This window comes from Dermacentor silvarum, chromosome 2 (assembly GCF_013339745.2).
Source record: "Dermacentor silvarum isolate Dsil-2018 chromosome 2, BIME_Dsil_1.4, whole genome shotgun sequence".
In the NCBI taxonomy this organism is placed as follows: Eukaryota; Metazoa; Arthropoda; class Arachnida; order Ixodida; family Ixodidae; genus Dermacentor; species Dermacentor silvarum.
The window spans coordinates 140679096-140794560 of NC_051155.1; the positions used below are offsets into that span (position 1 = coordinate 140679096).

At 47.6% G+C, this 115465-nt stretch overlaps 6 protein-coding genes and 1 pseudogene across 12 annotated transcripts; 4 read left to right on the plus strand and 3 right to left on the minus strand.

Moving 5' to 3' along the window:
* Positions 1–14724: 14724 nt before the first annotated feature.
* On the plus strand, positions 14725–26552 carry LOC119441859 (ragulator complex protein LAMTOR5 homolog). The gene is made up of 4 exons (XM_037706496.2): positions 14725–14944; positions 15143–15201; positions 15367–15484; positions 26403–26552. The coding sequence occupies exons 1-4, from the start codon at positions 14910–14912 to the stop codon at positions 26464–26466; spliced, it is 276 nt and encodes a 91-aa protein (XP_037562424.1). The 5' UTR covers positions 14725–14909; the 3' UTR covers positions 26467–26552.
* Positions 26553–26662: 110 nt separating this feature from the next.
* LOC119441858 (cyclin-dependent kinase inhibitor 3) lies at positions 26663–27899 on the minus strand. Its single transcript, XM_037706495.2, has one exon. It carries the CDS (start codon positions 27631–27633, stop codon positions 27028–27030), a length of 606 nt encoding a protein of 201 aa, XP_037562423.1. The 5' UTR covers positions 27634–27899; the 3' UTR covers positions 26663–27027.
* A 111-nt stretch (positions 27900–28010) lies between these two features.
* On the plus strand, positions 28011–68457 carry LOC119441862 (SAP domain-containing ribonucleoprotein). 2 transcript variants are annotated; one of them, XM_037706497.2, is made up of 9 exons: positions 28011–28130; positions 28365–28467; positions 28549–28575; positions 38282–38670; positions 40678–40751; positions 47932–48031; positions 54317–54388; positions 59545–59607; positions 68245–68457. In XM_037706497.2, the coding sequence occupies exons 1-9, from the start codon at positions 28080–28082 to the stop codon at positions 68275–68277; spliced, it is 912 nt and encodes a 303-aa protein (XP_037562425.1). In that variant the 5' UTR covers positions 28011–28079; the 3' UTR covers positions 68278–68457. The 2 variants fall into 2 exon arrangements, with proteins under 2 accessions (XP_037562425.1, XP_037562426.1); XM_037706498.2 differs by having other exon boundaries at positions 28552–28575.
* LOC119441861 (uncharacterized) lies at positions 63693–67326 on the plus strand (annotated as a pseudogene).
* Positions 68458–72419: 3962 nt separating the features above from the next.
* On the minus strand, positions 72420–81698 carry LOC125943168 (uncharacterized). The gene is made up of 3 exons (XM_049661668.1): positions 79283–81698; positions 77401–77699; positions 72420–73929 (listed from the first exon to the last, which is right to left on the minus strand). The coding sequence occupies exons 1-3, from the start codon at positions 81561–81563 to the stop codon at positions 73387–73389; spliced, it is 3123 nt and encodes a 1040-aa protein (XP_049517625.1). The 5' UTR covers positions 81564–81698; the 3' UTR covers positions 72420–73386.
* A 19595-nt stretch (positions 81699–101293) lies between these two features.
* LOC125943169 (neurofilament heavy polypeptide-like) lies at positions 101294–103922 on the minus strand. 4 transcript variants are annotated; one of them, XM_049661671.1, is made up of 3 exons: positions 103454–103922; positions 102939–103237; positions 101294–102082 (listed from the first exon to the last, which is right to left on the minus strand). In XM_049661671.1, the coding sequence occupies exons 1-3, from the start codon at positions 103920–103922 to the stop codon at positions 101294–101296; spliced, it is 1557 nt and encodes a 518-aa protein (XP_049517628.1). The 4 variants fall into 4 exon arrangements, with proteins under 4 accessions (XP_049517628.1, XP_049517627.1, XP_049517629.1 ...); XM_049661670.1 differs by having other exon boundaries at positions 102939–103291; positions 103400–103922; XM_049661672.1 differs by having other exon boundaries at positions 102939–103142; positions 103359–103922.
* Positions 103923–104256: 334 nt separating this feature from the next.
* LOC119440429 (uncharacterized) lies at positions 104257–105641 on the plus strand. Of its 3 annotated transcripts, XM_049661674.1 has the most exons (4): positions 104257–104366; positions 104472–104747; positions 104853–105167; positions 105375–105641. In XM_049661674.1, exons 2-4 carry the CDS (start codon positions 104472–104474, stop codon positions 105639–105641), a joined length of 858 nt encoding a protein of 285 aa, XP_049517631.1. In that variant the 5' UTR covers positions 104257–104366. The 3 variants fall into 3 exon arrangements, with proteins under 3 accessions (XP_049517631.1, XP_049517630.1, XP_049517632.1); XM_049661673.1 differs by lacking the exon at positions 104257–104366 and having other exon boundaries at positions 104373–104747; XM_049661675.1 differs by lacking the exon at positions 104257–104366 and having other exon boundaries at positions 104373–104747; positions 104853–104957.
* Positions 105642–115465: the final 9824 nt, after the last annotated feature.

The following is a 115465-nucleotide window of genomic DNA, read 5'->3' on the forward strand; positions in this document are numbered from 1 at the left end:
ACAAGTTTGCTATCGCAATTGATGCTTCGCCTTTCAGGTGAAACTGCGACAACTTTTTCTGCGCATTGAGTAGTATGTTGGCCTGCCTAGGCACAGCTAGTGTGGCTGCACACAGCTTCGAACGCAGTAGAAATGGCTAAAAAGAGAGGAATTAAAGTAGTCAGGCACGGCAGGGGCAGCACTTGCTGATGACTCTCCTTATTCGGCGCACTCAAAAACATTCTGCGTGAGGCTACGTTCTACCACGGCCGCTGGATAAAAAAAAAGTGCCGCTGGATTAAAAAAATGTGCAGCCTGCCGCGGCCTGCCGCGTGCATCGAAAATGGTGTGATCCGCCGCGGCGCCACACGTCGGGGGCTGTTGTCTGGCATCGGCATAGCAACTGCGTCAGGAACGCGCTTGGAACGCCGTCGCGCGTGCAAGCCAACGCGTTCCATCGCCGATGACTAGCGCTGTTCGGCCCAGCCAAGCGGCCGCCAATGCAACTACGGCCGTCACGTTCGCTCCCATTGCAGCGCACCTGGCGCGGCAGGCCGCACCTTTTATTGCGATAGCAATTATATGGACACTCAAAAGCAGATTTCTGCCATCGGCGTCGCCGTCGCCGTGAGGTTCCGTATGACGTCATTTGGAGATGAAATCGTCGCCGCGCGCCAAACGCTGTATGTGAGAGTGAAAGGGCGCGAGGGGCGCGTCTTTCACGGGGAGTGAACGCACGGCGGAGAACAAACGCGCGTTCTGCGCCGTGCTCGCTTAAGGGCTGCAGAAGTAGGCGTCTCTTTTCTCCTTTACAATCGCCATATATATAGAGCAAACGCGCCTTCTTCAGACGCGCGAGAGGCCATGGGGGAGGGGGAGGGAAGGGAGGCGACGTTTAGCTGCGGCACCAAGTGCCTATTTATATCAGAGGCTCCAGCAACAGTCACCAACGCCGCACGCATTTTGAGCTAACGCGGGCAAAACGCCGATGGCGTCGACAACAGTTCTGCGTGTTGTTGCTACCAAAGCCGCTCACCTTACTTCGTATGACATTGCTGTGTTGCTATCGCATTCATTGCTTTGCCCTGAGGGCGAAACTGTGACATTTTTTTTATTTATTTTTTATCCAGCGGCCGTGGTTCTACTATAATCACGAGAGGTGTCTGACTTCACCAGCATGCCTGATAGCTGTTCCAAATTCCCTCTATTTCATAGTCAACAGAGAGTTCTACATCCTTTCAAAATGGTTCTAGAAGTTCGGCAAGAGAGTGAGGAAGCAGGGAAAGAAGAAAAAGACAATTAAGGAAGGTAAATAGAAATTGTCTAGTTTGCTACCCTACACGTGGGGAGAGGACAGGGGAGTGAAAGAGAGGGAGAAGTGAGCAAATCTGTACGCCCTTTCGTGGCCTTGACGAGCCGGGCCAATACTTCCCATGCTAGAGAGAATTTTAAAGTTGCATAAAGGAAAGAGGCTTTCCTGCAGGAAGCACGAATCGGCGCTTCTAAAGGAGAGGGCAAGGGCGAAATTAGAAGGAACGGCAGTTCGCGGCACCGTCCATGAGCATGCAGTATAGTAGCATGGCGGGAACCTAGAGCTAGCTAGACAGCCCAGTTGCCTCCGGAAACTCTAGGAGTGCCCTGAAGAATAGACTTTGATGACTCTACTCTGTATTTGCACTTTCCAGCACCCATAGGTGGCATTTAGGTGGCATGGCAGAAGTTCAACATGGCGGGGATAGAGCTTATCTGATGGAGGAATCAAGGAAGCATGTGCGCCTTAAGGAGCAGGTGGCTTAGGGGTCATTAGTGTTGCTCAGCACAATCCTTGGCCTTTCGAAACAAACGCAAAGGTGCATTGTGGAATGGGAGACTGCGTTTAATGCCAGTTACGTTATATGTTGTGAAGGTAAGGAGACCATGCACGAGCACCATTGTTTGTGCTGAGCATAGGCGCCGACTACAGGGGGGCTCCGGAGCTCGAGCGCCCTCCGGAGTTTTCCCAGGGGGGGGGGGGGGGGGCACAGTCCCCCGGCGATCCGTAGCCTCTACCTTTTCACTTTTCACTTGCGTAGCCCTGCCCCTAAGGTGTCATTACCGGAGTTCTGTCACCCACATAATTTGAGGATTCTTTTGCGTACGTTGCCTCTACCTTTTCACTTTTGTTGTGGCTAATAGTTTACGGCATCATTGTTGGCGCGGACGTGCACGGCTTTTAATTAATATTTTTGCTTTATTTCGGCGAATTGTGACCATAGGAGGACAAGCGCATTAGAAGCACCAGCGGCGGCTACCTCATCCGTGTTTCCTCACTTCATTTTTTTTTAAATTTCAGCTGCGAACTCCATGCACAGACACACTATATTTAAATATATACACAGGACAAAGTTTATTGTATTTTTTTAAAGAGAAGGAGGTAGCCAACTAAATGAATAGCCTATGCCTAGAGAATGAATATGTTGATGTATGTTCACCTCACTTTGCATGCTTTTTTGACCCTGAAAAAACCTGCAGACTTCAGTGACCCCTTCGGCAGAGTATTCTATCAACGGCATGCGAAAACCAGGTGATATGCTAACGACTCACGCGATTTTGTGCGCGACGGCGACGAGCGACGGCTTCGAGCGACGAAACGGGCCGTCGCGCGAACAGATCGCTCGGTCTTTTCGCTCAATCGCTCGGTTCTAGAAATCTAGAACTCGTCGCTCGTCGCCCGGAAGTGCTATGAGCGACTAGCCAATAGCGCGAAGCCGGAACTGGATATACATCAGTCAAGCACTACCGATTGTCGCACGGAACGAGTAAACCACTATAACAATTTGTAAATTGCAATATGGGCCATCAGGTAATTAGTTAAAAACTTAATTGGTGAACTTTTGTTAATTATTCGATTATGTATTTCAATTTCTTATGCAAGTAATGTCCGCCTCTTCGAGTAGACCAGCTCATGAACTAGAATTGTGCTATCTGCCCCAGGCAGCCTCTAAGAATTTCTTAAAAGTGTTCACTGAAACACCCTGTATGGGTATTAATATTGGTATTGCCCATTGGTGCAATTGGTCATTCCAACCAATTAGTTTCAATCCAATTGGCACCCATTCGGTACAATTGGTCACTTCAACAAAAGGTTGTCGCAGTTTCACCTGAAAGGCGAAGCATCAATTGCGATAGCAAATTTGTAGAGAGCTATGCAGAGTAATGATATTAGCTTTATCAGCTGTATAAACTTGGACATGCAGCAGCACCGGCAACGCACAGAACTGTTGTCGACGCCGTCGGCGTTTTGCCCGCGTTCGCTCAAAATGCGTGCGGCGTTGGTGACTGTTGCCGGAGCCTCTGATATAAATAGGCACTTGGTGCCGCAGCTAAACGTCGCCTCCCTTCCCTCCCCCTCCCCCCCCTCCCCCACGGCCTCTCGCGCGCCGGAAGAAGGCGCGTTTGCTCTACATATATGGTGATTGTAAAGGAGGAAAGAGACGCCTACGGCGCAGAACGCGCGTTTGTTCTCCGCCGTGCGTTCACTCCCCGTGAAAGCGCGCGCCCCTCGCACCCTTTCACTCGCACATACAGCGTTCGACGGCGCGCGGCGACTCCGCACGCCTCTAAGGACATTTCTACAAGCGGGAAGGCCTCACGGCCTCCCACTCCACCCCGGGCCTGACCGGCCTGGCACAACACCCCTGCAGACTCTGCAGCACACCAAGGCCTTCCATCTCGGCCTGATACGTGCCGCCTATGCCTGCCGGTTTTGCTTCGCCCAGCCATGGCGTCTCCACTCTATCCCTTCTTTCGCTCCCACTTACCCTTCCCCGTTGGCGCTGAGCCGTGCTCCCTCAAGGGCTGCAGAAGATAGCGCCAACCTTTCCCTTTCCCTCAAGAACCACTTACCACCGCGCGGCGACGATTTCATCTCCATTCACGTCATACGGAACCTCACGGCGACGGCGACGACGGCGGCGACGTCGACGGCAGAAATCTGCTTTTGAGTGTCCATATAATTGCTATCGCAATAAAACCAATTGGTCACGTTCCAGTTGGTTGAATTGGTCCAGTTATGTACTAATTTACGATTGGAAATTTCCCAATTGGAGTCAATTGCTTTTTTGACAGGGTAAATCAGCATTCTCTCTTAAATGCAACAAATTTCGCCGTCATTATCAGACGCTAACTGATGTCGTTTCGTCAGTGACCACGGTGCCGGTGTTTTATTGGTTAGATATCAAGGCACATTCGGCAAAATAGTCGGCACTGCGTCAGATCGAAGAGAGAATGGACTTTAATGAAAACAATGGCTCAATGGCCTAAGCAGGGGTAAGGGTCAATGGCGGGGTGGGGTTCACAATGAAAAAACACACACACACACAAAAAAACAAGAAAACACTACACATTCATAACCTGCCGGTCAAGCCGGCCTCGCGCACAAACTCCCATAAGGAGTTGATAGTTCGTCGGGCATCGGCCTGAGGGGGCGGCGTAGTCCATGCCTCCAGTGAGGTAATGCCGCGTCCCTTGTGCTTGTCTCTTACTGCCGCGAGACCAGGACAGTCCCACAATAGAAGCCTGATTGTTGGTCGAGCACCGATGTCGCACGTACTACACGTCACTGATGAAGACATCACTTTCGCCTCCGTCTCTTCCTCCTCCTCATTGTCCAAACGTTGCCTCTGATGGCCTCGCATCGAAGAATTGGTTTCATTCTTGGCACTCGAACCTCTGTTTCGTTATGTGCCCATAGTCTCTCACGATGAAATGAGGCTCAAAGTGAAGCTTGCAAACAGTGCAATCAGTGCCGACGAGCTATTAAGTCTGCATCCATTTCTCTCCCACACACGTCGTCGCTCTTTATCTCTGGGAGCTTTAAAAGCGGCACCTTGCGCCCTTCGTCCGTGCGAGCGTACCGACTTGAACCCAGGTGCATAACGAAACGGCACGATGCTAACCCCCCCCCCCTTTTATTTACACTCTCCCCTTTTTATTGCGATAGCAATTATATGGACACTCAAAAGCAGATTTCTGCAGTCGTCGTCGCCGTCGTCGTCGCCGTTGCCGTGAGGTTCCGTATGACGTCAATGGAGATGAAATCGTCGCCGCGCGCCGCCGAACGCTGTATGTGCGAGTGAAAGGGTGCGAGGGGCGCGCGCTTTCACGGGGAGTGAACGCACGGCGGAGAACAAACGCGCGTTCTGCGCCGTAGGCGTCTCTTTCCTCCTTTACAATCACCATATATGTAGAGCAAACGCGCCTTCTTCCGACGCGCGAGAGGCCGTGGGGGAGGGGGAGGGAAGGAAGGCGACGTTTAGCTGCGGCACCAAGTGCCTATTTATATCAGAGGCTCCGGTACAGTGTACTAGAAGGGGGCAGTGGGCTTACTCTCTGGCGGAGGCTATGCGATGCAGCGGCTCCACGAATGTCACAAATATGAGCTTCTCCGATAGCCCGAGTGGCGGCGCTGGCGTCGGTTTCAATGGAACGTGGGTGCGACGGCGCAGCTACCAAGTGCCCCCCCAACGTGCCCGATCATATTAGTTGGAGTTGCTGAGCTGCGTTATTTTTTCTGTGGACGTCGTCGCGCGGGTTTTTTTTTTTTTTCCTTCAGTGTTTTTTTCGCACACAGCCTGCAAGAGATTAGTATGCCTTGCAGTAACTGAGCCATGCCGCGGCATCGACAAAACCACTGTTACGCGCCTGGGTGCCAAACAGGCTATGTTTATGTGAAGGATGGGCCGAAGTTGTCCTTGTTTGGAGTCCCGAAGGATAAAAATAGGCGGAAAGAGTGGGAAAAGAACCTCCATAGAACCTCCCCTGGACGACACGAGCGCAGTATGTGAGCTCCATTTCGAGCCACTTTTTATGCTCAACTCCAACGCAGTTCCTGATCACTGTGAATTGTTTTTCTTTTTATGGTCTAGTTAGGTCAGTTAGCGAAGGAAACTGCGAGGAAGGTACACTGGCCTCCTTACTGGAAGTTGACTCTCTCGAAGCATCAGGTGACAGAAATGAGTGCAGTCAAACTGCTGCTAGCGCTACTGCCACAGAGGTGCCACACGAACGTGGTACCCCAGCATTGCACGGGCCTGCGGGTTTCAAACGACCATAACCAGCACGTGGCCAGAAGCGACTTGAGGCTCACTTACCACATTGCGGGCTATGTTGCGCGGAAGTGTATTGTCAATTCCAGCACAAAATGCCAAGAATGCATAAAGCTGCTCACTATGACGCCACCAGGCGAAAGTTTTCAACTTGCCCGGCTAACAAACTTCTGTGACCGAGGAGGCCTCCTTTATCCTTCCAGTCAGCTGTACAGCTTTGTGAAAATTCTAGAGGATCTTTTCACAGAATGCTTCTCTCAGAGTGAGCTACACTCTAACAGCGTTATGGATATGCTGGAAGTTGTTAAGAGTAAGCTTTCCCTCGAAGTTGGCTGCAATGTGCACGCTCTTAGCCTCACAGCTAAAATAATTAGTTTTTACATTGTCACACGTCTGCATTCTTATGTGAAAGGAATTAACTCTGACAAGGCAGGAAAGCGGCAGAGGGCCAAGCAGCTGAAGTTGAGCCATTGCACATGAGTTCAAGTGCATGAAACAATGGCTTGCTGTACTTCTTGCAAATAAAAGCTTTGTGTCAGCAACAGCCCTGTTAACTTCATTTTGCTTACCCTTATATAACTGTACATAAGCATAGACCGGAGCCTTTGTCAAGTGAACTAGTTTTCACTTTTTGTTCAGGTCTCCCTCCATTTATTTATGGAAAAAATAAACCTGATTTGATTTAACAAATGTGTGCCGCCGTAATGATGGTTAATAATAAACGCAGAAGGCTACTGTGAAGCATGGAACAACTAAAGTCGAACAATGAAATATTTAAGCCATATATGCATATTCATTTTGGCTAAGCAAAGGCACAAACCTGGTTAGCATGGCTGATTTTTTTATTTTTTGAGCCCAGCTGGGAAGTATTCACGCACTGTTTTCTGTCTGACAAAATTTTACATTAGGTCAACACGGCATGAAACCGTTTTCAAATTTTTTTTACGATTGCCCGATAATTCGGAAAATTCGAAGGCCCCTTCCGCATAAGCAACATCCGTCAGCGACGAGCTCTTTGCACAAAAGGTCTAAGAGTTAGGATAGGCAGCAAATTGCCCAAGAGTTGCCGTCTTCCTTTTCCACAAGGTACTATTATGGCAAATATCATGTGGCCTAAACAAATATAGTGCTAGCTAAAGATATGTAAAGACTGTCAAGTATGCCAAAATTAAAAACAAATTAGAGTGTGAACTGCTTCGAACTGAACCGACAGAAACGCAAGGAAAATCAAAGCTTCTGCAAGCAAAGCTTCCATTGAAGTTGCCAGTGGCGCCACCTCTTGGATGCGACGCTGACTGCGTCAGAGGAGCGGCTGAGTAAGCCCACTGCCCCCTTCTAGTACACTGTAGCTCCGGCAACAGTCACCAACGCCGCACGCATTTTGAGCGAACGCGGGCAAAACGCCGACGGCGTCGACAACAGTGTGCGTGTTAATTGCCGGTGCTGCTGCATGTCCAAGTTTATACAGCTGATAAAGCTAATATCATTACTCCGTATAGCTCTCTACAAATTTGCTATCGCAATTGATGCTTCGCCTTTCAGGTGAAACTGCGACAACTTTTTTTTTTTTTCTGAGTCAGAAATGTGCGGCAGAGCTCGCACGCGCGCACGCACACACCCATCACAGGCCGGAGCGCGCCAACTTTCTTCAAGAGTGGGCGACGCCAGCGCCACCGCTACTTTCTCCAAAATAGAGGGGACGCAAGTAACGCAAGGTTGCGCCACTCAATCCACAGTGTACGGGTCGCTCATTTATATGGCTTTTGGATTTAAAACGGAACACCACGGCGACGACAACAGCGAAAATTTGCCTGGAGAGTCGATATAATCGCTTTCGCCATAAAGTGAGAAATAAAAAATTGTTAGCAAAGGGTATATATTATATATATATATATATATATATATATATATATATATATTGTGGTGAAGAAGGAGAACAGGGAGCAAGCAGTAGTGGGGCGCTCTCATAGATGTAGGGCGTGAGCGCAGATCACGAGCTCTTGGCGCCGAGACCGTTGCTCTCTTGCGACTGTACTGGTTTTTCGCCTGCCGCTTGCCGTCAGTAAATCTCCTTTTCAATATATATATATATATATATATATATATATATATATATATATATCCCCTCGGAAAAATGAAAACTTTCCGCCTATGTTGCTGAGCCTGCTTGTCTGCCGATAACAAGCACTGTATAAAGCTCACGTCATACGATTAAGGTTGAAGTTTCTGAATGAACCAATGCTGGAAATGTTCGTACATTTTTGTCATGTTTTCTGATAGTTCTGTAATTTGCAAGAGTTGGCACCCAGCAGTCAAATGCCGAGCACGGTGCCGGCAGCTCGTATGGTGGCTAGATACCGCTCGGGAATGAAAGAAGCCAGCGCAGGCAGTTATGCTGCTACCTAAAATAAATGCTGTATTCATTCACAATGAGAGGCGCATGTCTCACGCATCACTTTAGTTGTGCAATGATTTTTTAGAAACTGAAAATTACAAGGAAACAGGCTGAATTCACAACAGTAGCGCACCCAGGATCTCTGCCGGGGGGGGGGGGGGGGGGTTGACAGTTTGCCAATACCATCTAAACAGCACTAATTTCGATTTCTTCGCAGAAAATTGTCAAAAAATGCGCTTTTTGCGAGTGTGCAGACGATTTCGCGTCTTACATCTTAGTTGCAGTACTCAAATGCGCAAGGAACGAAAAGGGGTTGAACAAAAGGAGGGGTTAAGTAGTTCTCAGGGGGGGGGGGGGGGTTACAACCCCCGACACCCCCCCGTCGGTGCGCCACTGATTCACAAAGCTTTTCGTTTGTAAGTGCTGTTTACTGTTGGGCGGCAGCCTTTGCTAATAATATGTTCGACATCATGACTGTTTGGAATCTGCATGCTGGTGTGGACCCTTCTACTGTATGTACTTTTTTGTGAATACAGGTTGTGGGTTCTTAGTGTCTCACAGGAGACCAACCACCGCGGGTTCGAGCTTAGCAAGCCACAGGGCCGCGTCAGCCGTCGCCTCCAGCACCGCTTGCGCGCGAGCTCAGAGGCCGCAAGGGGCTACCGAGCGACGCACGCAAAAATCCAGTAAAGCCTTGAGTTGACGGAAACCGTTTATTGAATCCGTCGGCACCAGCACTGCACAAACGCCCGCTCGGCGGGGAACCAAAGGGGTCCCGCACCAGGGCGAAAATACAGAAAACAGGTGCTTATATAAAGCACATCGCTGCGAGAGCACAGGCTCAAGCTGGGACACGCCGCTAGGAAAAGTCCTGGCGGCTATGCTACTTGCTCTGGCGATAACCATGCAATGGGTCAACTAGCGAGAGCTCAGGCAATATCCTTCGGCCTTGGCTTTCGGCAAGTGCGGTTCGGCGTGGTACGACCTCGCGCGAGCACTAGGTACCGCTCGTCGGCTTAAGCATCAGGAAAGGATCAGCCCAAAGTACGCGTTCCCCGCACGGGCGAAGGCACCGTACGTGCGCGAGCTCAAGTCCTAGTCACAAAGGTATCGGCGGACGAGAGGAAAGCATGTAGTACGTAAACGTACCTTGCGCCGGTCTCGGAGAAGAGAGCCACGCTCAGTAACTAGCAGCCGACGCGGCCGCGTAGTGACGTCAGCGCCCCGCCATAGCTAGGCCCCGCTATCACCGCAAACCACCGAGGGGCTTAAAGGGACACTAAAGAGAAACAGGAAGTTGAGCTTAAGTGGTAGATTATCCTTTCACGATCACAGCCATACCATTCTTACTGCAAACAGATGTTTAATAGGCGAGAAAATAGCGAAAAACTGAAGGATAGGTGCTGACGCCCCTTCGAATTCCCCGCACTACACGTTCTGACGTCGGAGATTACAAATGCAGGCCGGTCGCGATTGGTCGAGAGCGATTAATCGCTGTTAATAAAACGCAAAATGAAATACACCTTAAACGTACATAAACAGAATTTGCCAACTTTTTAAACCGTTTCAAGCGAGGAAGTACAAGTTTAGCACAAAATTAAATAAATACGAAAAAATGGCATGGCGATACATCCGGTCGTGATAGTTTCGTAGTTTCGTTTTTGGTCAATGCATCGTCGCGCGCGCCTGTTGTGCTCTACGGTGTTTGGCTGCGTGTTGCGTGGCTCAAAAAACGTTGACTTCGCGGGAAACAGCCAGAAAATGCCTCGTGTGTGTAGTGTTGAGGGCTGTATAAATGGCCCAAGGTGCTTGCTCAGGGGCAGCGGCAGTGTTGACTCGATTGTGTCCTTTCATGTGGTGTCGCGCGGTGAGCCCCGGCTCCCCGGCGTTCGCAATGGCTCAGTGCTCTGCCGATGATAAAACGGCAAAAGAGCCAGAGAAACCGATGGTGTGCTCTCTGCATTTCTCGCCCTCGAAAAGTATCTTGGCGTGCCCCAGAGGCCAGTCCTTTCTCGAGCAGCTGTTAAAAATTAAAAATTGTGGGGTTTTACGTGCCAAAACCAGTTCTGATTATGAGGCACGCCGTAGTGGGGGACTCCGGAAATTTGGACCACCTGGGGTTCTTTAACGTGCACCTAAATCTAAGTACACGGGTGTTTTCGCATTTCGCCCCCATCGAAATGCGGCCGCCGTGGCCGGGATTCGATCCCGCGACCTCGTGCTCAGCAGCCCAACACCATAGCCACTGAGCAACCGCGGCGGGCAGCTGTTCCCTCAATGCGGCCTTCATCAAACCCCCTTCGGGTGCCCCTGCAGCAGCAAACTGGCGGCTCCGTGAGTGCTGAATGTCATTAAATAAAGCCACGAAACAACCATACCGAGTACGTGCGCAACTTTCTACGCTTGTTCTGTCGGGAACATCGTCGCCTGGCGGACCGGACGCTTCGCCTTCCGTCGACGAAAACGAAGCTCTCCGCCGGCGCGGCCGGCGGCTCACCGCCATCGCACGCGGACACAGCTACCGCTCGAGCACGGAGGATCATTTCGCGCTCCGTTTCACTGAATATCGCTGAAATGCAGTCCTGCTTCCCTGGCGAGCTCTTCGTTGCAAGGTTCAGCTGCAGCAACGGTATCCATCGCGGCGAACGCAAACGCAGCGAGCATGCATGCAGCCATGTTGCATCCAATGCCTCGGCCGTTTACGCAAGCGGTGACGTATCATGGCGCATTCTGATTCGCCGAGAGCAATGAAATCTGTGACGACACTGCTTCAGCGCCAAATCTGGGGTGAGAGAAATGGAGGAAGAGATATTTGGTCTTTGTTTACGAATTTCTCCGCTAATAACTCATATTTTTGCACCCAACAAAAACTGCATGCATTCCTGAAGGTCCCTCTTTTATTCCAGCTGAATTTTCTGTTTCTCTTTAGTGTCCCTAAACTCTCGGGGGCGACGTTCAGGTCTTTAAAACCACCTAAAACCACCGCGTGTGGAGCGCCACCGCTGGAACCGGTTGGGAGCGGGCGGGTATGGCGAGAGACGGCAGAACAGGTGAAGCCCGCTCAATGGCGCTGGCGCCTCCATAAATCCCCACAAGGTCGCTTCAATAAGCAACGCCAGACTCTACAGTGTGCCTTGAATAGACTGGATGATCAGCCATTTGCAGCAGCAAAGGTCTTAATTGGGAGCATGTCCTTGCATCTCATCAGCCCAGAAAGCCACTCAAGCTCTTCTACAGTACCTGAAGGCGACAGATTGACTTGCATGTACAACTTTAGAAGGAAGGAAGGAGTGGAGAAAGAAAGGCAGGGAGGTTAACCAGTTTAGCACAACTGGTTTGCTTGGCCTACACATGGGAGCGGGATGGAGGAGAATGAAATATGGGGAGGAGAGAGAGAAAGCACATAGCACAGCACACACATCGTCAGTCACAGTCCGTCACTCTTGCGTGGTACATGACATCACTGTCACAGCCGCTTCTTTGTCGCCTTCAGCTGTGATGTCTCTGTCGACGACATGTGAGAATCGTTTCAACTGACATTGGTCTATTATTGTCAAGGTGCGCTAGAACGGACGCCAGGGACTGTCTCTGAACAGTATATTCGGGACAGTCGCATAGAATGTGTTCTAGCGTCTCCTCGCAAAGCGAGACATTGCAAAGAGTGTTGTCGGCCATTCCAATGAGAAATGAATAAGATTTCATGAATGCCACCCCTAGCCTAAGCGATAAGGCAGAGTGGCCTCTTTTCGGCGGAGACCAGTTGGCATACAGAGATGCACCAAAGAGGTGTTGAAGCCGCGCACGTATCTGAGGACGTATGACTGCCGAAGTCCAGACACAGATGTAGCCTGCGTATATTGAAATCTTGATGGTAGTTAATGGTAGATGGTAGCTATCTCGGAGAATCTGCACGGAAAAAATTATTGAGTTTTATTTACAACTCCTGATGGCAGGAGGGAAATGTTCCTGACGAATGGAAAGTAAGCCGCCTGGTGCCACTCATGAAGCAGGGCAAATCCCCACTCGAGCTCACCTCTTACCGCCCAATAGCGCTGGCCAGCTGTGTAGGAAAAATAATGGAACGAATGATCCTTGGCCTCCTGGAATGGTACCTTGAACACTACAAGATTTATCTGAATTCCATGGCTGGTTTCCAACGTGACCGCTCTTCCATAGAGAATGTAGTTGATCTCGTTTCGTATGTTCAGCACGAAATGTCCCGTAAGCGTTTATCTCCAGCTTTATTCAGATGTGAAAGGCGCATACGATAACATGTTACATGAGGCTATTCTCGATGCTCTTGCGATGTACGGTTGGCCTAGGTGGTCGAGTCTTTTTGTGGATTGAAAGTTACCTGGCTGCAAGTGCAAGATCATTCTTTGTGTTAACAGATGGTGGGCGTTCCTCAAGGCGGTGCTCTCAGCCCGACGCTATTCAACCTCGCTCTTGTTGGACTTGCTGAATACAACTTTAGATATGCTGCACATGGCTTTGTGCATGTGGCAGTGCGATCAAGACTTGTTTAATTCTCTCTCTTTCTAGCACTCCCGCCATCTCCCTCCCCACGTATGTGGTAGCAAACTGGACAAAGTCCAGCTCACCTCCTTACCTTTCCTTCTTCCCTTCTCTCTGTCTTGGCTAAATTGCATATTTCTGAAAGAATAGCACTCATATCCAGCCACATTCACCGGGATTTTAAGTCTTTTTCAACAGTGTATTAGAATAAATTTAGAAGAAAAAAAGGTTCACATTTTCTTTTCCTTTTTCGCCACAGCTTTATCACCCACAACTTATTTTATTTATTTACCTTCAGAAAATGGTGCAGGTTTATATCACATTCTTCACTCATATTCCATGACTTCTTCATTGTGGCTGCAGAAGCCACATTAACGGGGAACCGATCACCGCTCTACGGCTTCGAAAGAAATCCGCGTGGTGGTGCCAACGTATCTGGAAAGTCAGGGGGTACAGGGTGACATGGGATGGACGTCATTCGAGGGCAGGGAAGCCAGCAGCAAGATAGAATTTGAGGAGCGATTGAGAGAAATGGCAGAAAAGCGGTGGGCAAGGAGAGTTTTCAGTTATTTGTACATGAGGAATGTTGATACAAAATGGAGGAAGCTGACCAGAAAACTGTCAATCAAATATTTGGACTGCAGGAGGGGTGCAAACCAGGAAACAGCGGTTAAGAAAAAGGTTAAGGAAACAGAGAGGGGTCTGTGGAAAACGGGGATGCAGACGAAATCAGCACTGGGAACATACCGAACTTTCAAGCAAGAAATTGCCAAAGAAAATATCTACGATAATTCTAGGGGAAGCTCTTTGTTGTTTGAAGCCAGGACGGGAGTATTGCGGACTAAGATGTACCGAGTCAAGTACCAAGGTATAGACACGTTGTGCTGTGCGTGTGGAGAAGAAGAGGAAACGGCTGAACACCTCATACTTTTCTGTAAAGGGCTTAACCCTACAGTGCAAGGCAACGGGGCTGATTTTTTCAAAGCATTGGGGTTTAGGGACAGTGAAGGCAAAATAGACTTTAAGCGGGTAGAAATAACCAAACAGAGGTTATTTGATTGGTGGATAAAATCAAGGCAGGGGTGAAATTTCACCCACCACAAAGTACAAAATAGATTAATAGTCATGGCTAGGTGGCGTATGCCACCGCCCGGTTTAAAGGGTTCAGCCTCATCCATCCATCCATCCATCCATCCATCCATCCAGTGCACAAGTTTTCTTGCACAAGGCCAAAAAACCGTAGAAAGACTTAAAAAAAAGAGAGAGAGAGAAATTAAATGAAACTATTTTGCCCTGGCGGCATCCGTAAACAGTTTCAAAGGAGATTATCGGCGGCTGTAACGACCGCCGAGAGGCCGAGAAGATCGTTTCTTTACAGCTGGTACATGGCCGTTATACGTGGCTGTTATAATCCCAGTTATAAACTAAATCCACAAAGCTCACTTTATGAGTAGCTTTACGACTAATAACGCAAGCCGCCCTCCTCAGCGAGGCACCCGAGGACCAGGAGTGGGCCGTCCAGCGGGCCAGGGCCATTGCCGAGTATCTCGAAAGATTTTTCTCCGGCGATGGACCCCTGGCAGCCTAGCCCCGGGCACCAACAGCCTTAACCGCTGGACAAATAAAGTTTATTCCTATCCTATCCTAAGATAACGCTTTCCAACTTCCCGCTCGCGAAAATGCGCCCGATTCATCTAGTCTTGGCTAGGCTTGGCCAGGAGGCTATGGCTTGACTCACGCTCTCTTTGTGTCATGTGACACAACAAGTCAACAACGCCAAAACTCTAGCCAAAACATCTGTTTATCTCGCGGTGTGAGGTGGGTGTGTTGATAGACCAGCTGGACTTTTCAGAGTTTTGGTAGAATTCACACGTTGATACTACGCCCGGTCGGAATATTGGCATTACCCGCTTTTTCGCCCCTGTATTGATAGCATGGAAGCTCCGCTGGCTAAGTGCTTGGAAGAGGTGTAAGTAGCATGTTGTTCTTACTATTCATTATCACGTACGACAACGAGGTCTAAAATTAAGATATATTGTTGTGAATGATACTTGAGCCTCCATTGACTGCCGCGAGTCTTGCAGTCTCTGCATTTAACGCAGTGTGTTTACTTTACTGGTACTCGCAGATAAGATTGCAGGATTGGTTTCGTTATAATTTTTTTCAGCGTGGACACTGGAGCAGTTGGAGTTATTTGTGCCGACAGACATGGCTTGGCTCTGCACAGTAAGTGCGAACTCTGCAATTGTTCCGTTTCAGTCGGTGTACGTGTGGAGATCAGTGTATTAATTTTCACTTCTCACCTGATATTATAGTATGATATGACGCATTGCCACCCACGAGTGCACCTTTTATCATTGTTTAAAATTTTGAATTCTTTGTCACTTTCAGGTTCGGGTCCAGTGCAACTTAAGTCTGCCGGGGTGATCGCAACGTTGGCTAGTTTGGCCAAGGAAATCGACCCATCTTGTGATACGACTCCCACCATTCACCTCGAATCTGATTCACTGTAAGTGCCATCCGAGTGCATCTTGCCAAGCTTATTTGCAGTCGTATTTTGCACAAGTGCAACTTCTGTGCCGACAGGTAGATGTCACTAACATGAAATACTTAGAAGGATCTAAATGTTGGCACTTTCATATTGCAGGGAGCACATCACACTCGTTACTCGAGCAGTGATATTCTCGAGCACAGGGCAGACCACATAGACACAGAAAGCAGACAGACGAGAGCACTGTACTTTGAGTGCACAACATTCTATCAGAATTTGCGCTCTGCACTACAGTGATCCACATTGTACAGCTTGTAAGTGCCACCAGTGAGACACTGCAGCTGTACTGAATGCAACACAACTCTTATATGGCGTCCTCACTTGGGTAACACATTTTCAAAAGAAACGAAGGGCCTTGCTATCTGCTCTGCAATTTGCATGGTTTACATTTCCTTCATACTTTTGTGTTGACTTTTGCTCAGCACTTCAGCCAGCAGGGTAAGCCACTGTCCCACATAATGTTACCTCTTCACATGAGGCAGCACTGACAGTATGGATAGGAAGTTTCACTTGGTTAGCCTTTCAAGTCTTGCTTTGCTTTTAAGGGTTATAGAATATTTCTGTGTGTGTGGAAGAGTGCTTTCTCTTGTCCAGACGTGACTCCTCACTCCAGAAAGCAATATATGCCTTAATTTTTTAAGCATGAAGGGCTTTTTGTACTGTTGTGCAGTCTTAGCAGGGAAATTCACAATCCAGTAAAAGCCGAAAATTAGAAGTGAAAGGAAAGTCAGTGAAATCCACTGAAGTAATAGGTCCACCATAAAGTGAAGCAATACACATCCCTACTCACTGACGTCGCTGAGATTAAAATCCAGCTCATTGGTTAAATAAATCACTGTCATCATGCGCATGATGTAGGCCAGCAGATCACATCACCTGCTTTTCAGAGCCAAATGGTAATCACACAGATACAGCTGACACTGTTAAAAACTTGTGAATCCAATTTGTCTGGTGTTTGCATAATTATAAATGAGGGGAAAAAAATGTTTGCTTCATTTTTGATAATGACAAGAACAGTCACTTGCTTTATTCAGCATTTATTAGCTAGCAGACCTAAACCTGACATAAAACTCCAGAATTCATTCATTCATAAATTTTAAGCTTTTTCTGCAAGCAGAAAACCGAAAGAAAATTAGCTTCAAAGGTGTCCTTACCCTCGCATGTCGTAATGACTCTAGTGAATGCAGGCATCTCATAGGGAATGCCAAGCCATGCTTTAACATGCGGGAAGCCTACAGATGCAGTTGTGGCTGTTTTCTCCAGAACCACAATGTTGCACAGACACCTTGATGCTTGCAGGAGTCAATACATAGCTTGACACAGGAGCCAATACTTGACACAGGAACCAATACATGGCTGGGGAGATGGAATAAAATGTGCGCTGTTAATGTACAGCAGCTATTGTGTCTGCCACGGCACTTGACATGCCAGAATATTCTATGTGTGAGTTGGGGTTCTGCCTCTTGGCACATCTTCACAGGTCTGCAGTATGGAGAAAAAGAGGGAGGAGTACAAACGGGAAGAACATAAGCACTGAATTTAAAGAATGGTTTTATTCAAAAGAGTCGCAAAGATTCCTGCTGCTGTGGCACAATGGCCATGACATTCTACTGCTGAGCATGAGGTTGTGGGCTCGATTCTAAGCTGTGGTAGCCATATTTCAATGGGTGTGAAATGCAAAGGCACTCATGTACTCAGATTTAGGTGCAAGTTAAAGAACCTCTGGTGGTCAAAATTAATCCAAAGCTCTTCACTACAACGTCCTTCATAACTCACTGGGCAGTTTTAGGACCTTGAATTCCACAATTTAATTAACTTGACTAATATGTTGTGTGCATACTGAATCACGTTCAGTAATGATGCCTTTTCCAGAAATTGATAGGGATGGCATGCTTGCACCCTTTCCAACCCCACCTTTTTTTCCCCCTCTGAGGACACATTTATGTCCTTCAAGTGCAGTAAATTCATCAATAAGTGTTTGAAGTCCTCATTTGGATCAACCCCCATGTATAAACTGTGTTCTTATAAGGAGTAATGCAGTAAAAACTTAATAGTTATTGACAAAAAAAAATGGTGTTAAGGTCTGTGAGGAATAGAAGTGCTGGGAAGCCTGTGCGCACGTGAACAGTTCACCTGCGAAAAGCAAATATTGCATGCTGTCAAGAATTTCTTGTTGCTGCCCAGTAGCCATCACATTTCACTATGGGGTGGAGCATGGCCACTACATCTTAAAAAGACAGCCGCGTAGCACAGTTAAGTTCCTGAGTCTTGTGCTGTGTTTGGAAGGTGAGGGCCTTAAAACGAGTATTGAAGCATATTTTCAAAGTTGGAGAGAATCTACCTTAAGCTTGTTAAATGCTAGCAAGTATGAGAGGCATTGATAAAGTTCATATTATCGGCACCATAAATTCAGAACAGGCGTACACGTTAGGCATCAAATCGAGCATATGTCCCTCTAGTTTTAGCAGAATACACAAATTGTGTTCTGTATAAGTACCACAGAACACCACTGGGTCATCAAAACAAAAATGGCAGCGTCCACTGAGAAAGTTGGTTGAAGCAGAAGCAGTGATTCGCTGTCTGCATTAGAAGATACCCAATGCGAAGGAGATTCATCCCGAGCTGACAGTGGTGTACGGTGACAATGCCCCAGCTTATGACACTGTTGCGAAAGTGCACAGGCAATGCCAGTGTGGTCGAACAAGCCTAAACAATGAAGAAAGGAGTGGCAGACCATTGCTTAATCAGTGCTCAGGCTAACCCTTTTAATGTCACTGGCGTACTGGTACATTTCCCTGTTTCTGTCCTGCCATGTCACTGACGTACCCATTCGTTCTCCACTTGGATGTTCGCTGTAACACGAAGTTAGTGAGCTCTTGCTCTGCCATCTGTTGTATGTTTATAAAAGAATATTTTTCCTCTCTTTCGCTTTGCTCAGTCTGGGTTTTTGTTAGCGGCTGCAGAACGCACCCTTACATGGGTGTAGTTGCCCCACACAAAACGCATGCGTCCTCGAATGGGAGAGGTGGCTGCAGCTACAACTGCTACATAAAAAAATATTACAAGTCGAAAATGTTATACTGGTACTGTTCTAACTGACTTGGAGCGCAAAGACTAATTAGACCAACAGATAAACCAACAAAACGATGTCGATATTATGCATGTCGAATGCAAAGCACAGAAACTAGGGAAAAGATGTCCTTGGCACCTTTCCCTGTGCGCTCACGTGACTCTTTGCTTACACGAACACTAACATATCCTAGAGGCATTCGTTACTGGAGAAAGTAAAGACCCATATGTGTGCTGTCCTAGTCACTTTGCAGCCACTTTCATTGCTCTTGCACCTTCATAGCGCTCTGTTAGACGTTGGCATAGCCTCCTTGTTTTCAGTGTTACTAGTTCAGGAGAGATTTGACATAGACTGCTGATACTTGGTCTGCAAGTCATAAAGTAACAAAAATGCCTCAACACTATAGCCATGGAGAAAGGTAAAAAAGAACTAGGAGGGAGCGTCGCATGATAAAACTGAAGCCAGAAAAGTAGCCCCAGCACATGATCATGTCATGGTAGGTTTTTGCGTCTTCCAGCACTGGCTCAGTGAACACTCTTCTGAAAAGACAATGCGTGCGACGGCAGTGTCTGGCTGTCGTACTCTCACGTTGCAATGAAAACAATAAATGTGTACGTGTCAATAAATCGTCAAAGTTATCAACAAGCTTATCGGGAGACAGTGTGCGGAAGACAACAGAGCAGTTGACAAAGCACCCGAACAAGTGCGCATCCGTTAAATCCTACTGGGAGCCAAACACACTAGTCTGCTGAGTCATGTGTTGGGCCGGCTTTTGGAGGCACGGAAGAAAGAAAGAATTCTGTAGATCCAGTGTACATACTGGAATCTATGTGCAGTGCAGCTTTTATGGATCTGTTAATTGAATGCTATACAATTGTTCATCTTCTGCACACAATTTTGCAGCATAGTGATTACTTGCCTGCCTGGCAAGATTCGGAGGCCCCCACCACACGACTATGAATTACAGAGTCTTTGGGATTGGCCCACTGTGTTATGACACTGCCTCCAGCATAAGCCCACTTTGCTAGTGCCGTATCTCTAGGATCAGCCCACTGTACTCACTCGGCGAGAAAGCAACCTAGCAGACTCGCCAAACCCTGAGAAAGAATGCATAGAATAAAGGAATTATGCAGTTCTGAAGGCATACATCTATTTCTGTAAGGATATTTAGGTACCGTTCATTTTTTTCACTGCATAATTCAGTTGAAAACAGAGCTGGCCACCAGCATATGTGTAGGGGGCTGCATATAAGACAATTGGTTGTATGAGTAATGTCGTGTGAGCTATTTGGCAAGACAGCTGCAGCAGCCACGGTTAGCAAAGTCCAGGAGGGTTTGCAAAGAAAGCTTCACTTAAAAAAAGCAAGGGGGATGGCTTCACAGAAAGTTGGCTTGCAAAGGGTGACTGCGTGATGTCTGCTCCCTCCTAGCTTCTTTCCTTCCTCTGTGACTTGCAACACAGGCATAGAGGAGCATTTTTGTGCTGCTTATTTCAGTCACTGTTACTGCTGCAATGCAGTATTTCTAGGCCTGCCACTGACAAGGTTTACGTGTTGCTGACGCCATGGACAATTACAGGGAGTCATAACCTGCAAACAAATTGTAATTTTTGACATTCAGCAACACAGTGACAGCAAAATCTTGTGCAGAACTATTGCGTGCAGTTTGGCTTGCAGTAAATACTTACAGTGTGCACAAGTTGGGCTTTGTAGCTGGTCTATTTGTTAAAGAGACTAAAGGCAAATATTAAGTCAAGCTGATGTGGTAGATTAATGCATGAGAACATTTAAGGTGTCAATATTGTTACAACGCTGGGAACAAGGTGGAAGAAGGGCACGAGCTGGTGTCGGAAGACAACAGCGTTAGGGACTTGCCTGCACTGCCTATCTATTGTATATCAGCTGTAAATAGATTTCACTGTTACTTCAATCCTTGTGTCACATTTTGGTGAAGGTGTGGGGTACTGGTTCCACGGAGCAGGGACAGTAGTAGTAAGGGCATCGGATCGGTTGATGGGGCAAACGGAGGGAACACCAAGGTTCGCCAGCTCTTCGCGAACGACAGACTGGATGAGGGAAACCGTCAGTCGAAAATCGTTCGGGGCATACGTCTGGGAGTTAACCGGCGATGCGGCTTCTATCTCTCGGCGAACGATGCGCACAATGCTCTCGGACGTAGTCGGCTGTGGTGCGGAATGGTCTTCGCATGATGATGTAGCTGCTTTATTTGGATGACGGGTATACTGATGGACAATTCGACGGCCTTTAGCTTCTTTAAAACGTCTGCATTCACTTATGGTGTCGTCGATGCTGCTGCAGTTCTTGTAAACGAGCTGTTTAAAGGTATCGTCAGCTATGCCCTTCAGCACATGGTTTACCTTTTCATCTTCCGGCATTCGCTTGACCACGTTGCGGCAAAAGGCAAGAACGTCTTGAATATACGTCACGTATGACTCGATTGGACCTGGAAAAGCCCTAATGGAGAAACAAGGAATGAAATAGATTTCATACTCTCTGCCGATCCAAGCATAGTGCAGGATGTAGAAGTGTTGGGCAAGGTAAAGTGCAGTGACCATAGGTTAGTGAGGTCTAGGATTTCTCTCAATTTGAAGTGAGAAAGAGTGAAATTAGTCAAGAGGAAACAGGCCAACCTAGAGGCAGTAAGGGTAAAAGCAGCCCAATTCAGGCTGGTGCTCGCAAACAAATATGCAGCTTTAGAAAAGGAAGATAAAGACAACATAGAGGTTATGAATGAAACCGTAACTAGGTTGATCTCAGAAGCAGCAAATGAAGTGGGAGGTAAGGCACCAAGGCAACCAGTAGGTAAGCTCTCCCAAGAAACAAAGGACCTAATAAAGAAAGGACAAAACATGAAAATGTCCTACTCAAGAGATCAGATAGAATTCGCTGAACTGTCAAAACTGATCAACGAGAAGAAAGCAAGGGATATTCGAAATTATAACGTGGGAAAGATTGAAGAAGCCGTAAAATATGGACGCAGCATTAAATCAGTAAGAAGAAAGCTTGGCATAGGACAAGGCAAGATGTATGCACTGAAAGATAAGCATGGTAATATTATCAGCAATTTCGATGACATAGTAAAAGCAACGGAAGAATTCTATACTGACCTGTACAGTGCCCAAAACAGCCAAGCTACTTTCATTCGAAATAGGGATGAACCGGATACAGAGGCTCCTTCTGTAACTAGCGATGAAGTTAGAAGGGCCTTGAAAGACATGACCAGGGGAAAAGCTGCTGGTTAAGATGGAATAACAGTAGAACAGTAGATAGATAACAGTAGATACGCAATGCCTCACAACTTCAAGTGTACCAGAGAGCTGGAAGAACGCCAACATTATACTAATCCATAAGAAGGGAGACGTTAAAGAATTGAAGAATTATAGACCTAATGGCTTGCTTTCAGTATTGTATAAAATATTCACCAAGATAACTTCCAATAGAATCAGGGCAACACTTGACTTTAGCCAACCAAGAGAACAGGCTGGCTTCAGGAAGGGATATTCTATGATGGATCATATCCTTGTCATCAGTCAGGTAATCAAGAAATCTGCGGAGTACAATCAACCTTCTATATGGCTTTCATAGATTATGAAAAGGCATTTGATTCGGTAAAGATACCAGCAGTCATAGAGGCATTGCGTAATCAAGCAGTACAGGAGGCATACGTGAATATCTTAGCAAACATCTACAAGGATTCCACAGCTACCTTGGTTCTCCACAAGAAAAGTAGAAAGTTACCTATCAATAAAGGGGTCAGGCAAGGAGACACAATCTCTCCAATGCTATTCACTGCATGCTTAGAAGAAGTATTCAAGCTCTTAGACTGGGAAGGCTTAGGAGTGAGGATCAACGGCGAATATCTCAGCAACCTTCGGTTTGCAGATGACATTGTCCTATTCAGCAACAATGGAGACGAATTACAGCAAATGATTGAGGACCTTAATCGAGAAAGTGTAAGAATTGGGTTGAAGATGAATATGCAGAAGACAAAGATAATGTTCAATAGCCTGGCAAGGGAACAAGAATTCAGGATCGCCAGTGAGCCTCCAGAGTCTTTAAAGGAGTACGTTTATCTAGGTCAATTACTCACAGGGGACCCTGATCATGAGAAAGAAATTTATAGAAGAATAAAATTGGGTTGGAGTGCATACGGCAGGCATTGCCAAATCCTGACTAGGAGCTTACCACTGTCATTGAAAAGAAAAGTGTACAATCATTGCATTCTACCGGTGCTAACATATGGGGCAGAAACTTGGAGGTTAACAAAGAAGCTCGAGAACAAGTTAAGGACCGCACAAAGAGCGATGGAACGAAAAATCTTAGGACTAACGTTAAGAGACAGGAAGAGAGCGGTGTGGACCAGAGAACAAACGGGGACAGCCGATATTCTAGTTGACATTAAGCGGAAGAAATGGAGCTGGGCAGGCCATGTAATGCATAGGATGGATAACCAATGGACCATTAGAGTTACAGAATGAATACCAAGAGAAGGGAAGCGCAGTTAAGGTCGGCAGAAAACCAGATGGGATGATGAAGTTAGGAAATTTGCAGGCGCAAGTTGGAATATGATAGCGCAAGACGGGGGTAATTGGAGATCGCAGGGAGAGGCCTTCGTCCTGCAGTGGACATAAAATATAGGCTGATGATGATGATGACTCGATTGACGTCTGGGCGCGAGTTCCAAGTTCCTTCTTCACGGCTAGTTGTCGCCCAACTATCCTCCCGAAAAGGTCGCAGAGCTTTTTCGTGCATTGCTCCCAACTCGTTAGCTCCTCTTCGCGTGTCTGAAACCAGACCCTTGCCGTGCCTTTCAAGTAGAAGATCAGATTGGCTTACATAGCGGTCTGATCCCACCTGTTACTTTCGCTGACACGCTCGTACAGCCGGAGCCAATCTTCGATGTCCAGGTTTTCGGTACCCGTAAACGTGCCAGGGTCACGGGGCTGGGCCAAGATGACAGTTGGCATGGTGGGCACCGTTGTGGTTGCCGTTGTTGCAGGTGGAAGAAGGGCACGAGCTGGTGTCGGAAGACAACAATGTTAGGGACTTGCCTGCGCTGCCTATCTTTTGTATATCAGCTGTAAATAGATTTCACTGTTACTTTAATCCTTGTATGGTATGATAAAACTTTATTACGGTTCCTTGGAACGCGCGTCACAATCCTTGTGACACAATATTATTGCGAACAAAGTTTTAGTGATCGAGAAATTTAGGTAAATGCCGGAAACGATTTGCGACTCACCCGGGACATACAAGTACTAGCGTGATGATGTAGGTTGTCCTCATTGTAGTTCTGTCACTAGTACTCGACCTCGTGTAGTAAAAAGATCATTGCATTATAAAATGGAAGAAAATGCAACTTGTCCAGTTCTATTCAATATTTAGAAAAAGACTCATTGACATTACCCTTGACAACGACGCTGTTGGTTGGAAAAGTTTCGTTTTCACACGACTTTGTGCTGCCCGCGTATTCGTGTTTCAATATAGTTACTGCATAGTGCTACACTTATTTTGCTGGCTCGTGAAACTCGCACAAACTGCAAGTGGCAGAGAACGGTCCACGTGACTTCACCAAAAGCAGCTGCAGCGGCGAATCCAACGCTCTATCATGGCTTGGTTTCTCCATGAAGACCAGCCATGGTGGTTTAGCAGCTATGGTGTTATGTTGCTAAGCATGACGTCGCGGGATCAAATCCTGGCCGTGGGGGCCACTTTTTGATGGGGGCGATATGCAAAACACCTGTGTCCCGTACATTGGGGTCACGTTAAAGAATCCCTAGTGGTGAAAATTCATCCGGTGTCCCCCACTACAGCGTGCCTCATAATCGGATCGTGGTTTTGGCATGTAAAACCTCAAAATGTAATTTAAACTTTTCTCCATGGCTGCGCGTTTGAGTTTTGCGCAAAAAAAACATAGTGCCATCTGTTGGGCGCCGTTTTACTCACCGATGGCATTAAAGGGCAGTGATGGTGTATGCAACGTCACCACTCCCTGCTCGGGGTGGGCGATTTGAATTGCGCTAAAGGTATGCAGATGCTTCAGATGCAATTTTCTCTTAAACTAAGTGTTTTCTTGGCATGAAACAAGCACTGCTAGGTTTCTCGAATGGTATTGTAACGTTCCACGTTGACTTCATATTTGCCTTTTAAGTTTAGTGCCTCTTGAAGACGGTACTGTAGTCTTGGTGATGAAACAGAAAAATCGAAATATTCTGTGGGCTTTTTTTTTTAGTGGTTTGAAGTTGCTGCTTGAGGGAGTTATTCCTGCAGAGTTTAGACATTTGATCTTGGGTGTCATGTGAAACTAATTTATTTTAGCAAGGCTCGGAAGCAGGCAAGTTGGTAATCCATGAGTAGAGTTGAAGCACAAAACTGACACATGGTACAGGGAACCAGATACAGACAAGCACTAACGGCCGTTGATCACTGCCATTGTTGAGGTGCTGTACAGGAAATTAGAGGAAATCAATGATGCAATTCAAGGGCAGGAGATTGCGGAAATTGAAAGAAAATATGTTGCAGTTATACTCTACATACGGATTATTTCACAACCTAAAAAACATGGCAAAAAAGTGAGTGTGAATGTAGTGCATTCTGCTCCCAGAAAACTCTCGAGGATCTGTGCATCAACAAATCCGGTCAAAAAGGAGACAAAACAGTGCGCAATCAAGCATCTACAGCAGTACGTGCCATGTGTAGGCACTGTTGTTTTCTGCATGCCACTCTTGTGCGGCAAGTCGTACTTAGGCCAGACAGGTCAGTGCCTAAATGTGCGCCTGCATGAACATGCTAACACTATTAGTAAAAAAAAAAAAAAATGGCGTCTAATGATTATTTGGGCAGCCCACCGCCACACATGTGGGTGCAAACCCGACTTTCGAAAAAGCTCGGTAATGTACGCTCCAAGTGAGCGCACACGAGAAATCATTGAACCAGGAAAAATTCAAAGTGAAGGGTTCACATGTAAGTGTCACGTCATTGCTTCTTTTCCCAAAAGAATTAACTTTCCTGAGTACATGTGCTGTGCAGCAATGCTGAGTTATGCACACTTCTTGTTGTTTCTTCTTGCTTTTCATGTTTTCTTAGTTTATATATACATGTGTACTATATATATACAGTGTATATATACATTATTTCTGTTTAAAATACAAAGTTAAGCGCTTGTCTGTATCTGGTTCTATGTGTCAATTTCGTGCTTCAACTCATCTCACTAATCTATTTTTTCTCATCTGGCAGACTGAAGTACACCTGTTGGAATGTAGTTTGACTTTTGCCAAACTTTGACTACATTTGTTAGTGTTCGGATTTTGCTGAATTTTATATTGTATCTGCTCATTTAACCGTGCTCTCAGATGTCTCGGGCTACGAAAACATATTCCATTATTTTCTGCTGTTCACCATAGGCCTGAACATCATTGTTAACATTACGATTATTGTCCTTAAGGTACAAGCACACACACACAAAAAAAAAAAGTGAAGCCATTTTATTATCTGGTCTCACTAACACATGTGCTTACCATTGGTGCCTCCTCTGAATCTGAATTTAGTCACTTGCCACTGTCAAATGTGCTGAATTTCAGTAGTAATGTTGCATTTGTGAACAAGAAGCTGTAAGCATTCAGTATGCAAGAAAAAGCAAGTAATGTTTGTAACTTTGCATTTGCAAATGTTATAAATATGTCCAATTATTTACATGTATAACATCATGGTAGCATCAAACATGGCCTATTTTGTAGAGCTTAAGAGGAAAGGATTGTTCATTTGTTTGTGCTTTTTTTCTTGTGCAGGGACATCATGATACAACAGAAGGAGCTGGTCACAGTGGGTGTCTACTCTGCAGCGAAGAAATAGTGTGTGCTTTGTGAAATGTCAGTGAAGCTTTTTTTGCTTAGCCTGTGTGCCCTATCATATTTAATGTGTGGAAATAAAGACTGTTTGCTGCTCTAGCTGTTACACCATTCATAGTTTTGACAGGTGTGCAATGCTCATATTACCATCAATAGCACCTTCTCGCAATCTGATCCAAGGATGCCTTGGATCAGGCTTCAATTCACACTGGGAAAGGTCAGTTTGTTCTACCAGTGTTACATGGACACTTTTGATCACGATCGCAGGTGTGACACCTGTATTAAGCAGGTTACAGTGGCGCCAGGCTTGCTGGTGAAACAGAGGAGAAATTTCATTAAATAGTTGCGTTGCAACTTGCCGCTTTAAAACACTTGTTTCAAGCACTACTAACACCAGGAACAAGGTTTTATAAAACTCCACTGTTCGCGTGGCTGGAATGTCTCGTACAGTTCTTGCACTTTCTGAACGGCCCACTCGGGCCCCCATCCTTGTACTCCCAAAGTTGAGTACGACGTAGGCAGTGACAAGGCCAGTTCTGCTAAGGCAGCGGCATTCGGCGCGAATCTATGTGCTTGTGTTGCCTCTAGTCGTTTTCAGGTACTCGTCCCGAGCCTGCCTGAAGTCGTGTATAAAGTTGTACTGCTTCACTGTCTGTATGGCACGTGTTCCCCGCAGTTCTTGCACTTTGCGAACAGCGCGCTCGGGCGCCATGCTATCGTCCAAGTTGAGCAGGAGGCAGGCGGCGACGACGCCCGTGCGGCCAAGGCCTCCGAAGCAGTGAACGAGCGCTCGTTTTCCTTGCTGAATGGCTTCGCCGATTTCGCGCAGGATGTCCAGCATTTGGCCGATGGCGGGCGCCGTGCCATCCGGCACGGGGAAGTGGTGCACGGTCATTCCGTGGCTCTCGTACTCGGCGAGCAGAGTCGGGACCCTGTAAAGCGACAGTTCCCCGCGCGTGCATAGCACGAACACGTCGCTGACGTCCTCCAGCTTAATGTACTCGACGTCGCGCACGACATCCCTCCAAGTCTCCTTGAATTTGCAGCCGGGAAGGGCGCTAAGGCCGAGGGAGTCGGGGTAGCCGAACGACGAAAGGTCTAGCCAGTCAATCTTTATGGGACTGACTACCGGCTGCAGGCAGTCGCCGGACACGTCCTCGTCAGAATCCATTTAATGAGAAAGCGCAGTGACTCGATCGAAGCGTCGTCTTTTTATGCGCGCGTCTAAAAAGCGTTGAGATCAATGAAGACAGCCCGCACAAGTGCCATCAAAACGAAGTTCGCCGCAGGAACGCCAGATGATGCGCTTCTTCGAATCGAATGCGCGCGCGTTGCGCGTGTTTGCGCCAGATTGTGAGGTTGCACACCTTGAAAGCCAAATGCAGCCAAAAGCAGCAATATGTATTAAAAATACATTAGATAATTTTAGCGTTAATGTTATTATATTAGGTATTTTTAAATAATTATTCTTGATGATTAACTTTCATGCGTGGTTTGCACTATAAGTGCAAGTTCCTGGTTTCCAGCAGTGGTCTCATTTGTACAACGTGCGAGCAACAAAGGTGAAGAAGGGGGAGGGAGGAGGAGAGAGAGAGAATAAAAAAGAAATTGTTTACCATGGCGGACAGCGTGGACATAGTAGGTGCGGACTCAATTCGTAACATGAAGGTAAGTTTGTCCAAATTTCGCTCTTCTTTCTAGGCTTTAAATATTAGCGGAAGGTACGATTAGCGCATCTTCTATGCGAATGGCGTAACATGTAACTCCCATCCACAGCGCGCCACGCGAACACTGATGTATTATCTCTGGCGTTATTTTCGCAGGGTTAACCGTTGCTTTTTTAAATACAACAAGGGCACGTTAGCAGGGAAAGCTGTGTGTTCTCCTCTGTTATTATTGCAGGTTGCTGACCTAAAGAGAGAACTCAAGGCTAGGGGCCTTTCCACGGCGGGAAACAAAAGCGAACTGGCAGAGCGCCTTGAAGCCGCTCTTGGATTGCCCAAAGGTAACTACTGCATAGCGCTGCATAGAAGTTGCTCTAGATTCTGGCCGGTTGCTAACTGCCGTATTTCTTCCTGGTTTCCAGCAGACATGAGCGACGTGCAGCTTGATGGTAAGTTTGCGATGCGATTTACCATCTTCATATTCGTAACTTACTGAGTTGCGTGGTTTTCTGCGGCTCGGAAGGCGACGATTTTTCATTATGTGGTCCTTTATTATGTCACACCTCAAGGCGAACGGCACCTTTTTACGCATTTTGTTAACATATGTCCCTACTAGCTTTGAACTCGCGTCACGATTGTGGGGTTTATATTTGCGTCTATGGGGCGCAGTGACGCGGAATGAGGATTTGCGACCGACTTAGCTATATGTGCACAATTCTACGAACTAAAGCAAAATATATTCATGGTAAACATACTCAACTTACCGAACCTAAGTTCTGTGATGTGCTGGATTACAAAGTTCATTACGAATGAGACATTCGTGCTTTCAATTGTCCAGTCGCCGCCTCAGGTGAAGTCTTCAAAGACGGCGGTACATGGTCAACTTTGTGTCAAGTTGAGTGGTGGTGAAATTCGTATTGCATTTTTTAGTTAGTTATACCTGTGTCACAGCGGCAAACTTAGTGTCACTTCGAGCAAGTGTACTTCAGCGCAGTGAGTGACACTTAAGCGGCGCGCTGCTACACAGAGAGAAAAGTGTCCTTTGCAATTGATGACACTGGTAATGGGTGAATCGGTAGGCACAGCATATATTTATTTTAAGCATGGTTTTCAAAATAGCAGTGTGTTATAGGTAAAAATGGCATTTAGAATAAAGTTTAGGGTAAATGAAGGAGTTCATTGGCAACCACAATAATATTATCGATCATCACGAGCCAGGCCAAGAGAGCGTCGCATCCAAGGCGAGCAGAGGGAGAATGCTGGATTCCATTGCAGATATCACACAGATGGATCGCAAGCATTTGGAGCGGATTATTGCAGCACTTATTTGTAGCTTATGGACCACTCCGAGACTCCACTCGCCTTTCACGCGCTGGGACAGTACAGAGAATTGAGTCAATATTGCATATTCACGAGCATGTCTGCTAAAGACACAAGCGAGGCGCAGTCAGCTTGGCTGTAAAATGACCAAGAAGTTAAATGGCCGCACCGTCATGCTCTGCATGATTTCATCAGCTGAGCAAGGGCAGCGTTCCACCTTTACTCATGCTCGACGAAGGATGTCGTCATTGATGCTACCATGTCGTCATTGATGCTACCATGTCGTCATTGATGCTCTACTTCCGTCCAATAAACTTGGGAAAAACGGCGGCGGCTGCACAGTTAGGGTGGCTAGCACAGGCATAAACAATTGTGCCGCCATTACACATAAACAGCCTGAGATCGAGAACAGTGTACCGTAGCATTTTTTTTTTTTTTTTTGAGTATAGCAAATTTTTTAGCTTATAACATTTCCAGTCATGAAAAAAGGTGGTTTAAAATTGCTACCGAATCGGCTTTCAATATAAGTTTATGTATCCTTTCTAGTATTGCTACCGACGCTACACACTTCGACGCAGCGAAGTGAACAGCCGGTGCAGAGTGCGTTCGCTGAGCACACTCGCTGCTCAGTGCATTCTGCAGTGAGTGGCACGAAGTGTTCCCATGTGACCGCCTGCAAATGACGCTAGCGGCGAAGTGCACTCGCTCAAAATAACACTAAATTTGTCCTTGTGACAGGAGTACCTTGGAGTAGAATTATGGTCTGTGTAAGAGAGCTGTATAACTGCCTTAACAATGTGATTTTACCTCGAACCCACTAATCTTGTTATATGCTTTGTTTGAGAATCACCTGCTTCATTTATTTTTCACACGTGTTGCAGCAGGTGAAGGCTAATAATAGTTGTATATTTATATGATAGTGGCTTCAACTGCAATAGTTACCTTTGACATCCACAAGTTCAAGCTACAATTTTAACATAATTTGGGAGTAAGCATGCAAATTCAAGAAGCATATGGATGCTAGTAGAGCTTGATTTTATGCTTATTTGAATAATCGAATACTTTATCTCCTTAAATTGCTGAGGTCTTATAGAAATTGTGTTTGCATGCTATACACTTTCAGCGTCTTCATGTATTGCAAAAGACAGCCTATTTTATTATTCTGCACATTTTTCATTATCTAGCCATGTTTTTCTACTGTAGAAGCACTGTGGATGGCCTAGGCTAATGCACTTATTCCATGTGGGTGAATTATGTAGAGGGTGAAAGGCTACAAGTGCATCTAAACGACTTGTCTCGAATAGCATGGCCGAAACAATTAAATTCTTTGCCATTATGGCTCTAATTTTGCAATGCCCAAGCTATCTAGGTCACAGTACTTCTTGGTTGGTACAGAGTTAGGGCGACAAGGCTCAGCACAATTGAGCCAGTATCATCTCCCTTGCACAGAGCACAACTAAATTAAAGGTTGAATCTACGTCATAAAAGGGCTTCGCAATAAGGAATGCATTACTCAAGTCGCGCAACTACTAAAGCAGTAAAGTCCTGTCCAACATTCTCACTTCAGTTAGGGTGTGTAAGTAGTAAAATGTTAGCCAATTCTGCATATTACGAACCATTTACCAACATTGGTGTTTTTAAAAACATAGGCAGGCAGGATGAAAATAAAAGGGTGCTTGCTTGCTTTTTTTCCATAAGTCTTATTTATAGACTGTTTTGTTCCTTTTTTTTTTTCTTAAGGAAACTGTGATTAGTGGTATAATGCATTTCAGGTATCTAGTTAGTGTGCTGCAAGGCAAGCTCGTCCTGTTGTAGGTGGGTGTATAATTTGAATGTGCATTAGAATGAAGCAGGCAACTTGGGAAATGCATGCTATTGTTTCAGGACTTCTTAGGTCAAAGCACTCACAGAAAATTAAGATGCTGTGCCTTGTGGAAGTGCTGGTGGTGATTGTCTGATTTCTGGATGCACAGCATTTGAAAACCCTAATAATTTTTATACCTTGAAATTAGCCATGCACTAGCAGCACTGCCGCACAGCATATCTGGGATGGCAAGAAGCTATTTGACATTGATTTTTTTTATGGGTGCTTCGTGACGGTTGTTTTCATGCAAGTATGCATGTGCTGTGGAATGTGCACTGTGCAGTGCTGAAACTCACCTAATTTTTTCCAATAAAATCTGCCTAGCACTATTGTTTCACTCCAAGCAGTAGCTGTTGCATTGCATCGAATTGGCAGACATCTGTATCAAAAGCTTTTTTTTTTTTTTTGCATGACTCGGAGTAACTTTTGGGTGCATTTTGGTATCTACTATCAGTTAGTGCTAGCATTTTCAACTGAAAGGTGCTGTATGCATACCATCCAGCTTTCCAAGTTTTTCGTAAAATTTACAGATTTGGGCTCGATTCTATGATTTTGTGAATGTTGTGTTAAGTTTTTAGAAAAATAAACTGTCTGGAAAGTTTTTAAGCCCTTGAAAGATGAAGCAGTGCAAGCTTGCTAATATATACTCGAAAAAGAAACATGATGATGATTTATTGGCACCCCCTTTGAATAGAGGCAGTGACAAATAGTCATGTAGCCTGGTTGAGTTAACCACCTGTGGTATACATGCTTTCCATTCTAGCATTTTTGTACACCATCTCAACCTTTTTTTTTTTTTTCCCTTCCTCAAAAACTTCTCTATCTACTTTGTACCGCCACCTATGCCTGTAATGGATCTCGTCGTATCAATCTCTTTCCTGTTTTTTTTTTCCACAAGTACTCTAAACGTCTCTTACTTATCTCGACTGCTGACTGGTTGATGCTTCCGTCCACTTTAAATCCAAGTGCTTCTGGAAGATGTATGTTACCTACAGGTCTCACTCGGGATGAATACCTTCGTATTCCATTAGGAGGTGCTTAGTGGTCTCTGGATTTTTGCTGCAGCATACACATGCTTCATCTTGTTGCGAGTAATTGCTCCGATATGTTTTTGTCCTTGGGCAACCAGCTCGAGCCTCAAATAGTAAGGCACTACCCTTCGTGTTATTGGACAGATTTTCTCTTCCGATGTCTTTCGTCCCATTCTTGTAAATCTCCATGGTCTTTTTTGTTTCCATTCTTTGCATCCAATTTACTGTCTCCATTTCTCAATCTTTTTGATAACTCCTGGTTGCCTATTTACACTTTCAGTTACCCTGTACTTGGTTGCCAAGTTTATTGACCTCTTCCTCCATTCTGTGTCCACGCTTTTCAGGTACAGATACTTGTGTACTTTAGCCACCCATTTATTTTGATACATGTTCCTGAGTATTTCTTCAAAACTTATTTTGCTCTGGCGCTTCTCCGACTTCAGACGAGGCTGAACCCATGTCACCCTGCATGGCCTCATTTGGGGTTTTGCCGTGGGCTCCCAAAGCCAACTGGCCTACCAATGTTTGGTTAACTTGCAACACCGACAAGATAGTATCTCATTTTAAGCACCGAATGGCATTTGCAAACGTTAGCGCTGGCATCATTACTCCTTTCAAGATTCCACGCACCACTTCATATTTATTGTGGCCCCACAGTTCTCTATGTTTCATTATTGCCGCATTCCGCTTCCCCTTTATTCTCAAATTATCTTGGTGGGTGCTTAAGTAAGTCTTTCGTTTATGTATATGCTGAGGTACTTACATTGCTTGAATATGGGTATGACTTGCTGTTGAATTGACACCACATAATTACTTGTCTCTTCATTAAAAATCATAATTCCCGATTTCTCGGTGCTAAAAGCTTAAGGCCTAGATTAGTCGCTGCGTTGCCACACGCATTCGCAAGTGTCTGTAAATCTCTTGCGTTGTCCACTAGTAGCACTATGTCATCCGCATACATTAGTTCAGGGACCTTCTGTTGCACCATTTGCCCATTACGCATGTAGGATAAATCAAACCCTAATTCACCGTTTTCCAGTAGTCTTTCTATGGATTGTGATGGTACCTGTGGCACCCTTTCATGGCAGTGCAAGGCACCAACTAAATGATTGTACGGCCTCTGAGATTGCATGGCACGCCTTTACTCTGGCCGGCGGGCAGGGGGGGGGCTTCAATAGACTGGAAAGAGCGTAGCCAGGGAAGGGGGTGTGAACGCCTTACTCTCCATATCGTGGTGCTCGAAGACAAGGGTTGTCGCATGGCCGGTGGAGGTGTGGAGAGGCTGAGGAAAGCTGCGCTTGCTGAGAAAATGTCTTGCATCACGTGTAAAGCGTTTAAAAACAATTGCATTATCACATTTAGCAGCATTTGATGCCTCGATTGTGCATCAGCCTTTGAGAAGAATTGTATTACAAGCGCCTGTGTTCAATTTATGTAATTTCTTTCCTTTACTGAGCCTTCACATACAATTTTCAAGCTGGAAAGAGTAATGAGAACTCGGCACTAAAATGATCTGTTCCTTCCGGGTGAACGCATAATTACTAAATGTGTGCGCACACACTTGCGCGTAAGAAATGCAGAAAGAAGAAACACAGCAGATTAAAATTTTTGGTGGGGATTTTTTTTTTGACATTTTATGGCTTTCTGAATTCAAAATGTTGGAAAGAAATTAAGAAAACCTGTCGGCTTGATGCATGTCACCATAAATGAAGCGTCTAGCTGTCAATCACTAGGTAAAACTGTTGTTCCGGTGCTTGCCATTTCTCGCAAAGGAACACGTAAAGAATTGGGTGATATGATTAAAAATAAATTAACAATCCTTTCTTCAAATTAAAAAATTTAAATTCACCTGGAGGGCAGTAGTATAAAGGGAGGCGCTTTACAAAGAAATTTGTTAAAGGATTACCACAAGTATACATCGTATAACAGAACAGCTGCTAAAAATAATAAATATACTTTCATCGTAATTAATCTAGGTAATTTTGTAACGGAAGAACTACATCTATTGCGTTAACGATAGATGTAGTTCCTCGATGTATCCTCACATTAGCGAGGATTTCTCGCCTAGTACCTGGCTAGCCTGAAAGCACCTAATAGAATTAAAGAAATTAAAAGTTGCAGCAGCCATCAAACAATCAGGTAGAAAACTCATTACCATTTCAGTTTACTGACATCAGGAGCGTGTTACCTAAACGTGAAAAATTTTGCAGTGTCATCAAGTCATCTGGCTCCCAACTTGTACTAACTGCGACATGGCTAAACCCATTCATCAACAATGTTGAAGTTTTGCTCTCTCCCCCTCATTTTGATATATTTAGGCGTGACTAAATGAACAGACGAGGAAGAGGCATTCTTAACACCGCTCACCATTTTGTTGCACCCCTATTGCTATCACTCTAAACCTCGAAATGGCTTTTGTCCTTTGCAGGGCTGTTTATCCACTTGTTGTCATTGGTGTGTGCTGCCACACGACTGACTCAGATACGTCTTTTATGAAATAATTCCATCATGCCCTGCAGCTTATAACGTCAACTTATAGTTATTTGGCGACATTAACTTTTGTTCAATTACTTGGTGCAAACCTTCATTGACAACTTTAAAACACAACATTGAGAGTAATGTTTTAACGCTTGCCTCACATTTAACTCATCTCAAGTTGTAACTTCCGTTACTTGACCTGATATTTGCATCCCATTCTGTTAACATACCCCGGCTCACTTATCTTGATGAAATAAGTGATCACGTAACCATTCACGAATCCTTTGTATGCAAACATAAACATTCTCCTAAAGCTAAAAAAAAAAACACTTTGTGAAAAGGGTGATTACGAGAGTATTAACAGGGAACTGAGTTTTGGCATTCCTTATCAGTAGACTTCTTTTTTTGCTTCGTTGAATTAAACTGGTCGCTTTTTAAATTGGAGATGCTTAGGCTCATCAATAAATACATCCCTACAGCTTCCATAAAGAAACGAGCTACGTATCATGGTTTTATTGTAAGTTAAAAAGGCCCAAAAATAAAAAAAAATAGTCATTTTAGGCAAACTAAGTTTTCCGGTGACTCATGCACGTGGGATAGGTATTGCACTGCCGCTAAGGTGTTTGACTCTGCTTTGGCTCAAGCCAAATGCTCATTCTTCAAATTCGCATCGTGCAGCTTTTTGCAAACCAACCCTGAACAATTTTGGAAAATTATCAATCCAAAACAAGCTAAAACATCTATTTATCTTCAAGACTTCACTGGTAAACCCATTCCTAGTATTGCAATGGTGGAAATGCTCAATTCTGTGTTTTGTTCGGTTTTCACTAAAGAACTCAATAATGACATCCCACATTTCCCACCCTTTGATTACCACATTATGTCAGACATCACATTTTCCCCTGAGGGTATTGCCAAGATAATTGACTCATTAAAGCAGTCTTTAAAGCAGCCATTAAAGCAGTCGGAGGGGACGCTCGTAGACTGGAGGGTTCACGCTTGACCCAATTGGTGTGTCTTAGCTCCTGGGATGGCTCAGCAATTAGCTGGTTCATCTGTTGAACGGCCATGGCGGCTAGCAGCTGCCATAGCGAAACGGCATAGAACACACTTTCCCAACAGTTTCTCGGTTCCAGTGTCAAGGTCGGCGACGAAGTGGCATCCAGCAATCGCGTATTCATTGAAACGTGTCTTGCCATGGTGTCGCCGCTTATTTATGTATTTTCAACTTCACGAAGTTCATCACAGGAATGCAGGGGAAGGTTGAAGGTCGCTGCTCCCACTGTCCGATCGTAACAGAGTCCACTCCTTTATCTAATTTACATTAACAACCTACCTGCAGATATTTATTCAAGGGTATGCTTGTTCACAGATGGCTGTGTCATTTATCGCCCAATCATTGACTTTGATAACCTGGCTCTCCAAGACGATTTACTAAAATTAGGTAAATGGTATCGTGACTGGTTAATGCTTGTGAATACTAGTAAAACATCTTTAGTTTCTTTCCATAGATGCTATTAATACCCAATGTATAAATACTCTCTTAATGGCAATGACATCACTTCACACTCTTGTGCCATGTACTTAGGCATTAATATCTCCCACAACCTAACTTGGGCAATGCACATAACCAGGATTACTAACAACACTAACCGAACTTTAGGTTACCTCAGGCAGAATATAGCACAGTGCTCCCCTTCTGTAAAGCTACTAGCTTACAAAACTCTAGACCGACCCAAATTAGAATGTGCTAGCTCTGTTAAGGATCCTACCGAACATAATTCTAACTGATCTTATTGAAGAGATAGAAAACCGTGCCACTATATTCTTATGTTCTGATTACTCTTACACTACTCGCGTAACTGATCTAAAAGAAAAAGCATGTCTACCAAGTCTTCAAATACTCCGCAGAACGGCAAGGTTTTCACTGTTTCATACATTTTCAGAGTGCAGCTCTAAAGCGCCTTTTCCTGCGCTGAGCGTCAGCGTGCCTCGGTGTCTCTTGTAATCGAGCGAATGAGCACAGTGAAAGATCAAAGCGAATGCGGAGGGCAGCGGGAGGTGAAAGAAAACATGAGGCAGAAAGGTGGAGAGGAGGCAGCCTCCGCATGTTTAGTTGCCGCCGCGTGGGCGATCTCATCTGCGCTTTGGGGGGGGGGGGGGCAGTGTGGCGTGAGGTGGGGAGGGCTACGCGTGTCCGCGGCGTCAATTGCCGAGGTCATTCCATGGTACCAGCGTGTGTGATGGGGAAAGCTGCTCCTGCAAGGGGTGATCGTGAGTGACTACGCGTAAGGCTCGAAAGCGCGTGAAGAAAAGCGTAGTGCCCCACAAGACGGGCTGTGCAGCGACGATGCGACTATGATATGGTACCAGAGTAGCGCACGTCGTCTGTATGGAAACAAAGCGCTGCATTAGCGGAGGTCTGTCTGCAGCAGCTGTTGTGAATCGTGCTTACATGTCACCCACGCGCTGCCTCTCGCGATCTCCCAATTAGTGAGGCAGTTGTGCCACACATCGCTTCGTTTGCTATGTGCCACACGGAACAGATTGTCCGCGCCAGCTACGCTACTCGCAGCGTTCTCTTCCTAATATAAACCGTGTACCTATATAATCATAATAAAGATTTCGCATTAGGGAGTATCATAATCCTCAGTGAATTCTAAAAATTTTTCATGCCTTTCCTGGCTGTTCTCCCATCAATCCAGCTCATCGCATCTCTCAGCACATCAGCCATGCTAAAGCTGTATACCCTCCCTGTGCCCATACTGCCACACACCTTCAATCGTTTTTATCAAGCAGCCATCGACTAAAAATCTCCCCTCAAACACTGTCCTTCATGTCAACCTGGCTCACTTCAAAGCCAGTATTTGTCAACTTAACTAACCCACCCCTCATGTAAGACCGGTTGTACAGGGTCCTTGAGGTATTGTCAATAAATATATTAAAAAGTAACTTGTCTAATTTCATTACACATTCAGGTAACAAATTACTCTTAATTAGTTGCCCTCTTTTTGGCACCCAATCTAGAGGGGCACATTATATTGTATTTATTGCTCACCTTACAATTAGCAAAAAATCTGGTAGTACGCTTTCTGACTCTGAGTCATATTTTTCACTGACAAAGCTTTATTTTCGCGGCACCAGCCTGGGAGTAAAGGCGTGCATGGTAGTTTGCCATGGCACCTGCACAGGGCGCAAGTGAAGTGGTCCGAAAATCTCGGGACTTTTGTATACTTGTCTATATAAACCGGTATTATCCGCGGAGCACGTAGCTGGCAAATCAAGGTCACTAGCTTTTTCGAAAATAATTTGTAACAATAATATGCTGCGCTTTGAGGTTTAGTAATCACACTCAATTCGTTTTCTCCAACAAGTGCTCGGCTGCTGTTAATTAGCTAAAGAACGTCATATAGCATGTTGCCACGCTCTAAGTGTGTATTAAATTTCTCCACTTATTTGCAGAGGGTCTGGATCAAGGTGTGGATGTGAATGAAGATGAAGCCCTCCTTGAAGAGAGCCTACTGCTTCCCACAGAGGGCAAGGCCAACAATGGAGATGTTTTTGCTCGTGAAGAAGAGCTGCTGGCAACGCCTGTCACGAAGGAGCCGCCAGCAGCGGCACAGTTGAACTTGGATGCTAGCAACCTCACGGCACCATCCATAGCTGCTGCTGCTGCTCCTGTTGCTACACAACAAAAGATTGCTGTCACACCTACGGCCATGGAGCCAGCCTCGAATGAAAGCGAGGCGAAGAAGGTTCGGTTGAAAGTGACATCCCTATCCGAAGGCGACGCGACTGCAGCGACGACTGGTGCTCCCAAGGTGCCCACGAAGGAACTTTCTGTGGAAGAGGTGCGTAACAACTGAGACATTCAATACGATACTCCATTTCATGCATAGCAGGAAACGCTACGAAATCTAGATAAACTTCTCTGACTGCCTGCATATGCAACCAAAAAATAGTGTGTCACATGTGAAAGAAAGGTATGCGTCATGTAATTGGATGCAACATTAAGTCTAGTACTTTTATGTAGCAGAAAAAATGTGGGCAGCTTGCACTAGTGGTGCAAGGCTGGAGTAAACAGTGGAGCTACTGATCGACCTAGCATCTTCCAGGTTTTACTAGGCTTGGCTAAGTTTTTCTAGGAAATGCTAAGTGTTGCTAGGCACTGTATTCCGAATTGGCTCGCCGCCAACGCGCAGATTCTCGCTTGGCTGCGTGACGTGCTTCAAGATGAGTGGCTTATTCTTTGGTTGTCCGGATCTTCTTTGGTCGTCCCATGTCAAGGCTACATGTACGCGTCACAAAGTCAAAGAGAGTTAATTCTTTGAGAACGAGAGAGAACACAGTCAACGAGTTAGTGTCTTTGTTTCGAGAACACAGTCAACGAGTGTTCTGCTGCTCTCACGGCGGCTCCGAGCTTTATCTCTCTGGTGACGTCACGGCCTAGCTGTGCCTCCACACTTGCCGGGGCTTGGGTGGTCGAAACATGCTGAGCCGCCATCAGAGGTGCCTGCTGCAGTCACAGACACCGCGCGTGTTCGGTGCCAACGCTGGGAAACACGGACGGCGTCGGCAGCAGCTCTGCACGTTGCCTCATTGGTGTTGCTACAACTTCTTTCTCTTTCTCCCGAGCATAGCGCACGCCATGCGCATGCTCTCTTCCTTAACGTCCCATGTCAAGGCAACATGTGCACGGCACAGAGGAGGCGAAGCACACGCCGCTCTGCGAGGTGGTTGCTAGGCAACGTGCGGTGACGTCATCGGTCAGCGAGGTATTTTGTACGCGCTCCAACGGGCTGGCAGTCGGCTTAAACAGCTCCGCTGTGTTAGATGGAATGCATCGCACATCTGAAGCTATTTACCACCAAAATAAGTGGAGTGACACGCATATTCTGTGGCTAGTGGCCACAATGCATAGCTTGCACTCGTGACCGAAATGTACGTCACATACTAGAAGCACAAAGGGGCACAGATAAGTAATTTGATGTAACCTTACGTTCTCGAGCGATTTTTGCAGTACAGTCAACGACTGATTTTCTGGATGCCCGATAATTCGGTTGCCTTCGGGGCACCGCTATGTAACCCATAGGGTCAATGTATAAGAAGGTTTGAAATTCGAAAACATTTGTCGTCTGATTTTCCGAACTTTTTGCCATGACCGCAGGTTCGAAACGGCGTTAATCGAAGCCACCACCGCTGCCATATAATTATCTCATTTCCTCGAACCGGCGCTCTCGCAAGCAGATCCGCTGGCAGCCGTAGCCACCACCGCGGCAACGCAAGGCCTAGCTACTTCAACGTTCGCTACCAAACTTCTTGCTGTTTGGTGCCGTGTTTGGTGCCGTGTTTTTATGTGCTGTGGTTAGCAATGATGTCGACTCCGTCTTTGTAATTCTCACCAATGGCTTTGAAGCTCAGAAATTACGACACGTTTGCATAATGCCGGTTCCCGGAAGTCAGCTTCGCCTCAATACAGCAGTGTTACGTGGTGAAGCATACCAAGAGTGGGAAGGGGCAATTGTCTCGGGTCACGGTATGTTTTCCTTAATTAAAACGCATGCACCTGCCGTGTACTATCACAGTACAAGCACTGATACACCTAATAATTGTACTGGCAGGCCTTTAGAGCTATTTGGGTCATACCTGTGGCGATTTGAGCCCTTGGGGGCAGTAAAATGTGTGCATTCATTTTTTTTTCGAACTGCCTGATTTTTCTGATGTTTTTGCCGCCCCTAGGGAGTCTGAAAATCGGACGTCGACTGTATATGTAGTTACTCTCGCTTGCTTTGCTGCATTCCATGTTGAGCAAGGTTAATTCCTTTGTTCCTTTGTTGTTTGTTGCTTTTCTTCTTCAGAGGATAAGTCTGCGTTCCAAGAAGTTCAACATGCCACTTTCAGACACTGCACGGCTCAAAGTACGGATGGAAAGGTGAGCGCAGAAATATTTGTCTTTTGCTGGGAGCACAGTTGAGCAATTAGGATTGATTCTCTAAGGCAGGATGTTCTCCAGGAAATCTTCACTCATGTATTGACAGTGAATGGCGGTAAGGGGCGGTGGTGAAAATTTGATTACTGCTGTTTCATAGTTGAGGCAAATTATATTGCACCCAAATACATTGAAGTTTTGTCTACATTGTCTATATTTTAGTCTACAGGCGCTTGCTATTCATTTTCGGTATCTGAATCTGCTATCGCTTGATGAACGATTTCATTGTTTGTTGATTTCACGCAACTGACAATTCCACATTGTCTACAGGCGCTTTCTTTTCATTTTAAGTGTCCGAATCTGCCTTTGCTTGACGAACGATTTCATTGTCAGTTGATTCCACATAGAGATTGTCTGCATCTGTGAATCATTCAGATGTTTTTTTTTTGTTGGGAATGAAAACACCTGTGGTCATCTATTGGTCAATCGTTGATAGTGCTTTTTTCACTTTGAAGCTGTCAGTGAAGATGATGAAGGACGCAGTCAATGCTGCTGACGATGGTGAATTCATTCATTGAAAATCACTGCACCGAACAGTTGGAGGCTTGGTAGTAAGCTTCGAAGTGGCTAAACCAGGCATTGAGGAGTGCATGGCGACAGAACGAAACGACCACAAACTAAACGTGCCAAACTGCCAAACACAAATAGCTATGGCTGCCAGCACATCGGTGTGCAAGAACAGTGGTTCGAGGATGCAGGATAGTCAAAATGGCAGCAGTCGTGGCTTCGGTTCATAGTTAGTGCAACAAACTTGGATCAATCCCATTTCGCACCTGTGGTCAATGTAATAAGTTTTAAAAATCGGAACATAATAAGTGCCATGAAATTTCTAACATCATTGTAGATCGGCTCTGTGGGGTAGGATGTAGCAGTGCTGCAAAGACGTACGATTTATCAGCATGTCCAAAAAATAGGTTGTTGACGGTATATCAAACCTCTGGCCAATGTGTATGAGTATTTAGTACTAAAATTGTGGCAAGCAATCAACAGTTCCTCTCAACTGGTGTCAAATATAAGGGCAAGTTAGGACGAGTATAAATAATGAGGAAACTGACATTTCTTCGCGTTGGTCACATCACCTGTGAACAGTCAACTGTATGCATGTGATATCCAAGCAACGGTTAAAAATTATGTGATGGAGTTGCACAGATCCATTTGCGTTGTTGCAGTGTAGGGCTCTATAAAGCACAATGCATAGCAAAAAGTAGGGACAAATTTTTGTTGTTTTCCTGTTAAAGCCTACTGTACGCCCATAAAAATTCAAATATTGCATTCACTGCAGTATCACTCCTTTTTGATTTAGATTCTATTATCTAGCTTGCAAACAACATTCCAGATTTTGTTTCTTATACTTTTATACTTAGCTGCAATAGTTGTAGCTACAAGACGGTGGTTGATACTGTGCGGACTTGGATAGCAAGCAAGCATTTCTGGATGGCCGAAAAAACTTGACATGACAAGTGATGGCAGCAGATTGGCCTCTGTGTTGGCCAAATTTGTTGGTTGTCACCATTGCTTAAATATTGGATGCAAGTGATTGTTAAGGACTGTGAGCACGGACTGTAACTAGATTTGCCACATGTATCGGCCATTTATTGGTGCATGCTGTACATCTGCACATAGGTGCACTTCTCCAGCCCGCACAGTGTACAGTAAAACCTCGTTACTACGAACTAACTCCGAATTTTTCAGATTAACAAACTTTTCAGAAATCCCCAGTTGACTTCATATGGTTTCAATGATTTCAGTGCTACGAACTTCAGAATACCGAACTTATGAGAATAACTATCGTTATTCAGTTTCCGTGTCATGTTAAGCACACCTCAGTACTATGAACTAATATTACGAAATGTGTGGATTCTTAGATTTCTGTTTATCCTACAGCAACCGGAACAGTAGGCTAGCAGACGACAATGTGTAGAAAGTGGATGCTGTGGCAGATTGGTTAAAAAAACCTGAGACGGCAGCGGAGGAAGAAAAAAAATGCCGGCAGAGGAGTTTTTCTTTTCCTTTTTTTCCCCCTTTTTCTTTCCCCTCCTATTGCGGAGGTGACGACACATCAGGTTTTGCAAGCGCAAGCTCTGCCTACACATGTGTCACCTAGCAACAGATGCGCATCTCTTCCTTCTTTCACGCTTGTTTCAATGGTCATACCAGCTGTGCGCACAGAGAAATATAACCTCCGCGCTCGTGGGGATGCTACACGGTTGCACTTTCTGGGCGGTGTCGTTTACATGTGCTTGCACTTTGAAATAGTTGAGGTGTCTGCCTCAAGCGAAACAGTCGCGGTGTCCACGGCAAGGAATGTGAAAAATAAACAAACAGAAAGAAACAATACGCTTTGTAGGCGACATGGAGTGTCTTCCTAGTATATACCGGGTGCGCGAGGTATTTGAGAACTCAATGTGGGCTTCAGGCAAAAAAGAATATCTTCAGCAAAAATAGACATATTTTCACCAAACTTTGGGAAATACTTCTCTAACGGTTTATTTCCACAATTACTCAATGAATCCACCATCCGCAGCAATAACCGATTCAATTCGGCTTTGGAAACGGCTGCATGCACGGATCAGGTAGTCCTCAGAGATGTTGGCCATAGTCAGCAATCGTGGCCTTCAGCAAGTATTTTGTATTATGTGGCTGTTTTTTGGCCTCTCTCTCTCAATGACATCTCAGACATAGTAGTAGAGCGGATTTAAATCTGGAGAACTAGGAGGCCACAAGTTGGGAGTGACATGGTCGTAGAAGTTGTCAGTCAGCCACTCCTGGGTGACGCAGGCAGTGTGGGTAGGAGCTGAATCTTGCTGAAAGACATAAGGTCTTCTTTTTGAAACAGTCTCTGTCCAGGACTTTACAATGGTGACAAGCACCTCCAGGTGGCATGATTAACGCGGAGTCCTGCAAAAAAGTCTGGCGGCATGACGTCACCCTTGTTGCTGACGACAGCTAGCACCGTCACAGACGGCGGAAATTTTGTGTGCATCACTGAAGGCACCTGATCAGCGCTTGCGCAAAGCCATCTGTCGTTACGGCGCTCAAATTTTTGGTCTTGTTAAAGTTCTTTTCATCTGAAAAAAACCAGAGCATTCCAGACTCCTTAGGTCTCTTCAGCTTGCGCTTGGACCGGAGCAGACAATTCTCCCGAGTGTTATTGGACATGAATTGCTCCCTCCTCATGACATAGGAATGGTACCTCAAGTCACACAGCAAGCCTGACAGTCGACTCTGCGACTTGGAGCTCGTTTGCAATGGCCCTATTGACTTCCCTGGGTCGTCACTCACAATGACTTTCCACCGCTGGAGAAAATCGGGGGTTCTGACGACATCTGACCGCTGACTGTGCTTTTTCCTTTTTGCCACAGATGCCACGTCACCGCCAGAACACATCAGTTCTGTCCGCACCTTGTAAACGAGAGGTTTTGCTACATTCAGAAAGGTGGCAATTTCCAAGTCGCTGTGGTGTGTGGCCAGGGCAATGAGGACTGCATGGCGTTTCATTTCCTGCGTCAACCTGTACGCCTCCATCTTTGAACAAACCGCGCAGTATGAATGATAAGGGGTCAACCAACGAGAAGCCGCACGCCTAGATAAATAAGATGAACCTGCTGGTGTCTATAGCGATAAGGAATAGTGTTCTCAAATACCTCATGCACCCGGTACAGTACTGCGGTGGTGCGTGGCGGCAGAATCTATGGAAAATAGCAACAGCGGGGGCCTAGAGCCAACAGCAGGAATGGAACTACCGCGCTATTTGATACAAACGCAAATTCCTGTACCAAACTGCACCAACCACAGAAAATTGACCGAAATTGCACCACGCTGTGCCAGAATGGCGTCGGCAGTGGCCGCGAACAGCGAGCGAATTCATTCTACGAAAGAGAGTGCAGCCGTTCACATTCCACACACCGTGCGACGGCGCCTCCCGCACATTTTCTCATAATTTTAGCACTTAGAACACTGCGCTTTTTGGCCCATACGGCAAGTGGCCGGTGGGCTTGTGGCCACTCCTGGCTGTTGTCGCTGCTGTAGCAATAGCCATTGAGGCTGTATTTAGAGTGTACTGGAATAGGGCTAAGTGGACCGAGCGGCGCAGAGCTCCTTAGCTGAGGCACAAAACACCAAAAAGTAGGCTGAGTGCGCTGCGAGCGAACTAAATATTAGGGAGGCGCGCGCTGCAGTGGGTTCAGCGGGCTGGGCGTCTCTGTCCCCAAGGCCACTATAATGTTAAAAAATTCCAATATGTTTTTATGTCCACATGGGCAGGGCCTGAGCAGTTTTGACCTATCATGAAGGGCTATAATGATAGGTCAATAAAAAGTCGCATTTTCGCCCGAAAAGCAAAGCATCAATTGTGATAGCAAATTAGTAGGCAGCTATACCAAGTAAAGATAGCAGTTTTGTCGGCCGTAAAAGCTCGTAAACATTCACTTATGAACTAAATTAACTAGCATGGTGTCGCGCGCACAGGCAAACAGAAACATGTCTCACTTCGTGACCGTGGAAACTCGCTTTCAAAATGCTGAAGTGAGGAAGTGCGGCTGCAGCAGCGAGCAAATTGACTTTCGTGCTGCCTCTTGCTTCAGCGCGAACTAAGCGGCGAAAACAGCGCACACAAAGCTATTGGCACCGGTGCACTCAAATCTCTTTCAAGATAGGGCCCGCGTGGCTGTGCCTTACGCAGCAGCTGCCCGAGTAGAAAGACCCCTCCCCACCCTTCGGTGCATTGCACGCGACGGAAGACGGTGTGCTTCCTCCCGGCTTTCTTCTTTTGCGCACGCGAGATTGAGCCGCCATTGTCGGCTCACCCTCGGACGCTTTCACTACCACATACGGTGCGCGCGACAATGTTATCACTCTTGGACTTTATATGAAACATCATGGCGACGGCAAAAATGCACCTGGAGTGTCCATGTAATTACTATTGCAATAATAACAACAGATTGGAATAGTTTTACGTTATACCAGCCCAGGGTTGATTGCGGCTCTCTGGGTCTGCGGTGACATATGGTCACCCAGAAATTATGTTACCGTGTCGACTGGACCGCCTAATTTGAGAACATTTGCCGTATTACTTGTCGTATGACTGGTGCCAGATGTTGTGCCTGTACTGGCTCGGGTGTGCTCGATAAAATGGAGAGCTGTCGGGCGACCTCCTCACGTACGAACTGCTTGATCTGAAGTCAACAGTGCATTCTGGTCGCCCAGAGTCAAGGCCGCGATCGAGTCGTTCTCTTCCAGAGGGCGTCGAGTCTGGGCGCGTTGCTTGCGCAGTTCGTCGAAACTCTGGCACAAGCTGACATCAGTGACAGTTTATGGGTCTTTGGCCAATAACATTTGAAATGCATCATTGGCTATTCCTTTGAAGATTTGTTTGATCTTATCCGACTCGTGCATTGACGGGTTTATACGCCTACACAAGTCGACGACGTCTTCAATATAACTGGTGAAGTTCTCACCAGGTTGTTGAGCGCGTTCACGAAGTCGCTGTTCTGCGTGGAGTTTGCGTACCGCAGGGCGGCCGAAGATTCGGAAAATGTTGTCTTGAATGACGCCCAGTTATTAATCTCCACTTCGTCATTTCGGAACCACAGACCAGGGATGCCGGTCAAGTAAAAGATTACATTGGTCAGCCTAGTCGCATTGTTCCATTTGTTGACTGCGCTCACCCTCTGGTAAGTTGCCAACCAGTCCTTGATGTCTTGGTCGCCAGTCCAGCTGAATATCGGGGGGTGACGCTGAGGCAGCACGCTGGGACAGACGGGCTTGAGTCTGGAAGGGGCCTTGCGTGGCTGTTTCTTCCGGCATCGCTGAGAGCTGGAGGTAAGGTACGGCTTCATAGTTCCAAGTTAGGAGACTGGGAGAATACCCAGCATCGCCACCAAACTATAAGGGGGTTTATTTGCAAACAGCTCCGGCTATGCAACAGCCTTGGCCCAAGAGCATTGGTCGTTGTCTCGTGCTCTCCAGGCTGCCGGACTTCGTCTTCTCTCAGTAGTTCGTGAATCTATTCCCCACTACAGCCGCTGTGATCGTGAGCCTCGTCGCGGGAATATAAAGTTCGATTATAGTGCCACCACTGATTTGCGGCTTTACAGGAAAGTAGGTGCTGTGCCGCCACTCGACCCACGCTTCCATATTCTAGTAAGCTATAGCTACAAATTGTGCTTCTGCTACACACTTCATGTTGGTTTATTCTATGTCATGGTTTTAATGTGTGTTGTCATATTCTATCAAAATTCAGATTGGCCTGCTCCAAACTGCTTGAAAATGAAATTTTATATGCTCCATGCTCCAAAATGCAATTTTGTCTGCACCAAATTGCTCCAAAACGCAATTTTACCTGCTCCAAAAATTGCTCCAAAATGACTTGGGGCAGTCCCACCCCTGCAACAACGTTTTTGAGGATAGCCTGTACGGTAACAACTGATGGGTTGATGGGCGAAATGGTTAATTTTGGGGCTTTCACTATAACAGCCTTTCAGAATAACGAACAACTTGCAGCGGTCCTCTGAAGTTCGTTATGTTGAGATTTCACTGTACTGTCATGTTAGAATGAGTCAGAAATGGGAGAAGCCACTTCCGCTTAATTACTTTAAATTGTGATGCACCTGCTGTGCACCGAATGGTCATGCATAGGTATTCTGTGCACCACTGCAACATCTTGCAAGAGACTCATGAGTGGAAAATGTTGTACAACTAAAGCATACATGTTTCCATTTAGTGGCACTGCATTTCTCAAGCCTTGGTTTGGGTGTTTGGGAATGTGATAAAAGCTGAAACAGGGTTAAAGTTAAAAGCAGGGAACTCCTAGTACTCCTTGTATATTTAAATTACAAATTAGTAGTTTTTATTTTGCATGTTGTGGTGCGTTTTGTTATGTTATGTGCCTGTGACGTGCAATATGTATAATTTCGTTTCTCATCATTCCCGTCATGCCAGGCAAACCTGGCCTAGATTCAATTAAGAGCTTTCCTCTCACGAGTATGTATAAAGTACTCTTTTATTTTGTACATAATTTTCTGAAGTAGGTGTGGTCTTCTTAGGTACAACATGCTGTGCTTAATAATTCATCTAAGGTCAGACCAGAAAGATTAGACTGCTTGGTGCACTTTTTCTTCTGCAGATTTGGTGCTGCTGCCCAGAACAGCCCGGCTGCATCTAAGGACACCACCAAGACGAGCGCGGTGAAACTGTCCCGGACTTCCATTTCTGCGAACCCACCCGTGAGTGCTAGCTCTACGCTTACTGCACCGTGTAGATCTGTGTCACCAGATGACTAAGCAGAGAAATGTCTCGCATGTTACACAGCACATTGGGGGAGACGACTTCATGTGTTCCAGAAATTCACAAGAGCTTACTCATTAGCAACGTGTTTTCACTGATGTCTTCAATTGAAACATTCGTACGTGGTTTTCAATAGACCACAAATGAAATCTGCATTTGATGGATCCCAAATAGCATTCATTATAAACGATCATTCTTAGTGAAAGACTGGGATCTCTTTGCTTGAGCACTGGCTACGGGCACTTCATTCAGCTAGTAAAAGCTCCAGCTCCTGACAATGTGCAGTGTAAAAAAATGTGGTTGATCCCTCTTATATAGGAATCGGTATAGAACACGAAAGTGAAACGTGTCTTCACAGAAGTAGTGTAATGTTTATTGCACATTGATATATAATGTCTATTGGTGTTTTGTGGCTAAAGCGCCCTTAGGCGTTGATGCACCCACGCTGACGCCTGGTGGCACGTCTCCTCCATCACGACTAATAACGTCGATGACCAAGAGCAACCGTCGTGCATATGGAAGCTGAACTACGCTGCACACGCTAGCACAACGCGAAAGACGAAGCACGTAACTGACACACTAATACAACGCGCAAGACAAATCACGTAACTGAATCGTCACCGAGTCAAATCAGCGCGTACAGCGCGTCGTAATTGCAGCCTCCGCGATCAACTTCAGAAACATTTTCAGAGCTAATTGCGGAGGCCACGCTCCGCTGTGCTGAGTACGGTGAACGCCACCTAGGTGGCGTTGGTAGTGCTTCTTGATGCCAGCGTCCCTTCGAATGCTGGCATCCAGGCGTCGTAGTGCTGAGACCACCGAAGCGTTCACTGTCGGTGCGCGTTAGTAGACAGTTTTAGCAGAGCGTTGCTTACGCTCCGCTCCGCTAACGTTTCACGCACACCACTGGCTGCGTGAACTGCGTTGATTTGGCTTGTTTGACAAGCGCGTCTGCCAGAGACGCCGGCCACGGGCGCTCAGCGCGACTGTAAAACGGCAAAGCCACCAGTAGACGCACCCAAACGCTCCGCTCATATGGCTTCGTAGCGGACCGTGGGCCGCGTTCTTCGTTCCGCTGCCGATATGGGCGTTGTGCGCACGCGCATTAGCGTTCCCGCTAGCGTTCCGCTGAGCGGCTCTGCGCGAATCGTTCGGACACGATGGTCTGAGCGGAGCGGACCGTGAACGCTCTGCTAAAACTGTCTATTGTCATAATGCAGTACTTCTCTTTTCTGCTCGTAGGCGGCGGCACCGCCCCGAGCAAGAGCGCGGGTACACGGAGGAGTGTTAGATATATAAGGCGCGTCTGTGTAGCTCTCTGCAAATGCGTTTGTGGCGCAATGGGTTAAACGCTCGGCGATCTATCGTCGCGGACCGAGAGGTCGTGGGTTCGATTTCCAAATTTTGCATGTTTGTGGAACTTTTTCTTCTGGTTTCTTTCTTTGTATTATGTTCGTGTATGTTCGTGTGACGTATTTCCGTGACGGAAATACGTCAGTGAAGTCTTGGTGGACCCCGGCATAAAACACTTTCGTGTTAAAAGATGCAAACACACCTCCTTCAGCACTACACCCCACACATGCCATAGGCTACAGTGTCCTGCTGCTGCTGCTTGTGAAGTTGCAGGACTGCAGTTCATTTTTATGCCATTAGGGCTACATTCTGATGAAGGCAGAACTCCAGTGTTCTTAGACTTCGGAGCACATTAACTTTCCTTACCATGGGGAAATTGGCTGTTTTAGGGGCGAAGCTCCTTAGGATGTGGGTCTGTCCCTCCTCTGTAGTATGTAGTAGTAGTAGTCGTCGTAGTAGGTAGCCACGTCTACTTTTATGAAAAAAAAAAATTCCGAAAGTTGTGTCCGTAGCGCGGAATCGAACCAGGGACCCCTCGCTTCCGAACGCGGGGCGCTAACCACTACGCCACGAAGCGCACATGGACACACGCGCCATGATGACAATAAATACCCAACATTAACGAAAAACTGCGCGTTTCTAACGCGTTTGTGCTAGCGCGTTACGGCCCGTGTAAGAAGCTGGTATAAGACGCTGTGGCCTCTCCGCCTTACCCCCGTATTCATAAACGCTCCTCGACTTGAACTTGACTTGCCACCGCCTTGGGCAGCGCGTTCGAAACGCGTTGAAGGCGGTGGCAAGTCAAGTTCAAGTCGAGGAGCGTTTATGAATACGGGGGTTATACTCTCTCAGCAGTCATGTGATGGCGTCGGCAAACGCGGTGCACGTTCCGGCATGTGTAAACGGCTGCGTAAGACGCTGTGGCCTCTCCCCCTTACTAGAGAGTACTGCACGTTTCTAACGCGTTTGTGCTAGCGTCCCCTTAAGTGGGAGATGGTGCAATTATAATGAAGGGCGCTGTTATAAAATAGGAATGACGTCACATATGGCGCATGTCATTGGTTGAAGTCAATCGTTCGATTTAGTGCGGCGAGACTGGGCGAATTACACGGAAGATTCACGGTTTACCGATGATTCCCTCCGGAGCTTCGCCCACTCATCATCATTCACCCCGTGGATATGCGGTGTTTTTTTGTATGTTTGAGTTAGGAATTTTTTCTGCAACAGCTACTTCGTTTGCACGATGATGCAGTACATAAAAGTGAAGGTAAATGAACGTGCTTTCAAATAATATTTTAAAAAAATATAAAAAAATTTTATTGTCGTACAGAATTCTTAAACAAATAAAAACCCAAACATTTTCAAAAACTGTTTGAGTAAGAAGTAACATCTCTGGCAAAAAAAGTTCTACAAAGCTTATGACTGATACAAAATAGTTAAGACTTCATAGCAGAATATGACAGTAAAGTTGAGTCTTAGCTTAGTAACCTTTGGAGCCATAAATGTTCCATTCAGCCAGATTGGTGTGCCAGTCGCCGAAACAGTTTCTTGTTGTGAAGCACAAATGCACATTGCATGTGCGACAGAACACATTCGTCTTGTGTGCTCAACTTTCTTTTCCTCGTAGCACTTCCTACAGTTCCGGCGAATGTCCTTTCTTTCAGGCTTGTGCTGTACAGCTGTGAGTGGTGAAGCTGGTGAGGGAGGGACAGGAACTGGTGCTGTGTCCTTTAGTTTTAGGAGCTGTCCAATGAGCTCTGTCCTGAGGGCCAGGTGGTCAAATCAAGAAGGCCTAGAAAGCTCACGTGCTTGTGGATGCTGCGTGCAGTATGCTTGAAAAACAATATAGCTTTTCACAGCTGCGATGTCGATGCAGTGGAAGATTAACATTTTCCACCAGCGGACACATTTCCTCAAAACATTGTACATGCCAATCAGCTGGTCCGATTTACCGACTCCAAGCATTCCGGCTTTATATACGTCAATGAGCTTTGTTTTTCTTTCGGCGATTTGTTGCCACTTCCTGTCCTTCTCTTCTCGTCGTTTGGCAAGCACGTGCGAGTTAGCTGTATGTGCAGTGCTAACCATATGCACAACATGTCGATCCTTCCATGGAAGATACAAGACTCTTTTGCCAGCGGATGTCTCCCATTTTAGCTCTCCTCTCCCAGGTGATGCCTCTCAGTTCTGTGGGGAATCCCTGGCAATCTTTTCGTGTTGTGTCGCACGCTAGCATCTTGCGTTCCAAAAGGTGCACAAGAAGAGAGGTCAAAGTGTAGAAATTGTCCATATAGATACAGTAGAACCCACCTTATACGCTTTTCATGGGACCGTAAAAAAAACCCGTAAGAGCCGGGAAACGCAAGAGCCGAGAAATAGGAAAAATTGAGAAATGAGTGTAGGGTGCTGAACTGCACACAACGCGTGAAAAAAAGTCTTAGTTTTGCCTGAAAGCCGAAGCATCGATTGCAATAGCAAATTAGTAGACAGCTATACAATGTAAGGATAGAAGTTTTATCATCCGTATAAACTTGTAAACATTTGTTTATGAACTATATTAACAAGCATGGTGTCAGCGCCCACAGGCAAACAACACATCACACTCGATGAGCGCGGACACGCGCTGTCAAATGCTGGTGTGAGGAAGCGCCGCTGCAGCAACGAGCGAAGTGACCTTCATGCTGTTGTCTATCACTTCGACGCAAACTGTGCGCCGCAAACACACAGCACGCACAAAGCTATGAGCCGCCGACGCACCTACACTGCCTAGACTCTGCCCCCAACACAGATCGCTTTCAAGATACGGCCCGCGCGCCGCCGCGCAGTACACAGTTGATGCTAGAGTACAACACCGCTCGCTATCCCTCCCTCCCCATCCCCCCTCATTGGTGCCTCGAGCTCAACAGAAGGCGCGCTCCCTCCCAGCCTTTCTTTCTTGCGTACGCGAGATTTAGACGCGGTCGTCGGCTCCCCTCGCATGCTCTCACTCACACATACAGCATACAGCGAGTGGTGTTATCGCCCTTGGACTTCATACGGAACATCTATGCGCTAAAACTAATTTTAGGGCCACAGCGCGTCATAGACACGAACTTTAGATAGCAAATACGGATCTCAAAGGGCATACTTTTGCTGGCAGAAACCGAAAATACGTCATAGGTGTCACCCCCGGCACTTTGGGCCATCGTCAAGCCACGGCTTAGCAACACGAAAAGTCAAAATGGCCGCTTGGGCCGATGTGGGGTGGCAGTTCGTAACGTATGATGCAGGAACGGTCCCACAGTTGTGACGCAACTTCGGGGTTACCAATGCATTTGGTTCTATGGGAGCTGTGTCGGGAGCGGCCGAAAAGGATGTAACAGCCGGGAAAACGCAGCACCTGGGAACATAACAGCGGGGTTCTACTGTAATGTACCCACGATCAAGGTACTTGTCGCAAAGCTTAGTCACCAGATCAAAGGCCAGCCCATTGGCACCAGGTTGTTCGCGCTTCCCTGTATACACTATATGAACTAGATGGTGTAGCGAGTCTTTGGGTCTGCAAGAACCCATAATTTATAGCCCCATTTTACAACTTTGTCTCTAATGTACTGCCGAATTCCAGATCGTGCGTTGGATTTTACCATTCTTTCGTCCACTGTAATTTCACGATATGACTGTAAAAATGTCGCGGAGCAGTTGTTGATGTACTGAAGAAGCCAGGACACCTTGTCTAGTTTCTGTGCGGCAGCTCTGTTGTCGGTTTTTGTGTCAGAAACATGCAGCATAGCCAGGAATGCGGTGAAACGTCGCCTTGACATAATGCTTGGAAGGAGAAGCCTCGAAAACAATTTTGATGTTCTCCAATACAAATGCAGCCGCGGCAGTTCCAGTATTCCCATGTACAACAGCAGGGCGATGGACTTCATCATTTCCGCTGGGGTTACTTTCTTCCATGAGCCATCCTTCTCGCTGTATGTCGGTTTGTCAAGGATATGCGTCCGTGCATATTGTTGGTGTTTACAGATATAGCATGAACGACCTCCACCATAAAGAACAGGCGAAACAAATCTAGAGCTCTTGCCAGCCGCTTTGGACCCCTACGGAGCGTCATCCTGTGGTCAATGCCCAGATCTCTCTGAGGTCGAAACTCCACGCTTCTTTGAGCTGGTGGTAGCACATCTTGTCCAAATGAAGTGGACATGCTATAAACAAATAAATTAATCATTTGGACACCAACAGGGCAATTGAACCGGCTCTAGATATCAATAAACAAAATCGATGGCGAAAACGAAACTTGCCTGCTGATCTGCTAAAGTTTCCTCATTGGAGCTAAACTCCGACTACGCGACATCGATGTTCGAGTCATCACTACTCGATGAGTCTGAAAGATCACATCTATCATCATCGGGTTTGAGCAAAACTGCTTTCTTACGAGCGCGCACGGTTCCGGATGTCGACGCCATCACGCCGCTTAAGTGCGCCTCGACCTTTGAGCTCGCACGTCCTTTAAAGATTACTGCCGCACGGTAAAAATGTGAACCATGCAGAAACGGAAACTCTACTTTGCATACATTCATCTAGATGGTGCTACGAGTCCAGGAGCACGGCGTTTTTTTTTTTAATAGGTGCTCAGAAACGTTGATCGCAGGTGATCGATGCCTAGTGCCATGGTAAGGAAAGAGTTAAGTAATCCTGCAGAGTCACAAAATTTTGGCAAGTAAGCAAGCAATCTGTGCTCTGTAAAGATGAGCAAAATTTATTTTATTGCACTAGTACAAAGCTAATTGTCCTGTACCTCATATAACTTGAGCGTCGGGTAAGGTGACAATGCAGTCAATGCACGTTTGAATACTTTTTGCAGCTCTTAATCACTTGCTTTTGCTTTTCAGCCTGTTGACTTGGCAAAGTTGAAGAAGAGAGCCGAGCGGTTTGGCCAGAGCGTGTCTACTGTGGCAAAAGATGTATGTGCTTTTCCAGCATTTCTTCTTTATTGCGTGTCCTGAATCTTTTCTTGTGGTTTGAAGGGTTAAGGGATTCAAAGAAAAAGCACTGCATTGGATGATGCTCCTTAAAGCTTGTGAAAACAAGTAACAACAGAGTTAAAAAAAGGAAACTTAAAGTTTTACCAAGGTTGTTAAGGTTTCCAAAAACTCTGAATTAACCAAAATTTTAAAACTTATGGAAGTCGAAAGTGACTGTGTGCAGTTAGGCTGGGCAACTTGGCAACAGTGAACACTGAACAATAAAATAATATTTTGGATCCCACAAACTAGCTGTAGAGAAGGGATGGTCATGCTCTTTGCAAAAACATCATTAAGAGAGCCCACTTTTGTGTTAATGGTAGTAAAACTTGCCACCTAGTACAATAAAGTAAGGTAATGAAAAAGTTGCAAACTTGACTGGAGAAGATTTCGTTGAATGTCTCTACCTTTAAAGCGACACTAGTGAGAAACACTAAATCGGTTGAGTCTGGTGAAGTGTTCTTTCTAAGATCATTTTCACTTTGGCGTGAAATACTAGAGGACAGAATGAATGCCAAAACTTTCCTTTCTTGAATTTTGCACCCAGATTGCAGTGCTGATAGGTCAGATTTTGAAGTACTTTCTCATGCTGCTTTGATGCAGGAAAAATTCTTCAAACTTCTTCAGCAGAAACAATGTAATTTTCCCTTATTGATGAAGAATCAACAGTGACATCATAATCAGTGACATCAGAAGGTGGTGTGGGAACATCAAGGGGTTGTCGCCACCTGTACAACTCACACCTGTTACAAAGGAGAGGCAACATACTTTTGGATATAACAGACCATTCTTCTCACTTAATTTGGTCTGTCTAAAATCTCACTTAGTTTGGTCTATCTAAAATATTCCTGCAGCAAATTTTACTTTTACAGTTGGCTGCAGCAGACAAAATTTGGGGCAAATTTTGTCTAGATGCTGACACGTTCTTTGCTGTGGTGATGCGCGTGTGGCTGCGCACTGCATGGAACTATTTATGGCCACGTACGGAATCTGCGACAGTGCTTTTTTTTTCTTAAGCAACAAAAAAACTAGTGGCAAGATTCCTGCAAAGGAGTGCCGTGCCGCATGGTGCCCCACTGGCTAGCAGAGAGTTTTTATGAGGACCATGTAAGCGGCCCACCCCTGTCAGCCTGATGCTGAGCAAGTGCCGAGGTGTCTGCTAAACCTAACTCGCATCGCTTCCAAGCTGTGGCATTGTGATGAGCAGGTTCTTTTGTTTAATATTTTCTGGCGGTTCTCTGAGGCGAAGCCTCCCAGAACCCAATCGAGGACAAAGCCGTTTGTTGGGAAACACACACACAAACTTTTAATGAAACTAGAAACGAAAATTAACCCACAAAAACAAACACAAAGATATCATGAAAACATGTAGCTAGAACGCTAATGATATGAGGCAAGTTCGGGCAGGCTGCGGGTGTGCGTATGCACTACAGTCTCGACGCGGCGAAGCGGAGACGACGAGAGAAGCGTTGTTGGTCTCACCAAAGGTCGCTGTATCGGACCGGCTACCAGAGCGTGGCAGCTCTGGCTCAGAGGAAGAAGACAGGCAGCTCGGCAGCACGGGCCGACGGTGGTGGCGTTCTGGTCGGGCAGCTGATCGTGGCACTCGGGCTCGTAGCCCGTCAGCTCACGTTCTGCCCACGGACGCAGACGCTCACCGGCCTCGGGCAGCAGCAGTCGATTATCGGGCAGGGTGACGATGCCCGGGAAGGCAGGCGGCTTGGCAGCAGGGGTTGACGGCGGCGGCGTCCTGGCCGGGCAGCTGGTCGTGGAGCTCGGGCCCGTAGCCCGACTGCTCTCGTTCTGCCCACGGGCGCAGACGCTCGCCGGCCTCGGGCAGCAGTTCTCGAATGGATGGGGTGGCGGCGCCCAGGAATGGGTTGGCAGGAGGCCCCGGCCGGGTGAAGTCCTGGTGGCTCGGGTCCGGAACCCGACGGCCGTCTTCAACTCCCGATCCGGTGGCCGACCTTGTCCTGGTGCCGCTTCTGGAACTCCTCCCCCTACTGCCAGCGCGGCTCCTTTTTCTGCTGCTCTGGTCGATTCGTCGATTTCTGATTGGCTGCTCGAGGCTCCGTGTTCTTTTGTGATTGGATTGGCTTTTTTCTTTTGATTTCTTTTCTTGTGCCGCGTGTTCACGTGCCGAACGGTCTTCGGCGTCGTCGTTTTCGGCGCGCCACGGTAGAGCGGCGCGCGCTCTCCTTGTCGTCTGCTCCTTGTGTCCAACCACCGCACCGCGTCGCGCACCACACATATCACTGTCTCTTACCGCCGCGCCGTGTCGCGCACTACACATCACAGGCATACAGCATTTCAAAACCAACCACTGGCAAATTGACAAATGTATTGTTATGAGAGCGCTTTATTTCTCAACACATCAGTTCACAGTTCACACAAAAAAAGATGGGCAGCTATTCGGGGCGTCCAGACTGCAAAGCACGTGGTGCGGTCAAGCCATCTTGCATGCAATGCACTGGCGCCGTACGGGGGATCCTAGTTGAACTTGCCTCATATTGCAGCTCTCTTTCATACAGTAGTTGGCAGTGGTTGTTGCTTGTCATGAAAGGTATCATTAATACATCAGTTTATTTTATCGAACAATCATTTGTGGGAAAAACAAACTGTCACTCATGTTTGTGTCCACGGCGACGCATTCGGTATGGGGCCGATATGGGTATGGACGGCCAACATGGCAGGGAGCTGGCTGCATTTGCAAAAAATATTGCTTGAACCTATTTTTGAATGAAACCAAGGAAAGCATAAGGCAAATTGGTTGCTTTATTTGCAATTTAGACATTATTAATTAAAAGTAAAAAAGTGCATGAAAAAACATCAGCAAGAGCATAGCCCAAGTACAGCCAGCGTCTGACTTTTCAAACTTCATAGGGGCCGAGAATAGCCCAAGTACAGCCAGAGTCTGACTTTTCAAACTTCATAGGGGCCGGGAAAGCAAAAAAAATCGTGCAGTTCAAAAAAATGTCACAGTTTCGCCCTAAGGGCGAAGCAATGAATGCGATAGCAACACAGCAATGTCATACGAAGTAAGGTGAGCGGCTTTGGTAGCAATGTGAATTGTAGTAAACATGAGCTGATTAAGTAAGCAGGTGTGCTGCGGCGTAAGTAGACCGACATGAAGAGAGACTCGATGACCACGAGAAGGCACGTGTGAAACGGTGGTGTTGATGAGAAGCGCTGCCCGTGGGCAGCGCGTGCGAAGGGACACACCTGTAGCGCTGCACTGCTGATCCGGGCAGCATTGCATGTGTAGCGTGCGTTGGAAAATGTGGCCCGACTATTACTAACTGTGGTGTGAGCGCGCACAAACAAACATGAATAGATCACACTGAATGACTGCAGACAACGACTGTCAAAACGCTGGCAGCAAGCGCATATACGCCGCAACGGGGAAGGTACGTGCGGTATATCGCTTCAGCGGAAACTGAGCGGCGAATGTAAAGGTCAGAGCCGTGTGGAGATAAGAGACGGTGCGAGCGAGCGACGAGCGCGGTTGTTGGCAGAGTAGAAATGCGCCCCCCCCCCCCCCCCCCCCCGCCCCCCTACGCTCCCTCCGGCGCTCGCTTCTCGCTTCCTTGCTTGCGCGTGGAAGATTGATCGCTCTCCGTGACAGCGGAGAGCGAACGACTGTCATAAAAATGACAGTCGTGGTGGCTTTGGTTGATCACGCTTCCGACCTGTGGTCACGGCAAAAAGTTCAGAAAATCGGATGGCGAAGCGTTTCAATTTCCTAAATTTCAGACGGTCTTATACACATCGGCTCTATGGGAGATGGGGCAATACTACGAAGGCTTCCGGATTATTGTGCGTCTGAAAAAACAGTTGGTGACTGTAATGCGAAAATGTGGGTTCAGATTTCACCTGTGGGAAGTTGTTTTTTGCTTGTCCTATGCTTCTCTTCGTTTCATTGTCTGTTGCCTTCAGATCAGAGGAAGTGCTGGATGATGGGTAGGCCTTCCTGGTTCTTATTTTTGGCTAGCTGATGTTACCAATAGCATTTGTTGTACTGTATAAAGGCTGTTATGTATAGAACCTCAGTTTTTGTAGTGATGATTTTAATTTTCCATGCTTTGCGCTGCTGAGCACGAGGTCGCGGGATCGAATCCCGGCCGCGGCGGCCGCATTTCGATGGAGGCGGAATGCAAAAAACACCCGTGTGCTTGCGTTGTAGTGCACGTTAAAGAACCCCAGGTGGTCAAAATTAACCCGGAGCCCTCCACTACGGCGTGCCTCTAATCAGAACTGGTTTTGGCACGTAAAACCCCAGAAAGAAGAAGAATTTTCCATGCTTTTTGTCCTGTGGTTGTGGCATTTTTGTGCAGTGGGCCACAAATACGGCAGAGACACTTGACATGACATCATCGTCATGATGTCATGACATGACAACATGACATCATGAACAATGCGCTCATTTTATACACTCATGATGTGACACACCTCCTCCCCATTGTATGTGCCGTCACGTGCCCAATGATGCACACACTAGGCCATGCCTTTAGTCAGCTAGATGGCTGCGGTGTGACGTGTGCAATAATACACGTACTAGGCTCACCTTTAGTGGGCTAGAACCGTGGAGCCGCCGTGACGGCAGAGACACACACCTGTCTCGCAACCCCAGTGGCCCGGGTTCGATTACCACCCAGACCGAAATGTACCAAGTAGTCTTTACAAAGCCATTAATTTACTTTGTTCACAGAAACATACCTAAGAAATGCAACTTCAAGCATTTTTTTATGTGTTCTTACTCTTTGTGGTGTCGGCCATTTTTGGTACCATCTTTTGGTCACGCTGATAGATTTTCCCATAATGGGGGTGTATAATGCTTTCGCATTAATACACAGTATTGCATGCAACTGTCAGAAGAGTTCTCCTTTCAACAGGTACAATTCGTTACAATATCTGTGCCCAGGGTCTGAAATTAAATTGAACCATACAAGGCAATTCTGTGCAATTGTCCCTTTGACCACTGGTCAGAGACTGTGTGGTAATTGCGGCATAATTACTACCATTAGCTCTGATGTGGCAGTGTTGATTGGACACCTTTTCCATTAATCTGTTTTGTCGACTCTCTTTGGTGCTAACAGTTGGAGGAAAAGGAGCGACTTCTGAAAAGGAAGCAACGATTCAACTCCACACCAGCGCCAGATGTGAGTGGAATACTGCAGTTCCAGAACTTTTTTCTTTTCTTGGCAGAGTGATTTCAGATGTGTTTTGTCTGTAGAGTGCAACCACAGTTCGAAGGCCAACCCAAGGTGGCCTTCTGATATTTTAGAGAAGCATTTGCATGAAGTTCGAAGTTAGTTATTGCACAGGGCAAGAAGCTACACTTTGAAATATAGGTCAAACCATTTTCCTGTGGTTAAAAAAAAGTGAGAACTATGTGAAACAGTTACTACAAAACACATTTTGTTTGTGTTGGATTCTCATCCAGGGACGACTGCTAGCTGCGTTTGTTGCACATTATCATTGGCAGTTCCCAAAGCATTTGTCATGTAGCACTTCTTGGAGGCTCCTGTAACATTCATTGGGCAGTGAGCGACATGCAATGGGCAACTGAGGTGCAGGCTTGGTGATCACTGCAGCATAGGTATCCTTGGGTTATTGCCGGCCATTCACTCATTGAATTGTTCACAAGCCCAGTCCTTAAAGTGATTGTCTACTGTCAATAGCAGCTTCAGGTTTTTGCACCTTGTGTACAGGCTGCAGCGGCCAGTGAGAGGTCTCTTCTATATTGCCTGTTTGTCCCAATTGGTTGCCGGTTCTTTCACTGCAGTCTGATTACAAAGCACTAAACGCTCACCTGCTTTTTTTGGAGTAACTCTTCCATTGAAGAAAAGAACCTTTCTGTTTCCTCAAGAGATGCACTTTGAGCGAATGCGACTGTCTTTGTGATCAATATGATGTGCTGGCACTGGGAGAACCCGATGAGGTTCGCAAAGAAATTCCACTACAGTGTCTCCTCATTCAGTATTAATAGTGTAACAATATGAACAGTGAACAATGTATGAACAGCTCGGGGAATGAAGTTTTCGGTGAAAGTCGACAGTTGCAGTGTATCGCATTCTGTTCTCCAAGACAGTAAATTGGGACAGTGTTGCCATGCTCCCCATTTGCTTCCATGTATACTCTCGCATAGTTTTTAAAGCAGTACTCAACAGAGACTTTCATCTTGCACCCTGATATAGTAGTCAAGCACGTTTGCATAAAGTTTGTGTGTTTGCAACAGCGACAAAAGAATGGCGATACACTGTCTGCTTTTTTTTTTTCTCTCTCTCTGGCTCGCAGTGGCCATACAACTTAAGTTGTGCCATAGACCGCTGTGTAATACCCCTGTCACACGGTACATGTAATGGCATTCGCAGTGAATGAGATTACGTGTTAATGCCATTTTTGTTGTTTCTACACGGGCATAGTGAATGACATTCACTGCTAATGGCATTCGCCCGTTGAATGAGTTTCCCGAACTCATTCACGCGCGACTTGTGTACTCGACGACAGGGGCTTGGCAAAAAATTACAAAATAGATAAGTTAAAACGAAATGTTATATATTTTCAGATAACCATCCAATGTTTACCATTGTATTGTTAACAATAGAGTGAAAAGATGTAAACAACAAGCACGATTTGTAGGGTTTCGTTATCATAGCAGCCTGCTGATAAACATTGCCATCAATTGTGAATGTCATTTTGTTTACCCGTGTAGACCGGGAACCCAAGACGGTAATGACATTCGGTATGAATGTCATTTACTACAAATGGCATTACATGTGCCATTTGACAGGGGTATAAGACAAGGGGAGAGTTTCCCACAAAATGGTTTAGAAGTAAAACCACCTATATTCCCGTTTAAACAGCAGGTGCGCTCGAACTACAGTACCATGGAACTCCATTGATACGTTCCTTTCGTGAAAACGTCCGGGAAATCGGGCAGTCCGGAAAAACGAATGCACGTGAAAACGCACCTTTTTGGTAGGTATTTTTCGCTGACGGAGAGGGTCACGGCCGGAGTACAAGATTCTCATTGCTATTCAGCCAATGCATCGTTTAGGTGGCTCTGAAAAGAGCCGTTAAAAAAAAAAAAAAAAAAATACGACGTGGCCGGCGCTACCTCATAGGTCAGCACTTGGGCGCAAAGAAGTCGCTTATTTTATTTTGCACGGTCCGCTTGCCCGCGATCATGTCTGCCTCAATTTCAGTCAACGTCATGTTGCCGCTGTACACCGATGACAGTGTCATCAGTGCTCGCGTCAACTCCGAGCTCGTTGGCTGTGTAGGAGCTGGCTCTTCGTTCTCGGTGTCGGAGTCGTCGGAATCCTCCGTAACTTGACGAATGATTTCGTCATCGGTCAACTCCGCACATAGCTCGAGGTCTTTGTCAGCGTCGGCGAAGCCCTCAAAGGTTATCCCGGCTGGAATCGACACGCCAGCAGCGCGCAGATCGTCGAAGGCAACGTCCGCGGATGGCAGTTCGTCCATGGAGGGCAGTTCGCGGTTGGCAGTTCGTTCGAAGGCGCGGACGAAGACGAAGGAGGAGTCGGTGCCATCGCTGTAAACGGCGAATCCGCTCGACGAAAAGCGCAGCACGAAACAGCTAGGAACTCGGTGGATGCTGAAGGTCGGGAAACGTGATCACTGAAGATAGCGCGCAGCAGCAAACGATCAACCGCAGACACGACCGCAGAGCTGGCAGAGCTGACAAAACAACACGCGAACGAACACAGTGAGGTTTGGCTTGGTTAAGCTACGGCTGGCAACGGATTGACACGTGCGGTTTCGAGGTTACGGCAGCCGCGGCGCGGTGCGGCGGTGCTGCTGGCCACACCTGCGATGCGAGTATGGTGGGTTCGAGGATATGAAAACAGCCAAAATGGCGGCGTCGGTGGTGACTTTCGGTCGGCGGTTAACAGTAAAAAGTCCGGGAAATCGGATGGCGAAGGCTATAAGCGTCCGGAATTTCGGACTTTTTAATACATTGACTCTATGGGGAACTTGACGGTGCCACAGATGAGTCCGGGAAATCAGGCATGTTCGGAATTTCGGGCGTCCGGGAAATCGGACGTCGACTGTACTTTCTCGGGACCATGTGGAAACATTGGATAATTCAGGCGTTGTACAATCCGATAAAAAAAAATTGTCTATAATACACAGTTTTGTGTGAAAGAGTTGCAAGGAGCATCAATTCAAGCTATAGGCTAATACTCTGCAGGACTGAAACCAAGCTGGCAAAAAAAAGAAATAGTACTGCATTGCAGGTGCCAATCACGCTTTACTGGGAAGATTTAGCATACTGTGTTACGCGATTTGCACTCACCAGCATGCTAAAATGTTCTCTTCTCATTTACAGTATTTAAAGAACTGTCAATTTCTTATTGACTTTCTTTGAGCTATGCAGCAACAGATGTCTTTCTAGAGCAGCAACTTCTGTAAGGAGGTCACCTGCGGCAGGCGGCACCTGCACAGATGAGTCTCCGAATGTTGTTGATGCTATGCAGCATATCCGCAAACGTATAGGCACAACCACTGTACTGTTATGTTACCATTTGATGTATCGCCATTCTGTAATGTTGTGCAGTGCAATGGTCATGTGAATTTAGTGGTGAAAAGGGAAATTTGCTCTTGCACATTGCTGCGAAGACAATCAATGTATATGTCGCAACAAGTGACCGGTACGTTGCAATAAGCAACAAAGTTGCATAAGCTAGGGGCTGCGCAAGCATACTGGAAGAAAACGTGTACAGAGCAGTTGGCGAAGCACCCTAAGAAGTGTGCATTGGTTGAAACCTAATCCTTCCTCCATGGCCAAATCTGCTAAGCGCAGCGCTACATTTATTATGGGGCCACCAAAGGTCTCGAAGTGCATTGCACAATCTCTGGTGCTGTTTGGTCAGCATCGCCACAATAGAGCTGTGTTATGCAGTGAAGCACATCAAGAGTGGAAAGGGGCCACTGTCACGGAACATCGTACATGTCCCCCAGTTATACATCGACACACGTGCTCTCTGCGGTCACAGTACGAGTGCTGAGACGTCTAATAAGTTTACTGGCAGCATTTCAGAGCTGTTTCTGACGTTGCTGTGCTGATTAGCGGCCTTCCTCGCTGTTACGTTTTCCTGGCTGTTACATTCTTTTTAGAGTCCAATGAAGAACGTATTAGCGGGGTTCTACTATATAACCTTTTAAATGGAGACGCGGGTCGAAAAGTCATGGTTTTCTAAAAAAATATCACTTTTTGTTTTAATTCGTATTGTCATATTTGGTCTATGAACTTTTATTTCTGTAAATATCAAGCCGAAATTCGCGCAAGAAGTCACCGAAAAATGCGCCTAAGTGAGTGGCGGTGACACTAGAATTCGCCAAAAGTCGCAAAAGTTCGCGCCGTTCGCATTGTTCCGACGCGGTCGGGCAGCGCCGCCCGCCATTTGCAATCATCGGGGCGCGCAGCGTCACCCCTCTCCTCCAAGGTTCAATGGCCGCTAGTCTCGTGTGTTCTCGGAGAATAAAAGAAAAACGAGAAAGAAGACGCGACCGTCGCGCGTTTTAAATTGCGCGCCAAGCAGCGCGGGGCCGCCATTGGACCGCCGCCGCGTGTTCTCGCTAGCAGCACAGTTTTCCGTGTTCTCTCCGCGTTTCCTTGAGATGACAAGCCCGAAAAAGTGCAGTTCCGACATCCGGAAGTATAGAACTCGGCACAAGTACCAAGGAAAACGACGTAAGCCGCTCCGAAAAACGACAGCCGGGAACGACGCCTGTGACGCTCCGACGTCGGTTAGGCCTACTGCCGACATCTTTAACTGCGACAGCGGTTCTGAAATCGACGCTGCTGTGGAATTCGTCAGCGCATCACAGAAGAAGATAGAATTCTTCAAAAGTGAGCCAAGGTCAGTTGGTGCTTCTGCTGCTAGCACGGTGTTGTGCGAGATCGGCGCATTGACAGCACTAATGGCAGGTTCGGCATGCCCCACTTGCCGCGAACGGAAGCTCGCCGTCCGAGAAGCAGCCGAGAAGCGCAAAGGACTTTTGTTCTTTTGAGCTACGCTGCGACAATGCTGAGTGCCCCGAGTCTGTGCTGTCATTTACGCATACGTCGAAGCGGATCAACTTGGTCGGCGAGAGCGGTGACCCCGGAGCTAACATTCGCTACGACGGCGGGAGCTCGCGCGACGGCTTCGCCGTAAACGTGAAGGCGGTTTTGGCAGCGCGTGCCATAGGTGCAGGACATGACCAGCTTTTGCAATTTTGTGCGATCGTCGGCCTGCCAAAACCGCTGCATCAGAAGACATTTCATGGCATTGCCAAGAAGCTCCATTGTGCTGCTATGGAGGCTGTTAGCCAAAACTTGGAAGAGGCACGAAGGGTCACGAAGGACGCCGTTGGCGGCGGCGATGTGCCGGTCATGTTCGATGGCACTTGGCAAAAAAGGGGCCATAAAAGCCACAACGGAGTAGGCACAGCTGTGTCCCTGGACACAGGTATTTGCCTGGACTTTGAGGTCCTTTCGAATTACTGCCTTGCTTGCAGTATACACAAGGACATAGGTGATGAAGAAGAAATATGGGAAGCCTTCCATCGTCCTGTATGTGAAAAAAACACTGATTGTCCATCCCATGCAATGGAACCGGAAGCAGCAGTGGACAATGTCATACAAGACCCCACTGCACTTCACAAATTTTTTGAGTGATGGCGACAGCAAGGCCTACACTGCCGTCTGTGGGGCAAAGGTGTATGGCAATACTGTCATCGAAAAAGAAGAGTGCACCAATCACGTTTCAGTATGCCTAGGCACTGCTCTGTGAAAAATGACGCCACTGTGCGTCACAGCCATCCAGAAGCTGCAGACATATTATCAAATAGCTATAACAAATAACAAGGGCAGTGTCTGCAGCATGTACACTGCTATATGGGCCTCCTATTTTCATTCTGCGCCAGTAGCCACAAATTTTGCCCTGCTGGACCAGATTCGTGGTGTAAACACCGGCGTGCTGAAGCACTGGGGGAGCCTACACCATGCCACACCCCCTTGTTGACTAAAGCACAGGGCTTGGCAATTGTGCCTATTTATAAGCGCCTTACTGATGAGAAGCTCCTGGCTCGGTGCCTTCATGGAAAGACACAAAATGCAGCCGAGTCACTCAACAGCAAAATATGGCTGCTGTGTCCAAAAACAAAATTTGCCTCCCGGACATTTGTAGAGACAGCCACGGCTATTGCCGTGCTGTGGTATAACAAAGGCCATGCCGGCTTTGAGCATGTCCTAAAAGAGATTGGACTACTTCCCCCAGAAGAGTTGGCCACACACACTGACCGTTGCGATGACCTGCACATAAAGAAAATGAACTTGAAGCGTACAGCAGAAGCAAGGGCGCATCGTCGGAGTGCAGTGAAAAGGGCTCACACCGAGGAGACCAACCGTAGGAGCCGTGAAGGGCCAAGCTACAGTGCGGGAGGGTTCTAAACACTTTGTGTGCTTTCTGTAAAAGCTGCTATTCACTGTGATCGAAGATTCATGTCATAACAATTGCATTTTCAAGAATACATGCTTTTGTAACTTTTAAGCCTGTTTTTTTCATTTTCAAATTTTTGGAAATTTTCATGTTTTCCGGGAAGCCCTTTGTTCACTTAGAATTGGCGCATACTAACGAAATTTGGCGTACATACTCTTGAAGGTATGTAGAGTGCCGATATCTACTTGAAATTGCGTTATCTCTCAGTAGTAATTACAATAGTACAATCAAACCTGGGTATATCGAACTCGCCAAAAAACGTTTATTAGTTCGATATATGGCATAATTCGATATAGGCCCGCTATAGGATTTCATGACGCAAAGGAACATACCAATAAGAAAAGTACTTTATTAATATGGTGGCTTACTTGCGTGCCCTACTTTGGAACAAAATAGTCCTGGATTTTCTTCTGTTTCAACGACTTCGCTGCCTGCAACAGCACGCACGCCTCCACGGCGACGTCGGACTTCTCACCGCGCTTGACTCGATTTACGATTTCGAGTTTAGCGGCGAATGGCAAACTCTGCCTCTTTGCACAAGCCATGACGACAGCGCGCCAAGGAAGTTCACAGAGCGTTAACAGGCAACACCACCAGCACGGACCACGCTGAATGAGGACTCGAGGAAAAGAGGCAGCAGCAGGCACACAAGCATAAAGAAAAAATGGCGCTCACTTGTACCGCCTCCGCGCCTCGGAGAAATCACGACGGCCTCTGATTGGCTGTAAGCGCTGCGAGCAGGCCAGGATTATTTTTTGCAGGGGGGTGTTCGCCCGTGCACAGCCGGGTCTAAACCACTTTTTCTAGGGTGGCGCCGGCAGTTTTCCCCGCCAGCGCAAGGGAAAGCCAACTTGCTGGGGCACTTTTGAGGCACATGGAGTTTGATATATTGGTTGTCGTTCCTATTTTCGTTCGATGTAACAGTAACTCTTGCTATATATTCTCAATGTAAATTTACAGTGTTTAGAAATTGTTCGATATACGGGATAATTTGATATAAACGGGTTCGATATAGCTGGGCTCGACTGTACAAGGTTATGTTTCATGGAACTGAGAAAAACAATGGTTGAAATGTCATAATTTTTTTGGCACACTTCCAGTAACTGTACACCTTTAGCTAAATAAACCATAGCTCGATACCTTTTGTGAAAGTTTAGTACATAAAAATGTGCCCGTACAGATAGCTATAATTTGTCATCGAGTATAACTCGAGAACTATATCAGCTACACAAAAACTAATTGTACATTTGAAATCTACATGAAAAACTATCTTATTAGCTGAGTTTCCAAGTCTCTAGCACAAATAATAAAAAAAAGTTGTTTCGAGGAGTGTCTTCCCTTAAGTATATTCCCAGATCGTACAATCCTCTTAGTTATGGGTACAACAGGCAAAGTTGAAACTACCTCATTTAAGTTATGAAGTTAAAATTGTACATTTTCAGAGGCATTTATCATACTTCTTTCTCCAAACGAAGGAAGTTCTGCTGCACTTTATAGTAACGCTTATTTCGCTGATTTTGATGTCACCTGGCCTAAAAGACTAAAAATTTATGACAAGACTAAAGAATTAGTCTTGACATAATAGGTGATGTGTGACCACCTTATAGCTACGTATTAGTACTGTCATTTCCATTGTCTGCTTTTCTGCGCTATTCAGAAGTTACTGATACTGTATCATAAGTCTGCATGGCAGTTTAATTTAAAGGAAGAGTTGTGTGTGGACCGAACATCTTTATTATTTGACTTAAAGTAACATATATGTTACATATATCTGTTGAAGTTTGTGTTTATATTTATGCACATTTACCATTGTATTTTTATGTGAAATTTGTCATCAAATTTTTGGAGATGTTTAAAAAAAATGTACAGCACAGGTCTTTTTAAAATAGTTATTGTTTGTGATTCTACAAACATCTATGGGTGCAGTAAAGAGCTACGCTGCGACAATGCTGAGTGCCCCGAGTCTGTGCTGTCATTTACGCATACATCGAAGCGAATCAACTCGGTCGGCGAGAGCGGTGACCCCGGAGCTAACATTCGCTACGACGGCGCGAGCACATGCGATGCTATGTGCTTTTGAAGTCAGATGTTTGGAACAATCTTTTGACAATCTCATTCTTAAAATTTGTACTTAAATAGGATACTATAATCCATTATTACATTCATGTGACATCTAGTATTGTGATTTGCCTAACATGATTTTTGCATGCATTTGATGTGTGAATCAAGCCTCATGGTGTGTTTTGTTAGTCTCGTGATGCTTATGACCTTTCTCTCCTTCAGGCATCAAAGAAGGCAAAGACAATCACTACCTAGACTCAACGGTTTTCGCTGTTTCAAAGAGTTGACACAGCCACAAAATGGATGACAGCCCTCCAGGAGCTGCTGGAGGTTTAAATTCAGTGTTCGCCAACCCTCATCAACATCATTGTGTTTTTTGTTACAAAGTTAATAAATTATTCATATCATTTAATAAAAATCCTACTTGTATTTGTCTTTGGAGACTGCTATCTAACCGACATTTGGAAGCTTTCTTGGGAGAGGTGGATGTTAAGGTATAATATAGTGAATTGTCCCATCGAAAACACAATGATCTGCCTCGCCAAAATTTGTTTGCCACATGTAACTTGCGCTTAGTGCTCAGCGCAGCACGGAGTGCTTTAAATTAATAGCACAAGGAAGCAATGCCGTATATGTACTAGTTAGTTATTGTAAGGCGCATTGATGTAAATTTGAAATGTTTAAAGTCATTACAAGCATATAGTAAGTCTGTCATAACATAAACGAAATAACACTGTTTTATAAATAAAATAAAGTATTTATTCTTTAATAAATTTGTTATTGCTTAAAGGTAATAACAAATTGACAGGACCATCATGCACCAAGATAAACAAGAAACACGTCGAACACGAAGTTCAACAGACACGGTGATGCACGATGATGTGTATTATGGTCAGTCGTGTTGATATGATACATTCTATCTTCAGCATAGCGCACGTCCCATATGTCAAACCAACTACCCTAATATCATCACCCTTTGCTAACAATGAAATAAAATGCATAATGAGCTCATGTTTCAACGGGAGAATAGTAAGCCACAAGACATGCGAGCGACAGGTACTTCCGTTAATCAGTTTTCAGTGATATAGGGAATGGTGGCGATGATTCGAGCAACACATGCATTGCTCTTCACGAAGAGCGCACATTTCCGCAAGCGTTGGCAAGCCTTGGATTCTAGTCTGCTTGATGATGCGCCGACTTCAAAAGACTGACTAAACGAACTACCTGACCATAGACAATATATACGACATGTGTGAGTGGCTCACATTCTTGTGCTATTTTATACTTTATTCCTTCTTTTCCTTTTTAACTTTTGGCTAGGGAATTGTTACAAAGCCCGCCAGTGTTAAAGGGCCTCGGAATACCTACCTACCTATTTAGCTCCTCAAAGGTGCAGTGAGAACGACGCTATTGCGCCCCTCCCGAAGTGCCGCCCTAGGCAGCTGCCTGTTTCACCTACAGAACGCAACGGCCCTGGCCCAAGGAGGTTATACCTATACGTCTACTTGGACTATAACCTCCTTGCCCTGGCCGCGCATCTCTCATGGTGATGTGCCATTTCGTCTTGCCGGCTCGCTAAAGTTTCCCCGACAGTCTGATCCCTGCAGTGTGCGGGATCTGCTTTATTTTCGTTACTTCAGTGCTGCCATGCACAATTTAATTTACAGGTTGATGTGAATTTATGATGGTTGATGAAACGGCATGAGTGAGTAAGCTGAAGCCGATGCCATGACACGTACGTGTGGCTTGCCAAGCAGGTTGCTGAAATGGCAAGCAAGGTAAGATCATCTGACGTAAGTAGTAATGACCGCTAGTTAAGAGGGTACAGCATACCTTGAGGGAGATAACAGCCTGAATTAGTAGATTATGTATTTTAGTATGCAAAATCCCAGTGAAAACGTTTCATCCGCAGGGCATCCGAATCATGCCCTAATGTCCGTGCACCGTTTCGGATACAAATGGAGACATCTGCCGGGCGTCTAGATTTAGATATCCTACCGCGGACGTCCCGAGGATATCGCACATGGACCTTTTTTCGGCATGCACGTGAATATTTTGTCATCCAAGTGGCTTTGTCCGAGTTTTCTCGTAACTGAATTATGTTTTCTGGCATGTTCTAAAAACAGTTTGAAGCTATCATGTCTGCAGCTCGTGTGTACGTCATACTTTCTGAATGTTCTGGTGCAGTTTACATTGAAAAATTTGGAGGACGCTTAAGCTTCGCCGTTATAAAAGTGGAACGCGATAGCATTCAAAGGTATGCTTATCAGTTCCTGGCAACTGCAGCATTTTTTGTCCAACTTCACCTCGGCGCGCGGCTGCCGAGGAGGCTAGCGCCATCTGGATGGTGCTTTCAAAAGGAAGGAACTGTGGCGCGCTGCTGTATGAATTGTAGAAATGCTGGAAAAGGGGTCTGTGTTTGAGTTTCGGCGGAAGATAATTGTTTTCTTGTATATTCAAATAACAATCCGACGCTATCACGTCTGTAGGTTGTGGTTAAGTCGTACTTTACAATTTTCTTTAAGGCGATCAGTAAAGCGTGCATCTGTCATCATGCCTTCGAAATCTGGAGCAGACTGCGTGCACTATGTACAGTGTAGACCGCTTATAACGTAAGTCGCCGGAGTCGCGAATATCTGCACTATAAGCGGTACTGCACTATAACCAAAACAACGATTTTCAAGCCCTGCACGTATGCAAAACATGTAGCCCAAGCATGTAGACACGCTTTGTACTATCGCGCGCACATCGCGATTACGTTTTCGTCAGTGAGCTGGCGAAAACATAATCGCGATGTAGCCGGTGCTCTTTAAGTTCGACAGCTTTGCACCGAGTCAAAACGAAACAACAGTTTGCCGCAACCGCTGCGGAAAAAACCGTGACCGCTATCGACGCGATTATGAACGGCGACTTTGCGGTGCTGAAGTCACGCGCCCGACGCCCGCACCGAGTCTGGACGAATTAACTACCGTTCGCTGCAACTGCAGTCGAAACCGCGGTCGCTATGTATGCGATCATCGATGGCGACTACGCAGTTTTTTTGGCACGCGGCCGACGCGCGCGCGTACCGAGTAAAAACGATACTGTTCGCCGCAACCGCTGTGGAGAAAACCGCGGCCGCTATCGACGCGATCGTGGATGACGACCACGCAGTTACGAAAGCCCGTGGCCAACGCGGTGTTATGCGCAGCGGTAAACGCAAGTATACAGGCTTTAAAGGCACAAATAGGCTCGAAGCGTCCCCGCGTTGTTGTCATTCACGTACGTTTTCAACTGATGGCCGTGGCGATGCGGACTCCGCCGCTTCGTTTCGGTTGGACGCTAGCGCCGTTCTTGCTCTATTGCGTCGCACATTTGCGGCGCTCCTCGAGCTCCGAAAGTAGTCAGAATTAACTGATGTGCGGCCAAATGAGTCCGAATTAACGAGAGTTTGATTGCATTGAATAATGCACACGCCGGCCGGGGAGCACGCACCTTGTTGAGAAGCGTGCTCGCTGCCGCCCTTGTCGGCGAGATTTTCCCGCGGAAGCCGCATTATAACCGGTATTTCGTCTCACGCGGCTGCACTGTAAGCGGTATGCGTATACATGGAGTGCTATGGGAAAATTAACGGGAGTTTGAAAAGACCGTACTACATCCGGTCCTGCACTATAAACGGTTACGTTACAAGTGGTCTATACTGTATATGCACCTATCCATCTCTCTCTCCTGCAAGAGATGTGCAAGAGGTGCACGGAACAAAATATTCCATGAATCATGTAAGCGTAACATCTCGTGAACCTTTTTTACGAATGAAATATAGAAAGCACAATATGTTTCCTTTCTTCTTTCAAAAAAAGAAAAAAAGAATGCTGCAGTTTCCTCCCCTGTGCTGCCAGTGTCAGCCCATTAGTGAGCGAGTACTAGTGAGTCCAGATGAGTGATTTTGAAGAGTGAGTCAGCCATAATATATATTTTGAGAATGAGTACGAGAGAGTTCAGGTTATTTTGCCTATCTATATGCCTATATTGGACCAAAAATGACTATTGTAAATACTGTCATAAGGCATATATAAATAGTCTAAATATGTCAATTCTTAATATTCAGGATGCTAAGTGCTAAGTGTTGCTAAGCGCCATTATACTACATGGCATCATCGACCAGGAGGGATCCCATATGCTTGGAGGTAGTGTCGTTGGTTGGCGCTTGTTCATTTGGTCATTTTGTATTTGTCTGCCACGTCGTGTGTGTGTGTGAGAGAGAGAAAGAGATCGTTGAGAGGGCGAGACTGGCGAGAGGAGGTCAGCGGCAAGATGAAAGAATGGCGTTCACAGTACACAGAAATCTTAGGTGGTACAAATCTGTGCGGTGCTTCTTGTCCGCGGTGGTTTAATTCGGTCATTCGTTTGTTCGGGCATGTCAGGGTACATACATTTGTTTGTAAAATAACCTGCAATTCTCCTTTAGATTATACTTTATTTAACGTCATTTAATCCACACATATAGTCATTCAAACTATATACAGCATCTGTGGCCTCTGGGGTTTTTAATTAACACGTATCGTGTGTAATGTACAATATGAACACTATAGGCATATACACTCAACGTTTCATGACGTCCGATAAAGGATTTCGGGTACTGCACTCCTACATTAGCCAATGAAATATCCCGGGCTGTCGACAGTAATACCGGCCTCTTTCTGCCAATGCCTTTTTTGCACAGCCATTTTATGCGTTAGGTGCTTATCAGCATTACAGAAAGTGCAAGAGTAACCACTGCGAATCAACGTTGAGAAATTACACATGTAGTGTATTATTGCTACGTAATATATATTTCGCATGTAATCAATTCCAAAGTAAACACATGTTCTTACACTTTTGCTCTACATTGCCAGGAATCCCGAGCCCTTTAACATTGCGTACCGTAATTTAAAAGTAACTTGCACTTTATTCTAGAATATGCGTATTGTTGTCTTGCAATAATCTGCTGTGCACTGTGTTATAATTTTGCTTGCGAAGCTGCACAGATATTCGGTCATGTATAAAAAAGAAAATGTTGTTTCTGTGTTTTAACTGAATTGACTGGTGGTACTCGCAAGTGCCAACAATTAAGGGTGCTCCACCCTTTGATGTTCGGCTGTTAGGCATGAAAGTGTTGCTGCCTCGCTACGCTAACCTTACCAGTTTAATCTATAGTTGGGCTAAGATTTGGTTAAGGTATTCCAATTACGCTTTCTCACGACCGTGTAACGTACATGCGATGGATCGTTAATTAGCGCCGTGCTCTCTCCCGTGTACGCACAATGAGACATCACGGTTAAAGGTTCGCGTGTACCGTGCAGTAGAGAGCAGCAGCGCACCAAAGCCTTCTTGCATATAGTAGTTTCATTGCCAATAACGAATAACAAATAAAATGAAAATCTCCCCGCGCATGCGTAACATCAGCGAAAAAGAAAAAAAAAAAGATGGAAATTGCCGTGGGTGCGGTTCATATGTAGGTGAGCACTGCAATGTTCCGGTACTGGAGGAAAGGCTCCCGTCGGTTGAAGATGAGCATCCACGGCTGGAAGCTGCTGGTGTCCAGGTGCCGAAGGAGCGCGGCTGACGCGTGGCTGCGCGCGTACAGCGCCATCCAGGCGCCGCGCTGACGGAACTGTGCGCGACCCGGTCCAGCAGGTTGTGCAGAAGCCGGACCGCCACGTGTTCGTCGGCGGCCACCAGCCAGCGCACGACGGGCACGCCGCTCACGTCGTTCTGGAGGCCCGCGTAGCCGCACACTTGGCCCTTGCTGCCCCCTCGGAGCGCCACACGGAACGAGATGGGGCCCTCGCGCAGAGTCATCCTCCAGAACCGCTTGCGGCCGAACCCGAGCGTGCTTTTGTCGAAGCTCAGCAGCGACGCGTACATCTGCTTCTTGAACTTGGCGATCTGGGACTGAGAAGGCGCGGCGCTACACGTTGACATCGGGCTGGTGCCACTTTTTCTCGCGGCGGACTTTCATGAAATTAATTAAATTGTGCAATTTTAGGTGGTCAAAGCCCCGATCAGATTATGAGGCACGCCATATATTGGAGGGAACCCCGGTTTAATCTAGACCGCCTGGGGTTCTTTAACGCAAGAAGCTATGATGTTGTGACCGTTACAGGTGTTGGAAAATTGACGAGTTGTGTCAGTCCGAAGTCGTTACAGATGCGAATAAAATGGTCAGTTTCAGCAGAAAAAGGGTGTAGGATGTGGAAATAAATTTGACCACACAATATTCCGAAAGTTAAAATAACCAAGTAGCAGAACAGGCACACTAGGGAAAATGACAGTCATCTCGTTGAGGCAGTCATGAAGTTCGTTACAGAATCTACTGTGGTTAAAAGTTGGTCGATAGCATACTCACAATACTATTTTCTTGAAGTTCCCAGTTATGCAGTACCGCACTATTTCTAACGCTGTTCTAACCAGAGTGTCTAACCCGAAAAAAAAAAAAAGAATACCGGTTTGGTTCTGGTTTGGGTTCAACGCACTTCGATTTCGTTCAGTTCCGGTTCCGATAAATAAGAATTCCTAACGGTTCGCGAACCAGTTCGCAACACTAAACCGGCTCGCAAACCAGTTCGGCGCAGTCCGTTTTTATCATTAGCCATGCCGACATGCTGCATAGAACTATCGACTTGTCCGCGTGGTACATGCACAAGTTTCATCAAGAGGAGGCAGAAATTTACGAATGAATTACACAGATACGGAGGGATTTTCATGTACATATTAAAGACACAGGTAATTAGTGAGAATGCTTGCATCAGTGTAAGGTTTGCGTAGCTTTTATACTCGTTACTTTGACAGCAGCAGAATAAGTTAATTTTCGTTTTGCGTCAGATTTTTACTACAGGACTGGCAGTGAGCGAACTGTGGCATGTGAGTTATGGTGTCGAAGACAGCGCCAATTCACATTGTATTACATAAATTACAACTTCAAATGTCTAGTCCGTAGCAAAAGAAAGGAGCCAGCATTTCAAATTACGCTCAGTTTTCCGCTTCTTTAAAAGCAGGTGAGGACATTGATGCTTCTGAACGATGAACAAGGACGGTTTGTGCTGAACCACACGTCGAGGTTTATTGCGCATCTGCAATTACTCGTAGTCTGACGCTGGTTAAGGGCGCACAAAGAAATCAGAAGCCACACATTGGGCCCCACGAATAACTTATACTACTCAAAGAGCGTTGCACTCTGCTTGGCTAAGCATCAAACGTGTGTTGAACCATAGGAAATGTTTCCGCGGAGCCTCTGAAACAACGTTTTGGCCGCGAAACAAAACTGGCATGGCCGACTTCAGAAGTGCAAGCGCCTGTGCCGAGATGGCCGTATAGTTAATAGAACGTACCCACCGTCTATCCCCATTCTCGCACACAGCGCAACTCGTGAATCGTAACAATCTGCTAGTATAGGGTGCGTCAATTGAGGACGTAGTTATTCGAAGAATCGTGCGAACTATTGAGCACCCGTTGTCGCCTTATATGCTTGAACTGTTTCGTGCCGAACCTGCAACTCTTATTTCCTTTTTTTTTTTTTTTTTGGTTCAGGTTAGGTTCGGGTTCAGGCAAGTTCCAAAATTATCGGTTCGTGTTCGGGCTCAGTACCGCTTATAATTGCGGTTCGGGTACAATTTTAGGTTCGGGTTCAGTTGACACCCTGGTTCTAACGACGACAGGGGAACACTGAACTTGATCATTCACTGCTGTCAGAACACCACCGCCGATTCGGTCAGGTCTATCATGACGAAGTATTTCTTTACACAAGAGAAAACTTCATTGTTATCAGCAGTACTACAGAGTCATGGTTCCGTTAAAACAATAACATCGAAATTGCAGTCATTGATGAGCGCACAGAAGTCATCTCTTTTTGACAGTGTTCTGTGAATCTTAATAAAAAAGTTGTCGCAGTTTCACCTGAAAGGCGAAGCATCAATTGCGATAGCAAACTTGTAGAGAGCTATACGGAGTAATGATATTAGCTTTATCAGCTGTGTAAACTTGGACATGCAGCAGCATCGGCAACACGCAGAACTGTTGTCGACGCCATCGGCGTTTTGCCCGCGTTAGCTCAAAATGCGTGCGGCGTTGGTGACTGTTGCCGGAGCCTCTGATATAAATAGGCACTTGGTGCCGCAGCTAAACGTCGCCTCCCTTCCCTCCCCCCCCCCCTCCCCCACGGCCTCTCGCACGTCGGAAGAAGGCGCGTTTGCTCTACATATATGGTGATTGTAAAGGAGAAACTTGACTATGATAGACCGAATTCCGTTTGCTGAAAACCAGCTAATTCTGTGCCCACAAGCAATGCTTTCAGTAGACGAGAAGAGGGACGCTATGTATGGAGGAACTCTGGATCAGTTTAGACCGATAACGAATTCGTTGAAAAGTGTGTTTCGATTCGGAAAACAATTGATTAGTTCAGGAGGTGATGAAGTCCAACCTCCCCCCCCCCCCCCCCCTTTTTTTTTTTCTCGAAGTTTTCTCCGAAAGCTCAGCGCCCGTGCGTTAATGTCACGTCACAAATTTCAAAGTACTTTAGCGTACTTGGGCCAGTTTGGAGCAGTAAACGTTCTCAAAGCTTGCTAGGATGAATCTTCTGTTCCTTTAAAATGCATGCAGTTGAGTGGATGCTGTAAAAATCTATGACGCCATAGTGAGCTGGTGCGAGAGCGTCAGGGCGGCGCGCACCGTGTTTAGTTTTTGTCTTTTCTGGCTTATACCAATTAGGCTCCTCCTCAAGGTAACAGTGGCGTAGTAGTACTATTGCAGAAGTGTAATATAGACATGCAGCTGAGCGTAAACAAAGTAGCGTTACGTGAATTAGATATGCAGGGACTCGACATAAATTATGCCGTATCAGTATGGCAATGAAACTACGTTGCTGAGAATCGGTCTGGGGCTGCATGCCGGGTTATGTTTAAGACCACAATTCTTAGCAGTCCGCGACCGTAGACAGACCGTACTGAGCAGAAGTATAACAAACATCTGCGGAGTGTAATCCATATATAGCATTATGAAACATCGTTCCATTGCACAAATAAACACGAACGAGCATAGAGAGACAAGAACGTTGGTATATACATAAAGCCCCGTTTTCTGTAGAATAAAATTCAGTTGAAGTAATGCCGGCGTTCTTGTTCTCTCTCTCTCTCTCTCTGCTGGTCCGTGTATACTTGTGCGCTGGAACGATGTTTCACAATGCTATTCACAACCAACTAGCCCAGCTGTTCACGCTTAGAGTGTAATCCATCGCTGTTTCGCTCATGATCGTGCACGTAATGGTAAGCGTTCAAAAGGGCATGGTGCCCCTGTCGCTTCCAAATTAGGATTCCTCGATGTCCTCCTAGGAGGGCATCGAAGCACTATTTCCAATCGGCTTACCTCGACACCGTCCGGCAACGGGACTTGGCCTAGCGGCGCGAGGTCCGTGTCTGACGCCAGCTTTCCGTGGAGGATGAGGCCCCTGGCCGACGTGTAGAAGCCCAGATGGCGGTAGTAGGCGCTCACCTGCTCGGCCGGCACCACGGTGAACAAGTTCTTGCCGCGCTGAACGCTCAGCAGTGCGTCCCACAGTTGCCGCTTGACACCGTTCGCCAGGAAGTCGCACTTGACGCTGTTGGCCGCGCAGAAGGCCTGCTCGTCCTCGAACACGATGGCGCTGATGATGCCGCAATGTGTGCCTGCGCGTAGGTGCGCGTGGCTTTTTGGGAGACGTGCACAATGAGCGGGTGCACGTTTGCAAACTGTGAAGTGTAAAAACACGCGTGTACGTCGAAGCCATCCGATGCGTCGAACGAAAGGTCGCTCGGACTGTTGAAATCTGCTGGAGACACGTTTGAATATTGCTGGAAACTTGTTGGATGCATTGTTTTGTGCGACCGGCTGTTGCATTTCGGATGGTATGGCTTCAAGAAACATGTGCTTTGTGCATGTGCTTTGTTTCAAGGAACGTGCGCTTGCCAAGAAACAGGTGCCTGAAGAATGGTAAATCAATTTACTCTAATCGAGCATTCCGTCAAGACAGTAATTTCATTAATTTAAGGGTCACAGAATGATTACTAGAACTGAAAATGGAGGGAAAATCAAACTTTAATTTCGTGAATTTCGCGCGAACTCCAGTGTCAGCAAGTCTGTGTGACGTCGCGGATATCAGTGTGTGTGTGTGTGTGTGTGTGTGTGTGTGTGTGCGTGCGTGCGTGCGTGTGTGTGTGTGTGTGTGTGTGTGTGTGTGTGTGTGTGTGTGTGTGTGTGCGTGTGCGTGCGTGCGTGCGTGCGTGCGTGCGTGCGCGCGTGTGTGTGTTTGGGCCGATGTCGCAGTGAAAGTTTTTATTTAAAACTTGCACTTGCTAAGTTCAGTCTTTTGCTCATTTAGGAATACAGTCTATAGTCCATCTTTAGCGATAAAATAATTAACTGGACCCGAGCAAGCTCAGTCAAAATCCATGACGTCACAGCGAGCCAGTGCGGGAATTTAAAGGCTGCGTCGCCGCCCGCCAGGCGTCTTTTCTGGCTTACCAAGCCTCCTATATCACGGTAAGAGCGTTAATTTTCGGATTGTTGAGAAGCATTTACTAATACAACTCAGATTGTTTTTCTTTTCTCTAAGCTTAACGATCGAGTTGCTAATACGTTTCTGTTCTCGCGTGTTCGATGTTAATATTTCTGTTCTTCGGGTGACGAATGCTCCGAGTAAACGAGCCATGACAGCCTTGCCTTCACCGAACATATTGGCAAATACGTCGCAAACATGCAGCTGCAAAGAAAACAAAGAAAACACAGAACACGGACAAAGAAGCAACAGAAAACACGGACGCGTACACGTGCTCTTCCTTTGTCACCTAATAGCAGGTGCAGCATCTCTTCCCCCTTTCAGACTTGCGTCCCACCTTGCTGCCGGAGTTAGAGCACTCGCATGCGGGATTTCGAATGCGAGTGCTCCAACCAATGTCGAAATTACGGTAAACATTGTGGTAATGTACTGACAGACATAACTTTTCATGCGAGATGCCAAAAAAAAAAAAAAATACAGCAACTGTATGAGAGCGAGAGTGCAGTGCTAGGAAAATGAGTTTCTGAAAAAAACAAAGTGTTGCTCTTTTACTGGAATTTTGCGCATCAGTTTCAACTTACATCACTTCTGTGTTTGTGGCTTAGGGTGGTATTGTCAAAAACGACGCGGTGAATTTTATGTATTGGTTTCATTTCACCAGGCACCCATTTACTAAGACGTAAAAGAAATGGAAAAAAAAAAAAGCATGCGTACCGTTCTCGTCGACGGACATCAAGACGCTGTGTGGGCTGTAGGTCCAGAAAGTCTTGATCGTTGGAGCCACGCTGGCAGCATCCTCGTTCCAGCGGTCGTACATGATGGACGGTAAATCGTAGTCGTCTACGACGCGAACCGTGAATGCAGTATCATAATAAACGCTACCGAGCATGTCTCTGACTTTGCCAATAGCGGGAACGAAGGACTCGTACACAATGTTTGTCTCGCTTCGCGCCGACAGGTCCGCCATGTGTTCTACAACCGTTCTGAAGTTCTCGAATCGCAGCTCTTCGCAGTGGGAAGCAAGCTTCGAACTCTCGTCGTCAGCGTCAGGCACTTCGTGACTGATGTCGTGGGCGTCGTCCTTTCTGTCCACGCCTGCCGTCTTCAAGAGATGCTCTATACGCCCTTCTCCATCATCATTCGTGGGCGACTCGCTGCCTCCGCGTTGGGAAGGTTCCAGCTGAATCGGGGCTGCTCGTGCCGTAATATCCGAATCGGACTGTTCTTCGCCATGTCGCGTAGCACCTTCTTCAGCGTTTAACACATCTCCGAATGTAGGCGACAATGCACTTTCCGATTTCGTAGTTTCCTTTCCTGCAGCGGGAACCTCGTATTTGTTGGCTATGTCTGCCACACCCTCAGCCACTGCCGAGCCCGGCAAGCTCATTTGGTAGGCGTCGTCTCTTAATATGATCGCTGGGGCGTACCCGGTCTCTGAATCAACGCTGCGTGTGTGCTCCCACGGAAACGGTGCGTCCGTGGCCACGATGTGGGAAGCGCTGAGCGTGGATGTGGCCTCACTTTTTCGAATCTCGTCATCGGCAATGTCCCCTGGACCCTGGGAGCGGCTTCTTGTTCCGAAGAGGCGCATTTTTAGGCTTTCCAAGTCATCCGAGGCATCGCCGCTGTAAGAAGAAACGTTACCGTCATTTGGCTGCGGTTCTTGGGTGTACCCTACACTGACGCTGCTTAGCGAAGCCTTTCGCTCGGTTGAGGGGACACCTCCCGCGCCCGCGGGATCGCTCGTGGCAGCGCCTGTTGGGACACTGGATTCAAATTCTCTAGTCGAGCTTTCCCAGGTATTGTCTCCTACTTCCGTAGCATTCGCGCGACGGTCGCCAAACGCCGTTTCACCACCGCGAGTGTTTTCCACTTGCTCGTTGCTATAGTCGGCGCTTCCAGTGCGGAGGGATAGCCAGGACTTGTTCACTTGGCGCCTTGCATCCTCGAAACCCGTTTCGACGTACACAGGACGCTGCAAGTCGTCGTCTCTGTTCTCTGCGCTCCACGTGGCATTCGTCGCTGTGGTGACGTCGTTGGGAGCGGACTGCGTAAATGTACTTGCTATAAGTTCACCGTATTGGGACGCGCTACCTGTCCTGTGCTCCTCATTGTTCAACTCGCCATCCGGTGCGCTTTGTCTCGCATTGTAGGGCAACATTAATTCCTCTTCATCCGCCTTGGCTGACGTGTCACTTTCCAGCGCAGCTGACAGCTCGTGTTTGTCTAGGGAATATTCTTCTTCCGGAATCGTGGCGCCGGCAAGGTAGATGTACGTTGCTTGCTTTCTTGATGAACGAGCAGCGTTTTCCGAGGGCGAGGCGTCTGCTCTGGAACCGACGTCAGAGTAACCAACCAGTAGCTTATGTTTTTCACGAGAAGCTGCGTCGTCACTGGCAGTAACTTCGTCGCTGAACGAGAGCCTTCGCTTTTGTACCTTTGTCTTGCCCGCTCCATCTGTGCCGGCGGCGATTGCTAGACCGCTTATCTGAGGACCAGCAAGATCCGGGATATTGTTGAGAGAAGCCACGACTGTACCTTGGTCTGTTCCGCTGACACCGTCCGTGTGAATACATTCTTGTGTGCTTTCGACGCCATCGTCTTTTTCAGTCGGATCAAATACAAATGGCCCTTCCAGTTCTTGTAACAAGGACGGAACTGCGAAAATTTTTTTCGCGCCTTCTCTGTTCGGCGCAGCTACTGGCAAGTCAACAGGGTGAAAGGCCTTTTCTGGTTCGGTCTCTGAGTGACTGGGCCACGGAGGAAATTCGATCCCAGATGAATCTTCGTTAGACGTCTCAGCTTGAACGCTGATAGGGTATTTGGCCGTCGCGGAGTCTTCAGTACGGAACCACTTGTGCAAGTCGGCAGCAAATCCTGGCCATTTCGAATCCTCTGCAGCTACGCTGAAAGGCTGTTTGCCTTCTGTAAAAGAAAACGTTGGTTGATGGTGATGCGCTTGCCCGGAGGGAGTGGTAGATTCATGTTTGGTCATGTCAGTTTCGTATGGTACCGGTACACTTGAGATGGTCTTGTCTGCGGAGTAACAAGGCTCCCGATCCGTAGAACGTGCTTGGGCACTATATTCTGCGACACAGACTGGTTCCGTATGATATTTAGATGGCTCTTGATCCGTCACAGTTTTGAAAGGAGTTGTGTAATTGTAATACAGTTCGTTAACCTCTGGTGCTGAGCCAGCATACTGTCCGTCGCTAGTCATTGGCGGTTCAGGCATCGACGTTCCAGTGATCGGCGTTATTGCGGGGGATGTTCCGACGGGCGGCGTTGCGAGGGGCGGCGTTCCAAGGGGCGGCGTTCCTAGAGGCGGAGTTCCAATCTTAAATGGCGCGAAAGCTGTCTGGAGAGACATGTTAGCAGCGTGTAACTTGGCCTGCTCATCAGACAGCGCTTGCATGTCTTCAGTGTAAAACAGAGACGCGCAATCTGCCGCCAGACTTTGTTCTTCCTGCCAACTGCTCACCATCATCATACTCTTTTATCTCGTCAGAAGGCAGGGAAACTGGTTTTAAGTCCGTGCAGTTGTGCTGATGACACTGCCTCACTGTGGACATATTGGCCCTGAGCTTCACTGACTGCAATGTCTTCAACTTCCGGAAGTTCTTGCTGATACGCAGCAGCGTCCAGCTGAAAACCTGGTTCATTTTCGTTTAAGGTGGCTTCGCAATTAGGCAGTTGTTCACTTTCATCGGCTAAAGGCAAGATATTGACATTGCTTTCTGTTAGACTGACATACGTCGCATCAGCCGGCACTTCACCGGTTGGCTTGGCTGAAGGTGCGGCGAAAATATTTTCTGGAATCTCTCCCGTTTTCTGGCAAAAGTCTTTATCTTTTGTTGAATCCAATTCAGATGCAGAACTCACTGAATGGAATGGATTCTTATAAACGCTGTAAGGTAACATGCCGCCTGGGAAGGCACGTTTCCCTAGTGGCACAGATAACGCGTTCACATTTACTAATTGCTGTTGGAACCCACCGCCACTCAAGCGGAGAGGAGGCTTATGAAGCTTTCGCAGCACGTTCGCATCCAGGGATGAGTTGCTTTCTGCGCTTAAGGACGACTGGCATTCCGAATCCCCTACAGTTCTAATGGTGAAGTCGCTTTCTTTGGTACATGCTAGCAGGTTGGTGCCTCTGTTAGATTCTAAGTCGAATGTTGGACGGGGCACATACTGGCCCTGATTAGTTAGAGATGTAAACTCCGCTTCTGGAAATGGACTAAAGGTAGCCAAGGGCGAGCTTTTTGGAGACGAGAAAGGGTCGCTGGGAGATTTTGATGATGTTCCTTCGGACACTTCATCTACTCTGTTAATGTGGTCGGAAGCGTTATCATAATCTACCGCTTCTTTTTCGCGACAGTACGGTCCACTTTCTTTGGTCCCTTCGGATTCCGTCTTAATCACGACGTCTTCTGAAGGTGATTGCTTCCAGGAGACTGCTTCGGTAGTGCTGGTTGCCGCAGCTCCAACAACATCGTCGAAAATGTTTAAAGGCCTTGCAATGTAATCGCAAGGCTGACTTGGTTCTGTTGGTTCGATACCGTTTTTTCCAATTAAATCCGACAAAAACACGTCTGGCTCGAACTTCGACTGACTGCATTCAGCTTCTGCCCGAGCTTTCTCCGGTGCATTTCTCATGATAGACTCTCTCGTCTCCGCACCGAAGAACTGCGTTTCAGTCTCCGCAATTACAAAACTTTCATGCGCTTCAGTTACACTCTCCATGGGCTTTGTGTCACCGTACCGCTTCAGGATACGTTCGCTCGTTTTCTCACAAGAATGCTTCTCCATCCTCTTGATGGAAAGCAGTGGTCCACGTTCTTCGTTCGCTGCACTGTCGAATTTGTCACCCACTAGGTCACTTGCTGTTCGTTTGATTTCTTCTACTTTCTTCGGTTGCTGCACTGTGAAGTCTGGCTCAGCTGCGGCTGTTGTCTCTTCTGTTGCCTCTGGCTCGCGTTCTGGATGCTCCGTCGGACGATCAGAAGTCACTGACCATGTAAGATCCGGCAGTACATTCACGGGTGCGATCATCTCCTCTTCCGCGTTGGCGATAGGCTCACCCGTGGTTTCCCTACTGGGAAATTCTAGTCCTAGTGCGTCTTCTTGCCCGCTTATTGCTGTAGGCCGCCCAGCAGGAAGCACTTCAGCCACGGCGCTCTCTGCATGCTCTTCTATTACTTCTTCCTCGCGGCCCGGATACTCCAGGTGCTCCACTAATGTTGGCAGTGCAGGCTGCGGTTGCGCTCCCATGTCCGCACTTACGGCTACCACGCCACCGAATGGTGCGTCTGCTGCTTTCCCTCCTTCCGATTCCATGTGAAACATTCCACCTTCCTGACCTGAAGTAATAGGCCGTTCATCTGGGAGCGCCTCAATGTCGCCGCTCTCTGCCTGTACTTCTGTCGGTGCTTCTTCACGATCTTGCGGTCTTAGTTCTAATCCTTCCAACACTTCCGCGCCAACGACATGCTTGAAGTATCCAGGCTCGAGGAGAATTTCTTCGACCGGCGAGTCCGGCAGCTCGTCAAATTGAAGGGGTGCCAAGGTATCACCTGGCACTTCCTTCGAAGGCGATGCCCAGCTGCGCGTAGGTTGTGTTGTAGCTACTGAGTATTGATCGGAAAGAGCAGCGACGCGCTCCGGTACCATAATATCCGCTTGTATGTCTTCAACAACCACGGCGCCACCTTCTGGAGTCCACATATTCGTGAGCTGAAGCTTAATTGCTTCACTATCCCAGAACTGCGCGGCGTAGTCCACTACATCTTTATCCTTGGACGCTGGTGTTTCCTTTACGGCTTTAGTGGTATCACGTGCAGTTCCAATCGAACCCGACGTCACTTCCCCGACAAACCCAGTCCCACTGTCTGAAGCTTCCATACTTGTGTGTTCAAGTTCGCTGTGGCTGAACAGTCCGTCGAAATTTGTCGCGGTTTTATCCTTGGACGCTGGTGTTTCCTTTACGCCTTCAGTGGTATCACGTGTAGTTGCAATCGAACCCGACGTCACTTCCCCGACAAACACAGCCCCACTGTCTGAAGCTTCCATACCTGTGTGTTCAAGTTCGCTGTGGCTGAACAGTCCGTCGAAATTTGTCGCGGTTTGACCTTGGGGTATGTCCATAACTTCAACAACATCTCTTCCAGGGCTTGCGTCCTCGACGAGCACTGTGCCACTTTCCGGGGTCCATATGTTTGTGAGCGCATGCTTCATTGTTTCACTGTCCCAGAATTGCGCGCCATAGTCTACCGGTCCTTCAGCTGCAGGCTGCTCTTTTTCTTGTAAGACTGCCTCTGCCGATGCATCGGCTGGATATTCATCACCCTTTGTCATCAGCGCTTGCTCTAATCGAGCGGCTGTACTGGCAGTGACTTGCTCGGACGTTTCAGCGACTCGTGTAGATAAATATTCAATGGCAGGAAACGATTGGGAAGTTTCAAGCGTTGACGGTACTATTATTGAATGAGCAATGTCTTCCTCCTTCTGCGGCTCTTTTGTTACCACGTCCATAGCTGCACCTTCCTTCAGTTCCCTAGAAAATGCGTATTCAGTAATTTGCCATGAAGGTTGACTTTCGTCGCGTTGCTCTTCTTCCTTCATACCGGCCACCTGTGTGTCTTCTGAGGGAACGAGATCGCTGCTTTCGTCAGGCTGCCTAGCGACTATGTCCTGTACTTCGCTTACTTTCTCCGTCTGCTTCGTTAAGGAGTAATCGTCCGCTGAAGGGATATTGTCGGGTTCTGTAAGCGGTCGCCTGTCGAGATCCTTCATCGTAGCTGCATCAGCAGGTTCAAGTGATGTGGAAGAAGTAGTGCCATCTATTTCTTCTAGTGGAATGGGCACCATACTTGTTTCGAGCTGTTGCCCTTTGTATCTGTCTATGGTAGACGCTTCAACTACGGCGATAGGATACGAAGAAACCAGTTCGCTGCTTCGTTCTTTATCTCTTGCCACCAAGTCGCTTCCATCGCTTGTTTTTTCTTCCTGCCTAGCTAAAATATATCCTCCAATATCACTTGCCGCCGACGGCTGCACGAGTTTAATATCCTCCCGCTCTACTAGCGCAGCAATATCAGCTACTGTGCTCCGCTCAGAAGAGAGCGACTTGTAGGTCCGATCTGGCTCACTCAAGACTAGGTCGCGCACCTCGAGTTTTTCTTTTCCTGCAGAATATTCGTCAGTTGCAGTTGCTACGTCATCTTCTATGGGTTCAGCAATATCGCTCTTTTCTCTTGCAGATACTCCAACTACTTCATTGCGCTCTGATAAAACGAACCCACCGCCTTGATCTTCCGGTCTTGGTACCATGTCGGTTAACTCGCTTTCCTTCGCAGTTTCCCTTTGCGTCAAGTTTTCATCAGCTGCAGGCGCACCGCTTTGTTGGAGCTGGACACCATCGAGCTGCTGCGTTGCGCTGACGTCAGACAGCGGTGTTGGTTCTGTGGAAACTATTTCCCCTTGTTGTGGAGGCCTAGGTATAATATACCAAGTCTTCTTCCCAGGCTCCCGTCTTCCTAAAAATTCTTCATCCGTGGGCTCTGTAGCAAGCTCAGCAAATGGAACGCCCTCGTGTTTTTCTGTTTCCTTCACCTCAACTACAGCAGAACTTTCTGATGATGCCGGTTCACTGTCTTGATCTTCCTGTCTTGGTACGATGTCATATAACTCGCTTGCTTTTGCAGCTTCTCTTATCGTTAAGTTTTCATCAGCTACAGGCGCACCGCTTTGTTGGAGCTGGACATCATCGAGCTGCTGCGTTGCGCTGACGTCAGTCTTGATACTCCTGTCTTGGTACGATTTCATGTAACTCGCCTGCTTTTTCAGTTTCTCTCATCACTAAGTTTTCATCAGCTGCAGGCGCACCGCTTTGCTGGAGCAGGGCATCATCGAGCTTCTGTTTTGCGCTGACGTCATACAGCGGCGCTTGTTCTGAGGATGTTATTTCGCTGTCTTGTTCTGGATGCCAGGCCACTACGACCTGGTTGTCGTTCTCGTGTTTCTGCTTTTCTAAATATTCTTCAGTCGCGGACTCTGCAGTAAGATCAGCGAATAATCCACTCTGGTGTTTTTCTGTTTCCTTCACCTCAACTACAGCAGAACTTTCTGATGACGCTGGTTCACTGCCTTGATCTTCCTGCCTTGGTACGATGTCACGTAACTCGCTTGATTTTGAACTTTCTCTCACCATTAAGTTTTCATCAGTTGCAGGGGCACCGCTTTGTTCAATCAGGGCATCATATTGCTGCTGTGTCGCGCTGACGCCAGACAGTGGCGCTTGTCCTGTGGAGATTAGCTCGCTGTCTTGTACTGGGTGCCAGGCCACTATGTCCCTGGTCTCTTTCTCCTGTTTTTCTTTTGCTAAATATTCTTCATTCGTGGGCTCCGTGGTAGGCTCAACAAATTGAATGTCCTCCTGTATTTCTGTTGGCTTCACCTCAACTACTGCAGAACTTTCTGCTGATTCCGGTTCACTGTCTTGATCCTCCTTTCTTAGTACGATGTCATGCAACTCGCCTGCTTTTTCAGTTTCTCTCATCGCTAAGTTTTCATCAACTGCAGGCGCACCGCTTTGCTGGAGCAAAGCATCATCGAACTTCTGTGTTGCGCTGACGTCATACAATGGTGCTTGTTCCGAGGAGATTAGTTGGCTGTCTTGTTCTGGATGCCAGGCCACTAATCCCTGGTTGTCGTTCTCGTGTTTCGGTTTTTCTAAATATTCCTCACTCGTGGGCTCTGTAGTAAGTTCAGCGAATGGACCACTGTCGTGTTTTTCTGTTTCCTTCACCTCAACTACAGCAGAACTTCCTGATGACGCTGGCTCACTGCCTTGATCTTCCTGCCTTGATACGATGTCATGCAACTCGCCTGCTTTTTCAGTTTCTCTCATTGCTAAGTTTTCATCAGCTGCAGGCGCACCGCTTTGCTGGAGCAAAGCATCATCGAGCTTCTGTGTTGCGCTGACGTCATACAATGGTGCTTGTTCCGAGGAGATTAGTTGGCTGTCTTGTTCTGGATGCCAGGCCACTATGTCCAGGGTCTCTTTCTCATGTTCTTCTTTTGTTAGATATTCTTCATTCGTGGGCTCCGTGGTAGGCTCAGCAAATTGAATGTCCTCCTGTATTTCTGTTGGCTTCACCTCAACTGCTGCAGAACTTTCTGCTGATTCCGGTTCACTGTCTTGATCCTCCTGTCTTGGTACGATTTCATGTAACTCGCCTGCTTTTTCAGTTTCTCTCATCGCGAAGTTTTCATCAGCTGCAATCGCACCGCTTTGCTGGAGCAGGGCATCATCGAGCTTCTGTGTAGCGCTGACGTCATACAATGGTGCTTGTTCCGAGGAGATTAGTTCGCTGTCTTGTTCTGGATGCCAGGCCACTACGCCCTGGTTGTCGTTCTCGTGTTTCGGTTTTTCTAAATATTCCTCACTCGTGGGCTCTGTAGTAAGTTCAGCGAATGGACCACTGTCGTGTTTTTCTGTTTCCTTCACCTCAACTACAGCAGAACTTTCTGATGACGCTGGTTCACTGCCTTGATGTTCCTGCCTTGGTACGATGTCACGTAACTCGCTTGATTTTGAACTTTCTCTCATCGTTAAGTTTTCATAAGCTGCAGGGGCACCGCTTTGTTCAATCAGGGCATCATAATGCTGCTGTGTCGCGCTGTCGCCAGACAGTGGCGCTTGTCCTGAGGCGATTAGCTCGCTGTTTTGTACTGAGTACCAGGCCACTATGTCCCGGGTCTCTTTGTCCTGTTCTTCTTTTGCTAGATATTCTTCATTCGTGGGCTTCGTGGTAGGCTCAGCAAATTGAATGTCCTCCTGTATTTCTGTTGGCTTCACCTCAACTACTGCAGAACTTTCCGTTGACGCCAGCTCGCTACCTTGATCTTCCTGCCTTGATACGATGTATCTTAATTCGCTTTCATTCGCAGTTCTTATTGTGTCATTTTCATCAGCTGCAGACGCACCAATCCGTGTCTGAGGCATGATATAATCGTGTTGCAGTGCCACGTTGACGTCAGACAGCGGCACTTGTTCTGAGGATATTATTTCGCTCTCTTGCTCTGGGTACCTGGCCACTATGTCCAGGGTCTTGTTGCCCCGTTCCTGTTTTGCTAAATATTCTTCATCCGTAGGTTTTTTGGTAGATTCAACCAGAGGAATGTTATCGTGTTGCTCTGCTGTGGTAAGATCAACTGCTACATAACTTTCTGAGGAAATCAATTCGCTGCCTTGATCGACCTGCCTTGGCACCACATCTCTTACTTCACTTTCCTTCTGAGGCTCTCTTGACAACGAGTGCTCTTCCGCCACGTCTACAGTAGTCTCTCCTTTCAGTTGAATATCGCCATGTTTTTCAAAGGCCTCTTCTGTTACCACTTGTTCTACTGTCGCAGTGCTTTCTAGGGGCAGAAGCTTGTCACATTCGCGGGAAGGATGACGAGCTCCCGAGGCTTCAAATTGATGGTAAGTATCTGCCACTTGTAGTTGTGCACTGTCATCCATTTTTGGTCGTTCGACCAACTGCGTTTGAACTTCGCTGTGGTCTGGTTCCCGTAAAGAAGGAAGCTGTCTTGAGACATCAGGTTCTTGCGTTTTGCTCAGTTCGAGTACGGGAAAGTCAGTCATGTCGGAAGCCATCGACGCAAACGGACCTTCAAACGATGTCGGCATCACCTGGTGCTCGTCGCTTGTGGCCCCAGGTGCTTCGAACGTAGATTCTACCAGCGCAGGAACGTAGCCGTAGCCGCTGGCCTCAGTCGGCACTTCAGCGCGCGCGCTGGCGGCTTCGACACTCCAGAGAGAAGAGACCTGCGTCACTTTCATGGCTTTAGTGTCCTGAAGCTGCTGTTCTGAGGGAACTAATTCCAATGGTACTTCCATTTTGTCCTCACTCTCCGCTTTCGGGATCAACAGGTCAACGCTCGTCCCTTTCACTTCCTCAAAACCTCCTTGGTCCCTTCTTGGAACCTCTGGCGCAGTTTCAGTTTCCTTAAGCTGCGAGTCAAACGACATGCACTCGGGAAGTTTCTCGCCTCGGCTTTCTGCTTTATCTTGAAGTGTTTCTTTCGAAACACCGTCACTGAGAGCTCCACGAGCTTGAGTTATTGAATCCGCTGTTCTTGAGAGGTCGTACGAGTCAAATTCTGACGACGTCAGATATAGTTTTTTTGAAGCCGTTACTGCTTGCAACGGTGCCTTCTCTTCAATGGCTGTCATTCTAGCTGTATTTGTCGGACCGATAGTGCTATGCACCGTGTCGTTTTCGGCAGACGTATCTGGGACGTCTTTTTCTACCATTTCCGATATGGTCGTCATAAAAGGTTCGCTCCGTGAAGAATCAGCAGTGGGCACCTTCTGCGCGCGCGCAGTGGGTTGGCGTCCCTCGTCGTGGCGCAGCTTCAACAGGTCGGCAAAGAAACTCTTCCGACCCTTGAATACATCCGCGAACATTTCCTCTTTCCGGTTAGCCCAGTCACTGAACAACGCCCTGCCGACTTCCTCAGGTGAGCTAATTGACCTTGCCGGCTTCACCCCCAGCGGTCTGGTAGCATCCTCCTGGATACTCGTGAAGACTCGAGGCGTGGCATCGAGATGCTTGAATTCAATAGTCCTCGCAGCGGAGGGTGGGCTCGTCGACTGCTGCTCGGCGCGTTCGGCAGATTCAGACGCCTCCGCGGGGACGAAGAGTGGGCGGTTCGCGCCACGCCTGCCGGCGCTCGCCTGTCTCCTGAGGCTGTCCGCGATCCTCATGCGTTCGGCGACCACCGGGTTGCTCGTCCTGGGCCCCACCCGCACGCTGATGCGGGAAGTGTGGCGCAGAAACGCGTGCCCTCCACCGCACGACGACGACCGGCTTTGGGCGAGGCGACCGTGAGACGGCACGACGCGCACGGACAACTGAAAGAGCTCCTCGTTGCCGGTGATCGCAGTGTCGGCTCCGACGCGGAGAGGTCTGCAAATGCGTGGCATGCTGTCGGCGCCGCCACCGCGAATGAGCCGCCCGCCACCGCTCGCACTGGCCGAGATGAGTCGTGTCTGGGTGCGGGGAATGATGCTGGACGACACGGACGTCGGGTAGCTGATGCCGCTCACGCTCCCCGAGACGGAGAGCGGCTGGCAGGGACTCGTGATCGTCATGCTGCTGAGGCTCACCCCGTTCCGGCTGCTGGTGTACCATGGCGACAGCGACGAATTTGGACACCCCAGCGAGCAACGGGAACCGCGCCCGCGCTGGGGCTCGGCGACGGTCGCCTCCGAAGCCTCGTGGCTTGAGAGACGCCGGCTCATTGCAATTTTGTAACTCGCCGGCGCCTTTGCAGGCCGCGGCGTTGTCTTTTTCTTCTTCTTTGATTCACAAACTGTATACAGTGCAAGAGCGCATGCTCCGCGATCTTGCGGAAAATAACAATTCATCCGTTGAGATTCACGTTGAGTCCGGTTTGAAAAATTGCGGCCTGGTACTATAGTAGCCTTGTCCGGCCGCCGTTTAGTAGAGAACGAAGGCGGCTTGTTAAGGCGACTTGATGTCCTTGCGGGTACGTGCCTTGTGTTGAGGCTACGGGATCAACATCAGCGTGACACCGGCGTAATCGGTTTGAGTTTTCTTTCAATTTTTGCGTTTATACTCTTAATTTGTTCTATATGTTATACTGTTATGCCCAGATCCTGACACCAATCACGTGCGAGAGAACGGACTTTTTTTGTCATTGCAGCCGATTGAAAAAAATCACAGCATATCCACGGGGTGAATGATGATGAGTGGGCGAAGCTCCGGAGGGAATCATCGGATCTCCCGCTTAAGGGGACGCTAGCACAAACGCGTTAGAGACGTGCAGTACTCTCTAGTAAGGGGGAGCGGCCACAGCGTCTTACGCAGCCATTTACACATGCCGGAACGTGCACCGCGTTTGCCGACGCCATCACATGACTGCTGAGAGAGTATACCCCCCCGTATTCATAAACGCTCCTCGACTTGAACTTGACTTGCCACCGCCTTGGGCAGCGCGTTCGAAACACGTTGAAGGTAAGGCGGAGAGGCCACAGCGTCTTACACCAGCTTCTTAGACGGGCCGTAACGCGCTAGCACAAACGCGTTAGAAACGCGCTAGAAACGCGGCCTTTCGTTAATGTTGGGTATTTATTGCCATCGTGGTGCTTGTGTCTATGTGTGCTTCGTGGCGTAGTGGGCTAACGCCGCGCGCTCGGAAGCGAGGGGTCCCTGGTTCGATTCCGCGCTACGGACACAACTTCAGAATTTTTTTTCTCATTTTTCTCAGACTGGTTACACACTACTACTACGACGAGGGACGAACGGGTGCCGCTTTAAGGAGCTTCGCCCCCTAAAAAAAAAACAAAAAAAACGATAGGGTTTTACGTGCCAAAACCACGATCTGATTATGAGGCACGCCGTAGTGGGGGACTCCGGAAATTTGCCGTCACCATGAGCAAGCTACCTTGACATTGTTTCCGTGGGAAAACTACACGAAAGGGACACTAAAGGCAAATATAAAGTGAAGCTAAAGTGACTATACAGGGTGTCCCAACTATCAAGCACCAAGATTTAAAAATATTCAAATACCACGTAGTTGGACAGAACCAAGGTAATTTTGTTTGCCGTCGCAAGGAGAAACTCACATTATATTTTCCATTCCGCCTAATTATATAATTATCCCTAATTAATTACTCAACTTCTCAAATATTATAATTACATTAAAAGTGTCAATGAGAAAATTTTAGAGCAACATGAAAAGCTCCCGATACAGCTTTCTGTTGCTCAATACGTGCTACATGAAAGTGTTTTTCCGAGCGTGAAAGAAGCCAGCGAATACACGCAAAATGCCTCGGAAAGATCATAGGCCCACCTGGGGCTAGTTTCCATCTAGAGTGTACTAGAATGGTATAGTACACTCTCGAAGCTACCGTGCGCGCTCGCAGAGTCGGCCTCTTCTCTAGAGAATTGTTGGCGGCGCACAATTAACACAGCTGTATACACTTGCACTCTGCGATCTTTGCTCGATTCCTTGCGCGGGGCCCTGCCGGCGCTCTTCGAAGAAACCTTTGTCCTCCGAGGCAGGTGGCATTGGGAATATGAGCCCTCTGGAGCCAGTAGCCATAGAGCGCCCCGAAACAACACGAACCCCGAATGCCACAGCGGCCTGGCCGTTGCCGTCGCCACCCTGGAGGCACGTTCGCCTGAAGTGACCGCACGTGCGTCCGGCAGGGCTCGTTCTTGAAAAGCGGTGAGCTTCGCGTTGTTTTATTCGAAGTCCCGAATGTATGCACACTCCTACTGTGTTACTATCGCTGTTAGACCTTGCCTGCTTTGAGGCGCGCCTGTGTCGGATAGCTTATAGCAGTACTAGCGCTACAAAGCCTAAGATTGAATCTGTACACCGCGGTTCCGGTTAATAACCACCTCCGAAAGGGCTATCGGTGCGCAAATAGCAGCAAAGGTTCAAGAACCTCGATCTGCGCTTTTCGGTAGATGTGGCAGATTTTACGGCACCACCATGCATAAAGGTATGGTGTGCCGTGTTTGTTACTGCAAGAACGCTTATTCCGGTCGAAATTTAAAAATTTTTCTATTAGTACACTTTAAAATGTCCGATAATTTTTCCATTATATAAGTACATTTTAGCTGCACCAATTAAAAAAAAATGTCTCTAGCAATTGGGCAGCGAACAATCAGGTCAAATACGTTTAGGAAGCATTAGTACGCCCCAAGGGGCAGTACTCCCCCCCTCCCCCCCCCCCCCCCCCCTCCTCTTCAATTTGACTATGCGACCTTTATCTTTCACGCTCAAGAAGATTCCCGACCTCCGCTTCACACTGTACGCGGACGATATTACGCTGTGGATGACCGGAGGTTCGGACGGGCACATCCAAGACACTCTCCAAGCATCCATTGACCAGATCGAACAAGTAGGTCACGACTTGAATCTTAGGTGCTCCCCCACCCAATCAGAGCTCCTCCTTGTGGCCCCCACGAGACGCTTCAGGACATCGCCCCCGAATATCCAACTCACGGTTGAAGGGCACTCCATACCCCAGGTAGACAGGATAAGGGTGCTAGGACTTCACCTTCAAGGCAACCGAGCAAATCAGCGTACCTTGCAAGCACTACAAACAACAGTAGATAACACGCTACACCTCATAGGAAGGATCTCCAATAAACACGGAGGGCTTCGAGAGAAGGAGCTAATTCAGCTCATCCAAGCTTTTGTTCAAGCAAAATCACCTTCTCACTGCCATATCTCTCACTCTCTAGGAAGGAAGCGGATACTGTAAATTGCTTGATCCGCAAGATACACAAAGTCGCTCTTGGTGTTCCGATTAGAGCATCCACACAAAGGGTGATGGCCACAGCCACAATTAATATCCCGAAGCACATCTATCATCGCAATATCACAGACACTCCACCACTGAAGCTGGGCGTGAGATCCTGAGACAACTTCACTACGCTCCACCACTCAACGAGAACAAGCGACATGAACTTCCTCCTAACATAGTAGTAGTAGTAAGTGGTTCGTGTGAAAAGGGAAATGTTGACGCTATCTTCTGCAGCCCTTGAGGGAGCACGGCTCAGCGCCAACAGGGAGGGGTAAGTGGGAGAGAAAGGGGATAGGGTGAAGTACACGGCCAATACCACATCCAACCCTTACCCAGAAACATGCACCCCGAATTTCACGTCGAACGCCGGAAACTTCGAGCCAAGGCGCTACAACCCAGCTATGCACAGGTGGAAGGAGTCAACTATGTGGACGCCCCAGCCTATAACACTAAACATTAAAACATCGTTATGCTCCAGCGGTCGTAGACAAGCAGGGCAACACTGTTCGTTCAGCATCAGTCAAGACCACCTCAGCGGGCGACGCAGAAGAGGCCGCCATTGCACTCGCATCGGGGCTACCCACTGATCTCCACTAGTGGAGATCAGTGGGGCTACCTGATTGCGATGTCATCATGAGTGACTCGAAGACTGCTATCCGGAACTTCAGTAGCGGCTACATTACCAACCTCGCGCACTCTCTACTTGTCGCTCACCCGCCGAAAAACTACATCGCTCTTATCTGGACTCCAGCACATCAAGGACTACCAGGCAATGAAATGGCTCATGCCGCTGCTCGAGGATTCACGGACGGAGTGGACGGAAATGTGAGCCTTACTCTAGAACCAAATGGCTCCCAACAACACACCAATAAAGGCACACTCATCACATTCCATGAAATTTGCACACATTACAAACACCAACGCCTAACGTATCCACCTCTCTCTGTGTCGAGCACGCGCCATGCAGAGAGAAATATTGTGGCGCCAACTACAAACTCGCACTTTTCTTACCCCACACACTTTGCACTTATTCTTTCCCGACACATACCCGACACCCAAGTGTCGCTTCTGCCCTGTCCAGACAGCAGATCTCTCCCATATCATGTGGAAATGCCCCATAAAATATCCCCCCCCCCCCCCCCCCCCGCCCCGCAACCTCAAACCATTAATTAGTAGCGAGGAGCTGTGGGAGACTGCCCTGCGCAGCTCCGATCCCACCCTGCAGGACCGAGTCCTGAGGTGGGCTGAGGAGGTAGCGGAAGCCTACCACGATTAGTAGGCGGACGTCTGGCAACAGAAATTGCTGAGACTGGAGCACACAGACCTCCCTCTCTCCCCCCGGCCCCTCCCCTTTCTTAAAAAGGGAAATAAAAGTTTATTCATTCAAAATTATAACCCTTGAGCTAAATTACACGATGAGGCGACCATTACTCTTATGAGGAATAAAATGCTTTATTGAATAATTAACGTAATCATACTAATTGACTTTCTCAATTATTTACATTGCAGCACATATTTCAGTCTACGAATTGTAGCTAGTGTGTTGGCAAGGTATGTCGACTAGAAAACGATTCGCAGGGCTATGCTAGTTTCAAGATATATGCGTCGGCAAACTTGCGGTAAAAATGCACTGTTGTTCCAGTAACATTTTAAAGAAAACGCTATTTTATGCATTGACGTAGAAAAGTAACTGGAACATCAAAGCATTTCGTCGGACCCTTTGAAAATTAATATCTTGAAACTGGTGTAGTTCTGTGAATTCGTTCCACGTGGATAGATACGCCTTGTGAACTCACCCGCTACAACTCGTAAATTTATATGCGCTGTAAGGTAAATAATTAAAAGTTAATTAGTGTAATTATAATAATTATTCAATTAGGCACATTGATTTCACATAGAAGGCCACCTCATCGAGTAATTTAGCTCAATGATTGGAACTGCGCTATCTGCCATAGGCAATGTTTTAAAAATTTGGTGCAGCTAAAAAAAAGTACACCGGGTATGTCCCTTTAATTTACCGAGAAGTTTAGTGATCCGCTTCTCCTCTTCGCGCCATGCAGTTAATAAACCTATTTCACTATAATCTTGTTTTCTTCGGTTATGGTTCCTACTCTTTATTATTCCACCAACAACAAGCGGGCGTGAAACAACACGATAAAATTTTCTTACTGCAGCTTTATGTCGCAGATCGGTGGCTGCTGTGACAAAATTACGTGTTACTTTTAGAAAACAGGCCGACAAGACTCATGGGCGCACCACAGCAAATAAATACATAAGAAAATGTACTGTCCAAATTTTCTACAACAAAAACTGGGCGTCCGCGCAACAAACGCGTGCTCGTTAGCAGATCACGAAATTCACAATGACAGAAAAACTGAAAACGAGGTGTTGTATAATCCATGCCTCAAATATACATACGAGTCAAAAGAGTGTAAATATGAATCTGCAGTTGAAATAAAGCGCTATTTTAAGAGCGTACATGCGCAATTGTTCTCAGCGCCCGCCGCGACAGTACGTTGAAAAAAATTGGCTGAGGTTAAACTCTTGTAAACCTAATTGTCACGAGCGAAAGGTCTGTTTGGCTTGGTTTTGCAAAGACTATGGACAGTGTTTCATTAATGCACGCTTCCACGCATGTAAGCTTCTCTAAAACATGCTGATCTGGCCTGCTTTGGCTCCATTGTTCAGCAGCCAACTTTGCCTTTGCTTGAGATTTCACAGCCCAGCCAGCGCGCCATCGATGGCGAGACTGAGCGACCAAGCGCCGGCGCTAGTCACGTGGTACCGCAGCGGCGAGGCTCCGAGCGAGCGCAGCCTCTCCGCAGCGGATCACGTGGCGTGACGTCACACCTGCCGCATTTGCGCTCCGGCGGCTCAAGGTCACTGCGGCGCGACGAATGACCTTGCGAGACATGGCGTAGTTGACCACTCGCTCTACTACGTCATGGAGTGCACCTCCGCCCCAATCTAGTTCGCTCGCTTGCGCCGTCCGGCCCACTCATTCTTGCTCGGTCGTAGTCTATGCCGATACGGCGGGCCTCACAACAGGTGATCCAACTCATGCCGCGGGCTGGAGCGGCTCTAAAGGGGGCAAGGAAGGACAGCCTTCCCCCCATTTCCCCTTCTCCTATATCACCGTGGTGTGCCCAGTGATCACGTGCTCTCCTGCAACGCTAACGAAAATGCAGATTGTAGGGTCAGGCTCTGCGTCCCAAAAATTTGCCGTGGTTGAACGCGGTTAAACCAAGTTTGTCGAGCGATAGCGCGGTTTTGCTTGCTTTAGGAAAGGGCACAGACGCTGCTCGGCGCCGTCAGCAACCACCGCATCCACAATTGCACCACAAGACAACACACAGAACTGCTCGGCGCGGCAGCAGCAGTGAGTGAATTGACCTTCATGCTGCGTCTCGCTTCAATGCGAACTAAGCGTCGAAAACACAGCGCATACTAAGCTACCAGCACTCGGCGCACTTTGTACACATCGCAGATCGCTTTGAAGATGAGGCCCGCGCGACCGCAGAGTTTGTCCACATCGCAGATGGGCACCTACGCGGGCACCTACGCGGGCACCTACGCGGCGTACGCAGCAGCCGCCGGTAGTGGCAGGCTAAGTCCCCGTGTGACCTTGGCTGACGGACGGCCGGAAAAAAACTTTATTGATAAAAGCAACTGCGATGTTCCCGGCTCGGGCTCAGGCCACCCGGGCATTATGTGCGGTGAGGCATAGCCTTTCCACTGCTGCCCGGGCCCATAGTTGGTCTTGTAGATCTGAGCTAGTCAGAGCGCTTAGCCATCGTTCCTCGAGAAGGTCCGGTTCTATGTTGTCCTCTCTGTATATTGGTCTGATCTCTGTGCATTTCCATAAGACGTGTGCCATGTGAGCATGTTCGTGCTTGCAGAGCTTGCAGCTCGCTTCTGGGTATTGTGTGGAATTTACTCTGTTTAAGTGTACTGGGTTTCTGAAGGTTCTGGTTTGCAACCTTCTCCAATCTGTTTCTTGAGATCTGTCTAGTTGTTTGTGCGGTCGTGGGTATGCTTCTCTTTGTTTCTTATAGTGTGTCAGTATGTTGTGGTACGTGACTATAGTCTGTCTGTGTCGTCCTGTATCGCTACCTCGTCGTCGTCGCCTCCTCCGTCATCCACATCGCCTCCGCCGCAGTCCTCACCCACTCCGCAGGGGGTGCGGGATGTCGGGCCGTCACTGTCCGAGCCGTGGTGGGTTAGCTCTCGCACTGCTCGGTGGGCCTTGTCGTCGAGGTTGGGAGGGTTGCTCGGGTCTTCTGTGGTTACTTCCCCTATGTGTGCCGGGATTCATTTGAGGTATTTGGGTGTAATTTTGCCGTTCTTGAAGTCTACTGCTCTGCGGTTCAGGATTTCGGCCACCTCCGTGGAGACCCAGCTCTTTGTGAAGTTCCTAATGGCCATCTTGGAGTCGCTGATTATTATTCTGTCTTGTTTCTGACCGTTGATTACGGCCAATGCGATTGCTGTTTCTTCCGCTGCCACCGACGATCTGGTCCTGACGGAGCCCGCCGTCACGGTCTTTCCTTTCGTGTCTACCTTGGCTGAGCTTGAAGGTCAGATTTACGGAACCAGGCGTTTGTTGGGTTTGTACCTGGAGTAGTAGAGCTATCGCTCTAACAGAAAAATACTGGCGCTGACCCTGGTCGCGGGAGTGCGTCGCTCGTGTAGCTTAAAACATAAACCCCATGCATGCAAGCGATCTTGCGAGCGATGGCGATAACCGACGCGGTTGCGTTCGCTCGTCGCCTACAAGTCGTACCCCACGCAAGCGACGACTTTGAGAGACGTCTTCCCGGTGTTGCCGGTATGAGGACAGCAAATAACGCGCCAAAATTAGCGTGACGTGTTTTACTGTAAAGATCAACATATTATATTTCTGAAGGTCTTGCAGCAGGTTCTTCTTGCACGTATCAAAATTTAGTCGTTTGCTCGTTCCATGCGACTGAAGTACTTAGCTGATGTACAGCTAGCTCCTCCCGCATTTTAGCTATATCGCGCGAGCGTCCATCAGGTGTCAATTTCGCGCATTTAAGCCGCGATAATTAGCGAGATCGGCAGAAGTACTCTCAAGTACACCAAGCACTCTCTTATGCAAGAGTCGTCTATAACGCGATGTTCTCTGCGACCATATTATAGTGTTCTCGCGCGATATAGCGAAAAATGCGGGAGGCTGTACATCCAGTTCCGCCTACGCGCTAATGACTAGTCGCTTATAGCACGTGCGGGTGACGAGCGACGAATTCTAGATTTCTGGAACCGAGTGATCGAACGACACACACGAGTGATCTGTTCGCGTGACAGCCAGTTTCGTCGCTCAAAGCCGTCGCGCACAAAGTCGCTCTATAGGGTTTTGGCTTACAGCCCTTCCATCCACGCGCCACGTGTATGGAGGAGCTTTAGTGTAGCTGTATGTGCAATCGGTGTTGCATGAGTTGCTCAATATTTTTTTAACAGGGTAGCTGTTCTTAATCGAGCGTGCGCCGCCGTCGATGACGGCGCCGTCACGCAGGAGCAGAGCCGCAGAGGTCATGTGACCCGGGAGGGCTCCCGGTTGCCGGGAAGCGAGGAGCCGACCAATCGGAGAGCGCGCCGGGGAGGAGGAGGAGAGGCGCCGGGATATAATAGCAGGAGTTGCGCCGCTCGCTCTTCGCACGATGGACGCCGCTCGGCGCGAGTCGCCGAGCGGCGTCCACTGACAGTCTACCACAGCGATCACAAGGTCATGCTTGTAAAGGGCAAAAAAAAAAAAACACCTGACGTGACACCTGCGAAAACCCAAGCAATGGGAGGAATTAAACAGTGAATAAAAAATCACCAGCCCTTCCCCTTTCGAGAAAATGGGGGTAAGCGAAGCTTGTGGCAAGACGACGTTGTCGCAGGCGTTCCACTTTGTTTGCGCTAAACTCAGGGTCGGCGGCTCTTCGCTGACGTTTGGCCTCAACTTCGCGCTCCCGCAACTCGGGATCCGCGGCTCTTCGCTGACGTTTCGCCTGGGCTGCGGAAGCTCTCACGCTATAATCGGCACGTCGACGACGAGCACTTTCCCGAGCGAGTTCGCGGCGCCGTCGCTCAAGCGCAGCATACTCCTCGCCGGAACGCACCACGCGCGGCTTTCCGATCCGTGCGCCGAAACTGACTCCTGAGGCGAGGGAAGCCCGGCGGAGCGCGCCAGCCCCCTTTTCTTCCCTTTCCCTCCCCGAGACACCAAACCACCCTGATTGGTCGAGCACGTTACGTGAACCGGCGCCGGCGCAGCTTTCCCCGCATCTGCTCCGCTCTGGGAGCGGAGCTGAAATCTGCGGCCCCGGTACGAGCCACACGTGATCTCTTTCTTTCTTTGTTGTCCCTGGCTCATACCCACATATCCATTGCGGTTATACGCCACACGTGATTTTATTATCGTTAATCGTGACGTAACCATAGATCATGTGATGTTATTGATGTCATGACCTATCACTCATGTTAGTTATACATTCGTACCCTTCCATGCCAATTTAGGTATATACCAAGTGAACGAGGCGCGAGTTTTCGGCAGATTTGCGATAGGGTTTTAGCGTGACACCACGACCGCCGCCGCCGCCGCCGACACTTGTGGGGCAATACAACCTTTGCTTGAAAAGCGCTTTCTAGCCTACCTTGATGTTCATGTCTCACTAATAAAATGCAGCCAGTTTCACAAGGTGAAATCTGTCGAAACAGTGGAGATGTGGTCGTTCCTTCGGTCTAAAACGAAGATAACCACATCGAAAAAAAAAAAAAGAAACATACGCGACAATCGCAGAAACAGAACGACGACAGCTCCGCTGTTTCTACAGATTTCACTTCGTGGAACTGGCTGCAATTTTTTTTTTGCACTTACGACATTTGTTAATATTGTTAAATGACGATTTTATTTATGCTGCTAGCCTGTAACAAATATGTTGCGTTATTAGATTTTTTCGATGTGGTATATTATTAGCGCTACCGTATTTAGTATCATGCGCGAATTGGTACCGTGCGCGGTTGTAAAATGTTGCCTGATCACAAAGCACATGCAAAGTAGCGCATAACACACGCACAATAAGAGTTTTGCTCTCGCCCGGAAATTTAATGACTCTAAATAGTGCCACAACGACCGGTTATTCGAGACGTCAAGGACATGTAGTTCTGGTTGTCCATTAACACAGTCTACTTGAAATCGAAGAACCGAACGGAAAACGCGAGCAGCAGCTATGCAGTTCCGGAAACCAAACGGTTGACTTCATTTGCCCTTCATTTTCCTGGGAGCGCCTCAGAGATCCACGTCGTGCATTGTCGACTAGACTTCTGCCACCCGTGTACGGAGACAGGCACGAGTCGAGGGTTCAGCGTCACTGTTTCTCGGCATGGCGGCATTCTTCCTGAGGGGTCATGTGACCCTGCGTGGCATGCTTGCCAACGTCGACAGACACAGAAACGTTCAGGGCTTCGTCGGTGGTGTGCTTTCCCTCCGGCGAGTCGATGAAAATGGGAGGAACTTTGACTTCCACGTGTCCGTCCTTGCAGCTCTCCACGATCATCTTCCTCTCGATGTGCACCGGCGACATGATTGTCCGGGCTGGAGACGCCGGACCGGTATTTTTGGGTGGCACCAAGTCGATCGTCATGTTCACCTGCAGTGGTATGTCTGCGAACTCGGGCGAAGATTCTGTGATAGCATGTGCGATATGTTCCGAGATAGATAAGTTCTCGTCGTCGGCGGAGGCCGTGGAACCCTTGGGTACCTTGCGTCCCTTCTGACCCTTCTTGCCTTTTTTTTTCTTAGATGAACCTTTGGCATCAGCTTCTGGGGAAGCTATGGCCGATTTCTCGACACTTTCCACTCCGCTATTGCTCTGCTTTTTTTGCACGGAGGTAACAATGTCGGCACTGGCTCGCTTTTCGACGAAAAGCGCAACTGACTTGTCGATGGTGTTTGTTGACTCGATAACTTCAGCTGACTTGTCGGCCTGGAGCTGTCGGGCGTCGATAATTTGATCAGTGCTGATTCGGTCTTCAGAAGTCTTTGTGGACGGTGCCAAAAGTTCCGCGCTTGCACTTATGTTCAGCTGGTGCCCGTCAAAGCCGGTCCCCGCTCCGGCCCCTTCAGTAATGGCCGTCACCGACGATTTATCCTTGTCCTGAGGCAAAAAGATTAAGACCTCAACTTTAGCTTCTTCACATAAATAAAAAAAAGGCACAAGCTGCTGTGCACGTAAAGAACACGTCGTAATTTCTTTTATGCGTTTATGATATTTGCGAATCTTGATTAGCAATGCGGTACAGTACTAGCAGTTTTGAATTTCGTAGAGTCAACAGAGCAGGCAAATAATGAAAAATATTCCGGTAAGAGCTGTGTCACAATCTCGCGTATTCCTCCGAAATTTTGAGCGATACTCTTGATTTTGTCGGAGGCTTCTGTCATTGAGTTGGCTTTGTGCTGGTGGCTGTACTGCTCGTTTTAGATGACATTACAAGCGTAGCCTTAGCCGTGCTCTCGGAGGAGACGTGTGAAGACACTCTCGACAGAGCGTCTCTGGTCTGCCATGCCTTCGAGCCGGCTCCCGATTCTAATTCAGATCTTTCGAGAGTTGTGTTCGTTACCAGAGCGCCTGATTTATCAACCACTGTATTCTTAGACTGCGCTGATTGAACGTCTCGTGCCGTATGCTGTATCATCTCTCCGTCGGAATGCTTTTTAGTCAAGGCGAGCTCACGTTTGCCAGGCGAGGCTATCTCTGAACTTTGGCTTGTACTTCGCTTGAATGTTTTCACTATGGTGCGCTCCTCGCCTGAAACGATATGTCTAGTTGTAGCTCCACTCACTAAGTTGCGTTCGGCAGGCGGTGCGACTTCATTAGCCAGCGCTAAAGTGCCTTCTTGCAACTTGTTGCGTGAAGCTGCCTTCGTGGCCTCATCAGATCCAGTTTTTGCAGAAGGTATCACTCTTGCTGAGGATCGCAGCGCAGGTTTCAATGGAGGACAATTTGTTCTCACCAGATCTGCGAGTCCTCTTCCGGGAGAAGATTCCTTGCGCAGGGTCTTGTCCACTTCTGACACGACGGTGAGCTGTGAAGATCCCCCGATGCTCGCCTCCTGATTTGAGACAGGCGTTTCTGCAGACACAAGAGGCCCCCCAACGCTCGCCTGCTGATTTGAGACAGGCGTTTCTGCGGACACAAGGGGACCCCCGACGCTCGCCTCCTGATTTGAGACAGGCGTTTCTGCGGACACAAGGGGACCCCCGACGCTCGCCTCCTGATTTGAGACAGGCGTTTCTGCGGACACAAGTGGACCTCCGACGCTCGCCTGCTGATTTGAGACAGGCGTTTCTGCGGACACAAGTGGACCTCCGACGCTCGCCTCCTGATTTAAGACAGGCGTTTCTGCGGACACAATGGGACCCCCGACGCTCACCTCCTGATTTGAGACAGGCGTTTCTGCGGACACAAGTGGACCTCCGACGCTCGCCTCCTGATTTAAGACAGGCGTTTCTGCGGACACAAGGGGACCCCCGACGCTCGCCTCCTGATTTGAGACAGGCGTTTCTGCGGGCACAAGGGGACCGGACGGAACCTTCAGCTCCGAACCTTTCTGTGTCAAGGGCGTCTCTGCTCCAGCGCACGCTTCAGTACGGACGGTTGTCGTTTTGGCTTCCGCTAGCTCGTGGCGTTCTGACCCGGCGGGAAGCTGTGCCGGTGACGCTGTACTGCGCAGTGGAGAAAAGCTCGTGGGGCTGCCCTTGGCTTCCAGAAGCCTCCTTATCTCACCCGGGGATGCCAAGTCACTCGTATTATTCGAAGGAGAAGCCGGCCCCAGAGCACTAAGAGCACGTTTAGGGGACCCGATAGAACTTTGGCTAGGGCTCTTTTCAGTGTCGAGTGGCATGAGCGTGTCGGATTGGGACGGAGCAAATACAGTGACTGGGCGCCCAGCCAGCCCGAAGGTGCTCACGGAGCCACGAGAAGAACTTGCACTCATTTCAGCACTTCGCACGCCCTGCGGCCACTCCAGATTCGACCGGGGAAACAGCGGTTTTTTCTGTCGTGATAATCTCCATGATGGTTGTTGAAGGATTGACGAGCTGTTGCACGGATTCTAGCCTCGAGATGCTTGCTGCAACTTGCGAATATGGTGTGAGAGGACTCTTTATGGCCGATAACGGGCCGACCGGAGGTTGCGGCGACTGGATTTGCTGTAGCGACGTTTGCTGAAGACTGCCTTCTGAGACCGGAGATGATGGTTGTATTGCTAAACGGGGGCTCTTCGTAGTGTCCAGAGTGCCAGCTGTCGCCCGAGGGGACCAAGGTTCTAGCTGTTTAAGTTGCGATGAAGTATCCGCAACCGGATATTTAGCGCCTTGTGACACCTGAGGGGATGTTTCTGGACTCTTTCGGACACTCTTGGTAGAATCTAAAAGGCCGGGTGCTGCCCGCGGCGACCATGATTCAGGAAATAGGGCACCTTGCATCGCTGGAGGAGATGTTCCAAGGATCTCTCGGGGACTCTTGGTTGGATCTAAAAAGCCAGATGCTGCCCGCGGCGACAACGGTTCAGGAGATAGGGCGCCTTGCGTCGCTGGAGGAGATGTTCCAGGTCTCTCTCGGGGACTCTTGGTTGGATCTAAAAAGCCAGATGCTGCCCGCGGCGACAACGGTTCAGGAGATAGGGCACCTTGCGTCGCTGGAGGAGATGTTCCAGGTCTCTCTCGGGGACTCTTGGTTGGATCTAAAAAGCCAGATGCTGCCCGCGGCGACAACGGTTCAGGAGATAGGGCGCCTTGCGTCGCTGGAGGAGATGTTCCAGGTCTCTCTCGGGGACTCTTGGTTGGATCTAAAAAGCCAGATGCTGCTCGCGGCGACAACGGTTCAGGAGATAGGGCGCCTTGCGTCGCTGGAGGAGATACTCCAGGCCTCTCTCGGGGACTCTTGGTTGGATCCAAAAAGCCAGATGCTGCCCGCGGCGACAACGGTTCAGGAGATAGGGCGCCTTGCGTCGCTGGAGGAGATGTTCCAGGTCTCTCTCGGGGACTCTTGGTTGGATCTAAAAAGCCAGATGCTGCTCGCGGCGACAACGGTTCAGGAGATAGGGCGCCTTGCGTCGCTGGAGGAGATGTTCCAGGTCTCTCTCGGGGACTCTTGGTTGGATCTAAAAAGCCAGATGCTGCCCGCGGCGACATTGGTTCAGGAGATAGGGCGCCTTGCGTCGCCGGAGGAGATGTTCCAGGTCTCTCTCGGGGACTCTTCGTTGGATCTAAAAATCCAGATGCCGCCCGCGGGGACAGCGGTTCAGAAGATTGGGCGCCTTGCGTCGCTGGAGATGTTCCAAGGCTCTCTCGTGTACTCTTGGGTGGACCTAAAAGGCCAGATGCTGCCCGCGGCGACAACGGTTCAGTAGATAGGGCGCCTTGTGACATTTGAGGATATGTTCCAGGTCTCTCTCGGGGACTCTTGGTTGGATCTAAAAAGCCAGATGCTGCCCGCGGCGACCACGGTGCAGGAGATAGGGCTCCTTGCGACGACGCTGAAGGAGATGTTCCAAGGCTTTCTCGGGTACTCTTGGTTGGATCTAAAAAGCCAGCTGCTGCCCGCGGCGACCACGATTCAAGTGCAGAAGCACCAGCGAGTGCGGATGGTATGCTCAGTGGAGAGCACGGGCGACTTCCAGATACCTGAGATGACTCCATATGAGCGACGGTAGTAGTCTTCGCCGCCTCTGAGAAAGACTGCGCTGTGCGCAGCGATGAGGCTTCAGCTACTTGAAAAGGAGGAAGGGTTGCGGCTGTGAGTACAGGCGATATTCCCCTCGTTGAATCTGGCATGTCTGGGCGTATAAGGCCTCCTTTTGGTTTCGTATCAGTGATAGCGGATGTCCGCTCGATAATAGCCATTTGAGCAAATGCTTCTCTGCCGACGGGACTTTTCGAAATCTGTGGGGGTGACCGAACATCAGACCTCGGACTCTTGGTAGCGTCCAAGACCCCAGCTGTTGCTCGGGGTGACCATGGCTCAGGAGACTTGGGCGACAAAATTGTATCAAGATACTCAGACAACGCGCCTTTCGGAGAACCCGGATAACTTCTAGTCGGACTCTTCGTTACGTCACTTGCGGATACTTTCAGTTTCGTATCAGCGATAGCGGATGCTGGTTCGATAATAGCCCTTTGAGCGGATGCTTCGCTGCCGAAGGGAGTTTTCGAAATCTGTATGGGTGAGCGAGCATCATACCTCGGACTCTTGGTAGCGTCCAAGAGCCCAGCTGTTGCTCGGGGCGACCACGGCTCAGGAGACTTGGGCGGCAAAATTGCATCAAGATACTCAGACAACGCGCCTTTCGGAGAATCTGGACGACTTCCAGCCGGACTCTTCGTTACGACACTTGCGGATACCTGTGTGAATTTCTGCTGACCGCCAGTTGAAGTCTTTACGGAACCTAGCACACTTTGCCTTGATCGCGGTGACGAGGGATCCACCTTCATACGAAGAACAGTGTCCGCAGACGCAGGCACTGCTTCTTGCGGTGAGAGCGAAGTTATTGCACTCTTCATTACAACTTCCCGCTCTGCGAAGGGTGAAGTTGCTGCGCTCTTCATTAAGACCGCGGTTTGTTCCGTATTGGCAATGGTGGGTGCGCCTTTGATGAGAGACTGTTGCGTGGAAGCTCCAGTGAATACGCTTTTCGAGACCTGAGGAAATGCTGAAGGACTGAGCCTCTTCATTGGCTCAAGTAGGTCTCCGGAAGGCGCTCCAGACCGTATTTCTGCTAACTGCTGTGGCGAAGTAGCACTTGAAAACACTGACTGGGAACCCTGTGGGGAGCCTTGAGAACCTTTGTCGACGCTTTTTCTGAAGGCTGCCATTTTCTGCGACTCGATGATCGAAGTTGGATATCCGATTGAAGGCTTCTGCGGTGCATCTATGTTAACCAAGCTTCCCGATGAGCGAGGTGATACTGAGATGGTCGTTTTCGTGCCTGTTTGAGCTTCTCCTAGAATCTTTCTGTCTGCGGTCACTCCAAACTCTGCTATCCGTTGGGGCTCTGTTCCAGTGGCAAGCAGTGTTCTGGCCGTACTGGTTTCGCTTTTAAAGTCCTTGAATCTATGGTAATCCGTCAGCAGAGACGGATCATCAGAGGGTGGTTGCAACAAGGTGGGCTTTGTAAATACCTCCCGCGACGATTTCTGTGATTCAAGGGTTCGCAACTGTCGCCGTTCCCCCGGACTTCGAAAGTTCAGGTTTTCGATGTTCCTTTAAGCCCAGTTATTTGACCTCGTGTAGACTGAGTGAGCACGCGTAGGGAATTGTTAGAGGCATCTCTTCTAGCTCGCGCAAGTGCATGTCTTTCAGTGAGGTCTCTCGGGTACTCGTTGAGTAACTTGTCCAGCGCAGTGTTGTCGTAGCGGCCGTGCGAGTCCTGATATTCGGGTGAACGTAGTCTGAAACCCTCTTTAGCCTGTACAATTGGATTTATTTCCACTGATGCGATCGTCACCTCCGCTATATGCGGTCCAGGCGTACGTCAGCGGGAGAGTTAGGTGACTGCCTCGGGAAACCAGTTCATGTGAGTCTTGTCTGAGCGGAGACGCAAATGAAGCTTGGGGTGTCCGTGAAGTTCTCAAGATTGACGACCCAGACGTCGCCGAAGACGCGTGGTGCTTTTTCGATAGCTTCTCGTATTCCTCGGACAACAGCATTTCGGGGGCTGCCTGACCCGAGAGTCCACGTGCAGTATCTGCCGCCCTTTTCACGTTACGACGGTTGCCCAAGCTTGTCAGCGAGTCGCTGCTATGGAAGGCCGTCCGGTGCGTTATCGGGGAGTCGGCTAGGTGAGCGGCGAGTTCACCATGTCTTTCGAGTACTGAAGCTTTGGTCGCCGACGCCGAGGACGCTACGGCAACGCTGGAGCGCTTGAAGGTGACGCTCTTCGAACTGCGCACCATGGGCAGGATTTCGGTGAACGGAGACTTGGACCAAAATAACGAGCGGGTGGACTTGCCCGCCGACGTAGTGCTGGTATTCTCGGCGCTCTTCCTCACCAGTGCGCTCAAGCTTCCATTGAATTCAGTGGATTTGTTGCTCTCTGGCAGCGACGGAAGTCCAGAGAAGCGGGCTTCGACGCTCCTAGAGCGACTGGCACCGAGGCGGGCGTCGTTCATCAGCATGCTCACCTCGGAATCATGTGACGACGCGATGGACCTGCTGTGATGTCTGGCCACGTTGACAGCAAGGCCGGACGGCGTCCAGCCGCCTTGGATGACGACTTGAGCGGGCGCCAGCGGCGTGGTCACCACAACATTGGACGGGACCTTGGGGGACCTGATGGACGGCGACGTCGGCCTGTTCACGCCGGCTGACCACTGCGACGAAGTCGTGCGCGACCGGGACTTCATGGTGGAAGAATGCTCGCGGTCGTCGCACCTCTAGGCAGGACTCCGCTCGGCAATTTCGATGAAAATGGGTCGAATTTTGGCGAGCCCACGGGCCCGGCAATGAACGCTGCCTTGGCCCGTGAGCTTCTTCCTCGTTTGGCGCTTGGCTCGACTGCTCGCGCTGGCCGGAGCGTTCTAGAAAACGTTTCTAGTGCTGTATAAAAAAATGAAGACGCGAGATTTTAATGTGCAGAACTTAAAACAGTGCTAAATATTTGGTCTGGTACAAGCTTCGATTTCTCTTACTCCTTCAGAATTTTCGGTGAATTGCTATTGCTCTTTTGCAGCTTGCACCGTTTGACTATGTTGTGAGGCCATGGTTTGGCTTACGACAGCCCTGTCAGCGAGATTCAGCACAGTGTTTCGTTTTCATTGTCAAGACAAGGCGCATCCGATAAATAAGTTCCGTTCCCACATACTAAAGTGGCGGCGCCGCCCCCAGAATTGTGGAAGTGCGTGAATATTTGCCTGCTCAATGGTGCATCACGAGCTATATTTTGAGACATGCTGTATAGTCAACACGTCCACTGCGCCTATTATGCTCAAGGCAGTGTTGTGCACGTTCCTTTAAAACAGAAACGAAAGTTCGTTCCTCGTTCCTTGCCAATATTGAAACGAGTTCCCGTTACAAGCTCCTTTAATCTGAAAGGAACGCAATCCAGTTACACTTTCAACATTTGAACGTGTCGTTACGTGAACATTACATTTGATTTTTTAAAAGTAAAATATAGTGTCAGATGATATTGAGGCGAAATAAAGTGAGCAATTTAAAACTCACATCGAACTACGTATAATATACGAATTTGAACATCGCCGGCAGCAGATTACCTGGAGATAAAAAGAATCCAAAGAAACACTCCTAGACAAATTTGTTCAGGGAGCACCGTACGTATACTCCAGACATGTCTAACTGCAACTTTGGTGCCCGTCTATTACAAGTGCAACACATATGGCACTTTGCACTTCGACCTTCAAATGCGCAGTCAGGATACTGCGCTTCAGATGTGCAAGAAGAAAGTTACTCGCATACACCAATATAATTAAATTTCTTGCACAAGAAACCACACCTAAAGGCGTTTAGTGAATGATGATTCAATATTGCAGTATGAGTGGGAAAAAAATGTCCAGAATACATATTCGCAACTTAGTAAAGTCCCTTGTTTGAACTCAGCAAGAGTTGCATCTCGATGTTGGTGTCCGACAGACGAACCTGTTTTTTTTTTTTTTTTGTCAGCACTTCGTTGGCAATATCGAAGAGCCGTTCCACCGAAGCGCTTGGGGGTATTGTCATGTTGTACAGTAGGAAAAGTTGGTTCAGTTCCTTGAAGTTCTTCATCTGTGACAGCGGGTAGTCAACTGGTACCTGCAGGTACCGAGCAGCTCATCCTGTTCCTCGGCTGGAAGGGTTTGGTGCCCGAACGAGAAGATATCTTCGGGCGCGGACGAGGTGGCAACATCTGCGCTGGCTGGTTTGGTCACCGCAGCCAGCTCTGTGTTTATGTAGATGTCGCATAGGCGGAAAGTTTTCATTTTACCGGGGGGGGGGGGAGGGGGGGGGGCTGGGGCCTGACCAGCTTTCCGAGCCTCACCCATGTATGCATATATATATATATATATATATATATATATATATATATATATATATATATAACCTTTAACAACAGTTACACTGGAAAGTTCTTGTGACTTCAAAAGATTGTTCACTGAAGTGACGAGCTTATATGAGTATTTACAAGACCTCAGAGTAGGAGACAATTCAGTTTTACAGCCTGAGTCCCCTCGCACTAAGAGACTGGCGTCTGTTGGTTGAGCCATGCGACAACCGGATCCAGGTACACACGTTAGGGAGATACATGTATTTTGTGCGTGTTAAGTAGCGCAAGTACACATCTATGAAAAAGCAATGTAACGCCGTGTAAAAGACTTAATACAAGAGATACAATCAAGAAATCTTTTCCTGACGAAAGGTCAGTTATTGAGAAGATAAGACATAACATGTATAAACATTAAACGATATATAACAATTCTGAACACAACTTATGACTAGAATTATTAGCATAAGTATGTGATTCCATAACGCCATAGTTTCATTACATGTCAAAGCGTGCCCTATGCCACTGGTTTCGTTTATTTTACGGAGGCAGAACAAAGGATGATAGAGTAAAAATTATCAGGTGCCCAAATAAATAAACATATTAACAAATAAATAAATAAGACAGTGATATCTCAAAATCGCGAAAGGACTCGATAACAAATATAGGAACACCATGGAGTGTGTTATTGAGAGGCGAATGCAGCATACGACGTATAAAAATTAATAAGGAAAATGCAAATAGCGCAACCACGCGCCTTTTCTTACCCAAATGCCCTAACTCTGCTTGCGCTGTTATGGACCCCATTTTCGTTCCTTTGTATAACGTTTTGCGTTGTTTTATAAGCCAGGTGGTTTGCTTTGACTTGTAAGTTGGTGCCTTTCTCTCTCCTATTAAAGACATCAGTTCGTTGTCTGATGCGATGATTTCACCATCATTGAAAAAGTGTTCGTTCGTGCACTTGATCTGGAAATGAAGTCGTCGGCAATCTTAATCAAATCGATTTTGCGGGAGAGTTCTTTGTGGGCGTGAAAAAATTGCAAGATGGTTCAAACGGGCTTGTCCATTCGTTGAACGCAAGTACATTTTCAGTCGCCGAAGGCAAGAAAAGGACCTCTCGGATGTGGTCGACGAGACCGGTATGGCCAACGCAATTTTTTTAGCTTGGCCATTTCCCGCAAAAGGTTTCGTAGGTGTTCGCCCTTGCCCCCTGTAAACATGTGCACGACGTCCCCAAATGTGTGCAATGATGCCAACCTTTGCTGGCTTAAAATGTCAATCAGCCTATCTCTGTGCAAAATCAGGCGTCCTGGTTCAATGTCGTCACCGTAGAACTATGATGATGATGATGATGTCCTCAGCACATGGCTCGTACCCACTTCGGGGGATTGGCCAAGAATTGAGCATCTGAACTTTTACATATGCATTCTGAAACTACAGTTAATGTGCATTTGAGTAATCAGAACAACAGACAGATTAATTTTTCTGAACTGCATAATTTATAATACTAATGCCATAAATTAAAACTGAAATATCTCTCAGAGAATTGTAAAAGTGGGAATTTAAAATTTTATTCGTTTTGTTGATTGAATGAAACCACAAACGGCGTCAAATACGTCCCTGTGGCTAAAGCCCAATACCGAGGCACCAAAAGTGAGTACTGATTCTGATGTTAAATTTAACCCTAATTTAGCAAGCGGTATTTCAAGAAGTCTTTTTCTTTGTAATTTATACTGACGACAGATTAAAAAATAGTGTTCTACGGTTTCTATTTCTAGGCAGAATTGGCACAGCGGCGATATCGCCAGACCAGCCCTGTGTAAATATAAATTTAATGGTGGGACACGGCAACGTAATTTTGTAAGGATGACTTCCGATTGTCTTGATGGACACCAATGAATTTTCCACGGAAATTTTAGGTGCTGAAATTCAGTCCATGATGTTATTGTTTCCATGATATATGTTATATATGCTTCGTCTTCCTTCCCAATGACAAGCTGCTCAATGTGGGTCTTATGCTGCCACATATCAGGTGGATACCTGTTGTTCAACGAAGACAGCACTGTGTCAAGTACTTCATAGAACCTCCGGCGGTATACATGTCACTCGCTAATGGAAATACGTGAGCTGAGGAACCTTCTTGATAGCGGCGTGGAGTCTTCTTTCACCTAGCGGCTAGAACACACGGGTCCTCAACTTCTACTTTTCCTGCCTTTGCCATACATATGTGGGTCACGCGCTTCATTTTGGAGTTAATCTGCACCGAGTTCAAGCTTGGGCCATCCGAGAGGGCTGGTCCCTTCGCGTGCGCTATCTCATCGCGCGCCTAGTGTTATGTTTCCGCTGGTGCTTATACGGTGGAAAATACGCTTCCTTTTCAGCGTCAGACGGGTTCTGGCGAAGTACCGATAAGCGAAGTGCCCACTATTGGTTTTGTTGTTGGTGCTCATGCTGTGTTTGTAGCTGGCGCACATTGTAACGTCCGCAGCCGCGGTAGAAGCGAGCTCGACGCCTGTTTTCTATTTCTCTTTTTATTGCGACTGCAATTGCATGTATCGACACCCCAGGCAAGTTTTCGCTGTGGTCGTCGCCGTGATATTCCGTATAAAGTTCAAAAGTCATATGAGTGAGCAACCCATACACTGTGAGTGCGAGAGAAAGCCCGTAACACTGAGCCGAAAAGGATGGCGGCTTGATGGACATTATCTTCCCACGCGCTCAATATTCGGGATAGTTGGAGGTCACCTGATCGAATGCGCGCATAGGAAGGAGAGCACGCGTCTTCTCATCTAGCCCTGCCGCAGCTGCAAATTACTGTGTGCGGTTGACGCTTACGCAGCCCGCGTGCCGTATCCAATTGTTGGTAATCATTGGGGGGTGCAATGATCTAGGGCGAGCAGGGATGGCTGCTAACTTCATGCGCGCTCTCTTCCTTCTTAGGCTGTTTTTCCGCGCCTCAAGTGTTGCAGATCGCATAGCCTAAGTTAAGAGACAGGGGTAATTGGAGATCGCTGACAGAAGCCGTCCTGTAGTGGACATAAAAATATGCAGATGGTGATGATGATGAATCTAATTTTCGGAGTCGCGGTGAATCGCATGGCTGTACGAACCGTTCGCCCCCGCTGCCGGCGTTCATCATAATGCCAGCGTTGTGATAGCGACTGCTCGTGGTCATCCAGCGGGATATTTACAGGTTTACATGGTCCGTGCATTGTACGATGTTTGTTATTTTAATTAGTGAGTAAATGTTACTACAATTTATACAGGCGATATAACCGACAGACTCGTGTGAGGGCCGCACTTTTTTGCCGCAATTTTGACGAGCCTTAGAAGGGACCGGGCCATTTTATCTAATTTTTCCAACTACGAGTATGAAATCCACCGTAAACCTCCGCGATCGCCTCCTCTCCCCATCGATAGTCGTGTACAACTTTAGAAGGCAGCGGTATTTGCCCCTCAAAGGCGGATGCACACGAGCATCCACCAATGGGCGTGCACTCTAGACTGACGTCATGAGACGGGCGGCCGGTGACCCCATCGACAGAGGACTTGGCAGCCGGCGCTTCGAGCTGAGCCGAGTCGCGTCAGCGGAACATGTTTCTTCAGTCGCGGTGGAAATCGCCTGCTGCGCTTCAGTGGTCAGGGCGGGGCGCCTCTACCGTCTTCTTTTGCGTGCCTCGATGCCCAGCGCCTGCTCTCAGTGTGGGCACACCCATGCTTTTCGGCGCCATCTTGGTTCTTTCCAATACGGAGTCGCTGGGCGTGTGGCGGCTGCAGATTAACCACCGGCCAGAAAGAAAGAGCGGCGGGCGTGCTAAGGGCGAGACCAACGCAATTTAAATGCAGATTTTCGTCTTTACCATCTGATAAACAGTTTGCTTGCATAGAGTGCTCGTTTCAAAAGAGGTTGTCCGACACTTTTTACGTGTATCGCAACCTGAAGGTGGCACGATTTGTTTGCGAGGTTACCCCCTTTTTTATTTACTCATTTCACTGGTAAACGTCCCACGAATATTACTGGAATTGTACACTTGGATGAAATTTTAAGTTTGAAGCTCTTTTAATAGTAATCTAGCTTCTTGTGGTTTTCCCGTCATATTTATGAAACTAGGAGAAAAATTATAAGACGTCGCGTGAGTAGGCATGCAGCACTTCAGGGGCCTACTGAAGAATAAAAATGCACTGAGAACAGTTTTAAACTCTCAAACACAATTTATTTACCAAAGCAAGCACTAATTAAATCACTTTATCAGCTCTCAGCGAGGTTATCTGGTTAAAATGTGGTTGCCGTACTTCACGCTCGTACCTGCTACAGTCTTGCTAGCATAACACTCAGCTGCCTTTTCAGGACTGTTAAGCCATCGCAGATAGATGCAGAGATGTTCGGACACAAATCACTCAAGAAGTATTCCAATCACATATTTGTGCTGATAACATCGGTTTTCTTGCAAGGTTCCATTCTTTCCAATAATTTCTTTCAGTTCTTTCAATAGTGTTCTCAGACAGCTCAGATCTCGAGCTTCAGCAAAGACTTAAGAGCACTAGAGCACTCTCGCATTAAAACACGAAGTCCCGAATTTGTCTGCTTTCATGAATTAAAATTTGTTGCCTTGGACATATTCATTTAGTTGAGTAAGGTGGTGTTCCCGTCCGGGTTCTTCAGCCGCTAACATGCACGTGCACACAGAACAGTGTTCCACAGTGCGGATAATCGGCTTTACCAAAAAGCCTGCCAAGTGGGCGAGCACACCTTCCTCAAGAGAAGAAACTTCCTCTAAGTCGAGAATGAAGTCGCTTCTCTCATCACTCTCTTCCGACTGAGTGATGCGTTGTGCTTGTTTAATTTTTGCTGAAAAAAAATCGACCAGGTAGGTACTGTGATCGATCGCGTATCCACGAAACGAGTTTACAAGTGCCATAGTACTTCTAGCTACAAAAAAGGTCGATTCACAAACGTCTAGAATAAACCTACGCTGTTGCAACAAGTCAAACACGGCGATCACACCATACTGCAGCCTTATAATCACGAGAAAAGGCACGCCAACCTATACAAACAACTTCTCTGTGATAATGAAAAGGATTACAAAGGGACATTATTCTTAACAAAATCATGATCCTCACTCGCATATCTTCGTTGTGTCCGTCGGTACCCAGTTGTCACGTTTTACTTGCGCTGCCCATTTCTTCCTTCGTTCAACGTAGCGGGGGTAACAAAATACCCGCGGCTCTTTTGCGGTCGATCCGGTGCACAGAGCGACACAAGAGCCCGTCATAGAAGAAGTAGTTTAATGATTTGAAAATGTAGAGAGGTCGGCCGGAAAATGGAACATCTGGCCTCCTACTCTACGTAAGGGAAGGGGACGAGGGGAAGAAAGAGGGTCACAATGGGGGATGACAATGGGAGGAACAAGGTGAAAGGACACATTGCATAAATATCACAATCGTGAGTCCAGGGCCGTGTCGCCTAAGAAACGTGAAATAGCACGCATTGTCTCTATCGTCTG

What these genes read in the sequence shown, in the direction of transcription:
- LOC119441859 (XM_037706496.2), top strand. Translation starts at nt 14,910, where the DNA reads ATGGAAGCTCCGCTGGCTAAGTGCTTGGAAGAGGT. An exon ending in ACATGGCTTGGCTCTGCACA is followed by an intron (nt 15,202 to 15,366) that starts GTAAGTGCGAAC and finishes TGTCACTTTCAG; the next exon opens with GTTCGGGTCCAGTGCAACTT. An exon ending in CACCTCGAATCTGATTCACT is followed by an intron (nt 15,485 to 26,402) that starts GTAAGTGCCATC and finishes TTTCTTGTGCAG; the next exon opens with GGACATCATGATACAACAGA.
- LOC119441862 (XM_037706497.2), top strand. Translation starts at nt 28,080, where the DNA reads ATGGCGGACAGCGTGGACATAGTAGGTGCGGACTCAATTCGTAACATG. An exon ending in CGCTCTTGGATTGCCCAAAG is followed by an intron (nt 28,468 to 28,548) that starts GTAACTACTGCA and finishes CCTGGTTTCCAG; the next exon opens with CAGACATGAGCGACGTGCAG. An exon ending in GAGCGACGTGCAGCTTGATG is followed by an intron (nt 28,576 to 38,281) that starts GTAAGTTTGCGA and finishes ACTTATTTGCAG; the next exon opens with AGGGTCTGGATCAAGGTGTG.
- LOC119441858 (XM_037706495.2), bottom strand. Translation starts at nt 27,633, where the DNA reads ATGGATTCTGACGAGGACGTGTCCGGCGACTGCCTGCAGCCGGTAGTC.
- LOC125943169 (XM_049661669.1), bottom strand. Translation starts at nt 103,922, where the DNA reads ATGAGTGCAAGTTCTTCTCGTGGCTCCGTGAGCACCTTCGGGCTGGCT. An exon ending in GAAGAGGACTCGCAGATCTG is followed by an intron (nt 102,083 to 102,938) that starts GTGAGAACAAAT and finishes TTTTTGCCTCAG; the next exon opens with GACAAGGATAAATCGTCGGT.
- LOC119440429 (XM_049661673.1), top strand. Translation starts at nt 104,385, where the DNA reads ATGATTCAGGAAATAGGGCACCTTGCATCGCTGGAGGAGATGTTCCAA. An exon ending in CGCTGGAGGAGATGTTCCAG is followed by an intron (nt 104,748 to 104,852) that starts GTCTCTCTCGGG and finishes GAGATACTCCAG; the next exon opens with GCCTCTCTCGGGGACTCTTG. An exon ending in CGCCGGAGGAGATGTTCCAG is followed by an intron (nt 105,168 to 105,374) that starts GTCTCTCTCGGG and finishes GATATGTTCCAG; the next exon opens with GTCTCTCTCGGGGACTCTTG.
- LOC125943168 (XM_049661668.1), bottom strand. Translation starts at nt 81,563, where the DNA reads ATGACCAAACATGAATCTACCACTCCCTCCGGGCAAGCGCATCACCAT. An exon ending in GATGTCCGTCGACGAGAACG is followed by an intron (nt 77,700 to 79,282) that starts GTACGCATGCTT and finishes ACCTACGCGCAG; the next exon opens with GCACACATTGCGGCATCATC. An exon ending in CGTTGCCGGACGGTGTCGAG is followed by an intron (nt 73,930 to 77,400) that starts GTAAGCCGATTG and finishes TCTCAGTCCCAG; the next exon opens with ATCGCCAAGTTCAAGAAGCA.